Source organism: Ornithorhynchus anatinus, chromosome 15 (genome assembly GCF_004115215.2).
Source record: "Ornithorhynchus anatinus isolate Pmale09 chromosome 15, mOrnAna1.pri.v4, whole genome shotgun sequence".
In the NCBI taxonomy this organism is placed as follows: Eukaryota; Metazoa; Chordata; class Mammalia; order Monotremata; family Ornithorhynchidae; genus Ornithorhynchus; species Ornithorhynchus anatinus.
Genome location: NC_041742.1, coordinates 17,734,460 through 17,878,638, shown reverse-complemented (window position 1 = coordinate 17,878,638; position 144,179 = coordinate 17,734,460). Strand labels below are relative to the sequence as shown.

Below are 144,179 nucleotides of genomic sequence, written 5' to 3'. Positions count from 1 at the left end.
AGGGCAGATTCTGGAGATGGTTTGTAGGAATCGATAGCATTCGATGGAGATACAGGAGGACATGGGAGTCAGAATCCAGGGGATCAGAACCCGTGTCCTTCTGGAAGTCAGAAGGTCATGGGTTCTAATCCCAGCTCTGCCACATGTCTGCTGTGTGACCTTGGGCAAGTCACTTCACATCTATGGGCCCCATCTGTAACATGGAGATTAAGAGTGTGAGTCCCATGTGGGACAGGGACTGTGCCCAACCTGCCAAAGTCATCGGCCATAGGGCTTAGAACAGTGCTTGGCAAACAGTAAGCGATTAACAAATACCACAATTACCATTATTACATAGATTTCCAAATTTACAATAGATGAAAGAGTAAGACCACAGATGTAAATGAGGAAAACACAAATAAGCAGTGAAGTAAATGTATGACTAAGTAAACAATTAGATGATGGATAACCTTATAGGAAGAAGGTTAGGGGAGGCTTGAAAAGGAAGGTGATGAATTAGCCAGGAAATCCATGCTGGAGGTGGTGGCTTTATAGCAGGGGCCTGAACTTTGAGAGGATGTGGATTTAAAGTGAGAATTGCATGCAAGGGGAATTATACCATAGGGCCCAGATAGAATTCCCCCTTAAAAGACATGTCAACAATAAGTTAAGCAGTTGCTTTTGGAGGCTACTAATGAAGGAAGAAATAAAGAAAAAAAAACCAGGAAGAAAGTAGCCTAGAAACTACAATAACAAGCCTGAAGTTGAAAATCAACCCCTTTTATAATCCAAGGTGGACCGAGAACCATCTGTTACCTGACACCTGTCAAAGTAAATCGAGAGTTTAGATTGCCAACAGGCCCTCCTAGCAAAACACCAATAGATTCAGGTTTTGGACAGTGAATTCATTTTTAGGCGGCGCTAATCGTTTTCAACTTTGCTTAGTGACTTACTCTTTGAGAGTGAAAAGAAGAATCTGGGAAAGGCTTCTCATTCAATTTAAAATTAATGAAAACTTAGAAATATCATCATCTGTCTCACACTAAAAATTGCTTTCTACTCATCCTCGACATGAAATGCTTTAGAACAACATGCTAATTTTCTTAACTCCATGATGGTATATATTGTTTTAAAGATATTTAATGGAATCAATTAATCAGTGGCATTTATCGGGCACTTACTGCGTGCACTGTTCTGTTTGGGAGAGTACAATGATAATAATACCGGTGGTATTTGTTAAGCACTTACACTACCGCCTGGCATATTGGATAGAGCAAGGACCTGGAGTCAGATGGAACTGGGTTCTAATCCTGGCTTTGCCGTATGTTTGCTGTGTGACCTTGGGTAAGTCACTTGACTTCTCTGGGCTTCAGTTGCCTCATCCGTAAAATGGGGAGCCCCACATGGACCAGGGACTATGTTAAACCCGATTAACTTGTCTCTACCCCAGCGCTTAGAACAGTGCTTGGCAGTAATCACTTAGTGAATACCATAGTTATCACTGCTATTACAATAGAGTTGGTAGACATGATCCCTGCCCTCACGGAGTTTACAGTCTCTTTATTGAAGGTTATTTTCGTCAGGATATGGTTCTCTACACTTGTCGATTTTTTTTATGGGTTACTTCAGCCATAGCTTTGAGTTCTTACAGTGCTTGGCAGTAATCACTTAATGAATACCATAGTTATCACTGCTATTACAATAGAGTTGGTAGACATGATCCCTGCCCTCAAGGAGTTTACAGTCTCTTTATGGAAGGTTATTTTCTTCAGGATATGGTTCTCTACACTTGCCGATTTTTTTTATGGGTTACTTCAGCCATAGCTTTGAGTTCTTTCCTGGTTTCTCGTTGTTCTGATCGATAGTTCGGTCTGAGAGCCGAGTTGAGAAGACATACAGTGACCTGACAGGAACTGCTACAGCCGCATTTAATATTTCTCTGTAGCCTACAATCCTTTCACAATCAAATTCAACTTGGTAATTCATTTTACTGGATTGCCACCACGGAAATTTACTTTAATGTGCTATAAAAGCATTGTAACAGGAAGTCTCTAACAGCAAATCCTCTCGGTTAAAAAATACATTTTTCAATCCAATGTGTTTTTAAGTTCCTGGTTTAAAAGCTATATTCCCTTGTGGCTCCTAGAAAGGAGCCTACTGACTTTCCGCAATAATAAAATTTCCCAGCGATTTCAGGAGGGCAAGGCCCAAGGCCCTCATGATTCTGGTATTTTCCGGACCGTCTACCGTTTCTCCAGTGGTTCTTATCTGACCTTTTCAGGCTGCTCTGGCAAAGTCTTGGATATTTCCCTTTGGGTTTCCTCTCTCCCTTGACGGCCACAGATTGGCTGATAAGTACAGCAGGCGTATCTAGTGGTCTTTGTGTTACCTTCTCTGCCTGAGTTTGTGTTTCTGCTTGGTCAATTGCCCAACTATTGGTACTAGAGAAAGCACTGAAAAAAAGAAATACAGAAACAGGAATTCATTGATCTCACTGCAGTCAGAGATTTGATTAAGACATGGAAACTGAAAAAACCAGAAAGAAATGATGGGAAGCCTAAAATGACAGGTTTCTTTAACCTTGTGAGAGGATATTAAAGTTTCTAAGAATATCCAAAGTACCTTCCCTTTGAATGACTAAATGTTATTTGAAGGATGTGAAAGTCTTTTTTCCTCATGAGAATAAAGACCTGTGTGCAGAACACTGAACTATACTAAACATTCATGGACCACAGCTCTCCCTTATTCTAAAAATGGTGTCTAATAATAGGCAAGGAACATGTATACCAACTCTGTTACACTGTACTCTCTCAAGCCATTAGTACAATGCTCTGCACAGAGGAAGCGCTCAATAAATACCATCAACTGGATTAACGATGGTCTTTATTAAGTGCAAACTAGGTGTCTTCAAAATGGTACAGAACTTGATTTTAACTTGTTTCCAAACTCTGTCAGCCACCCAAAAGAACATAACCAAAATGACCGAGCTTATTAAATCAGAGCTTTCCATGTCCGATTACAGGGTTGAAAGCATCGTCCAGTTATCCCCTTCCTTAAGTACAGAGGGCTTTGGGGGCCTGGCCACTTTCCAATTACAATAATTCCTTTCAGTTTTCTTGACCGTGCCTCGTCTTTCCAGCTACCAAAGCTATTTTTCCCTTTCCCATCTTAAAAGGTTCCCTCACCCCCATTTCCAGTACAATAAATCCTCTGCCACAAATGCTTCCCTCAGCACAGCTGCTTCCCATGAGATGAAATTCTTGTTCAGCACCATCATATACTGTTTCTCTTTGTCTCCATTTCTGGCAGGTGTCACTTCTGACTGTGATAATAATAATAATAATAATGTTGGTTATTGGTTGGTTAAGTGCTTACTATGTGCCAAGCACTGTTCTAAGTGCTGGGGTAGATACAAGGTAATCAGATTGTCCCACGTAGGGCTCACGTGTTCATCCCCATTTTACAGATGAGGTAACTGAGGCACAGAGAAGATAAGTGACTTGTCCACGGTCCCACAGCTGACAAGCGGCAGTCAGAATTAAATTCATGACCCCTGATCCCTAGGCCCGTTCTCTTTCCACTAAGTCACACTGCTATTATTATTACATTAGTAATATTATTAATACATTTGTTATGTGCTTCCTATGCGCCAGGCACTGTTCTAAGTGCTGGGGTAGATACAAGATAATTGTGTTGGACACAGTCCCTGTCCCACAAAGCGCTCACAGTTTTAATTCCATTTTACAGATGAGGGAACTGAGGTACAGAGCAGTTAAGAAATAAGGGCATTTGTTAAGAACTTACTATGTGTCAGGCACTGTTCTAAGCGACGGGGTAGATACAAGGAAATCAGGTTGGACACAGTTCCTATCCCACATGGGGCTCACAGTATTAAGCCCCATTTTACAGATGAAGTAACTGAGGTCCAGAGAAGTGAAGTGACTTGCCCATGGTCACAAACCAGACTAGTGGTGGAGTCGGGATTAAAACCCAGGTCCTTCTGGGTTTAATGTTCTACCCACTAGGCCATGCTCCTTGCCTGCCTATTTGAGGAGGTTAGGTATGGCATTTATTGAGCACTTACTGTGTGCACAGCACTGTACTAAACACTGGGGAGAGTACAAAAGTTGATAGGCTCAGTCCCTGCCCACAACAAGCTTACAGTCTTCATGGCTCATTCGTTTATTCAGTGGTATTTATTGAGCGCTTACTGCATGCAGGGCACTGTACTAAGCGCTTGGGAGAGTATAATACAAGAATAAACAGACATTCCCCGTGGGCAGAACTTATTGGAGTTCGTAGCACCTACTAAGCACTCAACAAATAAATATAATAACGGTGGTATTTGTTAAGCACTTACTGTGTGCAAAGCACTGTTCTAAGCCCTGGGGGGATACAAAGTGATCAGGTTGTCCCACGTGGGGCTCACAATTTTTATCCCCATTTTACAGATGAGGTAACTGAGGCACAGAGAACTTAAGTGACTTGCCCAAAGTCATCTCCTCTGCTAGACTGTAAAAGTAGCAGGGCCTAGTGGAAACAACAGGGGCTTGGGAGTCAGAGGACCTCAAACTAATCGCGGGCTCTATCACTTGTCTGCTCTATGACCTTGGGCAAGTCACTTCATTTCTCTGGGCTTCCGTTCCCTCATCTACAGAACGGGGATACCTGCGCTCCCTCCTATTTAGGCTGAGACACCCATTTGGGACCCAGTGATACTCTATCTACCCCAGCGCTTAGTACAGTGCTTGGCACATAGTAAGTGCTTAGCAAACACCACAGCTATCATTATTATAGGATTTTTCCAATGACTCCATTGTATTCTCCCAAGCGCTAAGCAGAGTGCTCAGCGGAAAGGAAGTGCTCAACAGACACCCATGACTGATGGATTGATTATCTGTCTTGGAATAATGAAGAGCCTGTGCTTTGTGGGCAGAATTATTTTGTTATAGCTCAATGACTCTTCCCTTACTTAAGAACATTTTAGGTTGTCACCAAGCCTACCTTATTTGGTTAATCTCCTGCCTTTGCAAGTCCCAGCCGGTTTAATTAATAACCTTAAAAAAGTGTGCAGAAATAATTAAAATAATGGTATTTGTCAAACAATTACTACACGTCAGGCACTATTCTAAGCGCTGGAGAAGATACAGGATAAACAGGTTGGACACAGTTCCTGTTACACACAGGGACGCAATCTAAGTAGGGAAGAGAACAGGCATTGAATCCCTAATTTGCAGAGAAGTGAAATGACTTGTCTAGGATCACACAGCAGGCACGTGGAGGAGCTGGGAGCCCAAGCTCTATCCACTAGGCCACGCTGCTCCTTCCTCCTCACTCTGAGATCTAAATCGCTTCTCTCGGGCTCAGAAACGCATAAAGTCTTTAGCTGGCTCCCTAAACTCATACGTCATCACGGGGGCAGGGTACACAAAGATGTGGCTTCATATGCCTATGAGAAAGGAAGTTATTAATCAAAGCCGGGAGCAGACATTTGCGGGGATTTGTCTGCGATCCTGCAAGCCGAGGTTGTTTGGGGGATAAGCCGTCGAAAAAGGCTCTTTTAGCTAGAGGGTATATATGCCCAGTTTCTGAAGTGCTCCTGGCACTCCTCTTTGCCCAGATGGTGGCTAGTTTGTGACTAAAGCGATTACAGGCCTGGGATCCTTTTAACAGGAAAATGGCTTAGGAACCCGCAATTGGATTGCGATCCCTAATCCTCCGAAAGGACCGTACATTTTCCAAACTCCATTCCTCACTAATGGGTCTCGCGTCCATTTGTGTATTTGACGACGGGGCTTGTAATTCCATTCAAGAGCTGTCCTTTGCCTTTAAAAACCACCGTACTTGGCGTACTCATCAATTTGCAATGCTTCAGATTTCTTCTCTCTTTTCCCCCCCAGAAACAAAGACAGCAGGGCGGTAATGATAAGAGTATTATTTAAATGGTTACTCTGGGCCAACACTGTACTAAGTACTGGGGTGGGTACAAAATGAGCCGATTACAAATAGTCTCTGTCCCATAAGGGGCTCACAGTCTGGGAGGGAGGGTCAGCAGATACCAAATCCCTGTTTTACCGGTGAGTACACCACGGCATCGAGAAGTTAAGTCATTTGCCCAAGGTTACATGAGATGGAGTGTAGTGTAAACATTTTTTTTTGAGGTCAGGGATTGGGTTTGCTGATCACTGTCTTCTGCTAGGTGCTTAGTCCAGAGCTCTGTACAAAGTAAGTGCTCAATAAATACCACTGACTATACACAATCACCAAACACACTTTTGCACACAATCGCTGCTCAGTAAATACAATTAAGCAACATCTGTGGAATAAATCTAATAGTAGAGGTAGTTCTGAAAAATGAAATCTCCACCATCTGTTCTCTAACTTTTGGATTCTGAACCTTGAGTGGGAAAGGAACTGTGTCTGACCTGATTATATTATACCAATCCCAGGTTTAGCACTTAGAACTGACCTATAGTAAGCACTTTAACACCATAATTATTTAAATTATTATTAACGGCATCCACTACCTCAAAGCAATAACCAGTCACCTGCATACTTAGTGTAAAGGAGGCTTAGATTCTGCCCAGGTCTTTCTAGGTACATATTCCTCATTGTTAAGTACATGGAAAGCACCGAGAATTTCCAAAGCAGCATTATTATGGAGAATTAAAAGGGATTTCCTTTTTTTGGTTATTATTCAAAGCAATAGGCTAAAATGTTAAAAAAAAAAAAGCCCCTCCAGGCTAACTTTTACCATATTAAGGTATTGCTGAGTTTGAAATGAAAGCCTTTATTTTAGAGCCTTTTGGGATTAGAGCAGTTGAAACATTTTTTGTGTGAAAACTAATAAATTCCATTTCAAACAGTTAAAGGCAGGAAAGAGCCGAACAAATCAAAGCTATTCAGTGGCTTTCAAGAGGCAACTTGGCCTGGTCTCCAACCTACCCCAGCGCTAGAACTGTGTTTGACACATAGTAAGTGCTTAACAAATACCATTAAAAAAAGTGGAGTAGATTCAATACAATAAGTCACTCCATATCCCTCCACGCATTACCTCGGCAAGGCGGCTGCTTGTTATTTTCAAGCGTCCAAATATTTTTCCAGGCTTGAAAGATAGAAATCAATTTTGGCTCATTTTTCCAGATGAACCACGACTTTGCAGAGGGCTGGCAAGTTCACACCCTGAGCAAATTCTTTTTTGTGAGCCCCATGTGGGACATGGATTGTGGCCAACCTGATTACTATCTACTCCAGCACTTAGAACAGTGCCTGGCACATAGTAAGCACTTAAAGGATACCATTTAAAAAAAAACAACAACCAAAAAACAAAAAATAAAAACATTCTGTGGAAGGGCAGATCCCCGGGACTTGTCTCTTTGCCACTGCCCCCACAGAAACCCCATAATCAAACATGCCAAGATGCTACGTGCCAAGACCTCAACTTGCCCCCTCAACTTCACTGCGCCTCAGTTACCTTATCTGTAAAATGGAGGTACCTGTTCTCCCTCCTAATTAGACGGTGAGCCCCATGTGGAACAGGGACTGTGTCCAACCAATTTAACTTTTATCTCCCCCAGCACTTAGAACACCCTGTGACACATTCCATAAAAATAAATCACAAATATCATTTAAAAAAGAAATAAGGCTACATGAAATCATCCAGGCAAAACTGGTTGCAGGATTATTGCTCCACCAAATCTGATCTGCTTTTATTGTGCCTACCTCATGGTGAGAACTTAACAAATGCCAATCTCGATGGGATGGAGATCTAAGACTTCTTCAATCAGCCCAGGCTTGATTATGTCTTAGATCATTTTATTTCTATGCTACAAAGGATCAAAAGAAATAAGGAAAGAAGTGTGAACTATAACCTCCTGGAAGGCAGGCCTGGGTTAGTTTAACTTGCTTTTAGAACAGCTCCCAAGAGTGACAAACTGGCTGGGAGTCCAGGTACACAATCGAGAAAACGAGGAATCCAGAGAAGCAATTCTGGCAATATTCCACACAAGGGCATTTATCCTCGGAGAAAATTATCTGAGGGGGTCCAAGGTCAAGATGCTGAAGTTGGCGCCATGGAAAGGGAGAGGTAAAAATGCCTCTGCAAAAAGAAGAGTAGCTTCTTCGACTCAACATGTAAACCTTGAGGATCGATATGAGGGGAGCTATCATCTGTTGCCAACAAAGCTTTGGCTGGCTTCACTGAGGCTGCCTGGAGGAATGATTTGGTTGACTAAAGCCCCTTAATATTTGGAAGAAGAAAAAAACATATATGTGCTCATTTAGGAGCATTCGACGTACTAAGTAGGATAGAGGTGAAATACAAAAGCCGAAAGCTGAATGTAAAAAGCATATTTTAAAAAAATCTTTTGTTATCTGGGTAGAAATGGGAAAATGATCTTGAAATGATTTTCATCCTATCGGCGGGGTATATGATTATAGCTGTTTTCAAAGAAATGGTGTAATTGGCGGAGAGATTTTTATCCATGCAGGTGGGTGAGTCTGGAATGACTAAACGATTAACAGACCCTCTCTTCAGGATTATTCGCTTAGAACAGTGCTCGGCAAATAGTAAGCCTTTAACAAATACCATCATCATTATTATTATTATTATTATTATTATTATTATTAGAATGACGGTTCTTGGCTGAGCTAATGTGGTTACTCAGGAGTGAGCTTAACTCGGTTTTCCAACCTGCCTCTTGGGGTCCTGAGTGTTGTAAAGTGAAGCTTTGGCTCACAGAGGGAGTCAGGGAGGGAGTCAGGCGACGCAGAAGGGAGTGGGAGAAGAGAAAAGGAGGACTTAGTCAGGGAAGACCTCTTGGAGGCCATGTGCTTTCAATAAGGCTTTGAATGGGGTTCGGGGGGGGGGGGGGGGGGGGGGGGGGGCAGGGTGAGTAACTGTTTGCAGGATATGAAGGGGGAGGGCATTCCAGAGGCAGGACGTGGGCGAGAGGTCGGCGGCAAGACAGATGAGATCGAGGTACAGTGAGAAGGTTAGCACTAGAAGGATGAAGTGTGCAGGCCAAGTAAGAGTAGGAGGGCAGCGAGGTGAGGTAGGAGGGGGTGAGGCAGTGACGTTCTACTTGGTGCCCATAAGGAGCTGACATTCCCAATGGGTGAGGTGAAAGTGAAGGAAGGAGTAGGAGAAAGGCCCCAGGTGACCAGCACAACAGGAGCCAACTCTCAGCCCCGAAAGAGACCAAGAAGGGCTCAGCAAACCGAGAACAGGAAGTCAAGCGACTTGCGGTCTGGATCGGGGTGAGGAGCAGGACCCAGGCGGGAATTGCCGGAAGGAAAGTCATCCCTTCTCCGTGAGTCTCTGCTGCCTACCTGAAAGTCATTCAATCAGTGCTATTTACTGAGTGCTTCCTGTGCACTGAGCACCGTATCAGCTCTCGGGAGGCTCCAATAGGACACAGTCAGCAGACCCGTTCCCTTCTCACCGTGAGCTTGCAGTTTGGAGTGGAGATAGGCGTTAATAGAAACATTTTAAAGATATAGACATAAGTGCTGTGAGACAGAGGGGGTGAATACCTAATTCCCAAAGGGCACAGATCCAAGTGCAAGCTATAATGTTTTTCTAAAAGGCCAAACAAGTGATTAACACACTTTCACCAATATCTCCTATGGTAGTTTCTCTTCCAGTTCTGGCTGAATGTTCTACCCAGCAAGGTAGATAATCAAATTCACCTATATCAAAGAAAAATAACGAAACAACTAAACGCTGAAATCTGTATTAAAGGACTTTGAAAAAAAAATCAGTTCCTCTCTAAGCCTCGTAAAGAGTTTCTGACATTGCCAGCATTTTATTTCTGGAATTACCAAGAACTGTATCTCTTTGTGGTATTTTAGCTTCCACTTTCAGTCCCGATTAAAACAAGAAGTGAGAGCTTGACTGCAATGGAAAAACAAAACAAAAAAAAATTCCACTCCTGAATTTGAGAAACAGTTGTATTTAGTATAAATATTTACCGCGAAGGGGGAAAAGAGAAAAAAGAAATGGTCAGTTTTTCTTTTTTCAGTTTGTCCCCTTTGATTTCCAGAAATGCTGTATTATCAGACTATAGACAGGGACTGTGTCTGACCTGATTATCTTGCATTCAGGCCAGCACTTACTACAGTACAAGAACACAGTAAACCCTTAGCATGTCAAAACTACCCCCTGTGAAGACTAAGACAAGAGAACGTAACCATTCCCACGACAATGCGGATCAAAAAGAGAGTCACTGAGCAGGGTTTTATTACTTGGGTATTTAACCCTAAGACAAGAGAACATAGCCATTCCCATGACTGAATGCAGATTAAACAAAAGTCACTGAGCAGGGTATTAAACACTTGGGAGAGTACAATACAATAAAGTGGCAGGCAGGATCCCTGCCCTCAAGAAGTTTAAAATCAAGTGGTGGAAATGGGCTTGAAAATAAATTATGGACAGGGGACGAATTATTGATCGATTGATAGAGTACAAGGACATGTACCTAGGTCCCGTGGAAATGATCTCCGGGTAGCTACCATGCACAGGACACCTTAAACTGGGTATCCTACCACAAACTCCAACTACAGGTCAGAAACAAGGCTAGTTCTAGTTTCAATGATATCCCTAGCCACTCCATCCCCACTGGTAACACTGCCATTAGGTAAGCCAAGCTAGCAATCTTAAGGATTATTTTACCTCATCGCTAGCAATGTGAGAAGCCACGTGGAGCTCGGGACTGGGAGTCAGAGGACCCGGGTTCTGAAAGTAGCTCTGCCACATGCCTGCTGCGTGACCTCGGGTAAATCACTGTCTTTCTCTGGGCCTCGATTCCCTCGAAATGGGGATTCAATACCTGTTTTCCCTCCTACTTAGATGGTGAGCCCAAAGGGGACCTGAATATCTTGTATCCACCCTAGCGGTTAGTACGGGGCTTGGCACACAGTAAGGGCTTAACGACTACTATTATACTAGCCTTCGGTCGGTTAATTATCCAACAGTATCTACTGAACACCAACTGTGTGCAGAGCACTGTAGTAAGTGCCTGAGAAAGCAAGTGGTAGATGTAAGAGACAAATCCTGACTTAAGGAGGCAGATTACAGCATGAAGCATAGATTCTCCCATACATCAGGGGCATCAGGGTCAGCTCTGATCAATTTGGTCCTAAACTAACAGGAAGCAGAAAGCAGCTGAACCACAAGGTGGGAATAAGAATTGGGAAAAGGGGCAGGGAGAGGAGGAGTCGCATCCTTTACCACAAAGTGCCCTGCTCAGCTCAAACAAGGAAGAAATTCTGCAGGGGTGGGACCAACTCAATCAATCGATAGTAACTCTGGGGTATTTATACTGTCCAGAGCACTGCACTAAATGCTCGAGAGAGTGAAACACTACAGAATTGACAGATCCGTTCCCTGCTCTCAAGATGTTTAGAGATTATAACTGTCTACCCAGCAATCAAGGGCATTTGAGTGCTTGCTATAAGCAGAGACTGTACTAAGCGCTTGGGAAAATATAACAATGTTGACAGATACATTCCCCACCCACAACATGTGGAGAGGCAGTGTGGCCTAGTTTTAAAAGCATAGGTCTGGGAGTTAGAGGACCTGAGTTCTAATCCCAGATCTCCCAATTGTTTGCTATGGTACCTTGGCCAAGTCAGTTCACTTCTCTGTGCCTCAGTTCTCCTGTTCTTCCTCCTACTTACAGAGTGAGCCCCATGTGGGACAGGGACTGTGTCCTACCTTATTAATTTGTACTAACTACCCTAGAGCTTAGAACAGCATTTGACACATAGTAAGCACTTCAGAAATACCACAAAAAACCTCCAATAAAATAAGCTTAGAGTATAGAGGGGGAAGCAGACATTAATATAAATAATGGATATAATATATACATTCATAACATCTTCTAAATATATTCAGCTCACCTTAGAGTAGCTGTGGGGATATCTTGGTGCTTCTTTTTCTCTTTACGTGAACCTCCTCTGCGATCCAATAAGCTCGTTTCTCAGCTGGACTCTAGACTCTACGCTCCTTCTAGGCTGCGAGCCCATAGTGGGCAGGGAATGTGTCTGTTTATTGTTGCATTGTCCTCTCCCAAGCGCTTAGTACAGTGCTCCCCACACAGTAAGTGTTCAATAAATACGATTGAACAAATGAACTGGTGGACAGGCTGGGTTACATTCCTAATCCTAGAGAAGCAGCTTGGCTCAGTAGAGAAGCAGCTTGGCTCAGTGGAAAGAGCACGGGCTTGGGAGTCGGAGGTCATGAGTTCGAATCCCAGCTGTCACTTGTCAGCTGTGTGACTGTGGGCAAGTCACTTAACTTCTCTGTGCCTCAGTTACCTCATCTGTCAAATGGGGATTAAGACTGTGAGCCTCACGTGGGACAACCTGATTACCCTGTATCTCCCCCAGCGCTTAGAACAGTTCTCAGCACATAGTAAGCGCTTAACAAATACCAACATTATTTACATTATTATAAATCCTTGGTTTCTTTCAAACCGGGTAAGCTTCCCTCTACTGAAACCGTTTCCAGTCGTTTCAGTCAATTCATGTCTCTCCATTTCCAGAAGGCTCTTTTCTAATCAGACCTGCGGTCTCCTTGAAACACATTTTGCCTAAAACGCAAGTTTCCCTGCCCACCGTCCTTTCTGTTGAAATGGTTGATATTCGCTGAAATGAACTCCCTTTCTACAGAGAACATAAAAATCCATTTCTCCGCAGCATGATTTAGGTCTGCACCTTTGTAAAATGTAGCACCTCTTGCTCTTCTAAATATAGGACCGGATCATTTACTACATTCCCCAATGTTTATGATGAGATCACAGAATCTTAGAAATGAAATGAAATGAAAGGGATTTGGGAAAAGGAGGGAAGGAGAGATGAAGGGAAAGGAAGGGAGGAAACTTTTCTGGGGCTATTAGACTGTGAGGGAAAGCGCTGAATGCAGAGGAGGAATTTCCTCAAACAGACATCAAAGATCTTCCTGTGTTTTGGCTCTTACCCATAATGCTCAGAAATCTCTAAATGGCTTCTCCATTAGCTTGGAAACAGAAGAACATCAAGCCAGGTCTATTCTGGATTGGGAAAAGGGCCAAATCTGGTAGAGTGGACTCTCCCAAGCACTTAGTACAGCGTTCTGCACACAGTAAGTGCTCAATAGTAATAATAATCATTATTATGGTATTTGTCAAGCATTTACTACATACCAAGCACTCTTCTAAGTGCTTCGATAGATCCAAGGTAATCAGGTTGTCCTAAATGGGGCTCACAGTCTTAATCCCCATTGTGCAGACGAGGTAACTGAGGCACAGAGAAGTGGCTTGCCCAAGGTCACATAGCAGACAAGTGGCAGAGCTGGGATTAGAACCCTCATCCTCTGGCTCCCAAGCCCAGGCTCTTTCCACTAAGCCTCGCTGCTTCTCAATTTTTTCTCAATAAATACCACTGATTGAAAAGGTGATTTTCTTTCAGTGATCAGAGCAAACACTCCTGCAGGTCTGAAAAAATTGGGGTCATTCTCAATGCTTTAAGGTCATCATGATGTGGCCTAGTAGAAAGAGCATATGCCTGGGAGTCAGAGGGCCTGGGTTCTAATTCCCACTCTGCCACTTACTTGCTGACTGATCTTGAACAAGTCACTTAAATTCTCGGTGCTCCTGGAGCGTAAAGTGCTGCATCTGGAAAGTTCCTTTCTTATTCAATGAACAATTAGAAGTCAATTAATGGTATTTATTGAGCGCTTACTACATGCAGAGTACTGTACTATGTGATTGGGAGAGAACAATACAAGAGATTTAGCAGACACGTTCCCTTCTCTCGCCCCGCTCTGGTCTATTCTTCACTCCGCTGCCCAGCTCATCTTCCTGCAGAAACGATCTGGGCATGTCACTCCCCTTCTTAAACAACTCCAGTGGTTGCCTATCGACCTCCGCTCCAAACAAAAACTCCTCACTCTAGGCTTCAAGGCTCTCCATCACCTTGCCCCTTCCTACCTCTCCTCCCTTCTCTCTTTCTACCGCCCACCCCGCACGCTCCGCTCCTCTGCCGCCCGCCTCCTCGCCGTCCCTCGGTCTCGCCTATCCCGCCGTCGACCCCTGGGTCACGTCCTCCCGCGGTCCCGGAACGCCCTCCCTCCTCACCTCCGCCAAACTGATTCTCTTTCCCTCTTCAAAACCCTACTTAAAAATCACCTCCTCCAAGAGGCCTTCCCAGACTGAGCTCCTCTTCCCCCTCTACTCCCTCTGCCATCCCCCCTTCACCTCTCCGCAGCTAAAGCCTCATTTTCCCCTTTTCCCTCTGCTTCTCCACCTCTCCCTTCCCATCCCCACGGCACTGTACTCGTCCGCTCAACTGTATATATTTTCGTTACCCTATTTATTTTGTTAATGAATTGTACATCGCCTCGATTCTATTTAGTTGCCATTGTTTTTACGAGATGTTCTTCCCCTTGACGCTGTTTAGTGGCATTGTTCTTGTCTGTCCGTCTCCCCCGATTAGACTGTAAGCCCGTCAAACGGCAGGGACTGTCTCTATCTGTTGCCGACTTGTTCATCCCAAGCGCTTAGTACAGTGCTCTGCACATAGTAAGCGCTCAATAAATACTATTGAATGAATGAATGAACCGGTTGAACGTTAACACCTCCGTAACCATTGCCAGAAACTAGAAGTAAAATGAGGAGGCTTCCAAAGAAAATAATTCATAGAAAAGTTAGATATCAATTTTGAGTGTTAGAGACCTTATTCATTCTCTGCAGACTTTTAATTTCCTTTTCAAAGGTACACTGCTCTCTGCAAAATTAGAGGTGACCTCCTTCAAGTACTTGGAGAAAGGCATTTGATATAGGAGATACATTTTACTAACAGACAATACACCAGTGAACTAGGCATATTATGTTTCAGTGCATAGAAATTAAATATTATTCATGTCTCACTTGTGTCAAATTTACCAGAAGGAAATTCCAGAGAAGAATCTTTTAGATGACAGTTTAAAGCCCTCAACTATGGTCAGAGTTTGTCACCTAAAATCGCTGAGCTGTTTTCAAAAATTCCACCTTCTGCCTCATCCTTGCAAATGTGAATTAGCTGGTGCATCTCAAACTCCTGGCACGGAGATTTAAATGCAGAACATTAAAGGAAGGTTAGGACAAAAAACCTGCAGGTAAGGTGCAGTTATTGTGATTTTTTTTTTTGGTCCTAACCTAGTGAACTCAGAAAGAGGCCAGCCGGCAGTATCCATCCCTCTCCTTTATTTCTCCTTCAGAGGTGAATTTCAGCCACCTGGATTTATTGACTCCTATGCTGTGCCTAACCCAGATGACACTATCCCTTTTCTTTAGGAGCAGAGTAACTATGAGAGACACTCAGAATGGTTCCTTTTGTTCCCACAGTTGCTTACCTCATTCCAGGCTTCTGGGCGCTTTTCAGAGAAAGCAAGAAAAATGGTTTCAGCTCACGACCTAGTCATATCGGGTTGGGAAATCTGAAGTCCCTATCAGCCCGGCCTGTACCGTGGGTCTGGGGATCAAAAGCTACTGGAATGAGAAACTCTGAATGAATTTTGCACCCAAAAGGAAGAGTTCCTGGCACGAGGGGCTCGGGAGCGACTGTCAGGGGTCAAATCTGTTCAGTCAATCGCATTTATTGAGCACTTACCATGAGCAGAGAACTGTACTGAGTAAGCACTTGGGAGCTAGAATACAATGGAATGCGAAGACACATTCCCTGCCCATAATGTGGTGAGAGCTAACGTTTGAAAAAGGGAAAACGGATCACGAAGCATCGCTTCAGCACCTTCTCAGACTAAGTCACTGCCACGAGCTCTCCGTTCAGAAGAGCTTTGAGAAAACTATAAAGAAACAGAAGCCTTCTGAAAAAGATGTGCCTTATAAGGCCACATCTCCTGCAAGAGGCCTTCCCCAATTAAGCCCTCTTTTCCCTGACCCCCTCCCCCTTCTGTGTCATCTGTGCACTTGGATTCGCAACCTCCTCTAGACTGTAGGCTCATTGTGGGCAGGGAAAGAGTCTGTTATATTGTACTCTCCCAAACAGTTCAGTGCTCTGCACGCAGTAACTGCTCAATAACTAAGATTGACTGACTGACTTGGGGGGTTTCGTATTCACCCCATCCTCCAGCCCCAGGGCCCTGAAGTACACATCTGTAAATATATATTAATGTCTGCCCTCCATCTAGACTGAAAGCTCATAATAATAATAATAATAATAATAATGGTATTTGTTAAGCACTTATGTGCCAAGCACTGTTCTAAGCGCTGCCACGGACAGGGAACATGTCTACCAACTCTGTTCTATTGGGCTCTCTCAGGTGTTAAGATACTGCTCTGCCCACAGTATGGATTCAATAAATACTGCTCATTGATGGGAAAATGGTATTTAGGGCTGGATAAAGGATGAAGACTGTGAGCCTCACGTGGGACAACCTGATGACCCTGTATCTACCCCAGCACTTAGAACAGTGCTCGGCACATAGTAAGCGCTTAACAAATACCAACATTATAAAGTCTCTAAGGAAAACCATTACGGGACAGAGAAGAACAGGGGAATCAGGAATTTTGAAAAGTGAGAGGAAGAAATGCTCTCCAGCTTAAGGTTATCAGTGAAAAATAAATGACTGAGGAAGAAATGAATAAAAGTCCAATGAAACACATGGATATCTGAGATAAAGCGCTTAACAAGTACCATAATTACAAAGACAAGATCTGTGGTGGATAAAATGTACCAACACAGGCCATGTAGTATATGGAAATGTGAAAATCACCACTGCCAAACACAGATTTTATATATTTATAGATCAGGTGAAATAGACCAGGGCTGGTGAGCAACATAAAATCAGACAGCAGAAGCAATTTCAGAGGGGTGGCTGATGTGCCTGGGAGTCAGAGGACCTGGGCTCTAATCCCAGCTCTGCCAAGTGCCTGCTGTGTGACCTTGGCAAGTCACTTCACTTCTCTGTTGCTCAGTTTCCTCATGCCTTAGACTGTGAGCCCCAGGTGGGCCAGGGACTTGTGTCCAAGCTGGATAACTTGTATCCTCTTCAGCGCTGGACACAATAACTGCTTAACAGATACCATCATCATCATCATCTTATGCAAATAGTTTCCCTCCTCCAAAGGGTCTAGAGGACTTGAGTTTCCTTGTTCCATACATAGATTTCCAGAAACTTCAATCTATGCTCGTATGGGTGCGGGGGTGGGCTGTCTCCCCGTTTCACCAATAGCTCCCCGAGCGCAGGGCTCACTGTCAACTAACTCGACTGTTCTCTCCCAAGCACGGTGCCTAGATAGAGCCAATCATTCGCCTTTTATCTCTGCCCTCCGCCGTTTAGCAAAATGAAAGCAGGAGGCAGGAAAACGTGGAGAAATGGAAGTCTTGAGTAAAAACACAAAGCTGGCCATCAGCTCACAATGATTAATTAATCACTGAGACATCCATTTTGGAAAAGGCCACATGTTTTGTCACTCCAGACCAGTAATAGACCTGAAAGGCTTCTGATTTCCATCATTTTACTAGCAGTGACTCTGCAGGGAAGGGCAGGCCAGTGAGGGGGATGGAATTATTTTTTCTACTTATTTACAGTTCTGGCACATATACGCTAACTAATGAACTTGCTTGTAAAGCATTTTGCAACGATACAGCGTTAAATTACTCCAGGAAGGCATCACGATGCTGAGGCTATGTTCTATTGTGGAAACCATCTGGAAAATATTTTTAATCTGCCATGGGAAATTTCTGAATGGATCATCTGAAAACTTCTGGGATCTGAGCTTCCTCAGAGGACCTCCTCCATTCTAATTCTAATATTTATGGACTCTCTACATCCTTTCCCATGTCCTGTGAAAAGGTCTCACTGCTGAATAGGGTGACTTGAGGGGGCTGGGGGGTTGGGGGTGGGAAGCAGAGATGAGATGAGGCCCAGCAGGGCCTAGTGGAAAGAACCAGGGAGTCAGAGGACCTGGGTTCTAATCCCAGCTCTACCACTTGCCTGCTGTGTGATTTTCTCTGTGCCTCAATTTCCTCATCTGTAAAAGTGGGGATTTGAAATCTGTGCTCCCTGTTTAGACTGCAAGCCCCATGTGGATCAGGGACTGTGTCCGACCTGATTAAATTGCAGCTAATTCAGCGCTTAGAAGCATGTTTGACGCACAGCAAGAGTTTAACAAATACCATTATAATGACAATAATAGTAAAGGTCTAGGATGTTGATTGGGGACGGGTGCTAGTGCTGGATTCTTCCTCATGGGGTTATGCCCCACCTTTGCTTTCTAAAGATACTCCAGTGTGTTGACTGCAGCTGCCGCGCCTCCCCCCCCCCTTACCCCCTCACCCCCCGCCAGTTTCAACCCCCAGACTCCCCTCCGTAGGCGGCTGAACCTGACATTTTACGAAAGGTAGAGGGGGTGTCCGGTGTGAGCCATGCCACAAGTTGACAGGGAATGTCTGTTTATCCCTACATCATACTCTCCAAAGTGCCTAGTACTGTGCTCTGCACACGGTAGGAGCTCAATAAATACGACTGAATGAATGGATTCCTATCTTTAAGGAGGACAAGCCCTCAAAGTCCCATTATCCCCCCACCCCAACTCAGGAATCATATCGGCTTCAATGAACCCATCTGCATCGCCGAGAAAAGTAACCTGATTTCACTGCAGCTTTTCTCGGTAAGGTTTCCATGTGCATTAGGAGAAACTCGTATACCGGAAATGATCGAACCGGACTGTTCCTTAGGAACTCGGTGGTCCATTATTGTTCCATAAAGCTTCTGTCCGGGGAGACTCAGCACTGGACTTGGCCCTTCCCCTTCCATTTGCTTTAAGTGGCTGGCACGGTCCCACGGCATCTAAAGATTTCCCAGTGTAATGACTGGGATCAGCCTGGATTCCAAGAAGTTCTCTCCTCCCATGTGAGGCTTTTCCTAGTCAGGGGCAAGTCAACACCCAAGTTTCTGTCAGCACAGATTTGTGAATTTGCCCAGGTAGGATGGGGATGCTTCAGGGGAGATGGTCACACGGGCCCAAACCACACACACTCCACATCCACCCCTCCCTGCCGCAAGGCCATACCCGACAGGGAAGACCCTAGATCTCTGGATTCAATCGCATTTATTGAGCGCTGTCTGTATGCAAAGCACTGTACTACGCGCTTGGGAGAGTACAATATAACAATAGACACATTCCTGCCCATAGTGAACTCTCAGTCTACAGTCTGCATTGTGGCAACAGGGAAGGAGAGATCTATCCCACCACCTCCAATCCACCTTGTCCATTTACTAAACAGCAAAAGTACCATCCCAATGAAGCAATGTACTCAGAGATGAAAAGAAACGCAACTCACGCAACTCAGGGGACTGAAGCACTGAAGTACTAGGGGATGTAATATATGGGCCTAAATGCTACCTCACATCCCTTTCTCCTTTTTCAGTCAATACATTGTATTTACTGCACATTTACTATGTGCAGAGCACTGTACTAAATGCTTGGGAGAGCAAAATACGGCAGTCAACAGACATTCCCTGACCACCACGAGGTTACAGTCTACAGGGGGAGACAGACATTAATAGAAATAAATTCCGGATATGGACCTAAGTGTTGTGGGGCTCGGAGGGGGGATGAATAAAGGGAGCAAGTTGGGGGATGCAGATGGGAGTAGAAGGAAAAGAGGGCTTAGTCAGGGAGGAGATTTGCCTTCAATAAGGCTGTGAATGCGGGGAGAGTAATTGTCTATCAGTTACTTCTTTCTATTTGGAATTTATTTTAGCACCAGTCTCATCTGCTAGATTGTCAGCTCCTTGAAGACATGGATCAGGTCTACTAATTTTACAGAACTCAACCAAATGCTTAATATTGCTGAATCGTATTTTCCAAGCACTTGATACAATGCTCTGCACACAGTAAGCGCTCAATAAATGACTGAATGAATATAGCCTGCTTGCATGGAATAGATGCTTGATAAATACTGATTGGCTGTTTCCAAGTTTCAGGATTATGCAGACCAGCTAGCTCAATGAAATGAATTTGCAGTGGACTCTCTTAAAAGGAAAAACAGGAAGCATTCATGGCCCTCATGCCTTTTTGATTCTGGACTCAGTTTTAATATCCAAAGGGTGAGAAGTCAATCAATCAATCTTATTTATTGGAAAAAAAAATCTTAGGCCATGATGTTTCCAAGAGATCACGAGATTTTCTGACTTTTGAGCTCACTGAAGTTTGGTTGCTTGGTCTCATTTTTGTGGTTTCCCATTAAATCATCTTTCATGGTAGGTGTAGAATTTATTACATCATCCACTTGGAGAGGCCATTGTACTAAACACTTGTGAAGCCCAGAATACCAAGTAACATGTTCCCGGACCATAAGGAGCTTACACTTTAATGGGGGAAATAAACATTAAAAATATTTATAACTAGAGGGGTTGAAATAAGTCACATACTCAAAGACTGAGGTCCCAGCCTACCCATAAATAGATGTCTAATGAAAACAGAGGTGAAGTAAATCTTCCTGATGAAAAATCAGTCATTTATTAACAGTGTACTAAAGTGACACTGGCAAGTGAATTAAATTGCCTGCTTTGGAACACTGTATGTCATATTTGAATCAAAAAGATTCAAAAAGATGAAATCATTAGGAAGCTTTTTCATTCAACTAACATCCACTTGTCCAAATGCATGACTTCAGATAGCACTTTTCAGGGCATTATAGCTTTGCAGATCAGTCTCATGCCTTGGGATTAACAGAAAGCAATTTCACACTAGGCCAAATCAAAGTCACATGTATAAAATAAGCAGCATTCTCTGTGCTGGATTCTTTTGCCGTGTGCTAGGTTTTAGAGTGTCGTTACTAAAATTAAAATAATTCAGTGATTTTTCTCCTTCACCTGCTATATATCAATAAAACGTTTGAAGTAGAAAACAAAGTGAACTTTCTTCCAAAATGCCTCTTCCAAAAATACTTTGCATTTCCATCTCAGGTCATGAAAATTTTATGATGTTTTTCAGCCTATGAAAGTTTCTATTCTATTCACACATGCAAAGCATTTTGGGGAAGAGGCATTTAAGCTTTGCAAAATGTGGTACTGGGCTGAATCTGCAGTAGTAGTTCATCAATTTGCAAGGAAAGTCATTTGTTCTTAAGAGCCCCAGTGGATTTTTGGGGTGCTGCCAGAAGGAAAAAAGAAAACAAGAATAGACCAGTGCCACGGTGAGCACAGCAAGTCTGCACGAGTAAACTTTTCAATGAGAAGGAAAATATTTAACACTAGGACCTGAACTTAAAAAAGCTACCCATTTTCACCTAAGCTCCTTGTGGGCAGGGAACATGCAAACCATCTCTACTATATTGTACTACCCCAAGCGCTTAGTACAATGCTCTTCAAACAGTAAGCGCTCAGTGAGCAGCATAGACTAGGATAGAGCATAGGACTGCAAGTCGGAAAGACCTGGGTTCTAATTCCAGATCTACTACTTTCTGCTGGGTGACTCTGGACAAGTCACTTCACTTCTCTGTGTCTCAATTTCCTCATCTGCAAAGTGGGGATAAGACTCGGAGCTCAATGTGGGACAGGGACTGTGTCCAACCTGATCAGCCTGTATCTACCGCAGCACTTAGTACAGTGCCTGTTACATAGTAAGTGCCTAAAAACCCTATTAGAAAAAATGCACACAAAATACTGAAGATAGTGTGCCCTTTGAAGATAATGAACTTTAATTCTGAAATGTTCTCTGCAATCTGCATCATCACCACCATCACCACCACCACCAGTGCACTGAGCACTGAACTAAGTGCTTGGGATAGAATGGTGCAACCGAGTTGGCAGACACATTTTTCGCCCACACCATCTCACAGTCTAAAGGGAGGAACAAACAAGAAATCTGGGCAGCTCAGACTTTTAGAATCTCCCCTGTACCGAGGCCTTGGGGCTGGAAAGTCAGTATCCTCTACGGCATTTTAAAATGCGCTGCTTTGAGAAAAAAATCCAAGGACACATGATGAAGCTAAGGACACTGTAGCGTCTCCTCAATTTCTTTGCGACCCTTCTCGGAATCTAACCCCCCATCTCTCCCCACCCCTCCAATGTGTCCTCCAGTCGGAGATACTTCTCTACCTTATTTTGCTACATCTTGACATTCGTCCCCGTGTCGGTAGCGGCGGTATTCCCACCACTAGGATTGAGTATCCACTTTATCCAGAGCACAGTCTCCAGGCCTCCTTGATGTCCTCGAGCACATTCTCATAACCCTCCTCCACACCACAAGAAAATTCCCCTGACACCAGCAAACAATGCACATTATCCTGGTTAGCTGTTACAACTAGAGAAGATTTCTGCCAAACTTTTGAAACTATTTTCTAGTGAAAGTTTTATTCATCCATCCCTCACTTGATTAGGCCAGTCTTCAGCAAATCAAGCAGGGCATATTTGCTGCCAAAAGTTCCAAAATAGGCTGGAAAATATGGACAATGTACCAGCCTGCCATATTTTACCAGTCTACTCCCCTCCCTTGAGCACACATCTTAAATCTACCAAGCATTATATATATATGTATATAAATATATTTATTGCCCATATTTCTGCCTTGCAAATAAGAGCAAGCAATATACTAGCCCAAAATAATTTTTACCAGCCTATTCTTGTCATAGGGAGTGAGAGGAGCAAAAGCAGAATTCAAAACTGTTTACCTGATATAAGCCACATGGCCTAGTGGATAGAGCCCAGGCCTGGGAGTCAGAAGAACCTGGGTTCTAATCTTGGCTCCGCCACTTGTCTGCCGTGTGACCTTAGGCAAGTCACTTCATTTCTTTGGGCCTCAGTTACCTCATCTGGAAAATGGGGATTTTTTTTTCTTTTTATGATATTTACGGATTGTGCCCAACCTGATTGGCTTGCATCCACTCCAGCATTTAGTACAGTGGCTGGCACATAGTAAGAGCTTAAACACCACAATTATTATTATTATTGTTAAACACTTACTATGGGCCCAGCACTGTTCTAAGTGCTGGGGTGGACATAAGTTAATTCGGTTGGACATCAGTCCTTCTCCCACATGGGGCTCACAATTCTGAGGAGGGGGAAACGGGAAAAGCGAGGCACAGGGAAGTTTTTCAAAGCATCTCAGAAGCCTCAAACGTGTGACTGTATGCTTGTCCTCTAGACTGTAAGCTTGTCTTGGAGACTGTAAGCTCCCTGTCGACACCGGAATGTGGCTGTTATATTGTCATGTTGTCCTCTCCCAAGTACTTAGTACAGTGTTCCGCCCAAAGTAAGTGCTCAATCAATACAATTGACTGACTGTGACCCTGAGGATTCAGGCCATGGCTTCCCTCAGATGCCAGTGCTGAGAAAAGGCAAGAGAGAACATAAGGGTAGGACGGTCGTTACCCTGAAATTTTGCCTACAGCACAATCACCACACATGTGATTTTGGAGCCCTCTCTCCTGCCTATTGAGTTCTTCCAGCAACGGCCCTGAGATTCCAGTCTTCAGAGAGGCTAACCTCGAACCAGGGCAAGTTTCAACCCAATCGGGTTTACATTTCTGTGTTTCTATTGCTGTTTTCTTTCTCATAGATCCAGAGCCACTTTTACAGAGACAACATTCTTATAAATTCTAAAAATAAATTAATAGTAATTAGTGGTGTGAGAGAGGTACCCAGCGCATAATTTCTTTCTTTTCCCACTTGGGCTGTGTTAATTATACCTCAGAGGCCCTAGAATTAAGAGGGCAGAGTACTGGTGTAACTCAGCAGGACCCAGAATCCAGAAATAGTCGAAATGAGTCATTTTAATACAAACCAGACTCATGAAAGGAAAAGAACAAAACGAGAGACAGCCTCTCAACATTTCATTATCGCTGTCTTCTCATTCTACTTAGATTTAATATCGAGAACAAGCGATCAGTAGTTTGTACTTGATCCGTGAGGCGCATTCTGGGAACCCACTATCAAAGCAACAAAATCCTCAATTTCCATCACTACAATTTATCCTCCAACCACGTGTCATTTGAAAGAACAACTTATTGAGAAAAAAGCTCTCTTAGCTGCTGGTTCCTGGAGTAGCTCCCCAAATTTCTGATCCTTGAGGAAAAAGGGAAGAGTTTCTTTCCCAGCTCCTTGGCAATTTTCCAGAATCTGGAGCTAGACAGCAACACTTTCATCCAGGTAGATTCTAAGTTTTAGAATAAGATCGATGGTTTTTCAATACATTTACTGCAGGATGTAGCCTTTTTTTTTTTTTTTTTTAAATGTGGGTCAGGTAGACCTGCATGAGGGTTGGAGAAGAGTTCAAACAAAGTCGCTAACAGTTTTTCCGGGTGGCCAAGTGGAAAGAGCCCAGGCCTGGGAGTCAGGAGGACCTGGGTTCTAATCCTGCCTCCACCAGTAGTCAGTTTGTGATCTTGGGCAAATCACTTCACTTCTCTGTGTCTCTTTTCCCTCATCTGGAAAATGAGGCTTAATACTGTGAGCCCCATGAGGGACAGGGGCTGTGTCCAACCTAATGACCTCGTATCTACCCCAGCACTTAGAAGAGTGTTTGGCACAGAGTAAGCACTTAACAAATACCACAATTATCATTATTACTTTATTAGGGTAAAATTATTAGTCTAATCTCCTAACCCTCCTCCTGAGATGCTTATTCAATTAACTTTCATTATGTATTTCAGCCCTTAATAATACCTGCTAGGAACCCGACTACTCTGGATTTGATTTCACACATAGGTGCAAACAAAATTGTGGTGACACAGCGTATCCCGTGAATATCCTGCGAGTTGACGAGAAACTGACATTTCAAGAAAATCGGCCTACCTTTCAGGAGAAATTAAAACCTGGTGGGGTTTTGAATTCATCTGGCCAGCAGGTACTTAAGAAAACACCCATATAGCTCTGGGGGAAAAGCTAAGTTGCCTTATATTAATTACAGATGGCAATCCTAATTAAAGATCACAGCATATCAAACATCATCTATGAACTACTGAAGAAACACATATTTGATCACCTCTGCAAGCACTGAAGAAACAAAATGGTTGCAATGGAACAGTAAGCTTAAGAATCTTTTGAAGGCATTTTAAAAAAAACCATAAACAGCTATTAATGCACATTTTAGTTGACACAGAGATTTATAGAGTGCCAAATAAAGTCTTTTTTTTAAATAAAGGAATTCTCACTTGAAGGTGATTTCTTTAAGCAGCTGGGCCAAGATGCAGGTTTCCCCCAGACCTTGCTAATATTGTTGGGTGATGATCACAATGTTAAACTTTCTGCTAAGCTTTAATATTGTGAACCGCCTCCGACTGCTTTAAGAAAGAATTGTACAGTCCAAGCACTTAGTACAGTGCTCTGCACATAGTAAGCGCTCAATAAATACGATTGAATGAATGAACAGAAGGTCAAAAGTACAATCATTTCTGAATCGGAGTCTTGCAGAAATCAGTGTGGTGACATGAAAATCGAAAAGGGAATCTTGAAGCAACGGCAACACATTTTCATGTTTTTGTCAACTAACCTTACTCTACTGAAGATGAAGCCTTCATCCTGAGAAGCAGTGCGGCCTAATGGAGAGACTGGACTGTGGACTGGAAGACAGAAGGATCTGGGTTCGAATGCTGGCTCCGCCACTTGTCTGCTGTGTGATCTTGGGCAAGGCACTTAACTTCTCTGTGCCTCAGTTCCCTCACCTGTAAAACAGAGATTGAAAAAGTCAGTGAAGCTCATGTGGGATGTGGACTGTGTCCAATCCTGATTAGCTTGCATCTTCCACTTAGCACAGTACCTAGCACTTAGGAAGTGCTTAAAAAATGCCATAAGAAAATAAAAAGGTAGAAAGCCTTGCAACATAGAAAATCTTCTAATTTAGCAGCCTTTCAGCTGCTTACTTAGGGAACAAGTGAGGCCTAAGAGAAAGAGCATGGACCTGGGAATCAGAGACCTGGGCTCTAATCCCAGCTCTTCCATTTGGCTGCTGTGGGACCCTGGGCACTTCTCTGTGCCTCAGTTCCCTCATCTGTAAAATGGTGAATAGGACTGTGAGCCCTATGAGGGACAGGTGCTGCGTCCAACCTGATTAGCTTGTATGTACCCCAGGGCTTGTGTCCCAAGCACTTAGTACAGTGCCAGTAAGTGCTCAATAAATACAACTGATTGATTCCATCTCTGTTGTACTGTACTTTCCCAAGCATACAGTACAGTGCTCTACCTACAGTAAGCATTCAATAAATATGATTCACACCATCTCTGTGGCAGTGTACTCTCCCAAGTTTGTAGTACAGTGCTCTGCACACATTAAGCGCTCAGGATATTCCTTTGAATGATTGATTGTCAAGTCAGGTTTGCATGGAAAAGCTTTAGAGACTTGAACTTTTTCAGGCAGATTTGTTCAAATCTGAACTTGAATAAATCTGAATCTGAACTTGGGTTGTAAAACCGAACATAATAGTTTATTCATTCATTCAATGGTATTTATTGAGCACTTGCTGTATAAAAAGCACAGTACTAAGCGCTTGGGAGAGTACAATACAACAGAGACCTTCTCTGCCTACAATGACTTGCCCATCTTGAGGGGAAGACAGACATTAATATACATAAATGAATAAATTACAGATATTTAGATAGATATATAAATATCTATATATAAGCCGTAAGGCTGTGAGAGAGGATGCAGACAGCAAGTCAGGGTGACCACTAAGGGAGTGGGAGAATAAAAAATGGGGGCTTAGTCAGGGAAGCCTCCTTGGAGGAGATGGGCCTTTGGGAAATTGTCTGATATGAGGAGGGAGGGCATTCCAAGCCAAGGGCAGGATGTGGGCGAGAGGTCGACGGTGAGATAGAGGAGAAGGTCGGCATTAGAGGAGCGAAGTGTGCGGGTTGGGCTGTAGCAGGTGATAAATGAGGTGAGGTAGGAGGGGATAAAGTCTGTTAGACTCCACAATGGCCCAGCCAGATTCCACTGCCTTCCTGTTCTATGAAGAGTTAAATACTTTCTGATTTCTAACAAAGAATTGAGTATCACAAAAATAGTCCCGATAGAGCTCTTAATGCTATGTTTGCAGGGATTTTTCTTCTAATTAGCAATAATATGCTATGGTTTCCCAAGTGTTTTGTGATCCTTCAGTATGAAAGGGGTCTTTGTCAATGTAAATTACAATGACATAGAGTCAGCACAATGATCTGAGCTAGTACGTGGGAGGTGGTAGTGGGGGGGTGGAGATTTGACAGAGATTCATGAAATCCATTCAATGATAGAAAAAACCTCTTTAAAAGGCAGACAAAGAGTCCACTCAACTTGGGGAAGGCTTCTACAGTCACGTCCAACAGGGAAAGGCAGGCGAAGAGAAGGATATGTTAAAATGGAGATAAGAACGTGCTAAGCAAGGCTGAGTGTCCCATCCGGCACCAGGAAGGTTGGGGTCAGAACCCAGCTCTGCCACACTGGCCTGCTGGGTGTCCTAGGACAAGTCATTTTACCTCTCTGTGCCTCAGTTTCCTTAGCCGTAAAATGAGAAGACCACATCTGCTCTCCCTCCTTCTTGGATTGTGAATCCCCAGGTGACAAACATTGTGATTGATCCGATGCCTGGCCTTGACCCCGAAACTTAACAGTATGATTATCCATTTCAATCATCCGACATTACCTAAAAGTGGTTTCACTGACCCTGTCCTCCCCTGGTTCTCCTCCTCCTCTCCTCTCTGGCTGCTCATCCTCACTTTCTTTGTGGGCAGGGAATGAGTCGGTTATATTGTTCTACTGTCCTCCCCCAAGCACTTGGTAAGTGCTCTGCACAAACTAAGCACTCAATAAATACGTCTGATTGATTTGGTGGGCTCCTCCTTTGCCTCCCATCGTCTATCTTGTGGCCAAACCCCTCCTTGAGAGCCTTACTGAGATCGCATCTCCTCCAAGAAGCCTTCCCTGATTAAGCCCTCTTTCCCCCCGGGGCTCCCTCTCCCTTCTGCGTCGTCTATAAGCTGGCATCTGTGACCTTTTGGTATTTGGTATTCACCCCACCCTCAGCCCCACAGCACAGATGAACATATGTTATATATGATAAATTATTTATATTTCTGTCTGACTCCCCCTCTAGAGTGTAAGCTCTGTTGTATTGTACTCTCCCAAATGCTTAGTACAGTGCTTTCTACCCAATAAGTGCCTAGAAGAAGGAGAACAGACCTGGGAATCAGAGGTCCTGGGTTCTAATCCTCACCTGTCTGCTGTGCGATCTTGGGCACGTCATTTCTCAGTGACTCAATTACCCCTTCTGAAAAATGGGGATTAAAACTGTGTTCAACCTGAATAGTTTATATCTATTCCGGCACTTAGTACAGTGACTGGCACATAGTAACTGCTTAAATGCCACTTAAAGAAAAAAAAAAGCCACTTCACTTCTCCCTGCCTCCATTACCACGTCTGAAAAACGGAGATTAAGACTGTGTCCAACCTCATTAGCTTGTATATATTCCGGTGCTTAGTACAGTGTCTGGCACATTGTAACTGCTTAACAAATACCATTAAAAAAAAAAGTAACCACTTCTCCGTGCCTCAATTACCACATTTGAAAAATGGAGATTAAGACTGTGTCCAACCTCGTTAGTTTGTATATATTCCGGTGCTTAGTATAGTGTCTGGCACATTGTAACTGCTTAACAAATACCTTTAAAAAAATGATGATATTTTTAAAGCGCTTACTAAGTGCCAAGCACTCTGCTAAGCACTGGCCAGTGTCTGGCACATAGTAACTGTTTAGCATAGTGGATAGAGCTTGGGCCTGGGAGTCAGAAGGCATGGGTTCTAACCCCTGCTCTGCCACGTGTCTGCTGTGTGACCTTGGGCAAATCATTTCACTTCCCACTTTACTGTGCCTCAGTTACCTCATCTATAAAATGGGAATTAAGACTGTATCGAACCTGATTAGCTTGCATCCATTCCGGCGTTTAGTCCAGTGACTGGCACGTAGAAAACGCTCAACCAATGACATTAAAAAAAAGTACTTATCTGTGCCTCAGATCCTTCATCTGTAAAATGGGGTGTGAGACTGTGAGCCCCACGTGGGACAGGGAATGTGCCTGACCTGATTTACCTGTATCCACCCCAGCGCTTAGTACAGTGCTTGGAACATAGTATGCACTTAATACCACAATTATTATTTTTAACAAATACCTCTTTTTTTTTTAAAGTCACTTCACTTCTCCACATCTCAATTAACACCCGAAAAATGGGGATTAAGACTGTATCCAACCTGATTCGCTTGTATCCATTCCTGCGTTCAGTCCAATGGCTGGCACGTAGTAAACCCTTAAATTGCCATTAAAAAAAAGTCACTTCACGGTGGCTCAATTACTTCATCTGAAAAATGGGGATTAAGACTGAATCCAACCTGATGAGCTTCTATGTGTAATACAGTGCCTGGCACGTACCGAGCGCTTAACAAATACCATTTTTTTTTTTAAAAATAGTCACTTCACGGTGGCTCAGTTACCTCATCTGAAAAATGAGGATTAAGACCGTACTCAACCTGATTATCTTCTATCTATTCCGAGATTTAGTTGGGTGCCTGACACGTAGTAACTGCTTAACAAATACTTTTTTTTTTTTAAAGTCACCACTTCTCCGTGCCTCAATTACCTCATCTTTAAACTTATAATGGCATTTGTTAAGCGCTTACTATGTGCAAAGCACAGTTCTAAGCGCTGAGGGGGGAGACACAACGTGATGAGGTTGTCCCACGTGGGGCTCACAGTCTTAATCCCCATTTTACAGGTGAGGTAATTGAGGAACTGATAAATTAAGTGCCTCGCCCCAAGTCACACAGCTGACAAGCGGCTGTGCCGGGATTAGAACCCATCACCTGTGACTCCCGAGCCCAGGCTCTTTCCACTGACCCCGCTGATATGGGATTAAAACTATATCCAACCTGATTAGCTTGTTTCGAGCGCTTAGTCCAAGGCCTGGCACGTAGTAATAATTTACCAAATGCCTTTTTTTTTTTTAAAGCTACCTCTCGGTGGCTCAATTACCTTATTTGATAAACGGGGATTAAGACCGTGCCCAATTTGATGAGCTTCTATCTATTCCGGGGTTTAGTAAAGTGCCTGGCACGTAGTAAGCGCTTAACAAATGCCATTTAAAAAAAAAGTCATTTCACTGTGCCTCAATTACTTCATCTATAAAATGGGGATTAACACTGTATCGAACCTGATGAGCTTGTATCCATTCCGGCGTTTAGTCCAGTGCCTGGCACGTAGTAAACGCGTAACAAATGCCAATTTTTTTTAAAAAATCACTTTCCTGTGCCTCAGTTACCTCTTCTATAAAATGGGAATTGAGACTATCGAACCTGATTAGCTTGTACCCATTCCGGCGTTTAGTCCAGGGACTGGCACATAGAAAACGCTCAACAAATGACATTTTTAAAAAAGCACTTTACTGTGCCTCAATTAACTCATCTATAAAATGGGAATTAAGACCGTATCCAACCCGATGAGCTTGTATCCATTCCGGCGTTTAGTCCAGTGCCTGGCACGTAGTAAGCACTTAAGTTGCTATTTATATTTATAAAAAAAAACCAAAACTCACTGCACTGTGGAAAATAACCTCATCCATAAAATGGAGATTAAAACCATGTCCAACCTGATGAGCTTGCCATTATCCCAGGGTTTAGCCCAGTGTCCGACACGTCCAGAGGCCGGGCGTGGAGTCAGAGGTCATGGGTTCTAATTCCCACCCCACCACATGTCAGCTGTGTGACTTTAGACAAGTCCCTTCCCTTCTCTGTGCCTCAGTTCCCTCAATCTGTAAAATGGAGATGAAACCCCTGAGCCCCCCGTGAGGCAGCCTGATTGCCCTTAATCTCCTCCAGTGTTTAGAACAGTGCTTGGCACATGATGAACTCTTAAATACCATCATTATTCTTCTTTGTACTTTAGTATACTCATATCTAAAACGGGGATGAAGCCGGAGAGCCCCACGTGGGACAACCTGATTACCTTGGATCTCCTCCAGCGCTTAGAAAAGTGCTTGGGAGATAGTAAGCACTTAACAAATACCATCATTATGATAATCCTCTGTCCCTCAGTTCCCTTATCTGTAAAATGGGGATGAAGCCCGTGAGCCCCACGTGGGACAATTTAATTGCCTTGCATCTCCTCCAGCAGCTTAGAACAGTGCTTGGCACATAGTAAACGCTTAAAAAATCCCATCATTATTACTATCCTCTGTGCCTCAGTTCCCTCATCTCTCAACTGAGCCTCACGTGGGACAACTTAATTGCCATGTATCACCTCCAGCGTTTAGAACAGTGGTTGGCACAATATAATACCATCATTATTACTATTATTCTTCTCTGTGCTTCAGTTCCCTCATCCCTAAAATAAGGATGAAGCCTATGAACCCCACGTGGGACAATCTGATTGCCTTGTATCACCTCCAGCGCTTAGAACAGTGCTTGGCACATAGTAATACCATCATTATCACTATTACTCTTCTTCTCTGCGCCTCAAGTTTCCTCATCCCTAAAATGGGGATGAAGCCTATGAAGCCCAGGTGGGACAACTTAATTGCCTTGTATCACCTCCAGCCCCTAGAACACCGCTTGGCACATAATAATAATTCCATCATTATTACTATTCTTCTTCTTCTCTGCGCCTCAGCTCCCTCATCCCTAAAATAGAGATGATGCCTATGAATCCCACGCTGGACAACTTAACTGTGTTGTTTCTCCTCCAGCGCTTGGCACATAGTAACACCATCATTATTACTGTTATTCTTCTTCTCTGCGCCTCACCTCCCTCATCCTTAAAATGGGGATGAAGCCTGTGAGCCCCACGTGGGACAACTTAATTGCCTTGCATCACCTCCAACGCTTAGAACGGTGCTTGGCACCTAGTAAGTGCTTAATAAATACCATTATCATTCTTAAGGAGCGCTTAACCAATGCCATTTAAAAAATAAAATGAAAAAGAGTCAGCTCGTGTTGGCTGAGTTACCTGCCCTCTAAAATGGGGGTGCAGCCCGTTGGCTCCACGAGGCACTGGGGCTCCTGAACCTGCACCATGGCCTTATCAAATACCATTAAAAAATAATTGAATAGAAGCTAATAAAGGAGTAAGTACCAGGGGCGATGAGGAGAGGAGCCTCGGCTGCGGCCTTTAGGCCTCTGCCTGGGGGGCGTGGCCTCGCTTTGGCCCCGCCCCCTGTCCCCCGCCCCCTTTGCCCTGCACGAGGCCGTGGCCCGCGCTGAGGGGGCGCATGTTTACGGGGAAATGCGGTAAGGGGGCGGGGCACGGAGAGGGGCTTGCGGGCGCATGCGCGCGGCCCCCCTCCGCCGGGCAAGGGGATGGGAGGGGGGATGCGAGCGTATGCGCAACTCCTCCCGCCCGGGCACGGGGATGGGGGGGCGAGCGCATGCGCGCCGCCTCTTTCCCGGGGAGGGGCGGGGGGGAGCGAGCGCATGCGCGCCGCTTCTCTCCCGGGCCGGGGAGGGAGGGGGGGGGGGGATGCGAGCGCATGCGCGCCCGCCTGCCTGCCTGCCTGCCGCTGGGGCCCGTCCTGCTGCTGGCGCTGCCCCGCCCGGCTCCGCCTCTCCATCCTTGCTCCTGCTGCTCCTCCTCCTCCTCCTCCTCCTCCTCCGGGGCAGGCGGGGCCTCCGGGCCCAGTTGGCCCTATTGTTCCCGGGGCGGGGCCGGGGCGGGGAGGGCCCTGTCGGCCCCGCGCGGGCCCAGTGCTGTGCGGCGCCTCTCGCCTGCCTGGGCGCTTGGGTGGGGGCACGGGGGGCATGCAGGAGCGCACCGGGGCATGCAGGCGTGCATGCATGAGTGCATGCGGGGTGACGGGGGCGAGATGCGGCCGGCGGGCCTGAGGCTGCCGAGGCCGGGCGCAGGTCGCTGAGCGTCTCCCGGAGAGCCGGGGACCCCCGGGGACCCCCCCGCAGCGGGGCTGGGCGCTGCAGCCCTCCGAGCCCCTCCCTCCCGGCCCACCTGGCGTTGCTTTTTCTGCCCCTTCCATGGAGGGGGTCGGGGCCCCCTGCCCCCCGCTGCCCAGCCCCGCCGGGGGCGCCCAGCCCGGACCCCCGGACCCCCCGGATCCCCCGGAGCCCCGAACCCCGGCCTCCGACCCGCCCGCCTACCGCCTGCAGGACTTCGACACGCTGGCCACCGTCGGTGAGTCCCCGGCTGGGCCGAGATGACTGTCTTCCTACTTACAACAACATAATCACAAGGTTGGCGTTGGTTGAGCGCTGACTCTGTGCAGAGCACTGGGCTAAGCGCTTGCAATATGCACTTGGCGCCTGGGTGACCGTGGGCGGGTCGCTTCACTTCTCTGGGCCTCGGTGACCTCATCTGGAAGATGGGGATGAAGACCGGGAGCCCCTCGTGGGACCACCTGATGGCCCTGTAGTCATAATAGTCATAATAATGTCGGTATTGGATGAGCGCTTACTAGGTGCAGAGCACGGTTGTAAGCGCTGGGGGAGATCCAGGGTCATCAGGTGGGCCCACGGGGGGCTCCCAGTCTTCATCCCCATTTTCCAGATGAGGGCACCGAGAGGTGAAGTGACCTGCCCACGGTCAAACAGTTGACAAGTGGCAGAGCGGGGATCTAATAATAATAATAATATTGGTATTTGTTAAGCGCTATGTGCAGAGCACTGTTCTAGCGCTGGGGGAGATACAGGGTAATCAGGTCGTCCCATGTGAGGCTCACAGTTAATCCCCATTTTACAGAATAGGTAACTGAGGCACAGAGAAGAGGCATAATCATCATGCTGTTTGGTAAGGGCTTCCTCCGTGGCAGGCCCTGTACTAAGCGCCAGGGTAGGTCCAAGTTCATAAGGTTGGACGCAGTGTCGCACATGAGGTGCCCACTCTTATTAAGATAATGGTATTCGTTAAGCGCTTACTAATAATCATGTTGGTATTAAGGGCTTACTATGTGCCGAGCACTGTTCTAAGCACTGGGGTAGATACAAGGTCATCACATTGTCCCACAAAGGGCTCACAGTCATCCCTATTTTACAGATGAGGTAACTGAGGTACAGAGAAGTGAAGTGACTTGCCCATGCTCACAGAGCTCCCAAGCATCCGAGCAGGAACTTGAACCCATGACCTCTAACTCTCAAGCCCGTACGCTTTCCACTAAGCCATGCTTCACTATGTGCCGAGTACTGTTTTAAGCGTTGGGGTGGATACTAGGTCATCAGGTGGTCCCACCTGGGGCTCACCGTCTTAATTGCCTGTTTTACAGATGAGGTAATTGAGGCAATTGAGGTGCAGAGAAGTTGTGATTTGCCCCAGGTGACACAGCTGATAGGCGTCGGAGGGATTAGAACCCATGACCCCTGACTCCCAATCCGGTGCTCTTTCCACTAAACCAGGTTGTTTAACCTTGAAAGAGACCCCCTTTTCCCTCCACCCACACACTCTGCAGGAGTTTAGGGGTCCTTACCCGCTCTTCGGGGGGCACCAGCCCAGCAGTCCATCAATCCATCCAGCAGTGGCATTGAGAGTGTGCTGTGAGTGCAGAACACTGTACTAAGCACTTGGGAGAGAATCAGTCCATGGTATTTAGCGCCTACAGTGGGCAGAGCACTGTACTAAGCGCTTGGGAGAGAGTCGATCCATGGTACTGAGTGCCTATGGTGGGCAGAGCATGGCACCAAGGGCTTGGGGAGTATGAGTCAACCAGTGGTGTTGGCTGAGTGCTTAATTTGTGCAAAGCACTTGGGAGAGAATCAGACGCTGGTATTGGGTGCCTACTATGTGCTGAACACTGTACTGACCACTTGGTAGAGTATCAGTCAGTCATCAGTATTTGCTACTCACTCTCTGCAGAGCACAGTACTAAGCATTTGGAAGAGTATCGGTCGAGCAGTGGTCTTTATTGAGCACTTACTCTGTGCAGAGCACTGCACTAAGCACTTGGGAGACTAAAATAGATTTGACAGAACCTTTCCCTGCCCACAGTGGGCAAAGAGTGTAGAGAGATGGACCGATCCCCTTCTCCAAATCAGCAACTTACTCCCTTCTTGCTCGCGCTGCCACCGATGCCACCCTAGGAGATGGTACTCAACCTCTGCAGCGGCTTCGGTGCCAGGTTTGGGGAAAGCTTGACTGCTTTTTGGAGAAAGTTGGGGAGATCAGGGGTCCTCCCACTCGGTATGCATTCGAACCCTTGCCCGGCGATCCATCAAGCTCGTGCCCACGAGTCTTGGCAGGTGCCATCTCCAAGGGCGCAGCGCCACCCCTTTGCCCCTAATAGCTCTGTGCATTGGGCTTCCCCAGTCCTAAGAGCCCAGGCAGCTCCTTTGTGGGATTCATTCATTCATTCAATTGTAGTTATTGAGTACTTACTGTGTGCGGAGCACTGTAGTGAGCGCTTGGAGAGTCCAATTCGGAGGATGAAGGCCTTCTCCAAAATGGGGTCTTTCCAACCCACCAGGTCTTGGTAGCCCTCTTCCACCTGCTTGCTCACCCCCTCCTTCACGGCAAAAGTTGGCACCTGTAGAGAAGCAGCGTGGCTCAGTGGAAAGAGCCCGGGCTTGGGAGTCAGAGGTCATGGGTTTGAATCCCGGATCTGCCACTTGTCAGCTGTGTGACTGTGGGCAAGTCACTTCACTTCTCTGTGCCTCAGTTATCTCATCTGTAAAATGGGGATTAACTGTGAGCCTCACGTGGGACAACCTGATGACCTTGTATCTATCCCAGCGCTTAGAACAGAGCTCTGCACATAGTAAGCGCTTAACAAATACCAACATCATATAAGTTGGGACTCGAGAACTGTTGAGGGTTTTGTTTTTAAAATGCCTATGTGCAGATGCCAGGTGTCACACCCTTCAGTGGGTAAATATGCCTTCCCAGCCTTGTAGTCCTCTTGTTTATCTTGGTTTTTGAGTCATTTCGGTGGGGTTTTTATTTTGGTATTTGGTTTGTGCTTTGGTCATCTCAGGTGTTCAGCTTCATTAGGTGGAACCTAGAGTTTAGTTCTTCAGAAAAAAAGTTTTGAACACTATAAATCTTGAGGGCACATTCTTAGACTTAGTTCACAGGACCTGTGGTTATAGGGTCAACTGGTCTTCCCCAGAGATGATACTCCCAGAGGTTAAGGCTGACATTTTACTCCCTGAAATGTATTTTGCAGTTCCTTGGACAGTGCTCCGTACCAGTCGGTACTACTCGATAACTGGAGTCGATCAGGGTTTTGTGCACCGGGTCTAGTAGGAGGAATTAGGCATTAGGGAGAAATCTCATTTTGTCATATTCCAGAGTGCTGGTTCATGACACTGGCCCAATCTGTGTGGCCCATCAGTCAGCGGTATTTGAGTGTTTAATGTGTGCAAGGCTGCGTACTGAGTGCCTGGGCGAGCACAGTAGGGGGTTAATAAACAAACCGACCCTTGGCCTCAAGGAGTTCACTGGATGACGGTAGGATCAGAGAGCAGGAAGATACCCTGAAGTGCTTTTCTGCTCCACCCTCCGGCTTTTTGCCAAGACTCCTTCTTGGCCTTTTCTGAAAGATGAGATTAACTCTTATCTCAGTAGACTCTTCTCCTAGATAGTCTTTCCCCTCTGACTCTCTGCGCCCCACAGAGATGCCTGTGGAACTGGGGGTTCGGGAGGGGTGGAGGAAAGGAAGGGGTGCTTTCAGGATGCTACAGCCTTGCCACGCTTTGCTGCCAGGAGGGGCCAAGTCGGGGTCACTTGGGACCTAAAAGAGTCCAAATTGGGATAGTTGTCAATTGAGGACCCCGGAGTATTAATTCTCCTCAGGGTCGAAAAGTGGAGCAGTGTAGTTTATTGGGTAGAGCCTGGCCCTGACCGTCCGAAGGACCCGGGTTCTAATCCCCACCCCACGACTTGTCTGCCGTGTGTGACCTTGGGCAGGTCACTTAGTTTCTCTCCTCCTTGGTTCCCTCATCTATAAAACGGGGATTAAGACTATGAGCCCCATGGGGGACATGAACTTCGTCCAACCTACTGAGTTTGTACCTGCCCGAGCGCTTATAACAGTGCCTGGCACCTAACACATACTGTCAAAAACAAGAAGATGGAGCACCCCCCTTTCTTTTTGGCCGGGATCCCCGCTCAGATAACAAACGAGCTCCCAGCCGGCCTTTCCGGACTTCTTCCTTTCTCCTCCCAGACTCTGTGGGCCTGGGCTGTTAGTGCCTGCAGGCCCACTCTCTTGGGGAGAGAGAGAATGATTCCATAGTGGTTCCTAAGGTGATTGAAGGAAACACCCGCTGATGCGCGCACAATGGAAGACATGCAACTACCTGCCCAAACTGAGAGTTCTGGATAATTGGTGTGTGTGTCTGTGGGCCCCAGAGTCTCCTGTTCTCTAGAGATCCCAGCACGCTAGGGATGGTTCCTGCTCCACCTCAGAGGAAAACTGCCAGTATTCGAAGGGGGTCTTAGGTGACCCCTGCTACCACAAAACTGCGCCCATTATTCACCCTTCCAGCCCCACAGCACTTAGGTCTATATCTGCAATATATTTCTATTAATGTAGGCCGTAAGCTCGTCGTGGGCGGGGAATGTGTTGTTCTAGAGTACTCTCCCAAGCCCTTAGTATAGTGCTGTGCACACGTGAGCGCTCGTTAAATGCGATGGTCTGATGGCAGACTGACTGCAGAGTAGCCTAGATCCAGGCTGGGGTTGGATCCGGGCCTGTTGGCAGGGATGCCAGAGGCGTTGAAGAGGGTGTCTCGAATGAGAGGATTTAGCCGTTTTTATTGGAGTTGATGATGGGGCATTGTAGGGCCTGACGCTCACCGTACAGCTCCCCTTAGCCATCGTGGAATAAGAATAATTATTGCGGTGTTTAAAGTGTGTATTATGTGCCAAGCTCTTTGCTAGGTGTGAAGTAGAGTACAGTCAAACGGAACACAGCCCCTGTCTCACATGAAGCACACGGTCTAAACAGGAGAAAAAGCGGGTTTTGAATCCCCATTTTACAGTTGAACTCCAAGGCCCAGAACATTGAGCGACTTGCCCAAGGTCGCACAGCGGGCAAGTGGCGAAACTGAAAGCTTGTTGTGGGTAGGGAATGTGTCCGCTATATTGTTCTATAGTCCTCTCCCAAATGCTTACTACAATATTCTGCACACAGTAAGCACTCTAAATGCAATCGAGTGACTGACTGAAGCCGGGTTTAGAAGCCCTGTGTATGGAATCCCAAGTCCTCTGTTTTTTCCACTATGTTAACTCTACTGTACTCTTTCAAGTGTTTAGTATAGTTCTCGGCACATTGTGAGCACTCAATAAATAGCATTGATTGACAGGCCCTGCTGCCTCCAGTAGAAAATAGACTGTCCAGGGAAAACACACAGTTCTGCAGCTACAGCCTCTCTCAGACATGGGCGTTTATAACTCGTTGGCCGATATGTCCTACCCAAGATCCCTTTTCTGTGCAGAGTTCTTCCCTCTGCACAATTTACAGCTAGATTCTCTAGCGGGGAGTGTGTCTCTGTCTGTCTGTCTGGGGGGGTGACGGGGCTGCTTCCAGGTAATCCCAAGGAATCCCCTAAAGAGCCTCAGTAGGGCCTGGGGCCCTTACACTGTGGGAAAGCACCAGTAATTACTCCAGGTTAACTCTTTTTTAAATGGGGATTTAGCCAGTCTTCTGAGAAGCATCCTGGGCTGGGAGGTGGATTTAGGGAAGTGGTGTGGTCTAGTGGAAGGAAGATGGGCCTGGGATTCAAAGACCCTCGACTAGGCTTTACCGCTTGCCTGCTGCTGCCTGACTTTGGACCAGTCGCTTGACTTCTCTGGGCCTCAGTTTCCTCCAAGGTCAAAGGGAGTTTAAATACTGGTTCTCCTCCGTAGACTGGGAGTTCATGTGGGGACAGGGACTGTTTCTGACCTGCTCTCTTGTAGCTACCTCAGCGCTTAGTGATACTTGGCACTTATCAGATACCACTGTGCTGATGATCACTGAAGATCAGTCACTATAGAGGCCCACAACTACCTCCACCGTTGCCCAGGCTCTTCCTGAGAAAAACCGTGACCAGCCTTTCGGGTAGTTGTGAAGGAAAAACATAAAACAGTGAAAGGGTGTTTGCAAATATAAAATCTCCAGACGTGTTGGCCCTCTTGGATATGTGTGTAGGTGGGAAATAAAAGGAGCCAAACAAGATCGACATTCTTATCCAACAGTTTGGGGCCAGAGATGCACATCACGTCTACCCTGAACCAAAAATAACTTGAATAACCCCAGGTTGCCGTGAGCCTTCAATTTTCAACCACCTTTCATCTGAAAGCATTCGAAAATTTCGTTTCTCATGCCATTGCTGAGTCAAAACTGAACGTGCAAAAATCTCACTGCTTGTGGCAATTGGAGAAACGTTGTCAGAGGATTAGTTGTGGGTAGGGAGCTTGTCTACCAACTCTCTTATATTGTACTCTTCCAAGTGTTCAGTACAGGGCCCTGCACACCGTAAGCATTCAGTAAATAGCACCCATCGATTAGGATTCCAAATTCAGAGAAAGGGAAAATAAAATCTTGGTCAGTTCATTGTAACCATCCCCCTTATAGTCTAATAGCGACAACCCAATTAGCCTGTATCTACCCCAGGGCCTGGCACATAGTGCTTATCAAATACCATTTTAAAAAAAAATCACCAAGATACCATTCAGACTCAACTTAAATCTTCCGTCTCCCTACCCTGGAAATGTACCTGTTACTCTGAAAATTGAGTACTTTATCCAGTTGATATACTGCTTGGCACCTTGTCATGCATTTAAAAATAATGAGGATAATTGGTTGGCACTTCTGAAGCTGATCTTTGCAGTATTGAATTTTCAGCAGTTGTGGCACCGAATTAAAATGTGAATAAAGCGTATGTGTGCAAATAACCCTTGTCTCATCCCTCCTTTAAATGAAATGCTGATTTTTAGAGATCTTAAGATGAAAGAAGACATGACTATGACTCCGTGCATTTATATTTTGTTTCCTAACTTTGGTATAAGAGGTTGAAGAAAAATGTGAGTTATTGCCTTGCAGTGACCTTAAAAAAAAAAAAAAGTGGTTAGTCTATTCACGTCTACCAATCTGAGAACGGAAGCTTTTTGGCAAACTGGCCAATCCGTGTGACTAGCAGACTAATAGGGGTCTTTGATACCCAGTGTTTAAAGCTGGGCCATACAGACTGGGAAACACTACAAAGTGCTAAACAAGAGTGAGCCTAAGGAATCAAAAAAAAAGCCCCCAAATTTGGTAATCTCTTTTCCTCACCCCCTCCCTTTCTTCTCTTGTTCTCCTTCCCACCCAAGGGTATGTGAGCCTGCAGAAGAGGAGGAGAAGAGAGAGGTGGGAAGAGGAAAACAAGAAATGAGGGTAGAGTTTACTGTTCTGAGGGAAAAGGGAAAACAAGTAATCCATAGAAAAGAGAGGCAGGGTCAATAACAACACACACACGTCCCTACAAACTGGGGGCGAGACTTGGAAATGGGGAATCACAGAGAAAAAGGAAAGGAAAGATTGGACTAAATGGTTAGTGAGTTGTCCTTTCACGTTCCTGTACCTTTTGCTGAAGCCCTTGCAAGTAATTTTTCAAACTCGCTTTGAGGCGGAGGTTGGTGGAAGAGTCACAAAGCACCCGTTCACTCCTAAATGGAATCTGCTCTCCCAAACCCTCATCTTTTGCTTTCTCCTTCTATTTTTCCCTTCCCCATGGGACCATGGACTGCCTCTGGATAGCTTTGTCCTTTCAAGTCTGTGTGAGACACGGCTTGGTCCAGAGGATCTGGAAGTGGTATGAAGAAAGTGGGCTTTGATTCCAGATGGATCTCCTTCTCTTGGGCTTCTGTTCTCTCAGCTTAACTCGTCCTGTCCTTCTGTACTTCTAGGGGAGCTTGAATCAACTGTGTGCAAGGTGCCAGGTCAGACATGACTCGAATCTGAAGTCCCCTGTGGGGCGGGAGGTGTGTAATAATAACAATAATGAGGTATATTGTGTGACAAGAACTACCCTAAACGCTGGGATCAATACAAGATCATCGGGTCCCACATAGGGCTCACAGTCTAAGTAGGAGGGAGAACAGGGATGGAATCTCCCTTTTTCAGATCAGGGAACTGAGGCACAGAGAAGTGAAATGACTTGCACAAGGTCACACAGTAGACACGACGTGGCTGAGTTGGGATTAGAACCCGAGTCCTCTGACTCCCAGGCCTGTGCATTTTCCACTAGGCCAGGCTGTCTGTCTCCCCCTCTAGATTGTCAAGTCATTATGGGTGGGGAATGTCTGCTAATTCTGTAGTATTTTCCCAAGTGCTTAATACAGTCCTTTGCACATAGTAAGCACTTAATACCATTGACTGATAGATTGATCGTAGGACTGGAGTCAGGAGACCTGGGTTTGAGGCCCAGCTCCGCTAATACCCTACTGTGTGAACTCGTACAATCAGAGGTATTTATTGAGCACTTACTGAGCACTATACTAAGTGGTTAAGTCCCTTAACCTCACTGGGACTCAGTTTCTTCATCAGGGAAATGGGAATAAAGTAGATTACGAGCCCCGGATGGCTCACACGGGAACTGTGGCCAATCTCATAATCTTATAACTACCCCACTAAGTGCTTAATGCCATAATAATCATTATTATTAGTCGTAGCAAGCAGCATGCCTCACTGCTAGACATTCCTTCTGGAGACCCGGGACACGTGACCCTAGTGACGCACCATGATGGGGTAAGACTGACCGGAAAGACACCTACGCGAGCTCTAAAATAGGCCCAGGCTCCCACCCACGTCACCCCTGTCAGTGTTGATCCAGGCTGGAGTCAGCTATGACACTGAATCAGAGCTGGGGCCTAGACCTTTGCTGACCTACAGAGCAATCAGTCGTGTTTATTTGAGCGCTTACTGTGTGCCGAGCACTGAACTGAGCAATATGGAGAGTCCAGTCCAACAGAGTTGGGCAGACGCGTTCCCTGCCCGCAAGGAGCTGACAGTCTAGAGGTCTTGGGTCACACTGGAAGAAGCCAGAGACATCCTTCTGGGAGAAAGTTTGCAAGGTGCTGGCGATTCCAGTTTGACTACGTGCCCTTCATTTCAGTAATCTATCACAGTCGTATTTGTTGAGCGCTTACTGTGCGCAGATCATGTCCTAAGTGTTTTGGAAAAGACAGTACAACAGTTAGGTACAGTTCCTGCCTACAACAAGTTTACAGTCTACGGTGGGCTTTTCCAACTGTCCCTTGCACTGCTTCAGCCGGGACCTGGGGGAGAGAGGAGGAGGAGGAGGAGGAGGAAAAGCCCCATTGCTCTACTGGAAGGAGCCCGAGCCTGGGAGTCAGGAGGACCTGCCTTCTAATCCTGGCTCTACCACTTGCCTTGAACAAGTCACGTAATTTTTCTGGGCCTCAGTTTCCTCATCTGTAAACGGGGATTAAGACACTTGTTCTCCCTCACCCTTAGGGTGGGACAGTGATTTGTTTTCCTTTTTTATGGCATTTGTTACACGCTTACTATCTGTCAAGCACTGTTCTAAGCGTCAGAGTAGATACAAGTCAGGCTGAATACAGTCCCTGTCCCACATGGGGCTCACAGTCTAGGTAGGAGGGAGAACAGGTATCAAATACCCATGTTGCAGTTGAGGAAACTGAGGCAGAGAAGAGTGAAGTGACTTGCCCGAGGTCACACAGCAGGCAGGTGGCAGAGCTGGGATTAGAATCCGGGTCCTCTGACTCCCAGGCCTGAGCTTTATCCACTAGGGGATTCTCTCCGACCTGATTATCTATCTTGTGACGACTACCCCAAGTGCTTAGTAAAGTGCTTGGCACTTAGTGAGCACTTAAATGCCACAGTTATGAGGTGCCAAGAACAAGTGGGCTTAGTTTGGTCCTGACACACCCTGGGATTGACTTCCTCTTGCTCATGCAGGGCTCCAGGTTTCTGACTCGGGTAGACCTACAGACGCAGACTCTCCCCTTCCTTCTCTCTCCTCCAACTCAATCCACCGTAGGTTCTGTGGAGGCAGAGGTCATGGGTATGAAAAGGTGTTGAACACCTTTGAGACCTAGTGAATCAGTCAGGTGTATTTGAGTGCTTTCTGTGTGCAGAGCACTGTGCTAAGCGCTTGGGAGAGTACAGCACAACAATAAACAGACATATTCCCTGCCAACGGCGAGCTTACAGTCTAGAGGGGGACACAGACATGAATAGAAATCAACGACAGATCTGGACATTAGTGCTGTGCGACTGAGAAGGGGGATGAATAAAAGGAGCAAGTCAGGGCATCACAGAAGGGAATGGGAGAAGAGGAAAGGAGGGCTGAGTCAGGTAAGGCCTCCTGGAGGTGATGTGCATTCAATAAAGCTTTGAAGCGGGGGAGAGTGGGCTACGAGGAGGGAGGGGGTTGCAGGCTGGAGGCAGGACGTGGGTGAGATGGCGGCGAGATAGGCGAGATGAAGGGACGGTGAGAAGGTTAGCATTAGAGGAGTGAAGCGTGCCGGTAACGGTGGTGTCTTTCCACCCAGACCTCATCCTCCCCTTGACCTTCCTGTTAATAATAATAATAATGTTAGTATTTGTTAAGCGCTTACTATGTGCCGAGCTCTGTTCTAAGCGCTGGGATAGACACAGGGGAATCAGGTTGTCCCACGTGGGGCTCACAGTATTAATCCCAATTTTACAGATGAGGTAACTGAGGCACCGAGAAGTTAAGTGACTTGCCCAAAGTCACACAGCTGACAAGTGACTGAGCTGGGTTTCGAACCCATGCCCTCTGACTCCAAAGCCCGTGTTCTTTCCACTGAGCCATGCTGCTTCTCTGGTGTTACTGTAGACAACACCACCATCCTCCGTCTCTCAAGTCCGTAACCTTGGCCTTGTCCTCCATTCAGCTCTCTCATTCAATCCTCCCAGTCAGTCGATCAGTTCTGACTTGACAGCATCTCTAGGATCCGCTCTTTCTCCATCCACGCTGATACCATGTAAATCCAAGCACTTATATCCACCCTTGATGACCGTTACAGCCTCCTGCTTACCTCCCTGCCTCCTGCCTCTCTCCACTCCACCCCTTAATTCACTTGGCTGCCCAGCTCAATTTTCTTTGAAAAAAAAAGTCTCCCAACTTCTCAGAAACCTCCAGTGGTTGCTCATCCACCTGTGCATCAAACAGAAACTCCTCACCGTCGGCTTTAAAGCCCCCGGTCGGCTCTCGCTAAGCGGCCTCCTTGATCTCCGAGTACAACCCGAGCTGCACACTTCGCTTCTCCGACACCAACCCGCTCTTTGTACTTCGATCTTGTCTGTCTCTCCGGTCCCTTGCCCACATCCTCCCTCTGGCCTGGAACACCCTTCCCTTTCTATCCGACAGTCCCCCACCACCTTTAAAACCCTCTCAAAAACTTCTCTCCAAAAGGCCTTCCTTGACTAAGCCCTCATTTTCCCTCCCCCCTGCAGGAGCTCGGCACTTGGCTGGGCACTCCATAAGCACTTTAAGTCTGCCCCCAGTCTCAAAGCACATCTACTCGATAGTCCCCTAGCTGGAACTTATTTAATATGTTCGTGTCTTGTCTCCCCCTGCAGACTGTAAGCTGCTTGTGGTCAGAGATTTCATCTACCAACTCTGTTGTACTCTCCCAAGCACTTAGAACAGTGCTCTGCACACAGTAAGCGCTCAGTAAATATCATTGATTGACTGATCTGATTGCACCGTATTGCATCTGCCCCAGAGGTTAGCTCAAGGCTCGCGTTTGTTACTGCTGATCAACTACCCCAATAAAGAGGAACAGTAGTGTTTAATGAGCTCTCATTGGGTACGATGCTCTGTACTAAGTGCTTGGGAAATACAAAATGGGCAAGTGGCATATACCCTGACTACAAGGAGCTCTCTGTCTTATGGGGAAGACAGAACATGAACACATTCACCAACAGAGAAGGCAGTCATTTGAATGTTCAATTGAAAAAAATGTATAGATGTCAATCTCCAGATTGGGTATTAAGTCCATCAGTCAGTCCTATTGAGCGTTTACTATGTGCAGAGCACTGAACTAAGCGCTTGAGAGACTACAGTACAACAGGAGTTGTTAGACCCATTCCCTGTCCACAGTGAGCTTTCCTGTAGGAAAGATGGGCATAAAACACCTCTTCTAACTCCTCCTTAGACCGTGAGCCCCATGCGGGACAAGAGCCGTTTGATCGACTGGACCGCATCTTCCCTAGCGCTGTGCAGTACGTAATAAGATTTAACAAATCCCCTAAGTATCAGTATATCACTTTCCCAGGTCCCGACTTCTGAGAGTGACCGGTCACTGTTTCGCCTCTGAAATAGGGAAATTTCTGAAATGTCGGGGCTGAGTTTCAGCTGATGCAGGGGAAGAAGAAAGCTAAGTATGGTGTGTACCAGAAGGTACGTTGAGAATCCTGGAGGCTTGAGTTTAAGGTGAAGTTCAATAAAGTGCATTTCAGTTGCTGCAGTAATTATTAGTATTCGTAATAACCATGATAGTATTTGTTAAGCGCCTACTCTGCGTCAAGCACTGTTCTAAGCGCTGGGGTAGATACAAGCTAATAAGGTTAGACATAGCCCTTGCCCCGCACGGGGTTCATAGGCTCGGTCCCCATTTTACAGATGAGGTAACTTGCCCGAGGTCACACAGAAGACAAGTGGCGGAGCCTGGATTCTAACCCAAGTCCTTCTGACTCCCAGGCCCGGGGTCTAGTGGCTAGCCTTCCTTGCCTTCCACTCCTTGGCAAAGTCCTTTAACCTCTCCTGCTGCCAAATATCTTGGCAAGTGTAGGAAAGTCTCTAGACTGTAAGCTCATTGTGGGCGGGGAACAGATCTATCAGCTCTGTTATATTGTACCCCACCCCCCCAGAAGCATTTCGTGCAGTGATCTGCACACAGTGAGCGCTCAGTAAAGATGATGGATTCTTGTCAGTGCAAAAACTGAGCACAGCGGTTCTGTCTTTTCATGCCTTTAACTATGGCTGCGGTGGGTCGCCCAGTTATCTGATTTAACGATCCGGTTTGTAGGCCAACTAGGTCTCCTGGCGTTTGATTAGTTGTTGAGACTTTTTCTGAGTCATCTTTTTCCCGCCCCCCCCCCCCCCCCCCCCCCTTATCCTCAGCCAAAGAAGATAAGATTTGCCAGTTTCCTGTTTCCCCGTATTTCCCCAGTTGTGCACGCTGTTCCTTACAATCAGTCGGCGGCGATGAATGGTGAAAAAATGACAGCTGCCACCTGTAATGAAGAAATTTCCTTGTAGCCTGCATGGTTCATTTAATCTCAGGCCGTTTAAGACAGACTCATGGCTCTCTTCCTTTCCTTCCCCCCCCAAAAAAACCCCAAAAAACCCTTAAAAATCCACATAGGTTCAGTGACAGTTTCTTGAGGCTTAAGATCTGCAGGTAGGTTCAGACTATCTGAACTCTGATAGGAAGGCTGTTTGGTGCGAAATGAGGACAATGGGTCAGTGAGCCATTTTTGAGTACATTTTTTTTCCCATCTCTTCCATGATATAGGGAATGATTTTCAATGACAGTTCCATGGTATGGTTGAAATCTGCTTATTAGTGCTTACAGGAACTGTGTAAGGTGAATAAAATGTGTCTTCCTGAATCAGAAATAAGGAAAAAAGTCACTGAAAGATGCTCTTTTTTCTCCCCTTTCAATAGAGTCTACCAAAAGATGGGAGCAGCAGTTAGCAATCTGTCAGATAGTTTAAAAAATGATCCAATTTAGCTTTTTTTGGTTCGCTTCTTGGCCACCTATGGGCAAGAAGTGATCAGTTTTAGTCTAGGAGAAATTATGCATGTTCAGCCCAACAGTTAGCAATGCCAGTTAAAGGGCAAGATTTAGCCCTTCTTGGGCATAACTGGCTTTTTTTTAATAGAGCACTTTTATATTTCCAAAACAGTTTCACACTAATCATCACGTTGTATCCTTAAAGTATTCGTACAGGGCTCGAATACAGTGCTCTGCAAATAGCAAGTGCTAGATAAAATGTGATTGATTCCTGATTCTCCCCGTTTTGCAGATGAGGAGCCTGAGGTCCAGAGAGGTTGAGTGACTTGCCCAAGGTCACGCAGAAGGCCGAGGCAAAGCTGGGACTAGAACCCAGCCATCCTAACCTGGAGCCCCGCGCCATGGCATCTGAGGTGGTGTAACCTCCACTCTCCGAAAACAGACCAGGAGATGTACAAATGTCCCCTGGTGAAGGGAGGTGGGTTGAGGGGGATTGACACTGCCTAAAAACGTTTCTTTGTGTTGGATTAATGGGAGTACCACAACTTGGCAGATGCATCACGTATTTCCCAAAGTGCTTTCACGTGCATCAGTCCATTTTGGCTTCTCAGCATCCCCGTGAGGTAAAATTATTCAGCACGTTTTCCAATTGAGGAAACGACCCAATCAATCAAAGGTATGTATTGAGCACTCAGCGTGTGCAGATCACCATACAAAAGTGCTTGGGAGATTACAGTAGTTGGTAGACATTATCCGTGACCACAGAGAGCTTACAGTCTAGATGGGAAGCACGCAGGAAAAAAATTACAGATGGGGTAGTGGCAGAATATAAGGTTATGTACCTAAGTGCTGTGGGAGTGGGCTGAATATAAAGTGTGGGCCTCATTGCATGACCTTGGCCAAGTGGCTTCTCTGTTGATCTTTCTTTATAAAATGGGGATTCAATACTTGTTCTCTCTTACTCATTGACAGAGAACCCTATTTGGGACAGGGACTGTGTCTAATCTGATTGCATTTTATCCACCCCAGCTTAGTACAGTGGTGAATGCTTAATAAATATCACAACTATTATTATTATTATGTTATATTCGCTGCAAATATAACTTGTCCTGTAAGCATCTTGTAGGTGGGAACCGGATCTACCAACCCTGTTAGATTATACTTTTATTGAAGGCACACCTCGTCCAAGAGGCCTTCCCTGACTTAGCTGTCCTTTCCTTTTCTTCCCCTCCCTTCTGCCCTTCTGAGTCACCTTGACTTGTTCCCTTTATTCATCCCCCTCTTCCAGCACCCTAGCACATATTACTTATCTGTAATTGATTTATTTATATCAATGTCTGTCTACCCCTCTATAGTGTACTCTCCCAAGTGCTTACTTCACACAGTAAGGACTCAGTAAATATGATTGATTTATGGAAAGGCGATGTGACTTCTTCCTCCTGCCCCAACTCTAATGGTATAGCAGGTGAAGGGAGGAAAATCAAACTTTGATTCAGAATTGGTCTAGACCAGGTCATTCTTCTGAACTGTAGTTTGGATACGGAGGGATCAGTCGATCACTAGCGCTTACTGAGCACTTACTGGAGAGTATAGTGCTTAGGAGAGTACCGTACAGCACAGTTGGTAGGGTAGAAACGTCCCCTGCCCACATGGGGCTGACAGCATAGAGGGATGATAAAGATCAGAAGAGCCCTCAGCCACTCTTCCTCTTCCGTCTTTGGGAAATCTTGAGTGGAAAGTCAGAAACAGGCTTCATTTCTTGTTTTTACCCAAATGACAGAATCCAACTCGTGGCACTAAAAGGCGTTTACTCCGCTACAAGTATCACTTCCTGTCTGGCTGCAGCAGTTCAATGACTACTTCAGAGAGGCTTCTTGTGACTCAGGAGAGCTGGAGAAACTTTTCCACTGAGAGTCCTAAATCCCTGCTAGGTAAAATGGCTTTTCTCAGGGAGAGCCCATTTTTAGGTGCATCGTCTACTTTGGTGCCAGGTTCTGAGTTAGTGTTGCTATCAGGAGAAATAATGTTTTGTTTTGGGAGGAAGTGGTTTTCAGAACACCAGTGAGGCCCTAGCTTTTTCAATAATGCGGTTTTCTCTGAATTAGGCAAATGATACGAACGTCGCCAGTGACTTTAAATCGACCGAGTTATGCCGCTCCTAGCCTTCAGGATTAAAGAGAAATGGGCAACTTTATGGAAAGATGAAACTCAATCAGTTTTGCACATAGAGAAATTATTGGCTCTTCAGTAGTTTTGAGTTTTACAGGTTAGAGGGAAGATCATTTTGGGCAGTCCCACTTTTTCTTAGAGAACCTTTCCAGTTTCTCCTTTATGCTCAGTTACTGTGTCTTTCAGTTCAGTACACCGCCTATATCTTATCAGTAGGCAGTGATCACAACTTGCCCATGTCGATGCTCTCTGCTGATGTTGCAGGTTTTAACCCCATCCCCCATTTTGGTACTTCGATTCGCACTATTATTATTATTGTTGTCCTTCTGCTCCTTTTCCTTCTCCTTCTCTTCCACCTTCTTTTGCACTGGCTATGTGCCAAGCACTGTACTGTCGGTTGCGGTAGATAGAAAAGCAGCAGGGCTTAGTGGAAAGAGCACAGGCCTGGGAGTCAGAGGTTGTGGGTTCTCATCCCGGCTCTGCCACTTGTCTCCTGTGTGACTTTTGGGCACGTCATTTAACTTCTCTGTGTCTCAGTTACCTCATTGGGATAATGGGGATTTTGAGCCCCATGTGGGACAATCTGATTACCTGATTACCCCAGCGCTTAGAACAGTGCTTAACAAATACCATTATTATTATATCAAAGTTCCTGTCTAAAGCGAAGGGGGGAACAGACACTAAATCCCCATTTTACAGATGAGGAAACTGACACACAGTTAAGATACACCGCAGGCAAGTGGTGGAGTCTGGATTAGAGCCTAAATTCTCCATTCTGTAAATCTGTGCCCTTTCCATTAGGCCGTGCTGTTTCTTTGCCTTGTTACGTCTGAAAAGCGAAGGTACGTTTGAGTTTTTGCTATGGTTATTTGATTTGTAGCATCAATTCGGATTTAGCTTAACAGGGTTCCTTATTACCCAAGGAGTAATACGGTGGGGTATGTAGCACTCTGGGAACTTTGTTATGAAAGTTAAGAATGTGGAACTGCCTATTTTGAAGATAGAAGGAGGTGGTTTCTGTGGGTGAGCTCGGAGTAAGAATTGATAAACACATGCAAAACAGCATGACACTCCTGACCCAGCCCTTTTAGCAATCAGTCGCCTTTATTGAGCTCTCACTGTGTACAGAGCATTGTACTGAGTGAGCACTCTGGAGAAAAGGTATGCTTTGGAAAAATAAATTATTTATATTAATGCCTGTCTTCTTCACACTAGATTGTAAGTTTGGTGTCGGCAGGGAACGTGTCCACCAACTCTGTTGTGTTGAACTCTCCTTACCGCTTAGTATAGTGCTGTGCACACAGTGAGTGTACAATAAATGCCATTGTTGATGATGATGATGACACAAAATATAGGTTCTTTTCTAAAAGGGTGAGACTAGAACTAAGGACCCAAATTTAACCAATATTTCTGAATTTGATAAATTTCTTTAAAAGACACTAAAACCCTCCACATTCTTCCATGGAAGTTTTCCTAACTGTCATACCAGAGATAAATGTTTAGCCAGTTTCTCCCAGTTAATTAGTTTTCTGCTCACATGTCTTGTGGCACTCGGGGTATTTTTCCATTCCATGGCGCTTACAGGGCGGCTCTAAGTTTGATCTTGCATATATTCTTGCAAGGGTTGGGATTCTGGCAGTAATGGGGGCGATGTTGTTGACTTGTCGCTCATAATGAAGTGTTTATTGGCAGAAGTCCTGTCACCCCTTTATTCTTTGGTCCCCGAGACAATTAGGTACTTGTGTGGAGATAAGGAAATCTCTGGACATTGTGGTCCCGGATCACAATTTGGAAAGCCCGGGCTGTTTCCAAGAGATGAGACCGAATCCCCGAGCATTGGGCTCACTGGTGACTTCGCCCTCGGCTCAGAGAACTCAGCCGTGCCTCAGTTTATCAGTCAGTCGTATTTATCGATGCTGTTAAAAACTGAGCACTTACTGTACTTAGTGCATAGCTTAACGGAGTTGGTTGGTTATTGAGCTCTTATCGTGTGCAGAGCACTCTACCAAGCGCTTGGGAGACTTGCCTACCGTGTAACCTTGAGCAAGCCATGCAGCTTCTCCATGACTCAGGTTGCTTATCTGTTAAATGGGTATAAGATCCCTGCTCTGCTCCCCTTCTCCTTGACTGGAGCTCCGGGTGGGGTAGGGACTATGTCTGATCTAGTTATCTACCTTGCTTAGCACAGTGTTAAGTACATTAGAGCCTAATAAATACTGCTATTAGTGAATGCTGTTTATCGAACGCTTACTGTGTTTAGATCACTGTACCAAGTGCTTGGGGGAGTGCAATGTAACCGACTTGGTAGACACGTTCCCTGCCCGCGAGGAGGTATTACTACTCTTATTATTATCATCTGGGATGGGCAGAGTCCACTGGGTCAAGCAAACACCTGGGAGTTAGACCTGGGTTCATCTCCCAGTTGTGGCCCAGGGCCACTGAGCCACATCAGTCAAATCTTTTCACCTCTTGGTGCCCTTCTTTTTTCCCCCCTATTAGACTGTAAGCCCGTTGTCGGGTCGGGATTGTCTCTATTTGTTGTGGAATTGTACTTTCCAAGCGCTTAGTACAGTGCTCTGCACACAGTTAAGTGCTCAATAAATACGACTGAATGAATGAGTAAACTGGGGAAAGCACTCGGCTGTTCCTACCAGACAGGCTTATTGAAGCGAGATTCCCTCAGGAAAAGAAAAGCCGCCTACCTATTGAGTCCTGTATGATTATAATTCAGAGCTGTGCCAGAGAAACAGAACAGTTCTCCCTGAGAGAGGAAAAATCAATCAATGTTATTGATTGAGCGTTGACTCTATGCAGGGCACTTTATTAAGCGCTTGGGAGGGTACAGTCCAACAGAATTAGGACATGTTCCCTGCCTGTAACAAGCTTAGCGTCTAGGGGGGAGATGGACATTTATATGAATAAATAAACAATGTATAATATATAATTTAAAGGTGTGTACATAAGGGCTGTGGGGCTGGGGGCAGGGCAAATGCCAACTGTCCGAAGGTCACAGATCCAAGTGCACAAATGTCGCATAAAGGGAGAGCGAGCCAGGGAAAAGAGGGCTTCATAGGGGAAGGCCACTTGAAATATAAGCAGCGTGACCTAGTGGGTAGAGCTCGGGCCCGGGAATAAGAAGGACTTGGGTTCTAATCCCAGCTCTGCCACTTGGCTGAAGGACCGTGGACCAGTCCCCTCACTTCTCTATGCCTCGGTGACCTCGTCTGCAAAATGAGGCTAAAGATTGTGAGCCCATGTGGAACAGGTTCTGTATCCAACTTGATTACCTTTTGTCTACCCTAGTGTTTAATACAGTGTCTGGCACATAGTAAGGGCTTAACAAATGCCACAATCATTATTATTAGGAGATTCGATTATAACGATGCTTGGAAAAGGGTCGATAATTCTAAATCCCCCACCCCTGGGTGGTCGTGGGTTCTGAGCTCAGGTGCTTCCAGGCCGGTCCTCCGATCACATGCCTCGCCCCGTCTTCCCCACAAGCCCCCCGTTTACTTCCGTGCCAGGCGGCAGCGGGCACCTCCAGGCCCGGGACTGTCCTGGTGGGCAGTGGGGTCACCCTGTGGATTGGGCACGCCTCCGCTTCTTCAAGCAAGCCGCTGGCACGCGGCAGTGTGCTCTGCTGCAGGGCGAGGATGGGCAAGCCGGGAGAGAAGAGGGCCGACCCACCTTGGGCTCTTCCCCACCCAAGAGCAGCGGCGGGTGAGGCGGTGCCATTTTGGGTTCCAGAAGGGGCGTCTCTCCCCGCCTCCCCCACCCACGGCGTCCCCGGGTGGTTTCTCCACCGTCTGGCTGGCCTCGGGGGCCACCTGCTTTTCTCCACCCAATCTTTCTGGAGAAGACTCTGGAATTCTGTCGTAAGAAGGAAGGAATCCTAGCAGGTGTCCACGAGGGTTCTGGGAGCCAGGAGAGGTAGAATCAATCAGTCACCAGTCAGTCAGTCAGTGGTATTTAAAGAGGGTTTACTGTTTGCAGAGCACTGTACTAAATGGTTGGGAGAGGACAATATGACTCCTGCGGGTCAGAAGGACCTGGGTTCGAGTTCTGGTTCTGCCACTTATCTGCTGTGTGATCTAGGGCAAGTCATTTCTCTGGGCCTCTGCTCCCTCATCTGTAAAATGGGGATTAAGACTGGGAGCCTCACGTGGGAGGGGGCCGGTGTCCAACCTGATTTGCTCATATCCACCCCAGCGCTCAATACAGTCCCTGGCACATAGGAAGCACTTAAAAAACATCATAAAAAGTAACGATGATATCTATCGAGTGTCTACCACGTGCAGAGCAGGGGCACACAGTCTTAATCCCCATATTATTGAAGAGGAAACTGAGGCCCAGAGAAGCCAAGAGATTTGCCCAAGATCACACAGTCGGCAGCCGGTCGAGGCAGGATCAGAACCCGGGTCCTGCTTAATCTGGGCCTGTGCTGGATTCACCCAGACCCCCACCGATCCCTCCTCCCTGCTGCCACCTCATTCCTGCTGCAGAGATCAGACGCTGGAACTTCACGTGGTGGGTTGGTGGTTTTCCTCTCGAGCCCAGAGGGAGAGGGTCTTGGTGTTTTCTGAGCTGGGAGGGGTGCGGGGATATCAGATAGCTGGGAATCAGGGGATTCGAGCCAAGGAGTGTTTTTTTCTGAGCTGCCAGAAAAAGATCAAGGATGCAAAAAGAGTGGTTTAGTGGAAGGAGCCTGGGTTTGGGAATCAGAGGACGTGGGTTCTAATCCTGGCTTTGCCACTTGTTTGCTGTGTGACCTTGGGCAAGTCACTTAACTTCTCTGTGCCTCATTTACCTCATCTGTAAAATGGGGATTAAAAATGTAAGCCCCACATGGGACAACCTGATTACCCTGAATCTACCCCAGTGCTTAGAACAGTGCTTGGCACGTAGTAAGCGCTTAACAAATACCCTAATTATTATTGTTACTATCTTCCTCCCTTTGGAAGTCCTTAAAATCAGACTGTTGCCATAAGCCAGGGTGGCTGACATCATGCAGTCGATTTTAGAAAGAAATAATAAAGGGGTTGGTTTCGATCCAGAAGCAAACCACACCCCGCGCATCTTTTTACTGGCGATGGATGTGCATTTGTTTGCTCTGTTTGGCTCCCATTATCCAGAAAGCCGCCTGCCTGCTGCTATTATATTTTTATAAAGCTCCTGCATTATGTAGTTTCTTAACCCTGATCTTCCATTTGGCCAGGTTTGTGCATCTGTCCTTTATTCTAAACAAGGAAAAACAACTGGAAACCGAACAGTGCATCTAGACACTTGTGTTTTACATCTTCATAAGGGAAAGAGAATCAGTGTGGCCTCGTGGATAGAGCACGGGCCTGGGTGTCAGAAGGACCTGGGTTCTAATCCCACCTCCGCCATGTGTCTGCTCTGACCTTGGGCAAGTCACTTTACTCCTCTTTGCCTCAGTGACCTCATCTGTAAAATGGGGACTAAGACTGAGCCCCATGTGGGACATGGACTGTGTCCAACCTTGTATCTCCCCGTGTTTAATATGTTGGTATTTAAATTCTTACTATGTGCAGAGCACTGTTCTAGGCACTGGAGTAGATAGAGGGTAATCAGGTTGTCCCACGTGAGGCTCACGGTCTTAATCCCCATTTTACAGATGAGGTAACTGAGGCACAGAGAGGTTAAGTGACGCCCACAGTCACACAGCTGACAAGTGGCAGTGCTGGGATTCGAACCAATGACTTCTGACTCCCAAGCCCGGGCTCTTTCCACTGAGCCACACTGCTATCAAAGGGCACATCAAAAGTGCTTAACAAATACCATAAAATTTTGAAAAAGGAGTGTTTCCTTTTTTTCCTAACAGGTGGGGATTTTTATCTACTTCTCAGTGATGCTAAAAAGGCACTAAATTAATCAGCTTTGAAGCATGTCCTGACTTGCTTCTGGTTGTCTGTAGCATGTAGCAGGTGGGGGCAATGCGTTTTGGTGGATTGTGGGACTTAGGCAAGGTTGACATCATGCCAGCTCACTCTTTTATTCCCCCCTCTCTTGTTGTTGACATTGCTGTTGTGGTACTTGTTAAACTCTTACTATGTGCCAAGCACTGATCTAAGCACCGGGTTAGATGCAACTTCATCAGGTTGGGCAGAGTTCCTGTCCCCCGTGGGGCTCAAAGTTGGAGGGAGTAGGATGGAATCCTCATTTTTCCAGATGAGGTAACTGAAGCATGGAAAAGTAAAGTGACTTAGCCGAGGTCATGCCCCACACAAGGGATAGAGCTGGGATTAGAACCCAGGTGCTCTGGACTCTCGGGGCCATACTCTCTCCACTAGGCCAGGCCGCTTCAAACCTTGAGAGGTGGAACTGATTATGGGCGAAACCGTCACTGTCAGTGACTGACGGCGTCATCTCCGAAAATGGTTGAGCCAGAAGCCGATCCAGATAGATAATTTTTTTTTTTATTGTATTGGTTAAGCGTCACTCTGTGTCAGATACTGTTCTAAGAGCTATAGTAATAATAATAATGTTGGTATTTGTTAAGCGCTTACTATGTGCAGAGCACTGTTCTAAGCGCTGGGGGAGACACGGGGGAATTGGGCTGTCCCAGATGGGGCTCACAGTCTTAATCCCCATTTTACAGATGAGGTAACTGAGGCCCAGAGAAGTGAAGTGACTTGCCCACAGTCACACAGCTGACAAGTGGCAGAGCTGGGATTCGAACTCATGACCTGTGACTCCAAAGCCCATGCTCTTTCCACTGAGCCACGCTGCTTCTCTAAGAGCTGGGATAGGTGCACATTAATTAGGTCAGACACAGTCCCTGTCGCGCATGGGGCTCACAGTCTGTTCACCAGTGGTGCTCAGGAGATTCAGTGAAACTTAACCTAAATTCTGACCCTGGTGGGCGTGGTGCTGTAGGCATTACCCCGAATGCTTTAGGAGAACGAGTCGAAGGGAAGAAAGGGGATTTCCTTTCTGCTGGCGCTTGTGACTTCTTTGCAACTCCCCAAGGAGCGGTGACTGTGGCTTTTGGACTCGGGATGAGGAAGTTGAGCGGAGGCGGCTTTTAAGTGGTGGTCCCGCCAGGTCATGGCTTTCTCAGCTGAGCAATGAACCCCGGACCCTGAGGGCCGTAGTGTGTGGGCGGCCCTTTCCGCCGCACCCCCTCCTTCCTCTCCCGCTATCAGGAGAGAGACCCTGTGTGCTTCTTTCCATGCGTAGCCTGTCATTCTCCTTCCCATTTTTCTCTCTCCCCCCCCCCCCCCCCCCAAGTTAGGATCGAGGGCGTTGGAGATATGGATTTGGTTTTCCACACCTCTTCCCCCTCCATTCCTCCTGCTCATTTTTGACAGCTTTTTGGTTTAGGGAGCCATAAATGTGACCCCTAAAACCTTACGCAGACATTGTAATGGCCCTCGAAATTGGGATTGAACAGTCAAAATCAGGATATCTGGAAGTCTAACTTGATTCAGGTCAGCTCAAATCAAGTGAAGCAGCGGGGCCTAGAGTATAGAGCACAGGCCTGGGAGTCATTAGGCCCTGGATTCTCCTCCCGGCTCCTCCAGTTGCCTGCTGTGGGATCTTGGGCAAGTCACTTCACTCCTGGACCTCAGTTACCTCATCTGTAATAATGGGACAGGGACTGTGTCTAACATGATAAACTTGCATCTACCCCGTACTTAGTACAGGGCCTGCATATAGTAAGCGCCTAAAAATACCATTCAAAAGTGGCATTAATTGGTAGCCTAACCGATCTAGAGTCATGGATTTCCCCTACCCTTTCGAGTTGTTTGGATAGTTGCTTCTCTCTTTCAGTGTAGATCCGACTGTATTACAGTCTGAAACAGCAAAATACCCAATAGAATCCTCTGTCAGGACGGGTGGGGCTGAGAAATCTCTTCTTCTTATAGCCCTTGACTCTGTGGTTTGGGGTTAATTTTAAAAAGAGGAATGAGATTTACCCAAAGAGACAGAGCCGGGTTCACAAAGCAAAGCATTGTTTTAGAGCTGGATGACATCCCTATGATATAAGCCCTTGAGAGAGTTCAGATTAAATATATCGCACGCAAACAACTGACCAGTGAAATTTCACCCAGTCACACGGGAGACAAATGGCAGAGCCGGAATTAGAACCCAGGTCCTCTGACTCCCAGGCCCGGAGTCTTTACCTCCTGCGGCACGGCCTAGGGTTAAATGCTACCAGTGAGACGGAAGAACTCATCACAGTGTTGAGGAAGGGAACGCATTTAATTAGTGTCTTGTTGTCGAAGCCTCCTTGATTATGGTTTGTTTAGCACGGCGGGTTGTTTGGCTTATGGAGAGGATGACTCTCCAGGTATGCGAACGGAACACCCTTAGAGAGAAGAAAACAAGCAGCACAGTGGAGAGTGAAGCAGCGAGGTCTAGTGGCTAGAGCATGGGCCTGGGAGTCAGAAGGACCTGGGTTCTAATCCCGGGTTTTCCACTTGCTGTTTGTGACCTTTGACTAATGTCTGTCTCCCTCCCTAGACCGTAAGCTCCTCTTTGAGGCTCCTCCATCTCCTCCTTCTCCACTTTCTCCTCCCTCCTGATTCTTTCATCACGGTTTTTCCCCCTTTGGGCTTTTGTTGAGGGGAAGCTTAAACTATGGGAGAAATTCCTGTGCCTAGAAATTGGAAGTCTTGTGGAACATGTGGCTGTGACTTGATACGGGGGGTGGAGAGGGGGTTCTGAGCACAGCACTAAGCCCGTTTTAGGCTGCAGTTGGGAGGCAGCTTGCATACCGCGGCGGGTAACCCTGCCGGGCCCCTCATACTTTGGAGACCTGTGACTTTTGCAGTTGGATTTGGGCTTAGCCTGGCCTAGCGGAAAGATCCGGGCCCGGTGGTCAGAGGACCCGGGTTCGAACCCCGGCCCCGCCTCTTGCCTGCTGCGTGACCTTGGGCAAGTCACTTCACTTCTCCGGGCCTCAGTTTCCTCATCTACAAGATGGGGATTCAATACCAGCGTTCCCTCCTCTCCAGATGAAGCCCCGAGGGGAACAGGGACTGCCTGCAACCTGATTATCTTGTTATCTATGCCTGCACTTAGTACAGCGCTTGGCACACAGCATTTAACAAATACCACAAGTATTACTATTTTTATCACTATTGTTGGTTACAGTCCGATAAGGTGCTGCTCTCTTTCAGTTTTGGCTTCGTTTCAGAAATGAGTGGGGGCTGGCTTAAGGGGAGCCAAGGAGTCTAACTGTCTCAGGAATTTCTCTATAAGTAGTCAGGTCAACACAAGTGTGAAGAATTGGAGGGGTTGTATTTGGCATTCCTTGAGGGGGAAAACAAGATGTAGTTTAGGTTCCTTTCTGTGGGCTTTCCCTAAAATGTACTTCTACTCACCACTGCCCTTCTTGCTGCAGGACTTTAATCCGAGCTGTCGTGGTATTCAATATTAAAAGTTTTCCTTCTATTTAGTTTTCAAGCCCTTTAGTGGTTCACCCCCTGGTCTAGTGGTAAGGGCACGGGCCTGGGAGTCAGAGACCTGGATACCCCAATGCTTAGAACAGTGCTTGACACACAGCAAGTGCTTAACGAGCATTTTTGTTGTCACTAGTAGGATCCGGGCCACTAGCTGGATCTGACTCCAGATATAAGACTCAGGTCATCGTGGGGGGTGGTCTTTGCTACTGCAAACTGATTTTTTTGAAACGTGGTATTTGTTAAATGCTTATGACGTACAGGCATCATACTAAGCGCTTAACAATGCTAATCTGGTTGGACACAGTCCCTGCCCCAAATAGGGCTCACCAGTCTCTATCCCCATTTGACAGGTGAGATGAACAGAGGCCCAGAGAAGTGAAGTGACTCGGTCAAGGTCTCGCAGTAGACGAGCGGATGGAGCCAGGACTAGAACCCAGGTCCTTCTGACGCCCAGGCCCCTGCTCCCTTCAGGAGGCCATGCTGCTTCGCTGACGGGCCAGGATGGCTCTGCAGAGAAGATTTCCCTTTCCCAGCCCCTGAGCCCCCTCCTCGGCAATAGGCCTGTGATATCTGAGCCCTTGAGGCCCAAGCAGTTTGCCGGGAAAGTTGAAACGTCTCCATTCCACATCGGGAGGGGCAGATATGGACTAGAGATTAAAAGCGTCTAGATCCCTTTAGCAGGTGTGCCACATTCTCATCCTCCATTGCACTCCCCCTTCCACACCCATAAGGCTTTCTCTTCTTCCACCAATCCCTCCAAGGCTTTCTTTTTCAATCTATTACATTATTATTAGTATTATTATTATCATTATTGTTGTTTTTAATGGTATTTGTTAAGCACTTATTACATGCCAGGCACTGTACTAAGCACTGCAGCAGATAAAAGATAATTGGGGTAGACACAGTCTGTGTTCCACTCGGGGCTCACAGTTTTAATTCCCATTTTCCAGACCAGGTAGCTGAGGCACAGAGAAGCTAAGTGGCTTTCCCAAGATCACACAGCAGACATGTGATAAAGGTGGGATTAGAATCCAAGTCATCTGGCTCCCAGGCCCGGGCTCTTTTTTTTTTTGAGTGTTAAGTTTTCCAAATGGATGCCCTGTTTGGGTGAATGTGAAATAAAGGTACTAATCAGGAATGATCTTGTAAAACAGTTAATAATCAAAGTATCTTGTTTGGATCTATGCCCTTTGGGCATCTGTTATTCACCCCACAGCACTTATGTATGTATTTTTAAATTATTATAAATTATTTCTATTTATGTCCGTCTCGCCCTCCAGACCGTTAGCTGTTGTGGGCAGAGAGCATGTCTACCAATCTCTCTTGTTTTGGATTCTCCCCAGTGCCTAGTACAGTACTCTGCACACAATAAGCGCTCAATAAATACCACTGACTGATCGGAGGGGAAACAGAAGGTGGGATTTTAATGACACACTCCATTCAGTTTGAGAATCGAACCGGGACCTCAGTCTCCAAAGTTTGTTTGTTGGAGAAACCTAATTTTTCCCCCCTTTTCTTCCCAGGCACTGGTACTTTTGGGCGGGTTCACCTGGTCAAAGAGCGAACAGCCAAGCATTACTTCGCACTCAAAGTCATGAGCATTCCCGATGTCATTCGTCTAAAACAGGAACAGCACGTGCACAATGAAAAGTCAGTCCTCAAAGAGGTCAACCATCCATTTCTGATCCGATTGTAAGTCTTCCTTTTTTTGGTTTTGTTTCGTTTCCGTATTTAAGCGCTTCCTAGGTGCCTGGCACTGTACTGATCACTTGGGTAGATAGAAGTGCATCAGGTTGGATGCAGTCGATTCATTCAATCCTATTTATTAAGCGCTTACTGTATGCAGAGCACATGGGACTCCCAGTCTAAAGGAGAAGCAGGGGGCCTAGTGGAAAGAACAAGGAGCTGGGAGTCAGAGGACCTGGGTTCTAATCCAGGCTCTGTTACTCGTCTGCTGTGGGACCTTGGGCAAGTCACTTCACTTCTCTGGGCCTCAGTTAACTCATTCATTCAGTAGTATTTATTGAGCACTTACTCTTTGCAGAGCACTGTACGAATCGCTAGGAATGTACAATTCGGCAACAGATAGAGACAGTCCCTGCCCATTGACGGGCGTACAGGCTAATCCGGGGAGAAGACAACTTAAGCACGATAAATAGAATCAAGGGGATGTATACCTCATTAACAAAATAAATAGGGTAATAAAAGTATATACAAACTCATCTGTAAAATAGGGGTGAAGACTGTGAGCCTTATATGGGACAGGGACCGTGTCCAACCCGATTAGCTTGTGTCTGCCCCAGTGCTTAGTACAGGGCCTGGCACATAGTAAGCGCTTAACAAATATCACAAGTAGGAGGGAGGATTCATCACTGAATTCCCATTCTGTGATGAGGGGACAGAGGCACACAGAAGTTAAGCCATTTGCCCAAGGTCACAGAGCAGACCCATGGCAAAGCAGGGATTAGATCCCAGGTCTTCTGACTCGCTGGTCCATGCTCTGTTCACGGGGCCGCACTGCTTCGGCGCTGTTTAGTCGGACCATTCAGCATCAGGTAAAAACTGAAGTTGGCAGAGAGCTAGAGTACTTTGAACCGTGGTAGTCAGTTAGCTCGAGTTGTAAAATGAGGAAATAAAGACAATGAAGATTCGAGTCTAGTTTAAAAAGGGAAGTTATTTTAGCTCTTACTTTGGGCCACGTATCTCGTTACTGAATTTGGAGCGTGAGTCCCGAGGGGAAGGGACTGTGTCCGACCTGATTAGCTGGGATCTACCCTGGCATCTCAGGACAGCGCTTGGCACAGAGTAAGCGCTCAATAGTCCGAACACTATTATTTTTCATACTGTAGACTTGTTTTTCAACAATGTCAAATACATTTGAAGAACAAGCTGACCTGCAGCCTCCTTAATTCACTTGTTTGATTCACTTTTGTCCACTGAATTATCAAGTTCTATAGACAACTAGATTGTGAGCTCTGAAGGCGGGGCTTGTGTCTGTTAACTGGAATTCTCCCAAGTGTCTAGTACAGTGCCTGCCACAAGGAGAGTGCTCAATAAATATGATAGAATGAATGGATTCATTGATTGGTCAAGCCTCTAGCCTCTTATGGACATGGATGCTTTGTAAACACTTTTTAAAAATAGAAATAATCTACCCTTTTTTTGGTCCCCTCTGTTTCATCACTACTTATTCATCATTTATCGGTCATTCATTTTACTTTGCAATTAGTTCTGTCTGTTTCCTGTTGTCTGTCCCAGCCCCTGCTCCCCGTATTCTTTGTCTGGAATAAGATCCTTTTTTATTGACCTTTTTCAATTCTTTCCTTCCTCAGGCTTAATTTTGACATCTCTCCTTTGTCCCACTTTTATCTCAGGCCCCTAGGCATAGTTGCTTTCCCTTCCTCTTTCACCTTGTTTCCTTCTCTTTCTCAGAGTAAAGTGTTGAAGTTCTTGCGAATCCAAATGACTACCATCTCTCATGGTTCTCTTATCTTATCACTTTCCCTGGCCCCAATTTCCTCCTTTTTCCTACACTTCCCAGCATGGCCCAGTGGATAGAGCCCTGTCATGGGTTCAGATCCTGGCTCTGCAACTTGTCTGCTGTGTGGCCTCGGGCAAGTCACTTCACTTCTCTGTGCCTCAGTTCCCTCAACTGTAAAATGGGGATTGAGACCGTGAGCCCCAAGTGGAATAGGGACTGTGTCCAACCTGATCAGCTTGTCTCCTCTCCAGTGCTCAGTACAGTGCCTGGCACATAGTAGGCGCTTAACAAGTATTCATTCATTCAGTCATTTATTGAGCGTTAACTGTGTGCAGAGCACTTTACTGAGGGCTTGGGAAAATACAGTACAACAATGAACAGTGACATTACCACTGCCCACAATGAGCTTACTGTTAATTATTAATAACTATGTTCCTTCCTTGTGTGTCCAAGGTGGTTCTTATGTCCATCCCTGCTTGTATGAGCAGAATAATTCAGAACTGCTGCCCTGTGGTCCAGGTGTGAGGGTTATAATTCTTCCTAGAAGCAGTTGGTGATCGGATGAGCACAGGTTCTCTCGATGTTATTAGTAACAGTAAGAACTGTGGTATTAAATACTACGTGCTTACTGTGTGCCAAGCCCTGAAGTAAGTTCCAGGGTAGATACACAGGGCTCACAGTGAAAATAGGAGGAAAAGATATCGAATCCCCATTTTACAGGTGAGGGAACCGAGACTCAGAGATGTGAAGCGACTTGCCCAAGGTGACACAGGAGACGAGCAGCGGAGCCTGGATTAGAAACCAGGTCTTCTGACTCCCAGGCCTCTGTTCCTACGAGAAGGCCACAGTGCTTCTCACCATCCACCATTTATCATTAGCTAAATGGCACCGTACACAACACGAGTTCCCGGTGACTCTTGAGGAGAACACCGTGATTGTTAAAATGTTTCAGTTGTTTCTGGCTTACTAATGAGATGCCTCATTTTGTGTTGCAGATATTGGACATATCACGATGAACGGTTTTTGTACATGTTAATGGAGTACGTGCCTGGAGGAGAGCTTTTCAGTTACTTACGTAACATGGGACGTTTCAACAACAGCACGGGACTGTTTTACTCCACAGAAATCATCTGTGCGATAGAGTATATCCACTCCAAAGAGATAGTTTACAGGGACCTTAAACCTGAAAACATACTGTTAGATAAAGAAGGCCATATCAAGCTTACGGATTTTGGATTTGCGAAGAAACTGGTAGACAAGTAAGGCGAACGCTCCTAGTTTTCATGGCATTGGGAACAAGTGTCATAAATTTAAACCCACAGAAGGAGAGTCTGTCACTGTCGGATTTCTTTATGAACCTTGTTTTTTGTTTTTTTTGTAAACCCGTGGGAAAGTGTCTTAAATTACTATTAAAGCTGAGAATAATGATACTATAATTGTGGTATTTGCCCTGAGGCAGATATAAGATAATCAGGTCAGATTCGGTCCCTGACCTACATGTGGTTCACAGAGAAAGAGGGAGGGTGACCAGGTATCGAATCCCCGATTTACAGATGAGGAAAATGAGGCTCAGAAGTCAAGTGACTTGCCCAAGGTCACCCAGCAGGTGGCAAGTGGAAGAGGTGGGTTAGACTCCCAGGCTCCTGCTCCTTCCACAAGGCCACACTGCTTCTGAAGTAAAGCTAATCTCTGCCAGTACCTTGAACACACCCCTGGATTTATTCAGTGTGCATTTGGGAGAGGGAGAAGTTGAGTGTGGACTGAGGGCATCCAAAAAGCTTTGAATGTCTGAAGGAACTGATGCAAAATTTAGAGAGTCCCTCGCCCTCCCTCTCCCTTATGGGGCTCACAGTCTATGTGAGAGGAAGAAACAGGTATTGAGATAAATCAGTGATATTTATTGACTGCTTACGGTCTGCAGAGCACTGTACTAAGTGCTTGTGAGAGTACATTCATTCACTCATACTTATTGAGCGCTTACTATGTGCAGAGCACTGTACTAAGCCCTTGGAATGTACAATTGGGCAGCAGATAGAGGCAATCCCTGCCCAATAACAGGCTCACAGTCTAAACAGGGGAGAGAGACAACAAAACAAAACTAGTAGTACAATTCAGCTGAGTTGGTACAACAGAACAGCGTTGACATTGAGATGAAGAGAACTGTAGTCTTTTGGATATGTGCGTGTTTGCCGAGATTTGGCTTGGATTTGGAATCGGTAGTTATGGTCTCTGTTCTTAGATCTACCGTGAGTTAATGGCCTTGGACTAGTGATTCAATCCCTGTTCTCCCTTCTACTTAGACTGTGAGCCCCATGCGGGACAGGGACTGCGTCTGACCTGATTATCTTGCATCTACCCCGGCGCTTGATGCGTAGTAAGCACTTGAAGAGAAGCAGTGTGGCTTAATGGAAAGAGCACGGGCCTGGGAGTCAGAGGAGCTGGGTTCTAATTATGGCTCCATCATGTGTCTGCTATTTGCCCTTGAGCAAGTCACTTGAGTACTCTGGACCTCAGTTACCTCATCTTAAAAATGGAGATGCAGTCCTGCTCCCTCCTACTTCAGACTGTGAGTCAGTTGTATGTATTGAGCGCTTCCGGTGTGCAGAGCACTGTACTAAGCAGTTGGGAGAGGACAATACAATAATACAGACATGTTCACTGCCCACAAGGAGTTTACAGTCTAGAGGGGAAGACAGACATTAATATAGATGACAGAAATGTGCATAAGTGCTGTGGGGCTGTGACCCTCAGGTGGGACAGGGACTGTTTCCCACCTGACTAACTTGTATCTTCCCCAGCATTTAGAACAGTCCTTGGTACATAGTAATCGCTTAATACGTTCCATAGTGGTAATTATTACTTGAAAGAAGCCACGATTATTATTACCACCCTCAGCTCCTAGAAATATATGCGTCAGTGAAGCCAATGTTTTATAGGCATAGTAAAAGTGTCCCCTGATTTATCTGAAGTGCTGCTCTTAATTCTTTTTAGAGGTATCTCTGCAAAATGAACTTCCTGGTGAGCTTCAGCCCTGCCCTCCTACTAGATAGGAAATTCCCAGGCCACAACAGGAACGTCAGAAGCAGAGCCAGGAGAATTTGGGGACGCTGTGTTTAGTCTGTAAGTTTAGTCCATCTGTCGATCGTATTTAGTGAGAGCTTTCTGTGTGCAGAGCACTGTACTAAGCACTTGAGAGAGGACAGCAGAACAATAGAACGGATACATTCCCTGCCCACGGCAGGCTGACACTGTAGAGGAGTTTAGTCTGTTGTCTAGACTGTAAGCTCATTTGTGGCCAGGGGAATGTGTCTACCAACTCGGTTATACTGTTACATTGTACTCTCTGCACATAGTAAGCACTCACTAAATAACTGTTGATTGATTGGGATTGGTAGTCACTAGTCAAATCTTTTGGATAGGCTGTGGGTCTTGGAGTCCCACAACCGAGGTTTATCCGTCGTTGCCGACGGGAGACTCCATTTATCCAAATTACCTGAAAACAGTAGCGTGGCCTAGTGGAAGGACAATGGGTCTGGGGAGTCGGAGGACCTGAGTTTAATTCTGAATCCGTCATTTTGCTTCTATGGGGCTCAGTTTCCTCCTCTGTAAAATGGGGGCTAAATACCTAATCTCCCTCCTACTTAGAGTGTGAGCCCCATGTGGGACAGGAGCTGTGTCCAACCTAATTAACCTGTGTGTACCCCAGTGCTTAGAACAGTACTTGACACATTGAAACCAAACAGTGGTATTTGAGTGCTTACTGTTTGTAATGTACTGTACTAAGCACTTGGGACGACAGTACAATATATCAGAGTTGGTAGGCACGGTCTCTGCCGAGAACAAGCTTATGCTAAACAATATTGTTATTATTATTACAAACTTAATTGTGTTAGGAATCTTCAATATTGAAGTATTTTTACATTCGGGTGTCTGTAAGGAGCGCTCCCCTGCCCCTCTTCAACATGGTGAATTCCTGTTACCTCTCAGCAGCTACTCCCTGCTCATTTGAGCTGTTGGCAACTTTATAGCTAATGAAGCAACGATCACATATAGGAACGGGCCACTTATCCTCCAAAAGCGATTAAACCTCCAAGGCTTAGAGGGGGGTTTGATTTTAGAGAGCTAAAACACTGGCTAGAAACCTGATTATCATTTTTGAGCCTCAGCTCCATAGTGAAGGTGCTGCCTCCTCGTGGCTGTTTGCTTTGTGTCTGATCTCGTCTTCGATCCGTACCTTTAGCCCAAAGGCCCTCAAATGGTGGGAAGGTAATTTCAGACCAGTCGATGGTATTTATTGAGCGCTTACTGTGTGCAGAGCACCCTGCCAAGCACTTGGAAGAGGACAGTGCAACGGAGTAAACTCTAGACCGTAGAGCTCGTTTGGGGCAGGGGACGGAGTCTGCCGACTGTCGTATTGTCCTCTCCCAAGTGCTTAATACAGAGCTATGAACAGAGTGAGCGTTCAGTAAATACCACTGATGGTGATGAACAGAGGTGGTGGACATGTTTCCGGTCAACAGATCTCACATATGTCCCACTCATCAAAATAAAGGTTTTGCAGGAGCAAGGTGACGTTTGAAATCTGAAAATTTGGTGGGCCATAAAGAAAGCCCTCAGGCACGGCGTGAAGTTACTAAGACCCCTAGAGAAAGGGTGGATGGGAAGGATCGTGGCCTAGTGGAAAGAGCAGGGGCCTGGAAGTCAGAGGATCTGAGTTTTAATCCTGGCTCTGCTACTTGTCTGCTGTATGACCTTGGGCAAATCACGTAACTTCTCCGTGCCAGTTACCTCATCTGCAAAATGGGGATTAAGACTGAGCCCCGTGTGGGACGTGGACTCTGTCCAACCTGACTATCTGGTATCTACCGCAACACTTAGAGTTCCTGGCACTTAGTATGTGCTAAAGAAATACCGTTTTTTAAAAAAAGTCCATCTGTGTACCATTTCACACAAAATCATTAGTCAAAGATCTGAGTAAAAAGTCACAACTTAACAAGTATCATTAAAAGAATGAGAAATAATATTCAGAAGTGATAATGGTGACGGGTAACTATATTATGGATTCCCTCACGCAAAATGACCATATCATATTATCGTCAATCACTGGTATTCATTGAGTGCTTACTATGTGCTGAGCATTGTGCTACTCACCCAGGAGAATTCACAGACACACTCTGTCCGTAATGAGATTATAGTCTGGGGGGGGGAACAGATATTAATATAGAGTAATTCTTAATACATATAATATGTGGAAAGCAGAGTGCTGAGGTAGATGTAAGGAACAAGTCCCTGTCCCACATGAGGCTCAATCTAAGGCTGAGTGGGGGCAATGGGTATTGCATCTCATTTTTACAGATGAGGAAACTGAGGTCCAGAGAAGTGACGAGACTCATCCAAGACCACCTAGGAGACAAGTGGCAAGCAGGGATTAGATCCCACGCCCCCCCCCCCCACCCCCCCCTATTTCCAGACCTGGCCCTTTCCACGAGACTGCACTGCTTTCCTTCTGTGGTGGGCTCAAGCCTTCACAAGAACTGCCCCTTGTCATCATCTATCCACCTTTAATCATGGACGAAAACACCCACACACAATATTGGCACTCTTCCATGTGAGCAGAGAGAAGCAGCAGTGAAGCAGGTGTTGGGTAGAAAATGAGTCGCTCGCTCCTGTGTTGTGGGTTCATGTTCTCTTGGGGGCTCCCGTCATCGGTTATTTCCTGATGGCCTTTCTCCACCCCCATCCCCACCCCCCTTTAAAATGCTCTGCAGTGCTTCCAGAGGCCGCAGACTCGGTTGACAGTCTCTAATCCAGTCCACAGAAATGATCATCTTTTTCACAGACAGGCGTTATTGATTCGTGGAATGTACCCGACCCTTAGGTAACTGTGCCTCAGTTAACTCATCTGTAAAATGAGCATTAAAACTGTGAGTCCAGTGTGGGACAGGGACTGTGTCCGACCTGATTTTCTTGTATCTCCCCCTTGCTCATAATGCAGCGCCTGGTGCATAGTAAATCCGTAACAAATACCATTTAAAAATAAGAAAGATTTGCTTTGGTGCTAGATCGGAAGGGTGACTTTCTGGATAATTTGAGGTATTTTTCCTGCTTTGGGAGATATATTGTGGGTTAAATAGCCGGGCCAGTGATGGGCTAGGGATTTAGTGAAACGACAAAAGCTGATGACAGAGGACTGCCTCAGTCAAGCCGAAGGATCGAGAGGGGCAGCGACACAGCCCATGTATTCACCGCACCGGCTAGATGGCACTAGAAGCTGAAAGAGCGCGGGCTCAACTGCTCTGCTTCTCTTCCAAAATTCAACAGGCTGCTTTTCCTACATTTCTCATTGCGTGTTAAATACGCAGTGCCGTGGGCTGACCAAAGAGATTGTACTTCCCGTCTGAGGAGGGGGGGTGGATGGTGGAATGGAAACGTCAAAGCGTAATTTAGATCCAAGAAGGGGAGATAGCTTAACTTCCCATTTTTTTCCAGGTGTTGGTCAAGCGCTTACTCTGTGCCAGGCACTTAACTAAGCGCTGGGTTAGAGTCAAGCTGATCATGTTGGACCCAGTCCTTGTCCCACATGAGGCTCACAGTCTTAATGTCCATTTTACAGATGAGGGAATTGAGGTGCAGAGAAGTGCAGCGACTTGCCCAAGGTGACACAGCAGACAAGTGGCGGAGCAGAATTTAGAACCCAGGCCCATACCCTAGCTACTAGGCCATGCTGCTTCTGCTTAACTTGTTCTAGAAGATAAGTTCATGTAATGGATCATTTCAACATCACTTGAGTGCTACAACACTCAGTAGCATTGCCTCCAGGGCGTACAATAGGGATTATACAGCGACTGCCTTGAAGTAACTCTTCCAAGTACTTAGTACAGAACTCTGCACATGGTACGCACTAAAATACCATGAATCGATCGATTCAAGGAGTTTAAAAATCTAATGGGGAAGACACTTGAACCCAGGTTTTCAATATTCAGTAGACTAAAGAGTATAAGCATATGTAAAAATGATAGAAGACAAATATCATTAAATAAATAACACATAATGCGCCTACAGGTACGTACTAAATGGATTTGGCTCACCAGGGAAGAAGAGAAATTGGTTATTGCGGAAGTATGTTCAGAGTCATTCTTTTGGTGAAATTTGATTAACACGGGCAATGCCAGTAAGAATTTATGTTTTTAAAATACCGGAATCTAACTTCAGAAAAGTTACCGATTTGGGAGATGACTTGAGGTTTCGGACAGGGTTAAAATTAGTTTGTTAAATACTGGAAACCAGTAATCAGCAATCACCCTTGCTGGAGTGGTAATAATGATAATTATGGTTTTTCTTAAGCACTTAGTATGTGCTGAGCACTGTTCTAAGCGCTGGGGTAGATACGGGGTAATCAGATTGTCCCACGTAGGGCTTACGTAGTTATCAGGAGGAAATATGAAACTGAAAAGTTTTACTTAAGATAACTGTATATCTGTTATCTTTGTCATCTGCTACCAGCGTGGCTTAGTGGAAAGAGCTCAGACCTAGGAGTCAGAGGTCGTGGGTTCTAATCCCAGCTCCGCAACTTGCAGTGAATGTGGAGCACGCCGGAAATAGTAAGGATTTTTTTGGTACCTTTTCTCAAATTCTCCCATTTCCTAGGACGTGGACACTGTGTGGAACGCCTGAATACCTAGCCCCCGAGGTCATTCAGAGTAAAGGTCACGGAAGGGCAGTGGACTGGTGGGCCCTAGGAATTCTGATATTTGAAATGCTGTCAGGGTAAGTGTCTGTTTTGATGATTGTTTCAAATGTTCTCTAGGAACTCTCTCATTCCATCTGTTTTCAGGGGTAGTGCTTTTTCAAAGGTTTTTTTCGGTAGTTACATTTGGAAAACATCTTAGGGTCAACAATGTACTGCATGCTATTAACAGACAGGGTCAAAGTACCTTGCATATTAACTGTGGTGTTAGTGGTATTTATTGAGCGATTACTGTGTGCAGAGCACTATGGTAAGCGCTTGAGGACAGTACAGTCTAACAGAGCTGGTAGACACATTCCCTGCCCACGACGAACTTACAGTCTAGAGGGAGACAGGCATTTAAAATGATGCCAACAGCCCTGTCCTGGCAAGAGGGTCTTCAGGTTACTGGTAGAACAGAAGACCAGGACTTGTGGACAAATCCATAATTTACAGATATATACACGAGTGCTATGGGGTGGAGGATGGGTGAAAATCAAGTGCTTAAAGGGGACAGATTGAAATGTATCGGTGATGCAGAAGGGTGAGGGAGTAAGGGAATTGAGTTTAGTCTGGGAAAGCCCCTAGGAGTAGACTGAATTTTCATAAGGCTTCAAAGGAGGGGAAGGGTGATTGCCTGTGGTATGTGAAGGGGGAGGGAGTTCCGGGCCAGAGGGAGGACGTGGGCGCGGGGTCGGTGTTGGGAGAGACGAGATCACGGTACAGTGAGGAGGTTGGCATCGGAGGAGTGAGGTGAGCAGGCTGCGTTGTAGGAAATCGGCCAGGGAAGAGACTATCTAGTGATACTCACTCACTCCTATCCTCTGCTCTGAGGAGAGAGAGTATCTAGTGAAAATAGGGTTCTTTGCTGCATCCTAAGGACAACCAGGCTCCAAGGATGTGCCCCTTGTCCTTTTATCCTATTTAGGGGACTTACTGAATTATTCTGAAGTATTTACTCCGTTCATATGATGCTGCCCTAGCCATTTGATTGAGAGAGGCGAGAGAGAGAATGAATCAAACACTTTTGCAAGTGTTGGAATTTTGTAAGATTTCTCATCACAAGGTGGCAGCATTTCCAGGCTACAAACTGAAAATTCTGGGTATAGTACAGATTTACAATTTAAAAAAAAATCAATCCAAGGTAAAAGCCAAGGTGTTTTTCTGTAGGTTTTAAGGGTAAAATAAGTATGACCAGTAAATTATAAATGCCTTCTGTTATTTTACTCTCAGTAATTGGGGCATTTCAGTTTAAAAGTAGTTTATCCAATGATGAAAAGAGCAACCAAAGAGTGATCTGCCCCTTTATCTTCTGCATCAAGCAAAGAGCATTTTAGCACTTCATCAAGTGTGACCGAACTTTTTTTGGTGTGATATTGAACAGAGGAGAAAGGGTAATGACGCCCTTCTTTGAACTCCACATAATGTTTAAAGATTTACCAAAACAAGTTTGGTTTGTAATGGTCCATTCCTCTAACTTAGGTGATAGAACAGTCACACTGGAGAGTAAACCTAGGAATTTACTATAGAAGGCTGAAAATATCAATAGGTTCAATAAGGGATTTGATTAATTCTTAGATGAGAGGTCCTTAGTGGACTATTAAGTTATCGGGAGGTTCCTGATGGAAAGGATTCGTGTGAATCAGATTGGCATTTCTTTGTTCTGAGGCACCTAAATTCAATTGGGTAAGTAAATCCTATGTTAGAATACAGGGAACTCCCATGCTAAGATACTTCCTTGATCATCAGTGTGTCACAGGGGAAGGAGAAAGGGAATGTGTCTGTTCTATGATACTCTCCCAAGCTCTTAGTACAGTAAGTGTTCAATAAACACGATTGATGGATGGATGGATGGATTGGAGCCCATTGTTGACTTTAGCTATTTTCAGGCAGTGAAGAAATACCAAAAGATGACCCTAGTTATTCCACTGACTCCCTGATGGTTAAAAGCACAATCCAAAACACAGCATTGGACTCCGCAGTCAAAGGGAGTACACGCTCAGCGTTCCAACAAGCTCTTCTTTCCCTCTTTAATCCCCATCCACACTTCTTATTTGGTTTGGGGCATCACCACCACTCCCCAGTTGAGAGCCAAGTTTCTTCAACGTTTCTCTGAAATGGGGTTTCGTTTGGTGGGGGGGGCTGAGGGGGAACGTGTTATTTAATGATCATGGTACCTGTAAAGCACGTACTATGTGCCTAGCGCTGTTGTAAGGGCTGGAGTATATAAAAAGCCAATCAGGTTGGACACAGTCCCTGTCCCACAGGGTGCTCACACTCTTAATCCCCATTTTACAGATGAGGGAACTGAGGCACAGAACAATTAAGTGACTTGCCACTAAGCCATGCCGCTCTTTGCTCCGAGCACCGACTGTGTGCCGAGCACTGTACTAAGCGCTTGGGACAGTGCAGTGCAACAGAATTGACAGATCTGATCCCCACCACAGACAGCTTACAGTCTTTAGTGGGAGGTGGACTTTAAAATCAATTATGGATAGGGGAAATAGAGAGGAAGCTCCATGTGGGACAGGGATAATATCGTATCTTCCCCAGGGCTTGGCACAAAGTAAGCGCTTAACAAATACCACAGTTATAAGGGTGTGGAGCTCATTATGGGCAGGAAATATATGTGTTATATTGTCCTCTCCCAAGCGCTCTCCTCACGGTAAGCACTCCATCAATACCATTGATGGATTGATTTACTTAAGTGCTGTGGGCTGGATGGAGAATCAAAGCGCTTAGAGAGACACGCACACCAGAGAGGGAAAGCAGCAGCTGGGAATTCCAACAGCAGTTGGAAATAATATACCTTCTGGTCCATCGTACAGATGGCCTCCTGCCTTACCATTTCCAACAGGAGATTAGATGTGTTTTGTCTTTGTCAAGTCGTTCTTTCTAACCCCATGTGTTCAATTGATGTCGCGCCTTGCAAGCCAGTGACATGGAATTTGAGTACATCTTGAGGTGGGATTATTTCAGTATGTGACGAAAAGAGTTCGGGTGAAAGAAATCAACACCACGCAGCAGTGGTCTTCCTAATTCTCGTAAACTGAAACTACCCATTCGTCTTGCTAACAGGTTTCCTCCATTTTTTGATGACAACCCTTTCGGCATTTATCAAAAAATCCTCGCGGGCAAAATAGATTTCCCCAGGCATTTGGATCTCTATGTAAAGTAAGTGAACAGATTCTCTTGTCAAGGGTTTGTATATTTTAAGAGCCTCCTTGATCCAAGTCACACTTAATAGGCAGAGCAGAGACAGCTCTCAGTCAAACTAACAGACGCTAAAGTTGAAAATTACTCTTTTCTGTGTATAATAGAAGTGGTTGCTAGCCATCCAGTTTTAATGGCTATACCACAGTTTTGATCATCTATGTCACAGTTATGTTGGTGTTTAATCTACTCAACTAAAATTTATTTCTATTATTGTCTGTCTCCCGCTCTAGGCTGTAAGCTCATTGTGGGCAAGGAATGTTTCTGTTTATTGTTGTATTCTCCCAGGTACAAAGTACACCACTGTGCACACAGTAATCGCTCAATAAATATGACCAACTGACTGAAAATTAATTTAAAAGACTAGATCTGAAGAACTAGACATTTCAAAATGTTAAAGAACCTTTTTTTATTCATTTTATAAGGCATTTCTCTTGCTGAGTTTGTCTTTGGCCTTACCACTGATTGCTTAAGCAGAGCCCACCCATTCCTCTACCTCAAACAATTTAAATACTTCATTTTTCTTACGCTGCCAGGATTTTACAAGTGTTGACACTCGATTAAGCGTGTAGCATTTGGGTGGAAATCGGGGTGAGTCTGCTGTGGGCAATCCTTGGTAATATTATCCACCTAATTTGCAGCATTCGGAGCTGTAAACCATATTTTTAACGTTAAAAAATGTAATTACCCGGATGTGGTCCGGTGTGTGTTATCTGTTAATGTACCTTTGTGAGATGTACTTTTGAGTGAGTATGATTTCCAAAAGCCTCCTTAGGCCTTAATTGAGCAATTGGGTTTAGAGTTGTTGCAGTGGTGGGCAAAGTTGAAGGTGAAGCTAAAAGGAACCGGTGACAGTACTTTTAAAAAGGCTTTTCAGAACCTGAGGTAGGAAATGCTTTGGCTAATTTAGCCAGTGGCCTCGTTGTTGGCTAAGCAGAATTGGCTTATCAACTGTTGTCGTTCGTTAGGGTGATGCTAAAAAGCGGGGCCGGAGTTGGGTGAATTCCAAATCTCTGCATGTGTTTGGAGCTCTTTTTTTAAATGGTACTTGTTAAGCGCTTATTATGTACTAGGTACTATGCTAAGCATTTGGGGTAGATGAAGGAAATAAGGTAGGCCCAGTCCCTGTCCCCACCTGGGACGCACAGTTTAAGTAGGAGGAAGAACAGGTATTGAATCCCCATTTTACAGTCGAGGAAGCTGAGGCCCAGAGAAGTGAAAGTGCTCTGCACACAGTAAGTGCTCAATAAATGCGATTGAATGAATGAAAACCTTGCCCAAGGTCACACAGCAGACAAGTGGCAGAGCCAGGATTAGAACCCAGGTCTTCTGACTTCGAGGCCTGTGCTCTATCCACTAGGCCATGCTGCTTCTCAACCTTATTCAGCAGACTCCGTTTAGGAAGCCCCTAATGGGGCTGAAATGATCTTAGTCAGTCAATCGGTGGTACTTATCAAGCGCTTAGCAGAATACAATATGACCGAATTATTTGGTAAGAGGGTGGTGTGGCAGGCCCTACCCTTTTTCCTCAGAATCCCTCCTGTGTGTGGCGGGGAGAGAACCATCTCTAAACCCAGAAGGGTGAACTCAAACAACACATTAGGGGTAAACCAAACCCTTTTGCACGAGACCACCCCCTAGCAGTTCTCCCTGTTGTAGACATAAGGTAACTGAGGCAAAGAGAAGTCAGATGGCTTGCCCAGGGTCACACAGCAGGCGAGTGACGGAGCCAGGATTAGAACCCAGGTTTCTCTGACTCCCTGACTCGTGGTCTTTCCACTAGAACATGCTGCTTCTCAGTTCTGCACTGATACTCACTGCTATCCTAAGGACCAGATGCTCAATGCCGAGACCCAGTGCATTTCAGAGCCTCAAAGAGAAGGGCTCTAGGGTTTCTGTGGAATCAGGTGGAATGGGGGACAGCGGAATCTGTGATAGACATTTCTTTTTTCACTGTCAGGAGCACAAGCAGCACAGATTCCCCTCTCCCCGCTCCCCGTCCTTTTTCTCCCCGGCCCCGCTCCCTTGACCATGGTGCCAGAACAAATGATAGCAGGGTCAACCAGTAGTTCCCAAATCCAGATGACTTCTGACCCTAAGGATCAGCCAACATCAGGACTTGGATCCTAAGCCAGGTTGTGAGGCAGAGTCTGATGGACAGATGCTAGATGGGTCACTGCGAGTCATTCTTATATACCAGCCTGGATACTTGAATCTCAGAGATGCATAATTTCTAAATGCTGGCATTAGAAGATAATGGGTCTTTGTTCTGGGCTAGACGAATCTGCAAATTTTACTCTCCCGGGGGAAATAGGAAAATATAAGGAACCCGGTCTCTGGTCACTTTTGTTCCGTAATTATTAAAAATAAAACTATCCCCATCCTTCTGCATTTCTGACAACCTTCAGCCTACCTCTCGTATATCGGGGAAGATGACAGCATTTCTGAATTTTGACATTTCTGTAATGTTTGTTTGGACGTGGGATATTTGAAACATATGGTTTTAACACTGGGCACTCCTGAAGAGATTGGGGTGTGGTTTTGAATCATTAATAATATGTAACTGTGAAGGCAAGGCCCATGTGAGAGATGTTGAGGCCCTTCAGTTCTGTTTACTTAAAACAGACGTCTTCCATTTGGCATTGATAATCAGAGATGCATTTTTCTCTGAGATGCATTATATCCTAAAGGGATATTCGGTCTTCTTATCGATCACTCGCATTTATTGAGCACCTGCTATACACAGAGCATTGTACTAAGTGCTTGGGAGAGTAGAAGATAAGAGAGTTGGTAGACAAGTTCCCTGCCCACAATGAGTTTACAGTCTAGAGGGGGAGATATCCACTAAAATAAGTAAATTATAGATATGTACATTGGTGTCGTGGGGGCGAATATCAAGTGCTTATTATTCTGTTATTTTCCAGTCCAAAAATGATGTTCTCTTAGGGTAAAATCATTTCTCGCTTGTTTACCAAAGCTCTCTACCCTTAGCTGAGAAATGAAGATTTTCATAAGTGCAATAGAAAAGCTTCATAAATATTTAAATCAATTGGATTTCACATGGAATTTATTAAAATGAAAACTGAGTAGTGTAGCAAATTGGGTAGACAGAAATACCATTGATTGATTTTTGCAATGGAGTCTCTACTCAGAGCTTATTACATTTTGCCTTACGAAATTATTTAAAAGCAGTTTTTCTTTATCCCCCCCGCCCCCCCAGGGACCTTATTAAGAAGCTTCTTGTCGTCGACAGGACAAGACGTCTAGGCAACATGAAGGTTGGTATTTGATTCCTCACATACTCCGTGTTGTTTAGAGAAGTCTCAACTGCATGTGTACAGTGTATATTCAGCTGCGTACTCATTTCTTCATTCTGATGCCACGATTTATAAATATTTCGTTGTGTGCCTTCCCGGTTAGAATGTAAGCTCCTGGTGGACAGGGAGTGACTCTTAGGCTTCGGCTGAACCTTCCCAGTCGCTTAATACATTACAGTGCATTGCTTTAAGAAGTAGCACAGCCTTCCAGAAAGAATGGGGACCTGGGTTCTAATCTTGGATCCACTGCTTACCTGATGTGTGACCTTGGGCAAGTCACTTGACTTCTCTGTGCCTGAGTTTCCTCCTGTAAGATGTGGGTGAAATATCTGTTCTCCCTCCCCGCTAGATCTGTAATGCCCATCTGGGACTGGGACTTTGACCTGAATATCTTATATCCACCCCAGTTCTTCTGACACACATGTTCTTGGCACCTAGCAAGTGCTTAATAAATACAATTATTATTGTATTAAGGAAGCCACTGTAAATATTACAACTAATAATACCGGTAATTGGGTATTTTGAGATGCGAAAATGACCTTCGTAATGAGAGAAAAGAGCATGGATTTCTTTGTTTGCAACTAAAACCTGAGGGGCGCACAGAAAAGGTAAGTGACTTGCCCGAGGTCAAACGACAAACAGTTAGCAGAGCTGGGATGAGAACCCAGGTCCTCTGACTCCCTGGCACAGGCTCCTTTCATAAGACCACATTGCTAGAATTTATAATTCCTGAATTCCCTGACCTTGGCCCAGCCTCCCTTCCTTTAGAAGGGCTTAGTGCCTTGGTGAGCACAGGAATTCCCCAACAAGTTGGGAAGTGGCTAATGGTCAAGCGATGAACAAACAATCATGCAGCACCAAATCCTCCTCTGGGCATCAACCCCTGTGGAATTCCTGGGACCAGAGGGCCGGGAAGAATACAGTGGATTTCAGCCACGAAAAGCAGCCTAATGGATAAAGCAAAGAAGTCAGGTGGCGGAGCGGGGATTAGAACCCAGGTCTTTCTGACTCCCGGGCCTCCGGGATGACCTTGGGCAAGTCACTTCACTTTTCTGGGCCTCAGTTCCCTCGTCGGTAACATGGGGATTAAAGACGGTGAGCCTCATGTGGGAAATGGACTTTGCCCAACCTGATTAGCTCGTATCTACCTCAGAGTGCAGTATCTGGCACGTTGTAAGCGCTTAATAAATACCATATAAAACAAACAACCAGTGCACCTTAAGGAGTCATTTCCATATCCAGCAGATGCTCTATTGAGAAGTTATTTGTCTTGGGTCACACAACAGGTAAATGGCAGAGCCAGGAGTCGACCCAGACCCGGGCTCTTTACACTAGGTCACGGCCGCTTCCCACAATGCAGATGAGCTCCCTCAGTCACCTCTTAAATCTAGAAGTGGATTGTGATGTTCAGATGTATTTAGTCTCAACATTGTTTTGTTTTTAGAACGGGGCAGATGATGTCAAAAGGCACCGGTGGTTCAGATCCATTGACTGGGAGGCGGTACCTCAGAGAAAATTGAAGGTAAGAAAGGCAAGTCGCTGAGTGGCAGAATCAGATGGCCAAATACATTTCAACAGTTTCATAAAAAGGCCTTGAGCTTTCCAGATGACTAGTTGCATCGCTATATTGGATGACCATCAACTTGGAAGCTAATGGTGTATTTGTTAAGCACTTCATGTGCCAAGCACTGTACCGAGAGTTGGGGGAACCCCTTTTCTCACGGCAATTCCTGTCTTTTGTTCTCTTCCCCTTCCCCTCCCCAACCAGACTGCAAGTACTGCTTCTCTAGACTGCGAGTTCCTTGTGGGCAGGGACTGTGGCTACTGACTCTGCTGAGGTGGACTCTCCCGATGGATCATATTTATGGAGCGCTTACTGTGTGCAGAGCACTGCCTGAAGCACTTGGGAGAGGACAAAAACATAACAGGCACATTCCCTGCCTGCCCACAACGAGTTTATAGTCTTGACGGGGAGACGGCCATTAGAAATGTTACGGCTCTGGACATAAGTATTGTGGGGCTGAGGGAGGGGTGAGAAAAGGGATCAAATTAGGGTGATGCAGAAGGGAGTGGGTGAAGGGAAAATGAGAGCTTAGTACAGTGCTTTGGAAGCCCTTGCTAAAAACCATCGATTGGGTGATGTGATTAATCCATTAGCCTCACTTGGGCACTATGGGAGTCAGAAACCATTAGGTCAATTTACTGAAAATGCTCTGGTGGAAGCCCGAAACCTCGCCTGTCTTTTCCCCTGCTGATGTTTATCTCCCCGGGGGTTCTCTCGCTCAGCCTCCTATAGTGCCGAAGGTATCTAGCGATGGGGACACCTCCAATTTTGAAGCTTATCCTGAAGATGACTGGAACAAGACTCCTCCCGTGCCTCCTAAGGACATGGAAATCTTTAAGAATTTCTGAAAGGTAGATCGATCTTGGTTACTATTCTTCCAATGAAACCTTCAGTTAGTGTTGTGTGCGAACAGCAAACCCATTAACCCAGCTCTGCTGCCTGTCTGCCGGCTGACCCTGAACAAGTCACTTCACTTCTCTGAGCCTCAGTTTCCTCAACTGCCAAACGGGGATTCAGTACCTGATTTTCCCTCCTCAAGACTCTGAGCCCCCACGTGGTACAGGGACTGTGCCCGAGCGGATGAATTTGTATCTACCCTAGTGATTTGAACAGTGCTTGACACCTAGTAAGCGCGTAATGAATACTGTAAAAGCAGCCAGCGATTTTTCAACATTCAACTCGAGAAACACTCTGGGTGATTTTTCTGTCGGAAATCTTCCCGAAAGATGGCATGACCCCATGTGCCGAACTGGGATTAGAACCCAGGTGTCCTTATTCCCAGAGCCCTGCTCTTCCATTGGACCACCTGCAATACCAAGGGGGCATGGAGGGGACTTGAGAGCATTAGCATCATCTTTAAAAATGAACAAGTTTCTTTCTCTCTCTCCTCCTCTCTTTCTCATACTATAGACAGTACATAGGACTACTGAAGGAAAAAAGTATATTTCCCCAGTGAACCAATTTGTAAGAAAAAAGCTAACCTTTTTCTCTAAATTTATATTCTTTTGTGTTAGGAACTGGAAGATTGAAGATAGGAGAGAGTTTGGGGAAGAGCAATCTGCATGGAAATGGAGCAGATCCTCATTGAGGATGAGATTTTCCGTATTCGTGTCTGCACATATTTATATAAAGAGCTCAGCGGGCAGGTGAAGTTGACTTTGAACAGTACAATCTGGCATTAGTTCGGTCAATGCTGTTACCAAGCATCTACTCAGTTGTGGATCCATGGATTATATTGTTTTGTTCATTTTAATTTATATTCTAGTGTTTCCTGCTCTCCCAGATTATTTTGCTTAATTATATCGTAGACTTAACTTTATAAGTTTATACTAAACTGTGTCATTATAAGCACAAATTAGTATATATGTATATAAAGAAAACAAAATGACTAAAGCACAGTGGCTGTGCAGAGATGTAAATGTTTGTACTTTGCAGAGTTTATGATTTTATTTTTCAAGCAATTTTTTTTTTAAAGAGGCAGTTCTCTTGGGGGGACAAATCTTAAAAGAAGTAAGTTTTTTCATCATCTTATATACATTTTATAATTCTTTATAAAAAAAAGCCTAAAAAAAGACATACTTAAAATGTCCAATACTTCATGTTTGCATCTGTAGTACTTGAAAGCAGAGGAAAGGGAAAGAAGGCATTTTCGCGTCAGTTCTAGAACTTGACACATTTAAGGTGTCCACTGCGCAAGCATATTGGAACCATTTCCTGTGTCACCGTGTCCTGCAACTTCATTTTTTTGATGTGTGTGTGTGCGCACGCACGCGTGCATGTGGTGGGATTTCCACTAGTTTCAGACTGAAAGCTTAACTCGGAGGCTTGAAATCCAAGTGTACATACATGGCTGGTAACGGACAAGTTTGTGTTTAACATTGGACTCTGCCGACTGTGGTTTCTTTTGTATGTTTACTTCATCCCTTTGTGTTTGAGGGAGAGGGAAGGATACCCAAAAGAATACTCTCCTCAATGTAAGCATAACTGGAAGCATTTGGGTTAACTTCAAGTCTTTCTCCACAGGGCGGTGGTTTATGTCTGCCACTGAGGCCCTTGGTGGGTGAAACAGGGTTATCTCTCAGATATTTGTCAGTGGAGGCTAGCGAGGTGTCTGAAAACATGAAAAGTTCAGAAAACAGAGCCAGTGGCAGAATTCCAATTGTCATCCCTAGCCAAGAGAAACCAGTGTTCCTATGTAGCTGAGATGGTTGTCGACCTAAAGAGAAAACCCTCTACCCAAACCCCTCTGACATCCCTTCACATCTGCCTCTCCTCCACTAGAGGACTGGGTGGCCTGAAAGCCTTGGCAATGATTAAAATTCTCTCTCACACATCAAAAAGCTAGTGAGAATTTTTTATGTATTTGTTAAGAGCTTGGAATGTGTCAAGCACTGTTCTAAACGCTGGGATAGGGATGAGATAATCAAGTTGGACATCGTCCCTCTCACAGTCTAAATTGGTGAGAATTTAATCCCCATCTTAAAGCTGAGGGAACAGAGGCAGAGAGAAGTGACTCACCCAAGGACTCACCAAAGAAAAGTGATAGATGGGGGAATAGAACCCAATTCCTCTGAGTCCCAAGCCCATGCGTTTTTCACTAAGACACGGGTTGGTAAATCTAGTTTGACACATTCAGGTGAGGAACTCTGTCTCCCCCAAAGCGGTGTGTGCTGTGTTGAAGCATATTTCCAAAGCTGAGAAGCACCAAGGGCTTGGAAATGTGATGCAGTAGTTTTCTTGGGCTAGTAGGGTGCTGGTTGGAATCCCAGAGAAAAAATGCAACCAATCAATTCATACACTTCTCCTAATACCCATTTTACCCCACAACCAAATTCTTAGTCACCGGCAGGAAAGCCATCCAGAGATCCTGAAGAGACCTCGAAGGTAGCAATTTGTCAGTTCTATTTGAGCGTTTATTGTCTGCAGAACACTGTACTAACTGCTTGGGAGGGTACAACATAAGACACGTGCCCCGCCTGCAACGAGCTTAGAGGGAATTTACACTCTCTTTCGACCAGTGTGATCTGTATTGCAAAATTTTTCACCTCATTTGGAGGAACTTGGATCAAACCCTTAGTCTTCCATAGCTTGTGGTGATCTCTATGGCGTGAAGAGATTGGCTTTTAAATGAAATATTGAGTAGCAAATATTGGACTTCTGATGCTTCAGGAAAATATCTGAGTTTCTGTTGGTGTAGTTCGCACAGTGGCTGAGGGGTTCCAAAGTCTTTTATGCCTCAAAAACAGCAATTAAATCTATTTGTTTCTCAGAAAATCTTTAACACAAGCTAAGGGATTTGTGTCTGCTTTTAAATAACAGATATTTGTGAGAGAGGATTTTTGCTTGGAAGGATTACCCCTGGCTGGAGGGAAAAATGGTAGATTGTTTTTAATATTCCCAGAGTTACTCACTCAGTTCTTATCTCCAATTCCTTTGGTATTGCTAAAACTGGGCCCAGAGTGACTGATCATTTAACTGCCCGAGCTAAAATGTAACTGAATAATTTTAACTTTAATCCAGGAGAGTCTTCATCATCCATTCGAACTTTTGGACCCAAAACTACCGGAGAGTCTAGCCAAAGTTTAGCCTTCTTTCATCCCCTGGCCCCCTTTTTTTAATAGTATTTGTTAAATGCTTACTAAGTGCCAGGCATTGCAGTAAGCACTGAAGTAGATCCAAGCTAATCAAGTTGGACCCAATCCGTGTCCCACATGGGGCTCAGGCTTAGCTCCCATTTTACAGATGAGGAAACCGAGGCACTTAAGTGACTTGCCCAAGGTCACAGAGCAGACGAGTGGTGGAGTTGGGATTAGAACCCAGGCCCTTGACTCCCAGGCCTATGCTGCTTCTCATCTATTCATTTCAAATTAAATTTTGAAATTTTATTCCGAGGGAACTGTTCCTCTTCGTTTATTATGTAGAATGCTTTTGTGGTGTGTGATTTAAAAACGTACCCAAGTGTGATGACCACCTTCGGGTCACTTAATATTCATGAGTTGAAATGTGTTACAGCATCTGAAAGCCAGTGCCTTACCGCTGGACAGAGTCACGGGAAATAAGTATCGAACATGGCCTGCACCGTTCTATGGAAATGAAATCCGTCCATTTGGGTTGTAAAATTGAGACATTAAAAAAAATTCAAAGACAGTGAGGGGTGTTAAACACCTCTTTGAGGAGTCTTTGAGTGCCTTTCAGATTTTTTAAGTGCCACTTGTTAACTCTTCTTTAACAAGCCATGAATTGCCATGTGAAATTATGATAGGGTTACATGTAAAGACTGGTGATAACAGTTCATAAAAACCTGGAGAAATAATCAAATGGAAGTTGACAAATTAGTGGAGCGTGCGTCTGATGTCTGACTACCGGTACGTGTGTATTAGTGAAAGCTCACTGTGGGCAGGGAATGTCTACCATCTGTGTTGTCCTTTCCCAAGCGCTTAGTACAGTACTCTGCACACAGTAAGCGCTTAATAAACAGCTCCTCCTCTAGATTGTTAGCTCCTTGTGGGCAGGGTCGGTGTCTGCCAACTCTGTCGGATTGTACTCTCCAAGCGCTTGTGCTCTGCACAGGGTGAGCGCTCAAATGCCACTGATGGATTGTGTGATTGTGCAAAACAAACCAGGAAAGAGGTGGTACGTCCAACATTTGTACACAAGTACAGTTATAGTGAGTAATCTTTGCAAATTTGCAGTATTTTATAAAGTGAGTACTACAGTGCAGTTTACCATGAGATGCCTAAATGGCAACAGTTGGTGTATTGGGCCTCTCCCTTTCTGCCTCCATCTTTATGTGTCAAGCCAAGAAAGAGAACCACAATTGAATATGCACTGTACACCACATATGCAAGAGACTTGGAATCCCCTCAAGACAGAAGCTAGAGCCTTCTCTTCCCGCAGCACCTGATTGCCATTTGCTGGCAGTGGATGTGCTGCTGTTTCTGTTTTGATGTCCAACTAATGGAGGAAATAAAGGGAGGAGCGCTATCAGGCTTTATTTAACAGGCTCACGGACTTTCCTAATATAGCTCCAACCTGGAATCGTATATACGTTTGGAACGGTAGCTTGTTTGTTTTTATATGCTTTTCCGGATGAACTCTTTTACCTTTCTTTGCCTGGAACTATGTTTTTAAATGCCAGTGATTTTTTAATTCTACCAAATCTTAAAATTCTGAGCCATTCTAATATGTCCTAAAATGGATAGGGGAAGTTGCAGTTAGCATTTATATACATGATCTAATTTGCCTGTGTCTACCCTAAGCTCTTAATTCTGTACTTGGACTGGGCACTGTGGTCATCACCAACCGTCACCAACTACTTAATCTTCATCTCACCCTCTGTTAGTTCTCATGCTCCGGGTATAGCCTGGAATGAATTCTCTCGCCTCGGATGCCTCTTGTATCCTACACGCATTGAGCAGTTGCTCACCCTAAGGCTCATTTTCCAAGAATAGTGGGGATGTCTCCCTGTCACTTAAGGGAGCAAAACCCCCCACTTAGGAGACCTCACAAAAGTACACCAAACATCTTCAGTAGGTGGTGGTTGTTTTTTAAGATCAAGTTTATGGTTTAAAGACACAGATTGTACTGTAAATGCAACGGCCTAGTAATCCAACAGAATTTGAAATTAGGTCAAGGATTCGCTTGGGATTATTTTCTAGTAAATGTTTTACTGGCTTTCAACTACTGCATGATCTTTCACTGGAGAAATAATAATAGTAGTAATAATAATTATGGTACGTAAGCGCTTAATGTGTGCCAAGCACTGTTCTAAGCACTGGGGTAGGTGAGAGTTAATCAGGTTGGACACAGTCCCTGTCCCACAAGGGGCTCACAGTTTTAGGAAGAGGGAGTGGGATTTAATCTCCATTTTGCAGATGGTGTAACAGGCACAGAGAAGTGAAAAGACTTACCCAAGGCCCCACACAGCAGACACTGGCAGAGCTGGGATTAGAACCCAGTTCTCTCACTCCCAAAGGAGGCATTCAAGTCGTATTTAACTGAGGATTGGAAAGCAATTTGAGACATTTTCATGCAGTGCTTAAAGAGGTAGGGTTTTTTCAGATTTAAAGAACCCTAGCATGATTCCTTTTGTACTGCGTCGAAGACAGACTTGCCATGAATTGCACTATTCTGTGGCAAACCCAACGGCTTGATAATACATTGTACAGTAGCTAATGGTAGTTGTCACAGGTCACCCTACTAAAAACCTAGTTTGAACTGCTTCATTACAAGGGTATCTATCCTATGCCCCTGTCCTAGTGTGTGGTGTTGTTGTTAATCTTAAAATCATGTGTAAAAGTACTGTTAAGAGTCAAGTCAATTCATTGCACATTGAAAAAAAATCACTGTGATCTGTATATAAACCTTAGTGGAATTTTACTGCTGTTTAATTTATGTACTACCCGTTGATTCTGGATTCATGGAATAAACCTTTATATCTTTTTAAATGTCTAAATGGAGTGTTTCTACTTACATTCAGAAAAGTGCTGTCTCCCAAATACAGTAGGAATCTACTACACTGCTGAAGTTTGCCAGATTCTTTCCCTTTTAGGTACTTTGATCTTTCCTCATCATCAACGGTATTTGAGTGCTAACTATATGCAGACCACTGTACTAAGCACTTGGGAGAGCATTGTCCAACAGAGTTAGCAGACCCCTTCCCTTCCTACAATGATTTTTGTAGAATATGGTCCTGTGTCCAAGTCAGAGGAATACTTATTGAATAGAGATCCTCTTAGCTGGCAATGGAAGAAAATACCGTTATTATTGAGAACTGAAAACATGCCGAGGCTTTGTGGAATAATAAATAAAACATAGCAAGAGACGATTCTCACTAGCCCATGATGTGGGAGAGTTTATGGTAGTAAAACCTATGTAATTTGGTCACTGGTGAAAGGACTGAGACTCAAGAATTTCATATGTTGTAAGAGGCGTATACACACACATTACATAACCATTCATCTCCAAATAAGTATCGACAGTAAGCCAACTCCCTTGGAAAGACTGCTCCAAAGACCCTGAAACTCTGCTCCTAGCCACGGTAACCTACTGATCTTGGTTTTTGGTTTTTATGATGTCTTTGTGTTTTATTTCTTCTCTCCTTATGCCTCTGTCTCCAGTCCCCTCGCCCATATTTTCAGGTTGAGTTTTTTCCCCTCCATAGGTCCTGAATCCAGAGATCTGGTCTAATAACCACCTGTGTAGTCTTTCCCAGCTACTTAGACTGCATTAAACAGGAGCTCCTGGCAGTCTGCTTTACAGTACTCAATCAGCTCATCCCCTCTTATCTTATCTCACTGATTTCCTGCTCCAACTCAGCCCCCCACACTCCCCTAAGGCCAGCCTACTCACTGGTCCGTGCTCTTCACCAACCCCTCACCCCCTTCCTGCCTCTGGCCTGGAACCCCCTCCCCCTTCACATCCGACAGAAGATCACTCTCCCTGGCCAGAATACTAAAGTCGGTTTGGACAGCTAAGTAGATTGCAATTACTCTCCCCCAGCTTCAAAGCCTTATTAACAAATACCAACATTATTATCATCATTATGATTATTAAAGGCACATCTCCAAGAGGCCTTCCCAGACTAAGCCCCACTTGTCATCTCCCACTCCCTTCTGCATCGCCTTGATAATGCTCCCTTTGCTCTTTCCCCCTTCCAGCCCCACAGCACTTAGGCACATATCTGTAAATTTATTTATATTGATGTCGGTCTCCCCTCCCCTAGACTCTAACCTCATTGTGGTCAGGGAATGTCACTGTTGATGGTTGTGCGTTCCCAAGCACTTAGTACACTGCTCTGCACACGAAGCGCTCAATAAATACGAGTGAATGAATGCTGGGAGAGACTGACTCGATTCCAGGCCTTTTTCTTTAAGATCCTGTCTCGTAATTTGAAGTCTGTTTCGCTCAGTAAGTGACACGGAGGGACCACAGGAGACGCAGGTTTTGAGACTTATAAACTACGCCTGCGAAAAGGGCCAACAGCAGCTCTGGGAAAGGACTTCTAAAGGATGAGACAATTCACGACAACTTCCCTTCAAGCTTTTCACTTCGCCACCAGAAAGAATAAAATAAAACGAGATCGGATTCTCTCTGCATACTGTGATTCTGATTTTGCTGTGAAGCCAGCTAGAATGAGAAGGGATTACAAACATCTTTTGACCAGATGAGTAGCTGTTAAAAAAATCTTAAAAATATTCAAACTTGATTTTTTTTTTAATGATAAGGATATGAATTTTCAATTACAGAGAATTGGCCCAGCTGAGTTAAATGAAATAATGCAAATGCTTGACTACCTAGAAAATACCACAATTTACGATCAAAAGGTTTCTAGTAATAATACTGGCTTTCTTCTTTGGAAAGGTACTGTTCTTTTCTTCCCAAGGATCTGTTGAGCACTCACTCTGTGGAGAATACTATACTAAGCGCTTGGGAGAGAGTCCCGGCTCCGCCACTTGTCTGCTGCGTGACCTTGGGCAAGTCACTTCACTTCTCTGGGCCTCAGTTACCTCATCTATAAAATGGGAACTGAGACTGCGAGCCCTATGTGGGACAAGGGACTGTGTCCAACTCGATTTGCTTGTATCCCCCCCAGTGCTTAGTGGCGCATAAGAAGTGCTTAACAAATACTACCATCAGTAGTAGTAGACACGATCCCTGTCCTCAAAGAACTTAAGATAACATGGGAGAGACCCTAAGTTCCTTGTGGGTAGAAATCGTGTCTACCTTGTCTGTTGCAGTATATGTTCCCAAGCGCTTAGCACAATGCCTGCAGGCAGTAAGAACTCAATACCACAGATTGATGATTAAAATAATAATTCAGCTAGGGAAGCGGCAGGGTTTAAAGAGATGTAGGTTAAGTGATACCAGAGATCGGGGGTTGTAACTAGTCATGTTTTGAGCACTTACTGTGGGCCGAGCACTGTACTAAGCACTCAGGAGAGTACAACATACCAGAGTTGGTAGCCCAACTGCTTTGCCACAGAAGTGCTGCAAAAGGAGAAAAAAGGGTGGGGAGCTGTGTGATTAACCAGAGAAGGCTTCCTGGGGGAGGTGAGTTTTTTTAGAAGGGCCTTGAAGATGGGGAGAACAGTGGTCTGCCAGCTGTGAAAGGGGAAGTAGTTCTGGGCAGAAACCCGGTAGACAGGAAGCTCCTTGTGGGCAGGGAACATGTCTATCAATTCTATTAAGCTCTTCCAAGCGCTTAGTACAGTGCTCCTCAGTGACCTAGAGGATAGAGTACGGGTCTGGGAGTCAGAAGGACCTGGGTTCTAGATCCCGGCTCTGCCACTTGTCTGCTGGGTGACCTTGGGCAAGTCACTTCACTTCTCTGGGCCGCAGTTCCCTCATCTGCAAAATGGCGATTAAGACTGTGAGCCTCACGTGGGACAACCTGATTACTTGTATCTACCCCAGCGCTTAGGTCAGTGCTCGGCACATAGTAAGTGCTTAACAGACACCATCATCATTATTATTACTACTGTCCTGCTTGGTAGCCTTAGACAAGTTATTTAACTTTTCTGTGCCTCAATTTCCTCATCAGTAACATCGGGATTCATTCCCTGCTTTCTTCCGCACTAAGACTGTGAGCTCCATGTGGGACAGAGTGTGATTTTCTTGTATCTATTCCAGGGCTTGAGACACAGTAGGTGCATAACAGGTACGATAACGATCATTATACCATACCGTCACCTCAAAAATGACCAACGCCAAGAAGGACTTACCCAGAGTCACGCAGCGGGCAAATCGAGGGAGTTGGGATTAGAGCCCTCGGGCTCCATTCCGCGGCCTGTGCTCTTTCCGCTAGGCCAAACTCCTTCCCAGGGCAGAGGCGGCCTGGCTTGTGGTCCAGGAAAAGTGGGTGGATTCTGTGGAAACCGAAGGAAGCATCATGGACTCCCAGCTGGGTGTGCCTCCTTCCCCACAGACAACTCCCACCGGTGTCCGCCCCGGCCCTGCGGGGGTAGAGGGGAAGGAGATGTGGGGGTGACAGCAGCCCCCCACTCCTCCCAGGCCTGCTAGAGCAGAGCCACGCACCAGGAAGCCTGCAGCATCCCTCACTCCCGATCGCCTTCCCAACCTCCACGCTGGCTCTGAGGAACCGGTTTCTCGTAAATGTGGTTGAGATTTTTTAACGGCAAACAGCTGTTCAAACAGCTGTCCTCTGCAAGGGATTGGCCATCCTTTTCCCAACCTGGGGTGTGGTGGAGTTGAGAGAGGGCCCGGTTAGCTGAAAGCAGGTCCTTGGGATTTGACGTGGGAGATCTGAGGCTCAGGCTCATCTCCAGTATTTCTCTGCCTTTTCTTTCCTATGCTTTGCACATGGGTTTTCATCTGGCATATGGATGCCTGTCTCCCCCTCTAGACTGGAAGCATGTTGCGGGCGGGGAACGTGTCTGCCAACTCTCCCAAGCGCTCAGTTCACTGCTCTGACCATAGGAAACGCTCGATACGTACTACTGAGGAAAGACGACTTCAGTGCCACAGTCAGCTTGGCCTCCAATACTGCTGCACTGCAGCCAATGTTGCAAAACACTTGATGATTCACAGAGATGAAGCGGATTGGCTTTGTGGCTCTCAGAAGCTGGAAAAAAGGACATTCATTATACTTTTTTGGAGAGCAATGTCTTCAACTCTGCCTCTGATATTAAAAATAAATGCATTTTCTTCAGAGGTGCTGCCAATTGTTTCTTCGACGAGGCATGTTCATTGTGTTATCCACTTTGATTCAATTCTATAGTACTTATTGAGCCCCTACAGTGTGAATGACTGTGATATTTCCTGGGCACTTTACTATGTGCAAAGCACTGTACTAAGAACTTGGGAGATGATAATCCAACAGAGTTGGCAGACACACAACAAGCTTTCAATCAATAAGAAGGGAGTGACTTTGCACAAAAGCTTGGCCTGGAGAGACAAGGAGGTGAAAAAGGACACGATATGAGGCTCTCTAGAAATTGCTACAACATGACGAGATACAACCACGTCCCTGATGCCCGTCTACTCGTTTTGTTTTGTTGTCTGTCTCCCCCTTCTAGACTGTGAGTCCATTGTTGGGTAGGGATTGTCTCTACCTGTTGCCGAATTGTACTTTCCAAGCGCTTAGTACAGTGCTCTGCACACAGTAAGTGCTCAATAAATACGATTGAATGAATGAAGCTTTTTTGTGCCCGATGTGAAGGGAACCTCATCGATTCTTTCAGACACACACGTTCATAGGTGAATTTCCCGCCGAGTGCTGTCTTCTTCGAACACCAAGGCCCCCTACCTACTTTTGCTTACTGGGTATCTACTGTGTGCAGAGCCCTAAGCTCATAGTTGGGAGACAACGAGAGAATTAATAGACCTGACCCCCTGCCCAAATGGAGTTACAATCCAGCCGGTCAGTCGATCGTGTTTATCGAGCACCTAATGCGCGCAGAGCACTGAACTGAGCACTTGGGAGAGGACAATATAACAAGACACAGACTGCCCTGCCCACAACCAGCTTTCAACGAGAGAATCTAGTGGGCTTTGAAAATGTATATGAGTGTACACTGAGAGGACATCTAGATTGATAAGACCCGATTTTGATGGAGTTTTTTCCACTTCCCCAAATGAGGATTGGAAGAAATTTGGAACTACAGCGGAAAGCTGAGATCACTGCTGAAAAAAGCAGGAACATCTGTTAAAATCCTGAACGCCTCGTTGCCTGGGAAATTCAGCCATGAAGCCTCTGTTTGGGTAGGCGTTCTTCCCAGGTGACGCGTGGATTCATCGGAAAGTATTTGGGAACCACGCTCAGGGAATAGTGACTCTCTTTCCTGAGGGAAAGTGACAACTTTTTTTTCTTTTAATGGTATTTGTTATGCCCAGTATATCCACACTTACCCCAAAGAGATTTAGTGCCTGGAACTTGAACAGGATTAAGGAGGAGCAAAAAATACTTGATTATTTCCATCTTTTATGAGCTCTTTTGCCTCCTCTCCTCCTGGATTTTTTTTGTGTGATATATTTTAAGTGCTTCCTACATGTCAAACGCTCTCCTAAGCACTGGGGTTAAAAAAAAAATCAAGTCAGGCACAGTCCCTGTCCTACGTGTGGTTCACAGTGTCAGTCAGAGGAAGAACAGTAATTTAATCCCCATTTTATACCTGAGGAACCTGAGGTACAGAGAGCTTAGATGACTTACCCAAGGTCACCCAGCAAGCAATTGGCAAAGCCTAGATTAGAACCTGGGTCCTCTGATTCCCAGGCCCATGATCTATATCTTAGGCCATGCTGCTTCTCTGGGCTTTGGTATTTCAAAGTATTCCACACCCTGTCATCAGAGTGTGTTCTCCACTGGTTCCCCAAGGAAACATTTACCAGATTGATATTCTTCCCATTTTACTCAGTCCCCCCCGACAATTAATTTACTGTAGTTAGCTTGCAAAACTCTGTCAAAAGACGGTGGCCGTTCCTGTTTAACCAAGGGGGATCGCTGATGTCCTAACTTCCCATTTGTCACCAAGTGCTCACATGCGTGAGTTGGAAGAGTGAAATTTAGGACAATGACCTAATTGTAGGGTTGGGATTCCCTGTGGGAAAAAGTTAAGATAGCTCATGCCTGTCCTGGATTTAGCAAATGAGCCCAAAACCTCCTCCCAAAACTCCAAGTTTTGATTGTAAAACGTCTGCATCACCAGTACGACAGTTATTCCATGAGTAGTTGAGGTTTGTTCTCTCTGTCCAAACCTGATTGGCTGACTAGATCAGAATGATAAATCTGGCGCAAAAATTCCAGACTTGACCTCTCGTTCAGAAAAAGGAAAAAAGATTTTAACCAGTTTGTGCTTATAATTTATAATGAGAAGCAGCGCGGCCTAGGGGTTAGAGCCGGGGTCCGGGAGTCGGAAGCCCTGGGTTCTGATCCCAGCTCTGCCAACTGTCTGTTGTCTGACCTTGTGCAAATCACTTCACTTCTTTGGGGCTCGGTTTCCTCATCTGGAAAATGGGGATTGAGAATGTGAGCCCCATGTGGGAGGCGGACTGTGTCCAACCTGATTGGCTTGTACCTACCCCAACACTTAGTCCAGTGCCTGGCGTATAGTAAGCACTTAACAAATACCATGAAAAAGTAACCTGAAACAGAGGTGAATCCTGGACCTGGTGCATTCTCATCTTCCAAATAAATCACTCACGGTGAACCCTAACATTAAAGCGAATGGAGCCAACAAGTCAATGGATTCATCCAACAGTCAATCAGTGCTATTTACTGAGCGCTGACTCTGTGCAATCCACTGCCTAAAGGGAATGAAATAGAGGAGCAAGAAAAACTTGGCAAAGGCTGAAAGAAACTTTCACACCAACATTCATTCTCTTGACTATCAGGTTCGTCCCGGAGGAAAGAAAGTGATGGCTTTGTGGTGGAGAAACAAGTTCAGAGTGATCGGCTACAACTTCCAAACGAGGGTTCATCCCTTTGACAGATAGGGGCTGCATCCATCAATGGTGGTATTTGTTAAGCGCTTGTTGTGTTAGGAGCACTGTACTAAGCATTCGGGAGAATCCCATAGGACAGAATCGGTAGACACGTTACCTGCCCTCAACAGTCTAGAGGGGAAGACAGATGTTAAAATGAAGCCAGCGGTCCTTCCTGGTATGAGGTGTGTGTGTGTGTGTGTGTGTGTACTGAGGGTGGGGTGGGGTGGGGAGGATCTCCTGGCTTCTGGGAGAACAAATCCAAGAGAACGAGGAGCAGAAGTAGGGTGGATCCATCAAGCTGCCAGAATGAGGAAATGGAACAACCAGTGAGACAGCTGGGCTCCAGCTGGTTTGGAAAATCTGACTGAGAGCCAGGGCAGACTGTACTTGGATGTGTGGGCTGTTGTATTTGGCAACATGGCTGGGAAACCAGCCACCACATATGATCAACACCACAGAGCTAGTTAGGAGTAATAATAATAATAATAATTGTGGTATTTGTTAAGCGCCTGCTTACCTTTTATCAGGCACTCCCAGACCTATGCTCTGTCCGCTAGGCCACACCGCTTCCCAGGAAAGGAAGGACCGCTGGAATTTGGATAGAGCCCGGATCTGGCCGTTGGAAGGACCTGCGTTCTAATCCCGGCTCCGCCACGTATGTGCTGTGTGTCCTTGGGCAAGTCACTTAACACCTCTGGGCCTCGGTCACCTCATCTGTAAAATGAGGCATAAAAATAATAATAATAATAATGGTATTTATTAAACACTTACTATGTTCCAAGCACTGTTCTAAGCAACGGGGTAGATATGAGGTAATCTGGTTGTCCCACGTGGGGCTCACAGTCTCCATCCCCATTTTACACATGAGGCACAGAGAAGTTAAATGACTCGCCCCAAGTCACACAGTTGATAAGCGGCAGAGCCACGTAAGAGTGTGAGCCTCATGTGGGACAGGGACTGTGCCCAACCTGATTAACTTGTATCTACTTCAGCACTTAGAACGGCACTTGACATATAGTAAATGCTTAGCAAGAACCACAATTACTATTATTGTTAACTACAGTACAGTCATAAGACCCATGTGTTCATTATGCTTCCTTAGATGAGGATTTGGTTACACGGTTTGAGTGAGGAGGGAGAACCAATCCTTAATTAATGGTATTTATTGAGCGCTTACCGTAGGCAGAGCTCTGCACTGAGCAATGCGATGGAGTTGGCGGACATGATCCCTGTCCTCAATAACATGAACACGGTGCCCCAGATGTGAGAAGTAGCCATACAGCAAAATAGATAGATTTTTCCTCAATACCCTGGGGCAATGGGCTGCCTACACTATAATCAATCAATCAGTTTAATTGATCGCTTACTGTGTGCAGAGCACTGTACTAAGTGCTTGGAGAGAGTACAACAGAGTTGGTAATGATAATAATAACGATGGCATTTTTTAAGCACTTACTATGTGCCAAACACTGTTCTCAGCACTGGGAAAGATACAGGGTAGTCAGGTCGGCCCACGTGGGGCTCGCAGCCTTAATCCCCATTTTACAGATGAGGTAACTGAGGCACAGAGAAGTTAAGTGGCTTGCCAAGGTCACACAGCAGACAAGTGGCAGTGTGGGATTAGAACCCACATCCTATGACTCCCAAGCCCGTACTCTTTGCACTAAGCCCCACTGACAGGCTCCCTGACCACAACAAGCTTACAGTCTAGTGAGAGCTTACTTTTTTAAGATAGAATCTAATCAAAGAGCTTCACCCAAACTGACACTGCTGCTATCATTTGGAAACTCATTTTGACCCTGATGATAAAAATGCCACTCCCAAACTACTATGGAATGGAAAATTCCATCTGGAGGGGCTTCTCTTACGTCCGATAGAAAAATAAATATTGGCTCAATCATAGCCACGATCCTTCACATTTCGCTGGAATGCCACTGAAGAATATCGTTCTGGAAATCGTTCACATTGGTCTGGCGTTCATTTATTTTTATTTAATCCAAAGATTAGAAATGGGTCCATCACAAGTGAAAATAATAGGGGCTTTCTAAGAGAGCATTTATTTTACGATCGGTTGCTTGTAAAGTTACCACTTTAAGGAGTGTGAACTAGTGAGTTAGACAAGCGATACACTGGGCCAAATATTATGGTCGTGCAGACTCAGATTCAATTTTAGGGAAAGGAACCATAATACACTAGCTATAGCCCAGCAATAGTTTTAAGCCTAAGAGGAAGAAAAAATATCCTCAGAACAAGAAAATCTTTGCTACCTCTCATGACACCAATCTTCTTCTGCTTCAAGCTCTATTTTCCAATGGTATGTGTTACTCTGTGCCAGGCACTGTACTAAGCGCTGGGTAGATACAAGTTAATCAGGTTGAACACAGTCTTCGTCCCCAGTAAATATGATTGAGTGAATGAATCCCCGTTTTACAGATAAGGGAATCGAGGTCTAGAGGAGTGAAGCGAAGAGAAGCGATGTGGCTCAGTGGAAAGAGCCCGGGCTTAGCATTCAGAGGTCGAATCCCAGCTCTGCCACTTGTCAGCTGTGTGACTGTGGGCAAGTCACTTCACTGTGCCTCAGTTACCTCATCTGTAAAATGGGGATGAAGACTGTGAGCCTCACGAGGGACAACCTGATTACCCTCTATCTACCCCAGTGCTAAGAACGGTGCTCTGCACATAGTAAGCGCTTAACAAATACCAACATTATTATTATTATTTGCCCACAGCAGGCAAGTGGCAGAGCTTGAACCCAGATCTTCTAACTCCCAGGTCCGCGCTACACCATGCTGCTTCTCCTTGTGGGCGGCGAACGCGTCTACCGACTCGGTTCTACTTTAGTCTCAGTGCTCTGCACAGAGTAAGCCCTCAATAAATATCACCGATCGATGTTAAAGCCAGCGTACATAGTAGTACTAGTGTTTATTATCCACTTACTTTGTGCAGGACACTGTATTAAGCCCTGAGAGAGAATACGAAGGAAGGAATTAGACTTATTAAAAGCACATCTCTCCAAGAGGACTTTCCCTTCTAAGCCCTCATTTCCTCTTCTCCCATTCCCATCTGCATCACCCTTACTCTTAGGCCTGCACCCTTTAATAATAATAATGATGTTGGTATTTGTTAAGCGCTCACTCTGGGCCAAGCCCTGTTCTAAGCACTGGGGTAAATATAAGGTAATCAGGTTGTCCCACGCAGGGCTCAAAGTCTTCATCCCCGTTTTACAGATGAGGTGACTGAGGCACAGAGAAGTAAAGTGACTTGCCCAAAGTCACACAGATGACAAGTGGCAGAGCAGGGATTAGAACCCACGACCTCTGACTCCCAAGCCCGGGCTCTTCCCACTAAGCCACCCTCCTTCTCACAGTTATCGGCTACAGCTTCCGAATGTGGGTTCGTCCACTACTTGCTGTATGACCTTCTCTGGGCCTCAGTTCCTTCCTGTAAAATGGGAGTTCAATGCCTGTTCTCCCTCCTATTTAGATTGTGAGCCCCATGGGGGACAGGGACTGTGTCTGACCTAATTCACCGTACCTACCCCAGTGTTTAGAACAGCGTTTGCCACATAGTAAGAGCTGAACAAAGAACATAAAAAAAACAATCAATGGTATTTATAGAGTACTTACTAGGCACAGGGCATTACACTAAGCGCTTGGGAGAGTACTATAAAACTGTTAGACACATTCCTTGCCCATAATGAGCTTTCCTGTTGATTGCAAGGTCAGAGCAAAACCCATTTCAACTCTAGGGGCTATTTTAGAAAAAGAGCTACTGAATGGAGCCAAAAAAAAAAAAAATCGGTATGCTTCTTTGGAAAGACTGGGGAGAAACGGCGAGTGGGAGGAAGATTTTGTGGAGCTCAGCACAAGTCTAGTCCATTATGGAGTTGAAACCCGTAGGTGGTATGAAGCAGAGAGCTTGGGGTTGCTCCTCGGACATTTTGTGGAAACGGAGAATCTGCTTTAAAGATCATTTCAGTTGTCTGACTCAGAGGAAAGAGCGATTCCTCTCAGCAGACACTCCCAGGGTCCCGGCATCTGGTCCAGGGAATCGATCGAGATCAATCGATGCTATTTATGGAAAGGTCCCTGTGTGCAGAGCACTGTACTAAGCACTTGGGAGAGCATGGTACAACAGAATTAGCAGACACGTTCCCTGCCCAGGATTTACAATCTAGAGGGGTGACAGTCATTAATCAGTCAGTGGTATTTACTGAGCGCTTTCTGTGTGCACAGCACTGTACTAAGCACTTGGGAGAGCATGGTACAACAGAATTAGTAGACACGTTCCCTGCCCGGGATTTACAATCTAAAGGGGTGACAGACATTAATCAGTCAGTGGTATTTACGGAGCGCTTCCTGTGTGCACAGCACTGAACTAAGCACCTGGGACAGTACGGTACAACAGAGTTGAAGACACATTCCCTGCCTGTAACGTGTCTAGAGGGGAGACAGATGTTAATTAATCCCTGGTATTTATAGAGCTCTTCTTGTGTGCAGAGCACTGTAATAAACGCTTGGGAGAGTGAAGAAGCATGGCCTAGTGAGAAGCCGCACGGACTAGTGGAGAGAGTCTGGGCCTGGGAGTCAGATGATCCGATATATGGCAGGGAGGGGTTATGGAGATTTGGTTTCAATGACCCCTCTAGAGGAATGCTCTGGGAAAACTGAATTTATGTGGATTAAATGAACGGGCTTTGGGAGAAACTAAATGAAACAAAATGGAAAAATGAGGAACTCAAACCCAATGAAGGGGGAGAGGGTAAATTTCAAGTGCAGCTGTTTGGAATGGAATGCTTTTATTGAATTGAGGCTTTCCAATTCAGCATGTGTCTTTTGCCAAAATGAAGGAATATCAGAATGCAAATATGATGTGTTGTTTTGCCTGGTACCTCAATAGCAAGGTAACCAGGTTATTAACAGTTCTTAAATGAACCATCGCCAATTCTCTCCCAACATGCTATTGCCAAAAAAGTGCACGGCTGCACAGTTGAAGCCATTTGCTATCAGAGAGCGATCATCGTACAGATATTTTTCAGACTCCAGGAGAGAATCCAAATCATGGACGTGGCTAGAAATGAGAACTCAAATGACCTGAAATCCACGGGATTTCACTTCATCGGCTCCACGGTTGACATAAATGTAAATTCACCCTGGGTTTCTGCAAAACACTGCTTCCCCTCCAGCGCTTAGTACAGTGCCTGGCACTTAGTAAGCACTTAACAAATACTACAATTATTATTGAGAAGCAGCATGGTGTAGTGGATAGAGCAGGGGCCTGGAAGTCAGAAGGTCAAGCGTTCTAATCCCTGTTCTGCTACTCATCTGCTGGGTGCCCTTGGGCACGTCACTTCACTTCTATGTGTCAGTTACCCTAATTACCTCATCTGTAAAATGGGGATTGAGACTGTGAGCTCCTCGTGGGAGAGGGACTGTGTCCAACCCAATTCTTTTGTATCCACCCCAATGCCGGGCACATCGCTAACAAGTGCTTAACAAATATAGTGTCATTCCAGGAATGAAAATATGACAGCAAACACAAGGCCAATTCAAGTTCATCATTCAAGAATCAAAGATAATATTCCAACCCAACTAATGTATTAGGAGAAACAGCATGGCCTAGTCAAAGGATCTAGATTCTAATCCCAGCTCCGCCACTTGCCTCCTGGGTGACCTTGAAGTCAAGTCAATTACTCTGGGCCTCAGTTTCCTCATTGGTAAAATGGGGATTAAGATTGTGAGTCCCACATGATTACTTTGTATCTACCCCAGAGTTTAGTTCAGTGCCTGGCACAGGATAAAGCATTTAGCAGATACCATAATTACTATTATCAGTATTATTATTATCATTGGATTACCTCAGAGCAAAATACAGAAAAGCAAAAACTTGAAGTGAATGTCAAGAAAACGTGCCCAACTCGACAAGTTTATGAAGGCTCCGTAGACCGGGAAAATATCCTTGCTTTGGATTTCTTCCAAAGCCCTAACTTTAACTAGCTGGATTATTGAAGAATCATTTGAATAATCCTTTTGAATTCTTCTGGGAAATCTGCAGCTCATCATAAAGATGGCACACGGCAGACTTGGCTTTGTTTTCCTCCACAGAAGCAAACTCATTTTTTTTTTTGGAAAGAATGCCTAGCAAGTAGGAGGAAAGACTTTATTTTAGGCATGAACGATTGTAGACAAAGCAAATGGTGCAGGCAGATGCCAGTTCTTTTACACTAGGCGTGAAAGACTTTAGTAAAACAAATACACAGATAAAAAGGGCAGGGAAACCGAAAGGTTAAATCACTAATCCCCAGTTTCGTGACTGGGTCAGACCAGTGTTGCCGAAATTAATAGTTTGGGCATCGCAGTTTGATATCACTGTGGTATTTGTTCAGCGCTTACTATGTGCCAGTTATTGTACTAAGCACTGGGGTGGAAACAAGCTCATCAGGTTGAACGCAGTCCCTGTCCCATTTGGGGCTCACAGTCTTAATCCCCATCTTACAGATGAGGTAACGGAGGCACAGAGAAGTGACTTGCCTATGGTCACACAGCAGACGAGTGGCAGAGCTGGAATTAGAACCCAGGTCTTTCTGACTCCCCGGCCCAGGCTCTATCCACTAGGCTGTGCTTGGAATTTCATGTTTTTTGGATCACAAACCTCATGCTATTTTCCAATTAAAAGTTCACTCCTCCCTTCCCATCCTCCAAGGTCAGTTCAGGGACCCTCTCTATCTCATCCTTGGAAGTGTGCGTGGGGGGGGGGGGGGAGGAGGAGATGAACCATTTTACTTAGCTCTGCATTTGTCAAGCAATAAAAACAACAGTTGGCAATAAAAACGAATTCCTGGCAATTATCAGTTGCATATTCGAAGTTGCCACTTACTGCCAAGGAGCTAGAGGGGCCTATAAAAATGGACAATAGAATTCTTGTTTCCTCCGCTTGCCCCATTGGAATCATTCCCATCCACATTCAGCCGTCTAACCCTGCCAGCCTGAAATGCCTTCCCTTAAAAGCCAATCAATCCGTCCAAACGTACAGTGTATTTATTGAGCACTTACTCTGCGCAGGGCACTCTACTAAGTGCACGATACCACAGTATTGGTAGACACTTCATTCACTCATTCATTCCATCGTATTTCCTCAGAGCTTATTGTGTGCAGAGCACTGTACTAAGCATTTGGGAAGTACAATTCAGCAACAAATAGAGACAATCCCTGCCTACAACTGGCTCACAGTCTAGAAAGGGGGAGACCGGCACCAAAACAAGTAAAGGGGCATCAGTAGCATCATCATAAACAGAGTTAAGGATATATACACATCATTAAGAAAAATAACTAGAATCATAATTATAAATATGAACATATATACACAAGTGCTGTGGGGCTGGGGGGTAGAGCAAAGGGAGCAGTTTGGGGCAGTAGGGAGGGGAGGCGGAGCAGAGGAAAAGCGGGGCTTAGTGTGGGAAGGCCTCCTGGAGGAGGTGACACGATCCCTGCCCTCAAGGAGCTCACGGGCTGTTTGGGTAGGCAGGCGTGAAAAGCAATTACAGGTAAGGGAAGTAGCAGAGGATAAGGAAAGGGATATAAGTGCTGGGATGTGGGAGGGTTGGGGACACTATAGAAGAATTTAAGGGGTACAGGACCAAGTGGACTGATGACAAAGAAGGGGTGAGGCAGAAGGAGAGGGAGAATGGCGGGGGGAGAAGAGAGATTAGTCAGGAAAGACTTCTGGGAGGAGATCGCTCTTATGGCTGTGGAGAATGATGGCCTCAAAAATCCCCCTCAGCTGCAGTGGCAATAGCAAGGAAGAAAAAAGGGAGGAGAAGGAAGAAGAAGCTGAAGAGGGAAAGGAGTTGGAAGAAACAAAGGAAGGGAGCAGCCTGGCCAAGTGGAAAGAGCACGGGCCTGGGAATCAGGGGACCTGGGTTCTAAACCCAGCTCTGCCACCTGCCTGCCGTATCACCCTGGGGAAGTCATTTCACTTCTCTGGGCCTCGGTGTCCTCAGCTGTAAAATGGGGATTCAATACCTGTTCTCCCTCCTACTTAGACCATGAGCCCATGTGGGACAAGGACTGCATCTGACCCAATTCAATCGATCTATCAATCAATGTATTGAGCACTTACTGTGTGCCAGGCACTGTACTAAGCACTGGGGTAGATCCAAGGTAGTCAGATTGCAGGCAGTCCACGTCCCATGCAGGGTTTGCAGTCTTAATCCCCATTTGACACATGCGGTCACCGAGGCACTTAGAAGGAAAGCAACTCGCCCAAGGTCCCCCAGCAGACAAGTGGCAGAGCTGAGATTAGAACCTAGGGCCTTCTGACTCCTAGGCCACGCTGCTTCTCTAACGAAACCTTGGGCAAGCCATTCCCTTCTCTGAGCCTCAGTTTCCATATCTGTAAAATGGGGATTCAAAAACCTTTAAACAAAAACCTTTAAAAAAGAAAAATCAATTCCAAAATGATAACACCCGCTTAGAACGTGAGCCTCACGTGGACCGGGGACTGAGTCTGAACTGTCTTATAACCACCCCGGTGCTTAGCACATCGAACACACTTAGCACCTTCCACAATTATTACCATTAATGTTCTTGAAAACCGTTAACGGAGGGGTTAATTTTGGCAGTGGCAAGGTGGGCTCTTAGAGCAAAATCTTTCAGCCCACCAATATTTCATCATACGTCCAGTGTCCAGTCGGCTGTGCAGACCGTAAGACGAGTCATTCTCCCAGAAAGTAGCCTTTTAGTCCACGGAGCCATCTACTCTAATGTCAGATCACCCTACTCGGGATTGCCTTAGAGCAGAGTTGCATTGTTTTTCTAGGCCAGAAACACCACAGACGTCCATTAGCTCGTCTAAGGTTAATGCTAATGTTTCCAATTCAGTGTATTTACTGGAAAGGGGGAACTTCAAGCAGCTACCAATGAGTTTCGAGTAAAATGCTCCTATACGGAGAGTGTTTCCCATGGAGAAACACAATGCAGAATGCTCAAACAAGTTACAGTGCAGGGGTGGAGATCAGGGGTGTTTGGCTCTATCACGCGCTGTTTCAATGGAAACGATGTTTAAACTGGGGATTTTCAGGAGTCCAGGGATCGTGTTAGAGCAGGAATCGCTATCCTGGCAATAAGCCTGGAATAGCAAAAGGTTGCTGGAGGCGCAGAGGTAGAGAAGCAGCACGGGCCTGGGAGTCAAAGGATCAGGCTTCAAACCCCGCCTCTGCCAATCGCTTGCTGTGTGACTGTGGGTAAGTCACTTAGCTTCTCTGGGCCTCATTCCCTCATTTGCAAAATGGGGATTAAATGCCCATCCTCCCTCCTACTTTAACTGTGAGCCCCATGTGGGAGAAGGACTGTGTCCAACCTATCTTGGATCTAACCCAGTGCTTAGAACGGGGCCTGGCACATAACATGGGCTTAACAAAAACCTTTAAAAAAAAATTCCAAAATGACAACAACAATAAAGGGGAGAAGCATGGCAGCTCTTGGAGCTGGGTGAATTTTTTAGGATTTTCTGTACAGTATGGCAATTTTAAAATACTTCCTATAGGCTGAACACTGGGGTAGACATCACGCAGAGCCCCTACTGCGCCGGCTTCACAATCTCGGTGACTAAATCGTAGGGAGATCCGGTAGCTTATCCCTATTTTGAAAACGAGAAAACGGAGGCCCAGAGGGGTTAGGTGACTTGCCGAAGGTCACCCAGCAGAGCTGGGACTAGCACCCATGTCTCCTGTTTCCCAGTCTTGACCCACACTCCCTGGAGCCTACATTTTAGGTTGTCCTGAGCTGCCACAATATGCATTCAGAGCTATACAAGTTATACTTGCAAAACCTTCTCTTGCTGTCAGTTCAGTATATGTGACTCTCAGGCAATCAATCAATCGGTGGCATTTCAGCGTGGCTCTGTGGAAAGAGCCCGGGCTTGGGAGTCAGAGATCGTGGGTTCGAATCCCGACTCCGCCACTGGTCAGCTGCGTGACTGTGGGCAAGACACTTCACTTCTCTGCGCCTCAGTTCCCCCATCTGTAAAATGGAGATTAAGACTGTGAGCCTCACGTGGGGCAACCTGATGACCCTGTATCTCTCCCAGCGCTTAGTACGGTGCTCTGCACCTACCAACATTATCATTATTATTTATTGAGCGCTTACTGGGTGCAGAGCACTGTACTGAGCGCTTGGGAGAGGGCGATAGAGACACATTCAGGCACGGTTGACATTTTCGGCCTTTTCTGTTTTTTCCTGTAAAGAAAGCTTCCACTAGAGGACACTACACACCACCTAAATAATGCAACCTGGGCGTCTTTTTCAAATAGAAATTAGTTCAACATGTTATTATTTTCTACGTATTTTTTTGCAAGCTGATTGGTAAATTATATCTTTTTTTCCCTTCCTGGTTTTGGTTGGGATTGATTTTATTTGAACAGTTAAAATCTGAGAAAAAAATATGTGAATTTGACTGGTGGCTGATTGAATCATATAATTTTCCCTTATTTCTTGGAAGAAACACATATCTCTCTCCATAGCAACGTGGTCTTGTGTCTAGAGGAGTAGCTTGGCTCCTTTTCTCAGCCCCACTGCTAACTTGCTTTATGGCTTTGAACAATTTCACCATTCTGATTTGCTTCTGGCTTTCATTTCTGGCCTCTTTCTGAACTTTCCGCTTTCCTTGAAAAGGCTCCTTATTCTTGGTAAATTTTCGGTGCCCTTCTTTACCTGCAAGTTTTAACGTATTCTCAAAGCAAAAGTATATTTTACTAACGCATTAACTTAATGTTTCACAAAATGAGGCAGTTCTTCTATGAATGATAAAGAAAAAACAAGGCACAGAATCGTATTTTCTAAATGAGAAGCAGAATGGCCTAGTGCAAAGAGCCTGGGCCTGGGAGTCAGGGGACCTGAGTTCTAACGCCGCCTTTTCAGACTGCTTGCTGGGTGACCTTGGGTAAATCACTTCACTTCTCTGTACCTCAGTTTCCTCATCTGTATTTGATACCCGTTCTCCTTCCTGATTAACCTGCATCTACCCCAGTGCTTAGAACGGGGCTTGACACATAGTAAAGCACTTAAGTGCCGTTATTATTAAATCATGAGTGCGTGTATCTTCGATGGACACTGAACCTCACTAAAGTCCTCTTGGATGAAATACTGAAGAACGTTATTAATTAGCTATTCCCAGAATATTAATAAGAAACAGTGAGTCCTTAGTGGAAAGACACTGGGAGTCAGGAGACCTGAGTTCTGGAACCTGATGTGCTACTCGTCTGCTGTGTGTGAGCTTGCACAAGTCATTTAAGTGTCCTGTACTCCGTTTCCTCAGCTGCAAAATGAGGATGAAAATCCCCGTTCTCCCTTCCCTTTAGACCGTAAGCCCCATGTGAATGGTGTCTGATCTGATTTCACAGTGAGCCCTCAATAAAAATGATGGATTGATTGATTCATTAAGCAAAAGTTGGCTGAATGGAGTAGGAACTAAAATATATTGGTGTGCTCCCAAGATCAAAACTAACTTAAAGAACAACGGACACACAATGACAATAGCTACTTGAACAAATGCCAATGTAAATTACAAGAAAAAAGATACTTTGGGTTACAGACTTTTAGGCATACATATGCACGTTTCATTTTCAGAAGAGCCTAAGCACAGTTTCACATCTTATGCACACTGAGATCTACTGGTCCATCAGTCTCTACTATCTCTGATCCATCAATCCGACAATGGCATTTACTGAGTGTTTACTGTGTGCAGAGCACTACTAAGAGCTTGGTATAGGACACTTAGAATAGTAACGATTGAATGCCCTACAGCACTTATGTATATATCTGTAATTTATTTCTTTTTATTAATATCTGCCTCCCCACTAGACTGTAAATTCTCTGTGGGCAGGGAATGTGTCTGTTTATTGTTCTATTGCACTCACCCAAGTGCTTTAGTACAGTGCCCTGCACACAGTAATTACTCAATAAGTACGACTGACTGATTGACTGACTGGAAACTCTACCCCATCTTGTCAGCATTAGTCTAATTCGCCTTATGCCGTCGAGTCGTCTCCGACCCGTAGCGACGCAACGGACACATCTCTCGCAGAACGCCCCACCTCCATGTGCAATCGTTCTGGTAGTGGATCCAGAGGGTTTTCTTGGTAAAAATCTGAAAGTGGTTTACCACTGCCTCCTTCCGCATAGTAAAACTGAGTCTCGCGCAGTAAAATCGCGTCCCAGCCCTCGACTCTCTCCGGTGCTGCCGCTGCCCAGCACGGGTAAGTTTTGATAGCCTAAACTGGCTATCAATCCTGAGGCACATGACATCTGTAAAGCCACTAATGGGGGAGAGGGTGGTCCAACTATCTGAAGGAGAACCATCTCAATCAATTAATCAATCAGTAGTATTTACAGAGTGTTTACTGTAGAGAAGCATCATCTTTAAAATGGGGATTAAGAGTGAAGCCCATGTGGGACAGGGACTGTGTTCAACCAGATTAGCTTGTATCCACCCCAGCCATGAGTACAGTGCCTGGCACAAAGTAAGTGCTTAACAAATTTTATTTTTCTCTCTCTCTTTATGCAGAGTACTCTACTAATCTCTTGTTGCCTCTCTGGGGACTCACAGACTCCCAGGGGTTGGACATTTTCTTCAAAATTGTTTGAACTTGTCTTAGATGTTATAATGCTTCAAAATTCCAAGCATGCTGCCAGCATTTCACTCATTGGACAGTCTGCTTCCATTGCTCCCAGCACTCTCCTCATCCATTTTTTTTTTTAAATTGTAATTGTTGAGCAATTATTCTGTACCAGGGACTCTACTAAGCGCTGGGGTAGACATGAGCTAGTCAGGTTGGACACAGTCCATGTCCCACGAGGGGCTCGCAGTCTTAATCCCCATTTTACACATGAGGGAACTGAGGCACAGAGCAGTGAAGTGACTTGCTCAAGGTCACACAGCAGACAAGTGGAAGAGCTGGGAATAGAACCCAGGTCCTCTGACTCCCAGGCTCATCCTCTATCCACAATGCTTCTCCTAATTCAGACCTCCTTTTACCCTTAAGGCTCTGAGCAGCAAAGGAGATGGTAAAAGATGGGGGAGTGAGGTGAAGAGGGTGGAGAGGAAGCTAAGAGACAGAGAGAGGCAGAAACAGAGACAAACAGGTAAAGACTGAACAAAGACAGAAACTCGGACAGAGATAGACACAGAGTCAGAGGAAGAAGAGAGAGAAACCTACAAAACTCCTTCCACCCCAAGAGCTGCAGGGATGGGCTTTCTAATACTTCCAAGGAAACCGGCCACAGGCAGACAATCGGAGGAAGAAGAAATAGACCAATCTACAGAAATCTTTCTACCACACCAAGAGCTGCAGGGATGGGCTCTCTAAGACATCCAAGGAAACCAGCCACAAGACATGCTGTCTGTCAGACGGCCTTACTGACGCCAGAGTTTGGGCTCTGAGACAGAGGCTCCACACACGTCGGCTTTGTCTAAGGAAATCCCCTCAGATACTTCCTGGCATTGGAAATACAGTTCGCCCCGCTCAGATTCTGGTCAAAAACTGGGAAACTTGTCAAAATAGAAGCTCACCCTATGCAGACTCACACTTTTTAAGCAGCTCCATTGCCTCGTAACACTCCCTGTCAAGAAAATGCATGGGTGAAGAACAATCCTATGGAATTTAGAAAAAACATTAGTCTTTTTCAGCCAAATTTCAAGGCTAACATTACTACGGAGTCGGCAGAAAATGAACAGGGTTTTTTCAACGTTTGAGTCATGATGTTTTATTAATAGTTTGTGAATCCCAAAGAGTATCCTTCCAGCCCAAGGGGTATCTATTACTCAGGCCACTGTGCTGTCAGATGGAACACCCCCGTGAAAGAAATATCAATCCTAAAACTGTAGCTGGGGAGAATCAAATCCATCATGTTGAAACAGGCATCATTGGAATAATACAAAATGCTGGTTTGCCCCGGGATCCATTGACTGCAGGATCCTGACGGTGTCAATGGGATTCTGGGAAGAGCAATGCTTGCCCTCTTTTGGGGGAATCCATGGTAACGTCTGCCAATGAGGCTTTTCACCTCTCTAATCATCTCCCTCCAGGAATCTATTATGGACTGAATCTCCATTTTACGGATGAGGAAACCGAGGCACAGAGAAGTGGAGTGATTTGCTCCAGGACATGCAGTTGGGAAGAGGCGGCGGGTTGTGTCTGAGAGAGAGAGAGATAGACACTGGGCCAGCAGCAGAAGCACAAAGTGGAAAGTCTGTAATGGCAGCTGTCAGCACCACAGTTGGGTTATTGCTCTTTTCTCATCATCTTATTTCCTAAATTCTCCTTCATCCCCCTAGGCTGCCTGCCTTGTCTGTGCAGTACTCTCTCCCAACTTTCCCCCTCAACCAGCCCTTTAGTAAAGCCACCAATTTGGTGGAGTATCCTCAGAGGTTGACTCTATGTCACTGCTGAGCTCTGATACATTTTCTGGTGTTTGTTAAGGGTCTACTATGCGCCAGGCACCGTACTAAGCACTTGCGTTGATAGAAGCTAATCAATTTGGACTCAGTCCATGGCCCAAGTGGGGCTCACCGTCTTAATCCGCATTTTACGGATGAGGCAACTGAGGCCCAGAGAAGTGAAGTGACTGGCCCAAGGGTCACACAGCAGACAGGTGGCTGTGTCACTTCTGATGGGCTCAGAGGTGACCTCAGGTTGGTTGGGAGGGGTTGGGGGCAGTGGCTGGGCTCTGACGGGGATAGAAACAGAAGCTTCCCCGGGGAGGCAGAGAGGGTGAAGGAAGACAAGTGGCAAAGAGGAACAGGGGGTAGCGGGCTAGGTTGGCTGGCTGGGGTTCCGAGAAGACAATTTGCCCACGGGAACGGGGTTAGGGACACCGCTCCTGGGAATCCTGTTGGGTTACGAAAAGAGAGAGGAGCAAATATTCCTCTTAGTCCTATGCTTGGCGTTTTGTGAGAGGACCTCTTGGAATACCTCTCCGGGTTGGCTTAGTTTTATCTTTCAGGAAAAAAACATTGAATCCAGGCAGTAAAATTCCTGTGGTTAGGGAATGTTATCTTTCTCTAACTTTGAACAGCACTAATGTGTGTCTCTCACAACCAGAGAGCTTACTGAACCGAGGGTTTTAGATGATGATGATGCAGAAGAGTGGATATTTAGGGGAATTAGAGGCGAGAGATCAAATCTGATTCCTATCTACAGACCTGCATTAAAAACCCAGAGGCACCACAATAGTCATTTTTATTGGCCCCGGCAAAATTGGTGCAGACATCTTTGAATAATCAGCTAATGATTCCTTGGCTTTGTAAACCGCTTTATTTTTCCAATGCACTTTCATGGTATTCATCTCGTTTTGTCTGCACAACATCTCATTGTGAGCAGGGATTATATCTTATTATTCAATTGTACTCCCCCAAGCACTTATTACAGTGCTTTGCACACAGTAAGCGCTCAGTAAATACAATTGGAAGAATTAATAAATGAATGAATGTACATGCCTGTGAATAAGTGAAAGGCAGGTGTTTTTGTTCCATTTTAAAAACCGATCCACTTACTGAGCATTCTGTGTGCCAGAAATTGTACGAAGCGCTTGGGAAAGTACAATATGATAGAGTAATATATCATTATATTGTATGTATCATTATATTGTATGCTCTATTATACAATAGAACATACACTATGTAAACAGAGTACACAAAAGAGTATTCGCTATCCTCTCCTGGTTCTTCTCTCTCTCCAGCCACTCATCCTCATTCTCTTTTGCGGCCTCCTCCTCCGCCTCTCACCCCCTAAGTGTGGGAGTCCCTCGAGGCCCAGTTCTGGGCCCCCTTCTGCTATGTGACCTTGGGCAAGTCACTTCACTTCTCTGTGCCTCAACTCCCTCATCTGCAAAATGGGGATTCAATACTTGTCTTTCCTTCTACTTAGACTGCCAGCCCCATGTGGGACCTGATTATCTTGTACCTACCCCAGTGCTTAGTACAGTGCTTGTCACAAAGTACGCACTGAACAAATACCACACTTTTTATTATTATTATTATGCAGACTACAAAGCCCCAAAGGTGAAGTCTCCCGGGTGTAGGTTGACCTTAAAATTAACAGCCTCAGCCTTCCTGTTTGAAGGTACATGGAAAAGGTACCTGAGAAGCAGCATGGCCTAATGGATAGAGCACAGGTCTGGGAGTCAGAAGAACCTGGGTTCTGATTCCAGTTCCGCCACTTATCTGCTGTGTGACCTTGGGCAAGTCACTTGAGTTTTCTGTGCCTCAGTGGCCTCATCCATAAAATAGGGATTAAGACCGTGAGCTTCATTTGAACATGGACCGTATCCAACCTGATTAGCTTATATCTACCCAACGCTTCGAACTGTGCTTGGCATATAGTAAATGCTGAACAGATGCCGTTAAAAAAAATTAATCCTGATCAAGTTTGCGGCCTTTAGAGGATATGCAAAAAGAGAAAGGAAATTCTAGAATGGACTTCCTCAAGCGTATTGGTAAATATGGCTGGGATATGGGCATGAAAGAAGATTGTGCCTAACCCGATTTGCTTGTATCCACCCCAGCGCTTAGTACCGTGTCTGGCACACAGTAAACGCTTAACAAACACCACGATTATCATTATTATTATTATTATTTAGAAGGAATTAGGCAGCCTGAAGAATTGATGGCCTGAAACAACAGAAGTCCTGGGAAGCAGGTTTGAGAAAAATTGTTTGGTGACCACAAGCTTATCTCTAGAAGCTTCCCAAACAGAGACAGGTCCTCTAGGCAAAGACCCTTGGCTGAGAAGCAGCATTGCTTAGTGGGCAGGGAATGTGTCTATCGTTCTATTGTACTATCCCCAGTGCTTAGTACAGAGCTTTGCACACAGTAAGCGCTCAATAAATAAGATCGAATGAATGAATGAAGGTCAGCCAGCAGATGAGTGGCAAAGCCAGGATGAGAACCCAGATCCTTTGACTCCCAGGCCCGCGCCCTGTCCACTAGGCCACACTGCTTCCCAAAAGCTGTTCAACTTTTCTGGGAGCTGGAATCAATAAGGTCCATGTGAGGGGGAGAAATGGGAGCTCAGGCAAAAGAAGGAGATTGGAAGGCGGAGAGGAAAGAAATGTTCATCAGAGACTGAAGCACACGGGGGTGGAATGTTGGATGTGTAACTGGAGACAGTGTGTCTGAGAGAAATGAATCTGTGCCAGCGAGTTCTAAATGGAGAAGGGGATTGTAGTCCGACACTGGAACCCTCTTTCCCATATTGGAGTTATCGCTTGAAAAAAAAATCTCCGTTTCATCTCTCTGATCCACCTAAGTTTGCCCTGCCCAGATTTAGGGATGATCTTATCCTCACTCCTCTCCCACCCCAACCCAGCCCTCACACTTGGTTACTCTAATATCAACCTACTCACTGACCCTTGCCCTCTTCTCTCTCTTTCCCTTGACCCCTTGCTCCCACACTTCCACACTCCCTCCTGCCTGGAACTCCCTCCCTCTTCACAGAAAGCAGTGTGGCCTAGTGGCTAGAACCCGGGCCTGAGAGCCAGAACATCCTGAATTCTAATCCTGGCTCGCCACTTGCCTGCCGTGTGGCCTTGAGGACGTCACTTCACTTCTCTGTGCCTCAGTACCTCTTCTGGAAAATGGGTATTAGGGTTACGAGTCCATGTGGGTCAGGGACTGTGTCCAACGTGATTTGCTTGTATCCACTCCGGCACTTAGTACAGGCCCGGCACACAGTAAGTGCTTAAAAAATTCCACAATTATTATAAATTATTCTTATTATATTCATCAGACCACTATTTTTCCCCATTTTCAAAGCCCTATTAAAATCCCATCTCCTCCAACAAGCCTTCCCTGACTCAGGACAATTTCGGTATTTGTCAGATGCTTTCTATGTGCCAAGCACTGTATTAAGCAGTAGGGTAGGTACAAGATATTCTGGTTGGACAGAGTCCCTGTCCCATATGGGGCTCACAGTCTAAGTAGGAGGGAATAGAATTGAATGCCTATCTGACAGGTGAGGAAACTGAGGCACACAGAAGTTAAGTAACTTGCCCAAAGTCACAAAGCAGACCAAGTTTTCTCCCTCCCGTTCTATTTCCCCCAACTACTGCAACCTCTATGCACTTAGTCCCATCCCATAAGCACAGGGTTCCTCAACCCATCACATACCTCTAAAGCATTTAGTTAAATAGTATCTGTTAAGTGTTTACTATGTGCCAGGCACTGTATTAAGCCCTGGGGTGGACACAAAAAAATCCAGCTGGACACAGTTCCTGTCCCGTGTGGGGCTCACAGTCTCAACCCCCATTTCACAGATGAGGTACCTGCGGCACCAAGAAGTTAAGTGACTTGCCTAAGGTCACAAAGTAGCAGACGAGTGGTGGATCTGGGAATAGAATCCATGATATTGAAGGAGAGTTAAATATCTTTATACTCAGGTGCTTCCCTTACCTGTAATTTATTTTAATGTCTGTCTCCCCTGCTAGACTGTAAGCTTCTTGACAACAGAGATTGTGTCTATTTACTAAACTGCACTCTTCCAAGCACTCTGTACAGTGCTCTGCTCAGCAGTGAGGAGAAGCGGTGTGGCCTAGTGGCTAGAGTGGAGGTCTGGGAGTCAGAAGGACCTGGGTTCTAATTCTAGCTCTGCCAGTTGTCTGCTGTTTGACCTTGGGCAAGTCACTTCACTTCTCTGTGAGCTCTATGTCGGACAGGGACTGAGTCCAACCCAATTACTTTGTATCTACCCCAGCGCTTAGTACAGCATCTAGCACAGAGTAAACACTTAGATACCTCGATTATCATTATTATTATTATTTCCTTAATCCAAGACCGAAATGGGAGTCAGTCACAAGTAAAAGCCAATAATTATGGTTTTTACTAAGCACTTACTGTGGGTCAAGCACTGTTCTAAGCCCTGCGGTGGGCAATCATTCAATTTTATTTGCAGAGCGCTTACTGTGTGCAAAGCACTATACTAAGCTTTGGGAGAGTACAACAGAACAATAACACATTCCCTGCCCTTAACGAGCTTACAGTCTAGAGGGTACAAGTCAATCAGGTCGGACACAGGCCCTGTCCCGCATTGGGCTCACAGTCTAAGTAGGAGAGAGAGCACGTATTGAATCCCCATTTTGCAGATGAGGAAAGTGAGGCACAGAAGCAAAGTGATTCACCCAAGGTCACCCAGAAGGCACGGGGCAGAGCCGGGCTTAGAACCCAGGTCCTCTGACTCGCAAGCCTGTGCTCTTTCCACAACGCCTCGGTCGTTTTCCTCAACGCCGCACCAGTGTGTTCTAGTGTGGATGGGCCTCCATCCGAAGAGATTTTATTACTTTTTGATGAGCCAGACAGCTCTCTCAACCCTATCCCTCTGGGACTACAGAGAGATGGAGTGAGTCGGGTGGGGACAGATAAGCAACAGGATTCGCAGGGTGTATTTCAGCCAGTCTGCCCAGATGTTGGCTCTTCTCAGGCCCTGAAGCTCTTTGAAGATGAAAACCCTGCCTGAGTCTCCTCAGACAAAGAGACCGTTAACGTTAACAGCCGAGTGAGTGATTATCCAGGGAATTGGATCAACCCGGACTTTAAGCTCTTTTCCTTTTCTTAGCAATGTAGTTTCCCCTGCCCTAACCAGATATCTGTTACAGATTGAAGCAGCTTGGCCTAGTGGGAAGGGCTTGGGCCTGGGAGTCAGAAGGGCCTGGGTTCTAAACCCAGCTCCGCCGATTGCATCTTGTGTAAGCTTGGGGCAAGCCATTTACTTAACTTCTCTGTGCTTCAGCTTCCTCAACTGTAATTCAGTATATCTGTTCTCCCTAGGCTGTGAGGCCCATGGGGGACAGGGAGAGTGCCTGGCCTAATTAACTTGTACCTACTCCAGGGCTTAGAATTAATTCAATCGTATTTATTGAGGGCTTATTGTGTGCAGAGCACTGTACCAAGTGCTTGAGAGAGTACAATACAACAATAAACAGTCACATTCCCTGTCCACAGAGAGCTCGCAGTTGGCATAGTAAGCACTTTACCAATATCCTAAAAAAGAGGGGGACCGAGGGAGAGAGAGAAAGAAGCTGTGAGACGGGAACCCAAAGACAGTATGCCCTTCTTATTCAAAGTAATGACGGTATTTATTAGCACCTATTATGGATCAAGCACTGTCCTAAGTGCCTGGGTAGATAATAATAATAATAATGTTGGTATTTGTTAAGCGCTTACTATGTGCAGAGCACTGTTCTAAGCGCTGGGGTAAACACAGGGGAATCCGGTTGTCCCACGTGGGGTTCACAGTCTTAATCCCCATTTTACAGATGAGGGAACTGAGGCACAGAGAAGTTAAGTGACTTGCCCACAGTCACACAGCTGACAAGGGGCAGAGCTGGGATTTGAACTCATGAGCCCTGACTCCAAAGCCCGTGCTCTTTCCACTGTGCCACGCTGCTTCTCAATAAGAGGTATTCAGGTTGGACCCACTCCCTGTTCCACATGGGGGTCACAGTCTTAATCCCCATTTTACAGGCAAAGTAACTGAGGCCCAGAGAAACGAAGTGACTTACCCAAGGTCACATGGCAGTCAAGCAACAAAGGCAGAATTAGAACCCAGGTCCTTCTGATGCCCACGTCCGTGCTCCAAGATGAATCTCCTGCCTATGAGATTCCATCCGTGAGCGGAAATATCATTGAGAAGATAGACATGGGACTAACTCTGTTACAAACTCTGCACATCAATTTTCTCTGCCACACTGATGCATTGGACATTTACACACCTGTCACTGTTTTTAAATCTTCCTATCTCCCAATCTTATTTATTTATATTAATGTCTGCCACTCCCTCTAAACTGAAAGCTTGTTATGGGCAGGAAACGTGTCTACCGACTCTGTTGTATCGTACTCTCCTGAGAGCTTAGTCTGGTGTTCTGCACCCAGTCGGCATTGAAGAAATACCACTGACTGATTGATTCTTACAGTCTCAAAGACTTCTCCTGACCAGTGCACACAAGAATTTTGTTGTGCTGGTGACAGCTTTCCAAAGTCTGATGCCGTGTCACATTTCTGATGCTTCACTCTGCTTGTAAAATGGTTTTCCTCTGCTTCCTGCTTGTATCCGTGCCCAAGTGGCTGCTTGGATATCCAGCTATCCTTATCTTCTTGGAAGTTCGGCCCAATGAAAGGGCTTTGCTGTGAGCATTTTCTCACTGTTGATACATACATTAAGAGATTTCTAAATCTCAGTCTTCAAAAAACCAGCCACTGCTATCTTTTGCTTTTCGAATTGAACGACCTGAGAAGGAACTGTTTGCGTTTACTATCCTGACCTTTTTATTCACCTTTAAAGATCTATTGTTTAACAGATAACTACACTACGGTGAAGTGTGCCTTTGGGCTATGCTTTTTCACTCCTTCAAACTCTCTACATCCCATCATTCCATGGGAACCAGACTGATGTCATCCGAACTCCAGCATATGGTTTCAGTTAATGGTGGAAAGTTTATTCTTCATCATCACTAGGGGAGTTTGGTCTGAGACCTAAAGGGTGTAGGTTAAATTGTCCCTGTTAGGAAAGTGCTGAATCGTGCAGAAAACAATTAGCTCCAGAAAGATAGCACAATTTTAGGAAAGAGAAAACACACAGTGAGAAGAAAAAGAATAGTTTTCCAATGCTTTTCCACATGCTTTGTGTGCTACATTTCACACACTGAGAAAATAAGATAATTCTGAGTCCTGCTGAGGTAAGGGAGGAATCTCTGACTTCAAAGTTAAGAGCTGGATCTGGGTTTGGATCCTAAATTGGCAAGTCCGGATGTGAAAGCAGCGTGGCTTAGTGGAAAGAAGCAGGACTTGGGAGTCAGAAGGACCTGGGTTCTAATCCCGGCTCCGCCATGTGCCTGCTGTGTGACCTTGGGCACGTCGTTTAACTTCTCTATGCCTCAGATACCTCACCTGCAAAATGGGGATTAACACTGTGAGCCCCAGGTGGGACAGGGACTGCATCCAACCTCATTAATTTCTATCTACCTCAGTGCTTAGAACAGTGCTTGGCATGTAAGAGCTTAACAAGCGCCTTAATTGTTATTATTACAAACGACATAAGAGATTTCCTCCAAGTGGCTTGGTTCTGATTTTGGGGCCCAGGGTTTGTCCATTTGGTCGCTCTGATTTTCATATGAAAGAAATGAGATTTGAAGAAACGAAGACATTTCTTTCCTGCCCGTCATCTTCGGAAGAGTTTCTTGCTCATTTTGACTCACGCAACTTTGGGCTCTGGAATTGAGGGACTTCTTTTTTGCCTGTTTAAACAATTTCATCAGAACCCAAATGACCTCACCTTAAGCCTAGCCAAGTTTCTGAGTCCTGATTCGGAAAAGGCCATTTCCTAGTCACAGGAGCCTGTACTTACCCCGCCTGATGAGTGAAAGAAGCAGTGTGGCCCAATGGAGAGAGCCCAGGCCCGGGAGCCAGAGGACCTCGGTTCTAATCCCGCCTCCGCCACTCGCCTGCTATGTGGCTTCGGGCAAGTCACTTCACTTCTCAGCCTCAGTTCCCTCAACTGTAAAATGGAGACACATTACCTATTCTCCCTCCTACTTAGATTGTGAGCCCCATGTGGGACAGGGACCGTGTCTTACCTGATCAATTTATATCTACGACAATGCTTAGAACACATAGGAAGCCCTTCACAAACACCATTTAAAAAAAAAAAGAAGAGCAAGCATGGAAAGACTTTCTGTGCCCTGAAGTATTCAGGAAAACCCATCAGTTATCCAACTTATCAAGTGATGGTAGTTATTGTGTGTTTACTCTGTGAGGAACACTGTTGTAAGCGCTTGGGAGAGTACTACAGAGTTAATAGGCACGATCCTTGATCTCAAGAAGCTTATAATTTATCCGATACGGTGACAGACCGTGAAGGTAAGAGGAAGCAATAGAGTTGAAAGACATGGACGTTAAGTGCTGGGCAGTGAGGGAGAGGAGTATCTAGTGTATAGGTGATATGGATGTGGGGAAATGGCAGTGGGTGGGATAGAGTGGGGAAGATAAAGAGATTAAATCCGTACTGTGGTTCCTTCAGAGCAGATATTTTAGCTGTAATAATTGTCTCCTTCCTTCCCTTTGGGTCCTGAGAGGCCCTAGCGACACAAAAGAACAACTCCTCACTTTCTAAACCCGAATACACATATTGTTTATCCAGATTTGCATGCGGCCCGAAAGGGTGCTCTTCTCAGTCAGGCTTAATGATCTCATTTTGCTAATGTTTCCTAAAAGACAAGGGTGTGGACAGACTCAGTTTAATCCTCCTGGCTCTTTGAAGACAGACTGATTTCATTACATGTAAATCCATGAGATTTGCACATCTTTGCAAGTCATTAATAAGCGATTTAACCATGACACAGCTAAGCTTCCGTTTCCTACACTCCTTGTTCACGGAGAAGATTCAAAGTATCACCACAGCTAGTGATGGGACACCAAACGAAGACGTCTTTAAAGTTTTCTACTTACCCTTTTTTTCTTCAAATACAGGTTACTTCCAACAACAGCAATAACAATGGCAATTTTAAGCGCTTACTATATGCTAGGCACTGTACTTAGCACTGAGCGGCAGGGGCAGGGAATACAAGCAGATAAGGTTGTTTCTAGTTCAGAAACACCCATAAATGAATCAGATTTTCGAACGAAAGTCACGACTGAGAGAGCTTAGCTGGACGACTGGGCTGGCCCTAACTCACAAGAGTGATGGGTTTGATTTTCCCCCAGACTCTGCTTTTCTACTGCATTTGCTCCTGATTGGAATGTACTTTTGCTGATTAGAAAATGGAAAAGTGCGAGGGGACGTTGGGGGAAAAGGTGAATGCAATCAATCGATCAACACTATTGACTGAGCCCCTACTGCGTGCAGTTGTCATCCCGGCTCCCCTACTTGATAATAACTGTGGTATTTATTAAGTGCTTACTGTGTGCCAGGCACTGTTCTAAGCCCTGGGGTGGATACATGATAATAAGTTTGGACAAAGTCCCTGTTCTATAGAGGGTTCACGGTCTTTATCCCTATTTTCCAGATGAGGGAACTGAGACCCAGAGAAGGGAAATGATTTGCCCAAGGTCACACAGCAGACACGTGGCGGAGCCGGGAGTACAATCCAGGTCCTTCTGACTCCCTGATTAAATTAGATGCTGTACCAAGAAGCTCAGGATGACTTAGAGCTGAGCTGGCCTTGCCTAGCAGGGAAAACTCTGCAAGTCAAATGCCACTCCCTATCCGTGCTAGGAGAAGGCTAGCAGTGATCGACCTGTTTCTATTTTTCAACACAACGCAGTCTGTGAAATTTTTCTCTCATTCATTCAATCGTATTTATTGAGCGCTTACTGTGTGCGGAGCACTGTACTAAACGCTCGGAAAGTACAATTCGGCAACAGATAGAGACAATCCCTACCCAACAACGGGCTCACAGTCTAAACGGGGGAGGCGGATGGCAAAACAAAACAGGCTCCAGAACACACAGAAAGCACTCAATAAATATGACCGATTGATGTTTTGTCTTTCAAGTGGCTAGCACTCTGCTCTGCTTACAGAGGGTTTTGAGTAAAGTGCTTTGCAAGCAATGGACCAGAGGTTTTATTGACTGAGTGCTTACTGGGTGCTGAGCACTGTATTGAGCGCTGGGGAGGGTACAATAAACAAGAGTTGATGGACATGCTCCCTACCCACTAAGATCTTATAGTCTAGTTCGCCTCAGACAGTATCCAGTATTCATTCAGTCAGTCGTATTTATTGAGCGCTTACTGGGTGCAAAGCACTGTACTAAGCGCTTGGGAGAGTAAAATCCCCTTGACGCTGTTTAGTGCCATTGTTCTTGTCTGTCCGTCTCCCCCGATTAGACTGTAAGCCCGTCAAACGGCAGGGACTGTCTCTATCTGTTGCCGACTTGTTCATCCCAAGCGCTTAGTACAGTGCTCTGCACATAGTAAGCGCTCAATAAATACTATTGAATGAATGAATAAAATACGCCAATAAAGAGACACATTTCCTGCCCATACCGAGTTTACAGCCTAAGGGTATAGCACACTCTGCACCACTGTAGGCATTTTATAATTTCGAGTTCGAATCGGAAAAGTACCTGAATTGTACAAAAGAAAATCAAGGCATCAACAGAAAAAGAAGGGAATGCAAATATGTCAATGTTCTAAGTCAGAGACAGTGAAGAGTTGTTTGTTTTTATGGTCTACGGTAAATGCTTACTATTTGCTAGACACTATACTAAGCACTGGGACAGATATGGACTAATCAGATTGGACACAGTCCCTGTCCACGTGGGGCTCACGGTCTTAATCCCCATTTTACAGATGAGGGAACTGAAGCACAGAGAAGTGAAGTGCCTTGCCCTAAGTCACAAAGCAGAGTGTGGCAGGGTGGCCATTAGAACCCAGATCCTAGCTCTTTCCACTAGGGCCACACTGCTGTGAGAGGGCAACAGCCTCCAGTCTTGTCTTAGTTACCTAAATTGGCAGGGAGGAGAAAGCTGAATCTGTCAGCAATTTTCTATATTCTGAAAAGTGTGTGGTGAGTTCTCTTTTTTTCTTTCTGGAGATTCTAATAGCAAGATCTTCTTATGGGTTCACTCAATGATTCACGAATGGCAGGGTGGACTAAAAAACTGCATTTCTGCATTTCCCAGTGAAAGATTAAAATATGCTTCTTCAAGAATACACATGAGTAGGCCACTTTCTGTGCTGAGTCAACAGTAACGATCTGTCTTTGATGTCCAGGAATTTCCAGGATTGGTTAAAGCAGATATTCTGAAAGCTAAGCTTATGGTCATAAAACTATCTAAAGCCACAGAAAGGGTGGGTGGTACTGCATGCCAACATTTTCATAGGCTGGTGGAAGCCAGACCCTTTGAATGTGATTTTTTCTATTTGGCTCCAGGATGGACATGAAGTAGCTACCTTACTACAAAATCTCTTTAAAATCCCAAGGAGCTGTGAAGAATGCATTAGGAGGGCTGTGGAACTGAGCATTGATTGGTGCCATCTTCCCAGGGAGAGTTTAAAATGCTTTGATTTTCATAATGAATCAATCAATTGATGGTATTTATTGAGCGCTTTTACTGTATACAGAACACTGTGCTAAGCACTTGGAAGGGTAATTAGCCGTCAGCTTGTTGTGGGTAGGGAACGTGTCTACTGACTCTATTATATCATACTCTCCCAAGAACTTAAAACAACGCTCTGCACAGAGTAAGCACTCAACAAATACCATTGCTTGCTTGCTTGATTGTTTGACGCATCTACTAACTCCATCTTTTTGGATTCTCCCAGCAGTGCTCTGCACATAGTAAGCACTCAAAAAATACCATTGCTTATGCTAGCTCACTGTATTCACCTAGGCACTTGAGTGCACTGCTCGGCACACAGTAAGCACTCAGTAAATATAACCGATCTATTGATTGATTGATTGATTGGGAGAGTGACTGTCTGTCAGAAATGAAAAGGGAGCCGGAGGAAAGGAAGGAAATGCATTTTTCAAAAACCAGGCAGTCCCTTTCCTCATCGAGTGTTTGGCGGAAAAGCGGTTTAGTTCAGTTTCAAGACTACGGTCCCCTCTCTGGAACTAATGCTAATTAAACCAGCACTTAGAACAGTGCTTCGCACATAGTAAGTGCTTAACAAATGCCATCATCATCATTATTTTTATAAATAGGCTTAGAAGGGGCCACGACGGTGTGCCTGATTTTCTGACTGACTTTTATGAACATGACCACTTGGCCAAGTTCCCAATTAATGGATTTTTCAGCTGAGCAGAACACGGGCTCAGATGTCATACGTGCTTTTGGATAAACCAGTCTGCCCTAAGCTAAGAAACTCCGTGCTTGTGCAAACAGGCATTTGGTTTCAAAGCAGCAGTTCCTCCTAGTTTGCTTTACTGGTCTGTAGGTAAGTAATGAGGATGAACATTGAGGAGAGGTATCAAACAAACAATCAATCAATGGTATTTATTGAGTGCTTCCTGTGTGCAGAGTTCTGTACTAAGTGCTAAAGGCATGCTGAAATTCAACCTATGCTGTCATCATCGGTTTGTTCTAGGATTCTCCTTAATCATGCAGGTAGAACGTGATTTCTGTGGTTGCTGTTCGTAAGACTCTGTGGTTTTTCATAGATCTAGGCAAATGCAAGGCCCTAAAATTAAATCCCACCGAAACTGCGTATTCCCAAGTTAGATCCAAATGCAAAGTATCCTGTGCCACTGACATTCATTCGTCATGACTGTGGGCATGGATTTTATGAAAGAAAAGGATGTTTTACTGCAACGGTTTTCTTGTCTCCCTGCCTCAAAACCCTCCTCCCTCCAGCCTATTTTAATTACAGCAATTGGGATCATCTTCTTGAAATCCCATCCAGAAGAGATTATGCTGCCTGTCTTTTGCTTCTGATGTCCTTGCCCAAGATCTGAGGACACTCAAAAGGCTCTCGACAAATACCATTACTATGACATGGAAACTTAAGTGAATTCCTGCCACAAGCAGTCTGCAGTCTGTAGAATGTAGAAAATTCACTTTTAACCATCAGTTCATCCATACTCTCCCAAGCGCTTACTTCAGTGCTCTGCACAAAGCAAGCACTCAATAAATACGATTGATCAAAAGAAGCAACGAGATTGATCATGAGAAGCAGCGTGGCCTAGTGGAGAGAGAACAGGCCTGGGAGTCTGAAGGACCTGGGTTCTAATCCCGGCTCTGCCTTCTGTCTGCGGTATGACCTTGGGCTAGTCACTTTACTTCTCTGTGCCTCCGTTCCCTCATCTGTACAATGGGGATTAAGACTGTGAGCCCCATGTGGGACATGGACCGTGTCCAACCTGATTAGCTTGAATCTCCTCCAGTGCTTAGAACAGTGTCTGGCACATAGTAAGTGTTTAACAAACGTCACAATTAGTATTATTTTTAGTTTGTGTCCACCCCAGTGTTTAGAACAGTGTCTGACATATAGTAAGCGCTTAACAAAACACCACTAGAAAAAAAAATCTAAATTGATGACCAGGTATCCATGCTGGGTGGAGTGCAATACTAAGTATATCAGAGAGTGCAGTACAGTGAATCCATCTGGTTCCTGCCTTCAAGGAGCTCGAAATCAGCAGTTTACAACCTAGTGGTATTGCAGACAAACAAAACTAAACCTTTGCCCTTGTTCTCTTCTTTACCCAGTTCCGAAACAGTGGACAGGGGCTGTGTCTGATCTGATTTACCTTGTATCTGTCACGGTGCATAGCGCATAGGTAAGTGGTTAACACGCACCACTTTAACTCTTTTCAATTCTGATCATTACACATTTGATAGTCTTCTTAACTGGAATTTGAAATTCATATACACACAAGGGGCAGTTCCTCATCCCTAGGAATCACTTGAAGAAATCTGGGCCTTTTTCTCTCGGTGTTCTTGGAGGAAATGTTGGATTCTTCTTCATATTATTATCACTGTGGCATCTGTGAAGGACTTACTGTGTGCCAAGGACTGTTCTAAGCTCTAAGGTGGATACAACCTAATCACGTTGTACACAGTTCCTGTCCCAACTGGACCTCACAGTCTAAATAGGAGGAGAAAAATGGCTGAAGCTCCATTTGATAGTTGAGGAAACTGAGCCACAAAGAAGTTAAATGAGTCATCCAAGGTCACCCAGAGAAACAACTGGCCCAGGAGGGATGAGAACCCAGATCCTCTGACCCACAGGCCCATGCTCCTTCCACTAGGCAACACCGCTTCTTAATGTTCTGACCCACCTAGCAGGGAATGAGTGGCTGTATTCACATTTATCCCCCTTATTAACCTGATGGGCTTCTCCACCAGTCCTGGCAAAGCAACCAAGGTGTTTGTTTTCCCTGCTGGTTTGGGAATTCACAGCATGGCACGCTTAATTTCTTTCAAGTTGCCAGTGGTGCACTTGTTTTGAGAGCCAGGAGCTGCCCATATGGGGTTAGTTAAGACCTTTCAAACTTGGCGTGGGACAGGCTTCGTGTATTTCTAGGTCTGAAACAGAGGGGCCTGATGGAAGGAGCGCAGGCCCGGGAGTCAGAGGATCTGAGTACTCATCCCAGTACTCTTTTCTCTGTGCCTCAGTTTCCTCATCTTTAATAGCCGGGAATTCTCATTCTGTTCTCCCTCCATCTTAGACTGTGAGCCTCATGTGGGACCTGATTATCTCCATCATCTTACCAGACTGTATGCTCTCTGTAAGAAAGGAATGTGTTTACCAACTCCGTTAAACTGTACTCTCCCAAGTGCTTAGTACAGTGCTCTGCACCCAGTAAGCGCTCAATAAACACAACTGAATGACTGATCTTGTAGCTACCCCAGCTCTTAACACAGTGCTTGGTATGTAGTAAGTATATATAAAGTATATATAAGTAACTGACTACACACACATATCCCGGAAACAGGTGGCAACTCTTCAGCTCTGAAGAAAACTCCATTGACAGTGAAATTCACCTATGCCTGGGTGTGTTTGTGTGTGTATACTCCATTGTTTCCTCCTGACTGCAATTTATTTTATTATACTGAGTGTTTTTATTTACTGAGTGTCTACTATGTGCAGAGCACTGTACTAAGCATTTATTATCTGTTTCCAGAGCTAGAGTAAAAGTTTCTTGCAGGCAGCGACTGTTTCTACTAACTCTATTGTACTCTCCCAAGTGCTATGTAAAGTGCTCCTCACAAAGGACGGAGTGAGGATTGACCAGCAGCGGGGCCTAGTGGTTAGAGCACCAGGGCAGGGTGTCGGAGGACATGGGTTCTGATCCCCACTCCTCCACTTGTCTGCTGCGTGACCTTGAGCTACTCACTTTGCTTCTCTGGGCTTCAGTTCCCTCATCTGTAAAATGGGGATTAAATCCTTCTCCCACTTAGGCAGCGAGCCCCATATGGGACAAGGAACTGTATCTGGCCTGATTATCTTGCATGGACCCCAGTGCTTGGTACACGATAAGTGCTTAACAAATAACCAAAAGAAGAAATAAAGCTGGCGCTCCTTAAATACGATCGACTGATTAATCGATTGAAAGGTAATTCGGATTTTGAAGAGCGCCGTCTTCAATAATAGAAGGCAGGGTGAGGAGAGCACAGAAATGTTTTCACCCTGCCTGCTACGAGAGTGGAACTAACTTCACTCTTCAAAATACCTCGACTACCCGAGCAGGGCTATATCAGATCAGATCCCCCTCTAGATCGCAACCTCAATGTGGGCAGGGAATGTGTTCGTTTATTGTTACACTGTACCACTCCCCTCAAGTGCTTACTACACTGCTCTGCACAAAGTAAGCACTCAATAAATGTGATTGAATGAACTGAATGAATAAATGAATCATCGGTACCTACTGAGCGCTTACTGTGAGCAGAGCATTCTTCTCAGCGCTTGGGAGACTCCAATGCAAGAGACTCTAATGCAACAGAGTTAGTAGACATGTTCCCTGCCCATAGTGAGTAAAAATGCCTTTAGCAATCTGAAGTTTTTACTTTTGTGGCTGTATTTATAGCCCTGAATTCTTCACCGAGTCTTCTCTTTGGTTCCCGTTTTTCTTCTTGTTGGCTTTAATTTCCCCCCTTGGGGCATACATTCTACCTGAGTTTCTAAAATCGGATTGTGTAATCACCACCTGGTTTCCAATAAATCACTTGACATTTAGCTAGCCCATTCCACTTTTCTCTAGTGGTGTTCCAAATTTTATCATAGTTTCCTTTTCCAAAATAAAATCTCCTTGTGGTGGGCCCTTTTTGGGACTTTTCCCTCCCCAAGCAAGAATGTTCAATTTTACAGAGAAATAGTTTCAACTTGGAATTTCGATCCAAAGGGATTCATGAGACTTCTCCATTTCTTTCTATGCATGTCTGACTCCCCCTCTAGACTGTAAGCTCATCGTGGGCATGGAACCTGTCTGCTAACTCTTTAATACTGTACTCTCCCAAGCGCTCAGTTCAGAGCTCTGCACATAGTGAGCGTTCAATAAATACCACTGATTGACGGAATGTGTTTTATTTTATTGTAAAATAGTTTCAACTTGGAATTTCGATCCAAAGGGATTCCATGACACTTCTCTACTTCTTTATATGAATGTCTTTCTCCCGCACGAGACTGTAAGCTTGTTGTGGGCAGGGAATGTGCCTGCTATTACTTATTACGTATTTATTGAGCGCTTACTGTGTGCAGAGTACTGTACTAAGCGTGTGGGAGAGTACAATGTAACAATATAAAAGACATATTGCAATAATGATGATGAGGATGTTGATGATGACAGTAATGCCAGTAGTTTTTGTTACTTGGCTACTCTCAGCGAAGCAGTGGGGTAGATACAGTGAAGTCAGATCAGTCAGTCCATCGTATTAATTGATTAACTATGTGCAGGCACTGGACTAAACGCTTGGGAGAGGACAATATATCAATAAACAGACACACTCCCTGAGCACAGAATACAGTCTCTGTTGCATGAGGTTCACTGTCTAAACAGGAGGGAAAACAGGTACTGAATCCCCTGATTTTCTTGTATCTACCCCAGTGCTCAGCCCAGTGCTTGGCACACAGGAAGCGCTCACCAAATACTACTCGATTTCTCTAGGTCTCAGTCACCTCCTCTGTAAAATGGGGAATAAACCCTCTTTCCTCTGATTTAGACTGTGAGCGCCATGTGGGACTTGGACTGTGTCCAACTTGATTATCTCGCATCTACCCCAGTGCTTGGTATAGTGCCAGGCACATAGTAAGTCCTTAACAAGTACCTTTACAAAAAAAATTAAGGAGAATTTTTGTTCAACTGATCCTTACACTCACCTCTCCCCCAAACCCGATTTGGCTGTCTAGACATGTCTGTTAAACTTGGGGCACATTCCAAATTGCACAACATCCTAAATAACTGTGGTTTCCCTGTTGACTGGGAGGTGGAAATAAATTGGTTTTATTAATAGGAGAGTCTTCGCCTCATAGGAGCCAGGAGGAATTCGTCATAACTATAATGCTTCAAAGTAGACCTGGACTGTTAACTCTTGATTTGTGGAAAGGGGTACCCCATAAACACCCACGAAATGTTTCTGTATTTTATTATCAGAAAATCAAGTGGGTTTGAAAACACTTTCCTGTTTCCTTATGTGTTATTCTTGCTAATGTGATAACCCCATGCCTACATAATAATAATAATAATAATAAGAATGATATTTGTTAAGCACTTACTGTGTGTGAAGCACCGTACTAAGCACTGGGGTAGATACAAGCAAATCGGGTTGGACACCGTCCCTGTCCCCGTGGAGCTCACAGACTCAATCCCCATTTTACAGATGAGGGAAATGAGGCACAGAGAAGTAAAGTGACTTGCCCAAGGTAGATGGAAGGACTCTGGAGCATATGGAAAAATGGTGTCAGGAAATGGAAATTCCTTTGTACAATGTCTGCCAAGAGCTCTGACAGACGGCTTAGAGATCCTTACGCAAGAGCCAGTGAGAGCTTGGGGAAGGTCGGTGGCAGAATCACTGTGCCTTCAAGAAGCTTAAAATTATTCATTCATTCATTCGATCGTATTTACTGAGCACTTACTGTGTGCAGAGCACTGTACTAAGTGCTTGGGAGAGTACAATACAACAATAGATAGGAACATTCCCTGCCCACAACAAGCTCACAGTCTAGAGTGGTGGAGAGAGACGCCGATACAAGTAATTAAAATGACAGATATGTACATAAGTGCTGCGGGACTGCAAGTGGGGAAGAGGAAAGGGAGAAGCTCCATTAAACTCTACTTTCTAGTGCTGGCCAAGACTACGTACAAATACATCCATTAACTTTCCCCCTCCCCTTTCCCTGTCATTTATTTTCATGTCTCTCTCCCCCATTAAACTGCAAGGTCCTTGAGGGTCAGGGAACATGTCTACCAACTCTACTGTATTGCATCCTCCCAAGGGCTAACAGCACAGTGTTCTGCCCGCAATAAGCGCTCAATAAGTAGCACGGCGTAGAGGGTAGAGCACGGGACTGGGGGTCAGAAGTCATGGGTTCTAATCCTGGCCCTGCCACTTGTCTGCTGTGTGACTTTGGGCAAGTCACTTCAATTCTCTGGGCCTCAGTTACCTCATCTGTAAAATGGGGAATAAGACTGTGAGCCCCATGTGGGACAGGGAGTATGTCCGACTTGATTTGCTTGTATCCTCCACAGCACTTAGTACAGTGTCTGGCACATAGTAAGTGCAAAACAAATACCATAATTATTATTAATAAACACCAATGATTGATTGACCTATAAAGAGAGGTGCATACATAGATAAAGATATATAGATGTAACTCTGTATATTCAGTTTTTGGAGTCAAAAAACTGCAAGTTGGCCGAGCAGAAAAATCTCTCTCATTTAAAATATAGCTTTTACCAAATTTATGAATCAATGACACCGGGGATTTTATGAAACTTCGTGAAATGTTCTGAGAAGCATATTTGAGAAGTGATATATATACATATATCACACCACACACACACACACACAAATTAAATAAATGTGCAACCCAATATGTGAAATGTGTTTTTCACATGTTGGAGAACTTCCATTCCTCACAGAGCAACTTGTTCTATTTATTTCAAGGAGCAAACTGTCAGTACACCTCTAGATCACATCAGACCGTAAATTCGTTGTGGACAGATGACGTGTCCACAAACTCTGTTCTACTCTATTCTTCCAAGTGCTTAGTACAGTGTTCTGTACATGGGAAGCACTTAATAAATACCAGTGATTAATTGAATGGTCTAGCATGGAAGTACTTAAAAGCAATTAATAAGGTCATTAATCGGGTACAGCAACAGTCTTAATCCCCATTTTCCAGAGGAGGTAACTGAGGCCCAGAGAAGTGAAGTACCTTGCCCAAGGTCACACAGCTGACCCGTGGCAGAGCTGGGATTAGAATCCAGGTACTTCTGATCCCCAGGCCTGTGCTCTAGCCACTAGGCCACACTGCTTCTCATTTTAGGTACTATTTTGCATCTCTTCCTACCACAAACACCTCATTATAACTCGCTGCGGATGTTCCTTGCATTTGGGTTATAGCATGTAGTGACCATTAGTGGTTCTGGAATTCTTTCCACTGTAGACCACTCGCTTCGTTTCAGGAAATATAACAGCTATAATACTTCACTTCTGGTCGAAACTTGGCAAACTTGGGCATGCGGCGTTTTTAACAAATTTAAAAAAAAATCTGTTTAACTAATTTCTTGGATTTCATTTTACATTCAGTGAGTCAGATTCTTGCCAGTGCCCAGGGAAGATATTTAAAGAGATGCCACGTGGCCTAGGGGAAAGAGCAAGAACTGGATATCAGATGACCTGGGTTCTCATCCTGCCCGCTCTGTGACCTTGGGAAAGTCACTTAACTTCCCTGTGCCCCCCTCCCCTCATCTATAAAATGAGGATTAAATACCTATTCTCCCTCCTTAGAGTGGGAGCCTCCTGCGGGAAAGGGACTGTGTCTGACATGATAATCTTGGGTCTACCCAGTGCTTAGAACAGGATTTGGCATAGTAAACCCTTAACAAAGATCACACTTATTACCATTGTTATTATTATTATTATTATTATCATACAGTTATTCTTTCAGATGGCTGACCAACTGGTCAGTGTCCTAAAATGGGTGTCTTTGATTTGTCCTTTTTTATTGATGATTTGCTCCGAGATCATTATTTAATAGTGCCTTTAGTCTCAGTGTATATTAGTTCATTAGTCCCCGGGTAGTAGCATTTAAATCAGGGATGTCAACGAAGACCATCGGTCATGTGTACTGAGCGCCGGGGTGGATACAAGCGACCAGGGGAAGTGAGGCTTAATGGGGAATGTCCAAGGGGACCGTTTCTCGGCTTAAAGAGTTGAACCGTGTCTTTCAAAGAGCCTATCTCCCCGGCGGCCTTATAATTACCACTTCCTCGGAAAAGCAGGGTCTCGTTTTATGTCTTGAAGATAACTGTTTTAGTCAACATCCGCGGTGGCGGAATTGTTGTGACGCTGGTGCCTCGGAACCGAAATTACAATTACAGGAGTTAAGATAATATCACGTTTAACCCACTTCTTCCCCATCAGCTGAGATATAGGCTCATTAAAGCCATGTAGAAGGCTTCTGGGTCTCTATTATCGGCACCTCTCAAGATCTATAATTGGATTCCTTTTCCCTTTGAGGAGAGAGGGGAAGTGAAAAAAGCATATCAATTCACGAACAAACACACTGCCGGAACAAAAGAAAATACCTCTCGCAAAGGGGTTCCCATATCCTTTGGTAGTTGGATAGGTTTTCTTTCCCGTTTCGATGACTCTACGTGTCAGAAGGCAGGTTTCAGAGGGGTGCTTGTAGTAGGATTCCTGATCTATTGCTGGGGAGTGATCAGAAAGGATACTTGGTTTCTAGAGAGGAAGCGCGGCTTAGTGGATAGAGCCCAGGGCTGGGAGTCAGAAGGATCGGGGTTCTAATTCCGCTCCTCCACTTGTCTGCTGTGTGACTCTGCGCAAGTCATTTAACTCCTCTGTGCTTCAGTTACAGGGCCTTTCACATAGAGCTTTTCAAGTCTTGTCTTATGCTGTCGAGTCATTAAAAAAAAATGATCTATGTGAGGTAGAGTTAGACTGCAATCTTGGGAGGAGACCAAGGTGGGAATTGGGATGTGGTGAGAGAAGAGAGGAGGATATACCTAAGAGGGAGGGAGCTATGGAGAACTCAAAACCAATGTGAGATTTTGAGATGCCAAGGAGATCTTTGAGAACCTTAAACTGTCAGGTTAACAGTCTTCATCTCTCTATCATTTCCTCTGATTTGATAATGGGGCAGGTAAGGAAAGGTAAAACCTCATAGACAAAAAAAAAAAGCCAACCCAACAAACTACCAACATATTATTAGGAAATGCAGTGTGTTGCACCGGTAACAATAATGCTAATGCTAATAATGATAATGATATATGATAAATGCTTACTATGTGCCAGGCACTGTATTAAGCGCTGGGTCTGATACAAGATAATCGGGTTGGACACAGTCCTTGTCCCCACATTAGGACTCACAGTCTCAATCCACATTTTACAGATGAGGGAAGTGGGACACAGAGAAGTGAAATGACTCGCCCCAGGTCACAAAGCAGGCAAGCGGCAGAGTCGGATTAAACCCATGACCTTCTGACTTCCAGGGCTGTGCCCTACCCACTAGGTCATGCTGCTTGTCGATATTATTAATGATATTAATGAGATTGGGAGGACCTGGGTTCTAATCCTGGCTCTGCCACTGGCCTGCTCTGTGTCCTCGGATCAGTCGTTTAACTTTTCCGCAGGATTTGAACCCACAGAAAGGCACGACGACTTCTGTGATCTCTGAGGTAATCTCTTTCTTACTCAAGAACCCTGAGTTCAGAGACACTGAGTCTCGCAACTGCTAAATGCAGATATCTGGGTAAGAAAATACAGAGTTTTTAACAATTTTTTTGGTTTTGTTTTGTATTCGCATCGATCTCTGGTATCGGAGCTAAAGCCAGCCAGGATTTCTGAGCCAAAACAATGTTCGTCTTAAAAGTTTAAGTGTTTCCAGCCTGAACCTCTCATGAAAAATTAGGTGTGATGTCTTTATTCATTTTCTAGAGAGACGCAGTCACTTTAGAAAAGGCTTTTCTTGAAGCATATCGTGCTCCAGATGGGTTGGTCACTGGGGCTCTCGACTAAAAGGAACAGAAAAAACTCAACAATGGCTTCATTAATGCAATTCTCCGTGCTGTAGCGTGCTGACCTGGCTACTTGAAAGAAAATTTCCATGTTTCCATTTAATAGGAAACAGAATGAAAAGGCTCTCATATGAACTACAGTTCTGAACAATAAGTTGGGGAAAAAAAGGAAAAAAAAAAGCCCTGTTGCGGAATGTGTAATAGCTATCAAGGCAAGCATTTCTTATATCCCAAGAGTAAATTCATGAAGATCTTACCCGGGCTGGATTTCCACAGAGTACCCATAAATCTACCACAAGCTTTAAAATGCTTCCTCGATCTGTCAGTGATTTGTGGTGGTGACAGGAAAATATGAGTAAGCCCATCAATTTTAGACACAATTTAAGGATGTTATTCTCTTGACAAGGTCAGTGTAGTGGATGCAGGCAGGTAAACTACCAAGGAAGACTGGGGAGACTTTAAAAATAAATATTATTAATGTGATGATTGGGATAAAACCCAATTTCACTTGGCCATCTTTATGTGAACTACTAAGAAATGAGGATATTATCATCGGATATCATCATCTGTTTATTTCGGCGATACCCTGCGGATGGAAGCACAGAACCTTTTTACACGGACTCTCCCTTGTGAACTCCATTTTGATCTACAGGTGCAAATGAGGTCATCCTGAGTAAAGGAAACTGTGTTATGACAACAGTGGTGGTGGTTTTGTCCTGACTGCGCGCCAGGCACTGCAGTAAACACTAAGATAGATATAATACAATCAGGTTAGACACGGTCCCAGTCTCACTTGCAGCTCCCAATCAAATGGTAATAATAATAATGTTGGTATTTGTTAAGCGCTTACTTTGTGCAGAGCACTGTTCTAAGCGCTGGGGTAGACACACGGAAATCAGGTTGTCCCACGTGGGGCTCACAGTCTTAATCCCCATTTTACAGATGAGGTAACTGAGGCACAGAGAAGTTAAGTGACTTGCCCACAGCATCAAAGGGGGATGGAGAACAGGTATTTAATCCCCATTCCACAGGTGAGGAAACTGAGGCACAAGAAAGTTAAGTGACTTGCCTGAGGTCACACAGTAGGCCAGTGGAAGACCTGGGATCAGAACTCAGGTCCCCTTACTTCCAGACCCGTGCTCTTTCTACTAGGCCACGCTGCTTCCCATGAAATAAGTGGGTTCCTAAAAATATACGCCCGATGAATAATTCTGTGATGAGTAGGAAAGTAGAGGGGAGAAAACGGAGTGTCGGGGGAGGGAAGGGAAGAGCAAGTAAATAAAAGGGGCCTGAGGAATGGCAGAAAATATGGAAAAATCGCTAGAGTTTCAAGAAGTTGAGCTTAAATAAACTTCCCTTTTTACTTTAGGATTCACACTGGAGCTATACAAATATGATTTATTCATATATATGATATTCATTCAACCTTATTTACTGAACGCTCACTGGGTGCAGAGCACTGTAGTAAGTGCTCCGGAGAGTACGGTACTTCAATAAACAGGGCTTAGTCAGGGAAGTCCTCTTGGAGGAAATGTGCCTTAATAAGGCTTTGAAGAGGGGGGAGAGTCATCGTCAGACTATTACTTCTAATATTTGTCAAGCACTATGTGCCAAACCCTGTAGAAAGTGCTGGGGTAGATATAAATTAATCCTATCTGACACATGGGACTCAGGGTCCAAGTATCCAAGTATCAGTCCCAGACCGAGCCCCCCTTTTCCTCTGCTCCTCCTCCCTCACCATCGCCCCTCCTCCCTCCCTCTGCTCTACCCCCTTCCCCGCCCTACAGCACTTGTATATATTTGTACACATTTATTATTCTATTTATTTTATTAACGATGTGTATAAATCCATAATTCTATTGATCTATTTTGATGGTATTGATGCCTATCTACTTATTTTGCTTTGTTGTCTGTCTCCCCCTTCTAGACTGTTAGCCCTTTGTTGGGGAGGGATGGTCTCTATCTGTCGCCGGACTGTTGTACTTTCCGAGCGCTTAGGACAGTGCTCCGCACACAGTCAGCGCTCAATAAATATGATCGAACGAATGAGAGAAAACAAGCATTGAATCACCAATCTACAGATGGGAAATCGAGGCACAGATGAGTCAAATAGCTTCCTGAAGGTCACACACAAAAGTTGGGATTACAAATCAGGTCTCAACTCCCACCCTTTTGCTCTTCCCAACAGGCCTTGTAGCTTCTCAAATTCTCTTCAGACATTATTATAAAAAAGTGGATTAAACCTCCAAGGGAGACTCTTAGCTGTGTCCCACCTAAACTGCTTTCAAAAGACACTTCTAGCCCAAGTCCTAAATCTGGTGTGTTAAATTCAAATAGCCTGCTCAGAAAAAACAACAAAAAAGAAATAAAACTTACTTCTCAACTGAGCAAACATTTACACTTTCTCAACGGAAGAGACCCCCAGCAGAGCCAACACCTGTTTCTGGTTTTTGCTCCATTTTCCAGAACAAATGCATTAGATACACTAACTAGACAGTCCCCGCTGGAGTCCAGAACAAAGCCTATTTATCTTTCAGAGTTTAACAGCCTTGACATTGGCTTCCGTAATGTGGCCCTCAGTAGTGCAAACCCAGATGGCGGCTGTTGGGAAGAACTGAGACGTCGTGGAATCGCCTCCGACATTTCCGTGCGACGTGGTCTAGTGGCAAGAGCCCGGGCCCGGGAGTCCGATGGACGTGGGTTCTAATCCCGGCTCCACCACTCGTCTGCTGTGTGATGGTGGGCAGTTCACTTCACTTCTCTGTGCCTCAGTTCCTTCGTGGGAAGAGGGCGGATTAAGGCTGTGAGTCCCATGTGGGACAGGGACTGTGTCCCACCTGATTTGCTTGCATCCACCCCAACGCTTAGTACAGTGACTGGCACAGAGTAAGAGCTTAACAAATGTCACAATTCTCATGATCATGATTATTATTACTCTTCTTCACCCATCTCCCAAAAAGTGCGAAATGTCTTTACAGGGTGCCCTTAGTGTCAGTAGGGTGGGTGGGTCTGGGTGAAATCAGCTCCATTCCAGTCAATCAGTGGTATTTACTGAGCACTTACTATGTGCAGAGCACTGTATTAAGAGCTTGGGAGAGGACAATACAACAGAATTAGCAAACACATTTCCTGCCCAAAACAAGGCCTGAGTGGGGGACAGACATTAATAAAAATATAAATAATATTAATATAAATAACTATATGTACATATATATATTTATTCTACAGAGAGAATCAGGAAAGGAGGTGGGCCAACCCCATCAGTTAAGCTGCACTGCTCCGAAAATAATCATGATGGTATTTGTTAAGCACTCACCATGTGTTAAGCACTGTGCTACCTGCTGGGGTAGAAACAAGCTAATTGGGTTGGTCACAGTCCCTGCCCATGTGGGGCTCACAGTCTTAATCCCCATTTTCCAGATGAGGTAACTGAGGCCCAGTGAAGTGAAGTGACACTTCAAGGTCACACACCAGACAAGTGGCAAAGACAGGATTAGAACCCAGGTCCTTCTGACTTCCAGACCCGTGCTCTGTCCACTGGGCCACCTGCTTCAAAAAGACAGTGAAAAGAGACCCTGCAGTCGGGTGAAGAGTAAGCGCTCAATAAATGCAATTAATCGATTCATGAATTGGAGCCCTCACACCGACTGGGGCCAACTGCCGTCATAAGAAGGCATCTGGTCTGGGCAGTCGAAAAGGCATACAGTAACTGGAAAAAGAAGTGTGGTGAGAACAGAGAGATACAGAATTGGGCGGAATTGTGGTTTCAGCAAATTAGCTGTGCTTGGAAGGTTAAGCCCGGGGAGTGTTGGAAAAGTCAGCGGGCAGACAGACAGACACTACATCCAAAACACTCCCGTTCGGATACCTTATGCCGGACCCAGTTGTTTCAGAGGCGTGGATTATTTTGACGAAATAAACTAGTATCCGATTCCACTTTCGGGGATTAACATTCTTGATTTTAAATGCAACTTAGTCTGGCTGTACACTTCCGTGATTTATAATATTTCAGCCTGCTTTGCATGGTTTCTTTCTTCCTTTCACCGTGCCCAACCTGACCCACTCGTATAATAATGATGGTATTTGTTAAGAGCCGACTACGTGTCGAGCACTGTTCTGAGCGCTGGGGAAGATACCAGTTGATCAGATTGGACACAGACCCTGTCCCACATGCGGCTCACAGACTTAATCCCCATTTTACAGATGAGAAAACGGAAGCCCAGAGAAGTGAAGCGACTTGCCCAAGGTCACGCAGCAGACAAGTAAAGGAGCTGGGATTAGAACCCATGTCCTTCTAACTCCCAGGTCCACGCTCTATCCACTAGGCCACGCTGCTTCTCTCATTGATGAGACTGAGCAGAGAAAAGGGTCAAGTGGAAGTGACATTTTGCGTGTAAGCTCTAGACTGTCGGCTTGCTGTGAGCAGAAAACAAGTCTACTAACTCTGTTATAATGTACTTTCCCAAGTGGTGAGTACAGTGCTCTATACACAATAAGCACTCAATAAATTTGATCGACTGATCGAGTGTGGGAGTGAATGGGAGGGAGGAGGAAGAGGGGAAAAAGAGAAAGTTAGGGAAGTCAACCACATCCAAATCCAGAAGCAGGGACGAGAGCCAGGGAGCCCCAAAGCTCGGCCCCCGACAAAACCCCCGACACCTCACGAATTGGAACCAGGAGACGCACCATCAGCCAGGCTGATCGGGCACACAGGACTCGTTCATTCATTCAATCATATTTATTGAGCGCTTACTCTGTGCTGAGCGTTTGAGGGAATGCAATATAGCAGACGTATTCCCTGCCCACTACGAGCCTACAGTCTAGAGGGATGGTCACGCAGAGACAAGCAGAGAAACACATCAACAGGGAAAGAAGGAAATAAAACAGAAAGGAATACCTCCTAGCTGTCCACTCGTCAGTCAGTAATACGACTCTAAGTTCCCCACTAGACTGTAAGCTCATTATGGGCAGGGAATGTGTCTGTTTACTGTTGTATTGTACTCTCCCAAGTGCTTAGTACAGTGCTCCGCACACAGTAAGCGCTCAATAAATACGATCAAATGAGTGTACGAATGTACAGATCACCTCCTGTGGGCAGAATGCTCTATTAGGCGTTTGAGAGACTGCATCTATAATTTCCACAGTTCCTCCCCGAAATGAAGCTTCTGAATACCAAATTTCATCTCTGAATCACTGCTGAGTGATTTCTGAAAATAAGCAGGAGCTCCTCTAAGACAAACAGATTCCATCATGGTTACTCATCTGAAGAAGGCAGATGAGGCTGGTAGGAAAAATCTGGAATAAATTATGGGTATTAAATTGGCTCAATATAGCAACCATTTAGTTGGTAGCTTGGGGGCGATTTATGCATTTTCCTAAGTCCTCTCCGTATTGTTAAAACCACACCCTTTTCGCTGATCCCACCCCACTACAGAAATGACAATAAGATCTAGAAGTCTGCATATTTGGTAAACTGCTGCAGGGGTCTGCTGGCATCTCTTCTCTAAGCTCTCTGAGGGCAGGGATTGTGTCTATTGTACTGTACTCTCCAAAACACTCAGCACAGTGTCCTGTGTACAGTTAGCACTCAATAAATACCCAAGAATAATAATAATAATGTTGGTATTTGTTAAGTGTTTACTATGTGCTGAGCACTGTTCTAAGCGCTGGGGTAGATACAGGGTAATCAGGTTGTCCCACGCGAGGCTCACAGTCTTAATCCCCATTTTACAGATGAGGTAACTGAGGCACAGAGAAGTTAAGTGACCTGCCCACAGTCACACAGCTGACAAGTGGCAGATCCGGGATTTGAACCCATGACCTCTGACTCCCAAGCCCGGGCTCTTTCCACTGAGCCATGCTGCTTCTTCTCTTAACACACGCACACACACACACCCATTCTTGCTCAAAGGTGAAAGTCACTGTCAGTGGCATCTTCTTTGGACCACTATACATGGGGATAGAAATGTGTTTAGGTTCTTTCCTCGGGGGGGGGGCATTTTATCTTGAACTAACTTGCAGTGATATATAAAAATTTTCCTCCTATTCCTTGGGAGTGTGATCCCTTACATTGTCACTCTTAGACCCTTAGGGGCCGATTACCCATTACCAGCCCTCTCAATTTCCCCCTCAGTACAAGCACCAGAACAAGAAGATGAACCGGGGAAGAGAAAACGACCATCGGCCAATTTTGCTGGCTGTTAGCTGGTCTGATGAAATATTAGGGAAGGGAAAATGGCATTTGTAGCCAAAGTGAATATTCCAAATTATCTGCACACAGCATTTATCTGAACTTCGCATCTCCCTTTTCCCTGGGATAGCCGAGAATTGACAGTAGGGAATTTGGCGATTTTTCTTTAAAATATTTCAACGCCCAATCAATCCAATTCAATGTCTTTGGCTGCTTTTCAATAATAATGTTACTACTAATGATAACGATAAAAACAATACCACTGTCACTAGCAATAAGAATGTCATCAGTTTATCAAGAATGCCATAAGGGAAGTGAGTTTCGGTATGCTATTTCCCAAATTCAAAAATGTATCAAAGAATAAATACACAGAGAATAAGGAAGACTACTTCTGGGTGTTCTAAGGCAAAAACTCGTCTAGAATTGGCCAACCTGAAGTACGTATTGATGCAGCCGCAGATCAAATATTGTCCTCTGAAGATCAAAGATACGTGGGTTAAAATACTATATGCTAGGAATAATTTAATTAACGCACATTTCTCAAGCTGCAAGCGTGGGGAGAGCCAGAAGGACCATATCCATCCTCTTTTAAACAAGATAATAACATCAAAGGTGCTACTTTACTCAAGATCAAAGAGGATATTACCTTGTTAATGTATTTACCGGATATTTTTATGCTATTTGTTAAGTGCTTACTATGTGTCAGCCCCTCTATTAACCACTGCAGTAGATACTGCTTAACAAATATAATAATAATGACAGCCCTTATGAGCAGGGAAAATGTCTGTTAATTCTGTTGGATTGTACTCTCCCAAGCGCTTAATACAGTCCTCTGCAAATAGTCAGTGCTCAATAAATACCACCGAATGACTGATTGATTGATTGACTGAATAGTCACTAGAGGCAGTTATTTGAACAATTCAGCTACTAGTGCATGTTTTTAGTTTTTTCTCAATAGGACACCCTTGCCTCCTTTAATCTCGTTCACCCACTGGAAAATGCCCGAAAGGTTTATGACTAATAATAATAATGATAAAAATGATGGCATTTGTTAAGCGCTTACTATGTGGAAAGCACTGTTCTAAGCACTGGGGAGGATACGAGGTGATCGGGTTGTCCCATGTGGGGCTCACGGTCTTAATCCCCATTTTACAGATGGGGTAACTGAGGCCCAGTGAAGTTAGGTGACTTGCCCAAAGTCACACAGCTGACAAGTGGCTGAGCCGGGATTCGAACCCTTGACCTCCGACTCCCAAGTCCGGGGTCCTTCCACTGAGCCACGCTGCTTCTCTAGCCGCTGCAGTCACTGCCAGCAACGGTGGCTAGTCATTTTTCAGGATTTCTGTTGGGCCTGGACACCTTCAGAATGTGCCAGGTTAGTTCTTGGGACTACTGTAAAGCAGAGGGCAATTCTTTTTTTTTCTTGCAGTTGTTATTCATCACCCCTAACTCATCCCTACAGCACTGATGTACCTGATCACAGTGTACTTATTCCTATTAATGTCTGTCACCTCCTCTAGACTGCGAGCTCATTATGGGCAGGGAACGTGTCTACCAACTCCGTTATACTGTATTCTCCTAAGCACTTAGTACAGTGCTCTGCACCTTGTAAAGCACTCAATCAACACGATCGATTGATCGATTGTTCCCTTCACCAAGCTTGGTCAATGTCCACATACCAGATCCTCCCATGAGATGACCAAGAATCCTCCATCCCCTCTTCAAAAGTTCCACGATGAACACCACTCCATTTTCTCAGTTGCAATGAGATGCAGTCAGGGTGAGTACGGTGTCCGCGGATCTATCAAGCTCGCGGAACATTCAGAAACTTTTTCTAGGCTTGTGAAACTAACAGCTGTTCTCAAGGACTGGAAAGCTAGTTGGCTCAAAGGGCCAACCAGATGGAGTGATGTCATGTGAGCCAGAAAACACCCAGGAGTCATTTCCTTCTTATCCCCAAACTCTAACAATGGATTTGAGCCTTGTCCTGGAGGAGTGTGAGATAAGACCTGAAGTCGAGATAAGAAATGAGAAGCAGTGGTACGGTGGATGGAACGGGGCCTGGGAGTCAGAAGGACCTGGGTTTTAATCCCGTCTATGCCACTCGTCTGCTGTGGGACCGTGGGCAAGTCATTTCACTTTTCTGTGCCTCAGTTCCCTCATCTGGACAAAGGGGATTAAGACGGTTAACCCCACGTGGGACAGGGTCTGTGTCCAACCTGATTAGCTTGTATCTAACCCAGTGGTCGCTACAGTGCCTGGCACCTAGTAAGCGCTTAACAAATCCCAGGAAAAAAGTCTCCATGTACATTCACTGAAATAATCTCTGGATAGGCAGCTTTAGGAGAGACATACCCAAGCTACAAATTGACCGTCATGAGCAAAGACCCCACAATCAATCGAATTTGCCAATCGCTTACTGTGTGCAGATCACTTGGCTTACTTTGTGCAGATCACCGTACTGAGCCCTTGAAAGTGTACAATATAACAGAGTTGGCAGACAGGTTCCTTGCCCACAAGGAGTTTACAGTCTTCAGGGAACAATGTCATAGTCTACACCACCCAATTTGACCATTTGGGGTTTCCGAGACCTGCCGGGTGCTCTCTAAGACGCTGCCTATTTTGGTGAATGTTGAAAACTGTGCGGAATCAAAAAGAGGCACAGATGGCTTTTATCACAAGCAGGATGGCCGGTCACGTGGCTTTCGACGGGAAGAATGGATGAAGTGTGTCGTGGATTTTCAATTCGGGCCCGGGAATGGTGGTCGTACTGAAAAAAATACTGTATTCGAAGACCAGAGCCTCGATGGTAGAATGAAATGGGAGAGGTGGGACTGAAGCTTTTGAGGTTGGGGGGAAGGAATTGGAGGGACGGTGCCGACCAGTACTGCCCCGTCCCACCCCCAAAATCCAGCCCCATCATCTCTACGACTCTATCCCTCCCACCTCATCACAAAGCCGGTACTAACAATCAATCGATGGATCGTATTCCTTGAGAGCTTACCGTGTGCTGAGCCCTGTACTAGTTTACTTCTTGCACTGGAAACTCCTTGAGGGCAGAGAATGCATCTACCAATTCTGTTCTACTGTGCTCTCCCAAGTGAGCGGTACAGCGCTCTGCACAATGTAAGCGCTCCAGAAATAAGATTGTTTGGAGGCAGATTAGTAGACTGTGGTATTAGTGTCCTGTTGAATTGGGATAAAGACGAAAAGAAGAAATTTGGACCTCATGTAATCTAAATGAAATCAATCCATCAGTCACTGGTATTGAGTACTTACTGTGTGCAGAGGACTCTACTGAGTTCTCGGAGAGTACAATATGACGGTTTAACAGACACGTTCCCTGCCCGCAATGAGTTTACAGTCAAGAGGAGAGTTGTGATGTGCTCTGGGAAAGCATTGAATGGGAGTTTTAAGACAATAGCCATCCTAGGCTACTACTCTACTGAAGACATAATAAGGACCTTCCATATTTATGTAACTTAATTTCTTTGATTGAATTTCATATTTAAACCGTCACATCCCTCTGGTGACACAGGATGCAATACATCAGGCACTTTGATGTTTTGGGCCCAGCTGGCTCTGTTCTGGGAATGACTGCCAAGATGTCAAGATGATTCTGAGCGTTGGGGACAGTCAAGGATGCTATCAACCTCGCCAGAGAAGGTGCTTCAATATCCCGAGTCTGGTGTCGGCCTGAGCCACCCAAGAGGGAATAAAGGATGGGAAGATGAAACGGTGTGACTGACCACAGGGGTGGGAATCGTTGGATGGGAAGGATTAGGGGAAGGATAAGCCCTGGGATAGAGCCAGAGCTATAGGAGTGAAAAAGCCAGACTTTTGCAGGGCAGGGGGCGGGTGGGGTGACGGTAGAAGAGAAGTCGTTGGATAGTTGGAGAGTCTTCCGAGTGGAACAGGTGAGGCCCTCGGTCCATATTAACCCCTACGTGAGAAAGTGACGCTACACAATCCTCTGAAGGATTCTTCGGCTGATGAACGTTTCATTCCCGAATCTGTGTTGGTGCTCGACCACGTTATTATGTCTAGGGGCGGCACGGTCTGGTTTAATTCAGTTTGGATGAACGGAAAATTATCGCTCAGTGGACCAAATAGGTCTAGAAAGGCCCAATTACTTTCCCAAGTGCCTGCTACGGTGTCTGCGTGTAATCATCACTTATTACTATTAAATGTTGGTACAGTGCTCTGCATACAATCAACACTTAATGCTACTGCTTCTTGATACAGTTCTCTGCATATAATCAACACTTAATACTAATGTTTCTTGGTACAGTTCTCTGCACATAATCAATACTCAACACTATTGATTTTTGCTACAGTATTCTGCATACTGTCTGTAGTTAATACTATTGACTGATTGTTTCATTCTCATTTATCTTATTATAGCCATAATTTATTCATTTCTGTTCCTGTCTGTCTCCCCCTAGACTGAAAGCTCCTTGTGGGCAGGGAATGTGTCTATTATATTGTTCTATTGTACTCTTCCTAGCGCTAAGTACAGTGCTCTGCACACAGCAAGTGCCCCATATATACGACTGACTGATGGATTGATTGACTTGCCCAAGGTCACGCAGCAAGCAGGAGGCGGAGCCGGGAGGAGAACCCAGGTCTCCCCACTCCCAGGTTCTGGTTCTATCCACTAGGCCACGCTGCTAGCCAGATGCATTTTGCCCATGAATTTTTATCTCACCTGCTTCTAAGACTTGTTCTGAACCACTCCACTCTCTCCTAACATTTTTCCTGGGCTGTCTGATTTCCTCACCTCTGTCAGGGGGGGTTCTTAATGAAAACGTAGCTTTTACCTCGAAGATGGGCAACGGTGTACAGGTGCAAACCGTTTAAAAAGCCATATGTGAACATGCACATTTTTCTGGGCTCCACTGCAAGGTGAATCGTTCGTTTTCCTGAGTGTGGCACGTGGAGCTATCCAAACACATGTTCATGAACATTGAACAATTTCATAGAAACACATCCGAACGGCAGCAGCAAACCAAAGGCGTGCAGATTCAGTCAATCGTTCATTCAGTCGCATTTACTGAGCGTTTACTGTGTGCAGAGCACTGTGCTAAGCGCTTGGGAGAGTACAGCACGATATATCACATTCCTGACCTCAATGAGCTTACAGTCTAGAGGTGCCACAGAGGTCAGTGGTATGGCAGAGGCCACTTGAGGCTGAAAGTGCGTTTTCTCTTCAGTGCTGTGACCATCGTGACTACACTCTATTTTTTTATGGAATTTGTTAAGCACTTACTGTGTGCCAGGTACTGTACTAAGCGCTGGGGTAGATACGGGTTAATCAGATTGGACACAGTTCCTGTCCCTCACAGTCTTCATCCCCATTTTACAGATGAGAGAACTGAGGCACCGAAAAGTAGAGTAACCCACCCAGGGTTACAGTGCATCTAAGTGGCAGAGCCAGGATTGGAACCCAGCTCTCACTCTCAGGCCTGTCCTCTATCTACTAGGCCACACTGCTTCAATTCCCCAGGCATTTATCCATCTTAAAGCTATAGCAATTAGGGGCTCTTCCCACCCGATGTCTGTTCAACAGAATCAGATAAAAGCAAAGCATTGCCAACGTCTTCCCTCATCTTGGCAAAAACAAAGCTGAAAAGCCTCAAACCCGACCCAAACACGCAATGCTACTTCAGCCCAATGGACCAAGAGAGAGTGAATGTGAAACCCTACTTGAGCGTGGGAATCGCGGATCATTCGCACCATCACAATCCTGGCCAAGTTACTGAAGAGAGGTCTCCAAGCTTCCTTTGGGTGTTTAGAACCAGAGCATACCTTGGAGCTGATGAAATGGAACACAAGAGGAAATCATCCAAAGTCAGAAATGACGGAAGTCAAGAGACAGAGTCAGAAGTGTCCCAAGATTAACATAAAGTAGGATTCTCTTTAAGCTCAGGAGGCAAACCACTGTGGTGTAGTGCAGTGTTGTGTTGTGTAATAAGTACCTAAGGGCAAGAGATAATGGGCAGGTTACCAAGACTTGGGGGCCCTGGGAATTAATCGAGGAATAGCACAGAATAAATTACTAGTGTCGGTGAAAAGCACTCTGGTGACTACAACAATTTCACTTCCCAGACATATACTTCTATCATTATTATTATTACTACGATTTTTCCAGATATGGTTGTTAGATTACAACTTTCATGTTCATCGTGATCACGATGATCACCATAATAATTGCGATATCTGTTAAGTGCTTACTCTATGCCTCACAGTGTACTAAGCGCTGAGGTAGATTCAAGATCATCAGGTCCCACATGGGGCTCACGGTCTAAGTAGGAGGGCAAATATCACCAATTGATTCATTCAATCGTATTTACTGAGCGCTTACTGTGTGCAGAGCACTTTGCTAAGCGCTTGGAATGTACAATTCGGCAACTGAGACGACCCCTACCGAACAACAGGAGCACAGTAATGATATTTATTGAGCACGTACTATTGTGCAGCTCATGCATACATGTCAACCACACATTGAAATAAATATTCTTGGAATGGCGAGGAATGAAACATCCTGACTCATCACTTACCATCAAATGAATCTAGCTGGGGCTTTGGAAATTTTACAACTCCTCAGGGAACCTTCAGTTTTCCTGAGCGCCTTATGGACGTACATCTGTACCTTCGGTCTTCCAAAGGATGATGTAACTGGTCTTAAAAGCTCAGGCAGAGATTTAAAACTATTTGGATGACACTGACCTAAAGCCAAACTTGCAAAGCTGGACGAGTTTGGAAGCTGGCTGCGGATGGAAAGTCTATTCATTAATTGAGCTTACAGTCACTTTTCTCCCCAGGGCTGGAGACAGACAAAATCTGGTCGGTGTCAAAAAATCGTTGAGTTCCACCCCGCGTAGAAATGTCTTCAGTTTTAGAGCCGGGTTGTAGGAGACAACACTTTGACCGAGTCACCGTGTAGGAGTCATCTTTCATACCCACCCACACCCACACCTGTCCGAGAACCCTCCGGGACCTGGGTTCGAATTCCAGATCTGCCACTCGTCTGCCGTGTGACCTTGGGTGGGTCACTTCTCAGTGCCTCCGTTTTCCCAACTGCAAAATGGAGATTCAATCCCTCTTCTCCCTCCTACTTAGACTGTGAGCTATATGTGGGGCAGGAGCGGGTTCAATCTGATTATCTTGAACCTAACCCAGAGCTTGGCACATAATCAGCCCTTGATGAAATACCACAATTATCCGGATTGTGGAGTCGTAAACGCCAGAGATATGAAGAAGCCTGTTCTTGCTGGAAGGGGTCCTGGAAGTGTTCTCCCAACGATCTGTGACGGTCTGCAAGGAATACGGTGTTGGCCGGGGGTGGGGGAGGAGGGGAAGGAGGGGAGAAAACGCAGTAGCTCTGTTTTGGGGTGGGGTGAATGGAGAATTGTGTACTCTGTCCAGGACCCCTTGGAAATTAGAAAGTTGTCTGGGCCTACAAGGGCAAGCTCTGTTGTGACATTGAGACTGTACAGGGGAAACGCAAACAATACAAACATTCTGTTTCTAAGCTTCTCCAGGGCAGGGACCATCTGCTCCTTTATTACATATTTCCAGGTGCTCAGGACAGTATTCTGCATACAGGAGGCACTCAAGAAACAGCGTAGCCTAGTGGCCCTGGGCGACAGAGGACGTGGCTTTTAATTCCGACTCCGCCACTTGTCTGGTGTGTGACCTTGGGCGAGTCGCTTCGCTTCTCTGGGCCTCAGTTTCCTCATCCGTAAAATGGGGATGAAGCCTGTGAGCCTCATTTGGGACAGGGACCGCAACCAACCTGATTAACTGATATCTATCCCAGTGCTTAGAACAGTGCTTTGCACACAGTAAGCACTCAACAAGTATAACAATAATAATAATTAATTGTACTAGTACTACAGGGACTGCGTCTTGACCCGATTATCTTGTATCTACCCCAACGTTTAGTACAGTGCCGGGCACATAGTTAGCACCTAACTAATATCAGTCAATGAATCCACTGAGAGTGCTGTTGAGCCCGACAGCTCCACCAAAAAACAAAGAAAACCCTGTGAGTCAGGGATCAGGCAATTTCCAGCCTGATTTGCCCCGGCTATATTGATTCAATTACCAGCATAACGATTCCTCTTCTCCCCTCCACTTTGCCTAAGGCAAACAGACTGACTTTCCCAACACATTCGGCTACGTGTTGCTATTGTCTAACTTTGAGGGGTCTCTAATTATCATTTGGGAGAGGTTCTCGGTGCCTTTGAATTCCTTGCCGGTTTAATCGCAAATACCTCTTCCAGTTCTCAAGTCTGCAGTTGAGTGATCATCTTGGGTTCCCTCATCGAAATAATGATTTCAACGATGGTATAGCACTATTATTACATAATAGCTCCACTCATCACCATCATGAAAGGAAATTCCTTCGGCTCTACGTACAACTCCGCGTCCCAGACAAAAGCCGTTGTTTTCTAAATAATGGGAGGATCGAAAGGGTTTGGGGTTTGGGGTTGAAACATTTCCAACTCTGACAAACATCGACATTCTTAAAAAACGGACCTTTGCCCTTGTCGGTCGGAACTGAAACTACACATCCCTTGAGCATATGTCTTAAAATGCGCTAACTAGGTCGTCTCTTTGGTTGAGATTCCCTTCTCAGTTCAACAACTGTAAACAGTTCTGGAGCGATGTTGAATCTGGACTTCAATTCCCCTTCTAGGAGCATCTCTCTCCTTCAAGCCTTGAGCTTTAACCCTCTCCGGAGAACTCCACTGCTGTGGAGTAACGTACGCTCCAATATCGAATGGAGACTTGAGATCTGAGCGTACGCATGGGAAGCAGCGTGGCTCAGTGGAAAGAGCCTGGCCTTCGGAGTCAGAGGTCATGGGTTTGACTCCCGGCTCTGCCACTTGTCAGCTGTGTGACTGTGGGCAAGTCGCTTAACTTCTCTCTGCCTCAGTTACCTCATCTGTAAAAGGGGGATTAACTGTGAGCCTCACGCGGGACAACCTGATTACCCTGTATCTACCCCAGCGCTTAGAACAGTGCTCTGCACATAGTAAGCGCTTAACAAATACCAACATTATTATTATTAGGTGAAAAAGATGGAAGATCAGACGTTCTCAGTCTCACTCCAACTCCTGAGTCGTCAGGCAGAGATCAGGAGAGTTCCGAGTACCGAGATCATTCTGGTGCAGTTTTTTCACCACCCCTCCTACTCCTGGGATGAGAAGCAAGTCTCCCTCAGAATGTAAGCTCCTTGTGGGCAGGGAAATTGTCCCTTCTACATACTGAATGTCCCAAGTGCCTAGCACAGTGCACCACACCAAGTGGATCCTCTTAGACTGTGAGCTCCATGTGGGACAGGGACGGTGTCCAGTCTGATTGCTCTGCATCTATCCCAGATACAATGGCTGGCACAGGGTAAGTGTTTAGCAAATACCACCATTATTATTAGAGAAGCAGCATTATTAGAGAAGCAGCGTGGCTCAGTGGAAAGAGCATGGGCTTTGGAGTCAGGGCTCATGAGTTCGAATCCCAGCTCTGCCACTTGTTGGCTGTGTGACTGTGGGCAAGTCACTTAACTTCTCTGTGCCTCAGTTCCCTCATCTGTAAAATGGGGATTAACACTGTGAGCCCCACGTGGGACAACCTGATTCCCCTATGTCTACCCCAGCGCTTAGAACAGTGCTCGGCACATAGTAAGTGCTTAACAAATACCAACATTATTATTATTATTATTATTAAGTGGATGCTCAATATGCTGCTTCTCCTCCTCCTCCTCCTCCTATTACAGTTACTATTAAACCCAACCTGGTTTCTTCCTCTGTGAAGCAAT

At 45.3% G+C, this 144,179-nt stretch overlaps 1 protein-coding gene and 1 long non-coding RNA gene across 3 annotated transcripts in view; one reads left to right on the top strand and one right to left on the bottom strand.

The window, feature by feature from the left end:
- Positions 1–25,606, bottom strand: part of LOC103170846 — a 107,875-nt gene extending 82,269 nt beyond the window's left edge. For both annotated transcript variants that reach the window (XR_003764914.2, XR_003764912.2), the window contains exon 1: positions 25,461–25,606. This is a non-coding gene — a long non-coding RNA (uncharacterized LOC103170846). The remainder of the gene's footprint in view (positions 1–25,460) is intronic.
- A 7,035-nt stretch (positions 25,607–32,641) lies between these two features.
- On the top strand, positions 32,642–79,592 carry PRKX (protein kinase X-linked). Its single transcript, XM_029080100.2, has 9 exons — positions 32,642–33,106; positions 59,763–59,931; positions 62,716–62,979; positions 69,368–69,487; positions 72,525–72,620; positions 75,880–75,937; positions 77,421–77,498; positions 78,263–78,391; positions 79,055–79,592. Exons 1-8 carry the CDS (start codon positions 32,950–32,952, stop codon positions 78,386–78,388), a joined length of 1,068 nt encoding a protein of 355 aa, XP_028935933.1. The 5' UTR covers positions 32,642–32,949; the 3' UTR covers positions 78,389–78,391; positions 79,055–79,592.
- Positions 79,593–144,179: the final 64,587 nt, after the last annotated feature.

Bases quoted from the DNA above. Each gene is read 5' to 3' on its own strand.
- PRKX (XM_029080100.2), top strand. From the start codon at position 32,950: ATGGAGGGGGTCGGGGCCCCCTGCCCCCCGCTGCCCAGCCCCGCCGGG. The intron at 69,488-72,524 runs GTAAGTGTCTGT...TCTTGCTAACAG, and splicing joins ATATTTGAAATGCTGTCAGG to GTTTCCTCCATTTTTTGATG. The intron at 72,621-75,879 runs GTAAGTGAACAG...CCGCCCCCCCAG, and splicing joins CATTTGGATCTCTATGTAAA to GGACCTTATTAAGAAGCTTC.